The sequence below is a fragment of the Lepisosteus platostomus genome, chromosome 11, assembly GCF_059453375.1.
Source record: "Lepisosteus platostomus isolate fLepPlt1 chromosome 11, fLepPlt1.hap1, whole genome shotgun sequence".
In the NCBI taxonomy this organism is placed as follows: Eukaryota; Metazoa; Chordata; class Actinopteri; order Semionotiformes; family Lepisosteidae; genus Lepisosteus; species Lepisosteus platostomus.
Window position 1 is genome coordinate 47138234 of NC_142621.1, and position 104013 is coordinate 47242246.

At 46.7% G+C, this 104013-nt stretch overlaps 2 protein-coding genes and 1 long non-coding RNA gene across 3 annotated transcripts; 2 read left to right on the forward strand and 1 right to left on the reverse strand.

The window, feature by feature from the left end:
• Positions 1 to 647: 647 nt before the first annotated feature.
• On the reverse strand, positions 648 to 89796 carry pitpnc1a (phosphatidylinositol transfer protein cytoplasmic 1a). The gene is made up of 9 exons (XM_088600123.1): positions 88598 to 89796; positions 29155 to 29303; positions 24038 to 24126; positions 23186 to 23193; positions 18626 to 18697; positions 12031 to 12126; positions 10249 to 10404; positions 9270 to 9333; positions 648 to 5277 (listed from the first exon to the last, which is right to left on the reverse strand). Exons 1-9 carry the CDS (start codon positions 88643 to 88645, stop codon positions 4955 to 4957), a joined length of 1005 nt encoding a protein of 334 aa, XP_088456249.1. The 5' UTR covers positions 88646 to 89796; the 3' UTR covers positions 648 to 4954.
• On the forward strand, positions 27736 to 34700 carry LOC148652881 (uncharacterized). Its single transcript, XR_015925460.1, has 3 exons — positions 27736 to 28610; positions 29067 to 29162; positions 31638 to 34700. It is a non-coding gene; the product is annotated as an uncharacterized LOC148652881 (long non-coding RNA).
• A 1062-nt stretch (positions 89797 to 90858) lies between the features above and the next one.
• On the forward strand, positions 90859 to 100077 carry psmd12 (proteasome 26S subunit, non-ATPase 12). The gene is made up of 11 exons (XM_088600122.1): positions 90859 to 91084; positions 91601 to 91660; positions 91795 to 91923; positions 92302 to 92409; positions 94243 to 94347; positions 94603 to 94752; positions 95748 to 95882; positions 96994 to 97106; positions 97983 to 98157; positions 98319 to 98396; positions 99352 to 100077. The coding sequence occupies exons 1-11, from the start codon at positions 90980 to 90982 to the stop codon at positions 99559 to 99561; spliced, it is 1368 nt and encodes a 455-aa protein (XP_088456248.1). The 5' UTR covers positions 90859 to 90979; the 3' UTR covers positions 99562 to 100077.
• The last annotated feature ends 3936 nt before the right edge of the window (positions 100078 to 104013 follow it).

Genomic DNA, 104013 nt, shown 5'->3' on the forward strand with positions numbered 1-104013 from the left:
TGTAAATCTCAGAAACAAAATAAATTCGCCGACGGTACAAATTTCGAATTGAGCACAAAATTGTGATCTTTGTGAAAGTACTGTAAGTCACAATGTCATCGCAAATCCCTGGTCTCCCCACGGAAACTATCGTGGAACTGCTGCACTATTTTTATATTTTGGGGTTAGAATGAATCGGCACTGATGAGTGCATTTCCAACCACAATGAAATAAAAATATTCACAGTAACTTGTAAAACCTCCCAATATACATCACAAAGTGTCTTAGATTACCAGGTATCTGCAGCGCAATGTTCTGCGAGTCGCAGCGGCCCTGTGACACTGTAGACAAGCAGGCTTGTGAATCCATCTCTTTCACAGGGCCGCTGTGACTCACAGAACATTGCGCTGCAGATACCTGGTAATCTAAGACACTTTGTGATGTATATTGGGAGGTTTTACAAGTTACTGTGAATATTTTTATTTCATTGTGGTTGGAAATGCACTCATCAGTGCCGATTCATTCTAACCCCAAAATATAAAAATAGTGCAGCAGTTCCACGATAGTTTCCGCAGTACAGACATACAAGAAAACGCCCCAACGGCCTCGAAGCGATTTCAAACAATACCGCGAATGAGAAAGGAAAAAAACCACACACGACCAAACTCTGATTTCGACTGTATTTCAACTTTTATTTACTACAAGATGTAAGAAAATGTGAGATAATAACAACAAACACAAATCAGAAGAAGACCAGAAGAGCCAAGAATGAGTGGGAGCAGCCAGACGGGGAGAGAGCTCGGAGAGACCAACACAGCCTGCCCTGGCTTTATAGGCCCCGCAAAAGCTTGGTCCTTTTATTCAATTCATTAAACAATAACAACAAAAATGAACCATCAGTGGTGCTGACTATAAGTAAACAAACCAGTCAAATCATAGTTACCCCCCCCCAGCAGGAAGCAAACACAACCAAATAACATTTGACATACAAATAAGAAGTTAAAACTGAAAAGGCTTTTTTATTTTTCATTCAATTTTTTTTCTCCACTGGAATTGCCTACAACAGGGAAAGTCACACTTCTGAGAAACATGCCTCTTAAATTACAACAAAAAAAACAACAACTCTGACACAGGGACGCCTCGGTCATTAAAACATAATGAACAACACGAGGTAAAGACAGGTCGTGTTGTGTCCTTAATCTCGGCACCTCAGTTTCAAGCTCTCCGTTTCCCCATGTGCCCAGGCGCCTGTGAGAAATCCAGAACCGTTGTCTGGTTGATAAAAGGCCGCACAGGCTGGTCCCCACATTAGAAAAAAAAGAGACCGCTGCTCTGGAATCAGGCCAGAGCAGGGCATCCAGACGAATTCAGCCGATTAAGGGGATGTCCTACACCGACGGGCTAAAGCAGGGGTTCCCAGTTCTGGTGACCCACACACCTGCTGGTCTTCATTCCATTCATTCATTCTATCCCTTTCGTTTTGTAATATTCTGTCTACATTGGGCGGCGTTGTCTGCTGTACTGTGCGAGTCCTGAGAGATCGGCGCGAGTAACAATTCCAGTGTACATGTGCACACGGCAATAAACTTACAAAATACAATGATTGAAGCTCCAATAGAAGTCAACAGGTGTGCGAGTCACCAGGACCAGGACTGGACACCGCTGGGGCTAGAGAGAATTGAACCTTTTCAGTGCTGAACAGAGAAGACTATGAGGGGACCTCATTTAAGTACTGCATGCAAAATCCTCAAAGGCATCGACAAGGTCAGCCCAACAGACTTCGACAGATCAACAGAGAAAGACGAGCCAGAGGGCTCAGTGGAGAGCAGGCACTTCCTTATGGAAAGGGTGGTGGGAGCCTGGAAGAAGCTGACCAGCCATGTTGTTGAAGCCGATACCCTGGCTTCTTTCCAGAAATGGCCAGAGGATTTCTGGGATCCTGGGATTAATTTGCACCTAATTACCAAACAGGCCAGCTCAGCTGGGCCAAATGGCACCCCTGGTTTGCAATCTTTCTTAACGTTCTGGACTGGGGCATTAGAGGGCCTCTATTTCCCTTAATTGCTGTGCATGTGTCACCCTTCTCATTTAAAAATAAAACAGAAATCAATTTTGTAAGATGAGAAGTTTGACTTTGATGCACAGAGTAGCAAAAACAAAAAAGTGAATTTGAGACACGGGAGGCAGGGGCACAATGAACCCAGCTGCTTCTGTGCTGAATTTCTTTGACCTGTCGATATGTCTATCGCCAAGATTAAGTGGTTTCTAATTTTGTATTATTTTTAATAAGATCAAGTTTTCTGTATTTTGTAAGTTATAAATCAAAAGTTAAGTGTCGTAATTGTTGTATGGCTCTATGTTAACAATAAGTGATTATCCCATAAAGGATAGTTCATAGAAATGTATGTCACAGATTTGGTATACAGATCAGAGGCTACAGTTTGGCATGCAGAAGCACTGAGATCAGTTTGTTGTGTGTTTCTGGAGCATGCTCAGTGGCAGCCGTATCACTGCTTTACTGTACAATGGACACTACCTCACCTGTCCTCCTGCATTCTCTTACCTTCATTCGAATTAATTTTACACACCCCGCAAGATCCTGCTGTATTCACCATTTACAAATATTCCTAGTAGTATGGCAAATCACAAGATAAAGAATAATACTTATGTGTACTTCAATACATACACATACTTGTATCCATGAGTACATGTATGTATTTGTGATCGTTTATGAAAAAGCTATCGCATCCTGCTTGAAAATGCACTCCTAACAATCAAGCTCTTCAATTGCACGGGAAGTGTTTTTTGTTTCTGCTGCTTCGGTCCAAATGTACTTCATATTTATCTCCTTTGTTTTCTTGTTTTTCAGATATATACTGTATGTAGCTTTATTTTCTTCCTAGGAAAAATCTTTTCATATCCCTCCAGTCTGGCTCTGCAGAATATGCATGGCAACCACCACTGGCATTCTGGCATTCAACGGGCCAGCTGAGACAAGAGAAACTGCTGTGAAAGGTACAACCGATTGGTACAGTACTGCTGGACCGGGGTCCAGGGTTCTTCATGTTACACCATCTTTGAAGACTGCACAGCTCTCCTATTCTTCGACGCCACCTAATTGATTGCTGACACCCCTGCTTTCAGCAAACTAAAGGATTTTAAATTCCAGCAGGTTCCTTTCTTTGAACAGCTTTTAACACTGTATTTGGTAAATTTTCCATTTTTGGACCCCAGGATACTGGATACGGAGGGTGGGGGCCGTTGGGGCAGGTCTGCTCCTTTGAGCCACGCTTCCATCCAGCTGCTCCTCCAGGACCGCATGGGCCAGGTGAACCCAATGGCCTCCTCTCGCTAGCAGCTTTTCTCATGTTCCTTGACAAGTGGGGAGCTCCACTCTGCCTGACAGGTGAGTTCGCTCTGATTGGCACATTTCTCCCTGACATAACCGCAAGCCTGCAAATGCACAGGAATGCACCCTACCCACGGTGGTGCTGTTGCTCGGGGGACCGAGGCCACAGTCCGCATGGGATGTGACCCAGGTTCTAACATTAGATATATTTTGTCTCAGGCAGTAGTGCTAAACACCTAGCAGTGGTAATCTTCACAGCTTGAACGCGCTTTAAAAGAAGCTAGTAGCACGTTCAGGGTCAACAATCAACAAGATAGAAAATCAATCAGCAAATACTGTACAAATAAAAGATCTATAAAGTTCTAGCATTAATGGACTAAACTCAAAACACCAATCAAATCTCAAATGGGAAACAATGGGTCTTATTTAACTGTAGGTGTAAACAGCAAAGAGCTACGTTGTATTACAGTGTTCTACAAATGGGAAGAAAGAATGAAAGCAAAAAGCAGCAACAACAGTGACAGTAGATTCACAGTAGAAGTGGCATGCAGGCCTGCACACGTTGTGACTATGTGCAACTTAACTAACAACACAAATCCAATCTGCCTGTTGTGTCGCCAATGTTTTAACAAGCCCCCACGGACTTCACTTGCCACTGCTCCTCTGCAGCCGGATCCCAGTTGCTTTGGAACTGCGCGCACACGCAAAACACGCTCCAACACACCAAGGACAGAGAAATGAGAGAGGCTTCCTGAACTTGCTTTTTAAAAAAAAACGGCTGTGTGCAGGAGGCAGAGAGCAGCGTAGCAGAGCCCTGAGAAGTGACGTCCCGACAAATAGTGATTGCATTTTTTTTTTCTCTAGCCTTGTGCACCCCTGAATGATCAGTCAAGGAATAACAACCCCTGCCCCCCCCCCACACACATGCCAGGTACAGACACAGAACAGACCAGTGTTCAAAGACGTGGAGACGCAGTGCAAACACTCCCACAGCTCAGCAATGTAAGAGCCCCAAGACTGCAGCAGGAGAGGTGACAGCGAGCAGGAAATGGAATGAACCGGTGAGGTCTCAAGCCACCTGCTGCCACAGGAGCTCCTCCTCAGGGGCCCCTTTCAGTTTCAGACCCACCAGAGAGAGAGGAGACATGTCCATCGCACGCACCTTCGTTTGGACTTCACAGTACGTACACTGTGCAAGGACGGGGCTGGGAGCAGACAGAGCCACTTAGGGTATTTTTTCAGCTATTTCATTTTTCGGAGAATGGCCATATCCTAGAAAAAGACAGGCTTGTTTGCAACCGGCTACGATGAAGTCGGCGCCTTTGCAAGCAAATAAAGTGTGTTTGGCATTACAAGAAAAAAAAAGGGGGGGGTGGGGGGTTTCTGAAAGGGTTAAAAAGGGCCCTGCCCGGTGCCAGCAGGACGAGAGAAGGGCCCTGGTTCTATCTATCTGCGGATTATTTACATCCATGGTCTGGGCTGGAGGAATCGAAGGACAGCTCCGGTGGGCCCCTTCTCTCAGCAGGGCGGGGGGGTGGGCTCGGACACGGGCAGGGGACCCGGCCCACAGCAGCACCCCCCCGGCAGGGACCGGCCGACGCAGAGCACTGTCTCGGGGGGCCCACCCTACTCGGGGGGCGGGGCGGCCGGCCGGGGCGCGGGCGCGGGCGAGAGCTTGGGCCGCCGGAGGGCCGCCTCCTTCCGGGCCGGGTCGGGCAGGGTGAGCGTCTCCGGGGCGGACTTCTTGCGAGGCCGGTCCTTGGGCACGGAGAGGAACTCGGGGGCCTCGGTGGCCAGGGGGGTGGAGGGGGCGCTGGAGGGGGCGCTGCGCGTGGAGGGGGGCAGGTTGGACTCGCTGATGGAGATCATGGGAGGGAAGACCCCGATCTTCTTGTTGGTGGCTTCCTGAGTCGCTCTCTCAAATTCTCTCACTTCATCCATTGTCATGTCTTCAGCGGATCGGAGGGAAAGAACAGAAGAGACCCCAGTTTAGATTCATCACCCCCAGGTTCGTTACCTGTTTTTTTTTTTGCATAATTGTTATTTTCAAAGCTATATTCATCACCAGAGCTCGTGAGCGTGCGGTCACTAGTTCTGTTTTTAGATGTCAATATCACTCTCGGCTTGAAGTCTCCCTTCGCATACCGTTCGAAGACATCAGAAAAATCCAAAAAGCATTTTTAGTGGCAAAACAAAAAGGAAATCGAGATTAAAGTGCTGGTTTTAATGTGGCGTCAAAAGGGAAGGGGCGTTTTTTCAGATCGCTTGTACACTGCCGTCGAGACACATCTTCAATGCGCAGTCAGGTGCACACAGTCTCTTTAAAATTCCTAAACAATGCAAGAAATATTCCCTAACTTCCACCTCGCCCTGGAATCCTGCTAGGCTTCTCCAGAATCTGCTATTTAACAAGACTGAAGCAGTTCCAAAGAACTTACGGACGCCAGTGTACATAAAATAAGAGCCCAAAATCTGGTCTGGAATCTGATCTCCTTAATCCACCATCTGCTGAAAACCTGGGGACAACAATAACTGTGGCCGGTTAAGTGGACACTGAGCTCAAGTATGAGCTGCCGCCCTCCATGGTAGGACTTTAAAGTCTGCCAGTCGGTATTCGCAGGCCCGTAAACCTTCGGGAAGCCAGCTGTCACAGAGCTGAGCGAAACCCCGGTGATGAGTATAGACAAGGAGGACTGAGGCGTTAAAGGGGTGCGAGGAAGAGGAGGAGGAAGAGGAAGGAGTTTGACTATACGGTACGTCGAAGTAAAAACAAATAAGAAACATACGCTGGCTTTGTCATGGCTCTCTATTTCATCCAGTGAGTTTGTGGAATGTTGCTGCTGTTCATGGCAAACCTTAATGTTGGTTTTTTCATGCATTTTTTTCTCATATTCTCGCACGTCGTCCAAAGTCATATCTGCAAAAAGTTCAAGACGTTGGCAGCTTCTGTTAGGACACTCAAGATGGGGGGCGGGGTCAGGTCGGGGCGGGCTCTGGGAGAGGGGTTAGTGGAGCTGCGGGGGCACCGCACAGCCAGGCGGTGTTGGCAGAGGGGGGTTCGCATTGGGAGGAGCGAGTCCCCCCCCCGTGGGCGAGCAAAAGCCGGTCGGGTCAGGGCAAGGGGGCTGGAGAGGAAGAGAGGGAAAGTTTTTTCGGAAAAGCTGCAGGAAAAAGAAAAGGCGCAGGGCAGGCAACATCCGGGGCCCGAGCCCGGGCTGGGCAGGCAAGCACGAGGAGCCGCGCGCAAGGAGAGCGAGGCGGATCTTCAAAAACACTGCGCATTTTGGAAGATCTTCAGCGTGGCATTTTGGTGGAAAGCAGCAGTTATATAAAAACATGGGAGATTGCATTTGAGCGAGTGGCCTGGTTTAGCAGGTGCCATACTTACCCTTTTTCAGGCTGAAAAGCACAGCCTGGGGTGGTAGCTAAAAGAAGGGATTCGTGTTGCCATTTGGCAGGTGCGTCATAACTTTCGATCAATCCCAGGCAAAACCTAAGAGCTAGACTATGTGAAAAACCAGGTGTTTGCAAATACATGCCATCGGCTCGTTTTTGCTTTTTTTTAACAGGGGGGGGATATTGAAACCTTTACTAAACTGAAGAACAGCTTTCAGGGATGCACTTATTTTGTTCAATGGGCGCTCACGGAATCCCATTTCCTCATCCAGGGATTTCAGGAGCCACACTGAGTCTCGGGGGATTATAGCCTGCGCTGGGAGCCTGCGCTTTCTGCTCTTTAAAGCCAAAGAAGCTACATGGCCATCGTGCACACCCATCTGTCTCAACAAGATACATCTGTATCATTTAGTCTCTTCTGATTTCCATCCTAAAGGTATGATGCACGAAGCCAAAAGACAGTGATCTGTAAAAAGGGGATAGTACAGCTGAGTCTTGTGCATGTCCCCTGTCCACCCAAATGCAGCAGCCTCTGTTTTATATGGGCACCTGTGGCCAAGGCAGGGCTGGGTGTGGGACACTGGCGAGGGGTCTGTTTGCAGAGGGACAGTGCAGATTGTGCAGGTAGTGGGAGAGGAGAGGATGAGTCACATCATTCATAGAACAACAACTGACAAACAGCCAGAGGTAAAACATGTCATAAAACCTAAAACTTAGAACACGGGCATTTCAGAGATCCAGGATAATGAAAGAATCGGGGGACATAACTGATTTAAAAGCAGTGCTGAGGCTGAACTGCTGAGGCTAAGCGAATATACTTATACCGCTTTCCCAGCTCATACAGCCTAATAGGGAATCTGGCCTTATCGATGTAGCCCAGGGGCCTGGTTTGATAGCACTTAGAAAGAACAGGGACACAAAATGGATCTGGGTGATTAGTGAGAGGCAGGCGAGACTCCAGGAAAGTTCCCAGTGAAATGTGGGAGACAGACAGGGCCTTATTTACCGGGACTGGGCAAAGCTGCCAGTCACATAACAATAACAATAACAACAATAATAATAATAATAATAATAATAATAATAATAATAATAATAATAATAATGCAGATGTTCCATTGAGGTTCTGTCGTCTTTTTCAAGACACTCTTCTCTTACTGACAGATCCATTTGGGTTGTCACTGTGGTTGAAGCTTAGCAGAGATCGGTTAGTAAAAGCAAATCAAGCGCTAGAGAAAAGAGGGGGCTTGGTGTTTTGCTGGATCACAACAGAAATTACCACATACAAGTTAAAAATCAATGACATTCATTCCTGGGCAACTAAACAGGCCATGCTAGTTTTTAGCTACAACTTGCCTCGACCCGTATTTTAATTTAGACACTGTCTGAATGGTTTACTAGCACTGATCAAGTAAGCATTGCACAATGCAAAATACACTAAAGCATTTTCCAACATAATTTAGCAAATGTCGGTATGTTATACTTTCTAAGCATAATTATGACACTGTAGCTCATCAGCATTCACTACTACAGGTTTCTATCCGAGGTATGAAACACAGGAGAAGACAGGGGTTCAAGGCCCAGTGTACCTGCCACATATCGCAGTTTCCTGCGTGATAGATCAACACCCCCATGCCGAAAGATTAAGGATGGATCGCCACAGGAGGACTCATGAAGGGAGTGTGCTTGAGCGCTGGGGGCTGTGCAGCGGATTTGCAGATCCTGATTCACATTCCTCCCTGACAGGGACAGCGGAAGGCCGGAGAGCTGCTGCTCTGAGGCTGCAGTGTGTAGAGCACGCTTCCCTGACCTATGACCTCCCTGGGAAATGAAAATGAGGCCGATGCCCTGGGCTCTGTCGGGAATCGTGAGGATCAGTTCTAGGCCTGGGATCAATGGGCTGTACGGCCTCTTCCTCTGCTTTATAACCTCTATTATCTTCTAAAAGCCAAGTGGATGAAAACTGAAAGAGGCAACTAAATGCTGAGAAACATTCTGCTCAAACTAACTTCCAAGCCCTTAAAGTGTGGTTTTATGCCACACAGTGAAAGCTGATACCTGAAGGTAAATGAACGGGTTTAGGATAGATGCTGCCACTGTTGCGTTATTAAAATGACCTTCTGTTACCACTCTGTGGTTTTAGTTTGGTTGAATTAGGACTTACTACTCTTTAATATTCCCTTTTGATCGTATGGAGATAATAAATGACAATAGCTTGGTACACTGAACTTGAAGATGTCTTACAACGAATGAGGTGATGAGTTGCACAAGTGTTTTTCCTGCTGTCACTTGGACATGAGCGTGAATTGAATATGTTTGAGAAAACGGCGGGGGACTGGGGTGTTCACAGCAAGGCAGGCCCCCGAGTGATGTACAGGCTTTAAGTATGCATGTTGTGTCTGGGGAAGGGCAAACTGTGAGAATAACAAAAACATCTTTTTTTTTTCCACCTGAAAGGGAGAAATACACAGTGAGTAGTTTCTCAGGGGTTCGGCCAGTGGGCAGCTCCCCGAAGGAGATAAACCAGGCCATGAAGCACCAAACCTACCGATCCACTCGTCCACCCAGGCGAAGGCTTGCCGGTGCCCCAGAAGCAGGACGTCCCGCACCACCTGAGGACAGAGGCTCTGCGTTACTGACCGCCCACAGACCTGCCAACAGTCTGGCCACATCCAGAAACCCCAGAGCGGACCCTCTGTGTGACTGACTGACCAGTCTGCCCACATCCAGAAACCCCAGAGCGGACCCTCTGTGTGACTGACTGACCAGTCTGGCCACATCCAGAAACCCCAGAGCGGACCCTCTGTGTTACTGACTGACCAGTCTGACATCTAGAAACCCCAGAGCAAATCAACAGTTCTGTCCATTGATGTGGGGTTTTGTGCAGTTTTTGCATGGCACGTGTGATTTAGAGGACAATTAGGCTCCAGTTCATGTTGTGTTTCACTTTGTAGCAGACTATAGTGTCACAACCAATGTGCGTGTTTTCTTGCTGAATTAAATCTTCAACAGGGAACTTTGTATTTGTCAGTAACATGAATTCTGATAGCTGCACAAAGATCTGGCATGTTCTTGCTCTGTGATATGTTACAGTAAAGCCTCACGGTACCCAAATGGCTCCTGTATGCTCTGCTTGTCTGCCCTGAGGCATCACAACTGAGAGGCCATGCAAAATATAAAAATCAGGCACCCTACTGCAAACTAAAGTCAGGTGATTATAATGGTCTCCCTCTGAGTGACCGCGAAACCAAAAGAACCAATTTAGAATGTGAGCACAAAATCAGGATGTCATGCTGAGAGGCCCTGAACGGGCTGGGGACACTTGTGCAGTTGTCAGTGACTGTTGATAAATGTCTCCCAGGCGGGGCTGCAGTAGCAGTGGGGGATGAGGTCGCTCCCTTCATAGTTAAAGAGCTACGGGATTCTCGGGGGTGAAAGGCACTATACAAACACAAGCATTATGAATTCACATTTTGTTACAGATGTGTGATGTAGTCACGGATGATATAAGGGAGAGCGGTCGTCACCTTGTGCACGAACTGCTCCACGCGCGTCTGCAGGCCCCACACCTCGAACTTGACCGTCACCAGCTTGTAGGAGCACATGATGGGGTCCTGGCTGTCCCTCCAGCCCTCCTTCAGCAGCCCCCGAGACGTCTTTGTCGACTTGAAGTACCGCAGGTCCTGCAGGGGGGCCAGCAGAAGAGCATGAGAAGAACAGCGAGGTGTCCTAATTAAAGGTAGGGTGCGCCTCCCGGACAACAGACTCACGGACAATGTTGAAAAAACAGAGAGAGTCTGGACACCTAAGACGAGAGACAGAGCTCCAACACGGAACTGTCCCAGACACCCGGCTCCAGGCTGGAGTTAGGAAGCACTTAGCATTTTCTTTCATAAAACGTACGAAAACAAAACAAAAAATGACCTAATATCACAATAACACTGCACCTTTCGCTCACACCAGGACATCTTGATCGTACGGCTCAGCAATTGCAGTTTTTCTAACCTTTAGTTTTATGTCACTAACAGACAAAGCCTCCTCTTATAAAAAAAAAACCCAAACATCATTCATTAATCATGGGGCAGAGCCCAGTATTCCATCTTTTTGAGTTTGGACAATTTATTTCCCCTAGTAAGATTCCTCAGTGTCTGCTGTTTTCTCCAGATGCCTGGTGGGAGCCTCTTTAAAAGAGGCAACTGCTGAAAGATAATGACATGAAACCACCTCTAAAATCTGCATTCTTTAAAGAACTCACTGAAAACTACCCCTATAGCTGGGCAATCTTTTACAAAGTCTCTGAATGCAAATGTATCATGCTAGGAGAGTGACACCTATTGACACTCTCGGGTGGCATTACTGTACACCCAGGTGCTCCTGGAAAACTGACAAAGGTGGTTTGGAGGGTCCTGGCCTCTTTGTGAGGCTGTGAGACTAACTCTTAGAAAACAGTGCCTCAGTAATGAAAAGGTGACACATTTCAGGATCTCTTACATGCTGTACGGTCACGGAGAAAGAGGAACCCGCTCTTTTCTCCGCACGCAGGCAACTGAGAGAGGAGAGAGCGGTCTGTGTGAGCAGTACGTGATTCAGACATTATGTGTAGTACATAATCTGCCCACTAGGGAGAGAAACGAGTGGTAGGGAGACCATCTGTAGTGTACTACAAATCAGTCTGGTGAATTCTGTTTACTAAGAACACGGGGGCAGAAGCAGGTCTGTTTGCCCGGACTAATAGTTCACGAGCCACCGGAAGGACCCCTCGCATCAGCGATAACACGGTGTTTTTGTGTTGCTGAAGCAACTCTCCAGCAATAGAAACAGGAGCTGGGAGGAGTTAGTCCAGAAAGCTGCACGGCAGGGTCGCTTCTGCTGCGGTCACGACGACAGGCCCGACGGGGGTCACGGGTAATTGTCGCACTTCTGTTCACGGTCACTGCCCGCTGAGGACAAACACCGCTACTGCTGCCTGGAGACACGACGGGCTCCGAGTATTAATCCTGAAGTGCAGATTTCCGCATGAATATATCACTCCCCGGCGTGACGACCCTGAACTAGCGGCCTGAAGAGCGCTGAACGCCGTCACGACGCTTCAGTGCTCGACGTCTCAACAGGACGAGACGGACGGTCTGCACGATGTACCGGCCTTGTTTACCTCGTGAGACACCCCCAGGGATCCCTCCCCTGCTTGGAAAGAAAGTGCACACTTCATCCCTAGAGGACTGGGTTGGGACTCCTCTAGCGTCTCATTAGGAGAAACACCGCCCCCCCCAATCCCCAAGTCTGCCCCCGTCCCCCGTCTTTCCTCGCACCTCCGACTCCTTGTAGTAGCGCTCGGGGATTTCGTCGTACGCGATGTCAACGAAACACACCTCGCGGTCCAGCTCCTTGGCCTCGCTGTCGAAAATCTGCAAGAAAACCGAAAACAAAAGTGTTTTTTTTTAAATAAAAAAACACCCAAACTTCTTCACTGTCCGGCGTCGGCAGCTGGAGTGGACAGGACGGGGCAGGGCCGTGTGTGACACCTGTGGACATCCTCCTGCCCCCGCAGCGCCGCTTGGTCCTCTCCCGGTTGCAAACCTGCGACACTGATTATAATGTGAAAGGAAAAACAGGATGTGTCCAGTTTTGCTCGTGATCCAGCAGGACTTGGAAAAATGCACCTGAACAAGAGTAATTATGTTCAAGTAGGGAGCTGCTTCAGCATGCGTAGGCTGCAAAAAAAAAAAACGAGTAAAAGGTTTATTTCATCCGAGAAGAGAAGAAAAGAAACACATGGTTTCGGCTGACGTCCACAGCCGGGAAGTTGTTTCCTTTCTTCCCTTCCCAGCTGGAATAAGCCTTTTACTTGTTCCAAGAGTAATTATTGTTATGTAACGAGATGTGTCCATCTACAGTATACTGTTTAGGTGCATGTGTATACGTACTCTTGTGTGATACTCTGTATTTATTCGTGAAAAGAAAATAAAGCTAGTATAAATCGAAATCGCTTCTCTCCCCGCTCTTTCTCCGTCTGCGGGCTTCAGCCCAGGCGTCCCAGATCCTGGGTGCGAGAGCTGCCGGGACAAGCACGGACAGTCCAGCCGTTAGCAGCCTGAGGCTGTCGGGGCGGGCGGGGGAGCGCTGGGAGAGAGGGGGCAGGGAGAGCTGTGATCTGACCTCTCCGCTGGCTGCCGAGATAAGAGCTCCCTCCATCACTTTGCTGGGCAGCTCATCACGGGTTTTACGGCCTTCTGCGGTGCTGCGGTGCTCAGCCACAGCCATCGCCCGGCAGCGGTCAAAGACCCCCGAGGCTGGCGGCCGGGGGCTCCAGACCCCCCTCGCTGAGGTATTGATCACCGTGCTCGTGGCCGTGCGCGCCACAGCGAAACACTGCCCTGGCTGGGACTGCAGAAACCGGATACGCGTTCAGAAGGAAGACACCATCTCCAATACGACCTTCTTTCAACAAAAAAACACATTTGCCGGTGCTCTTCCGTGCTATCTTCGACAGACGACCGAGCAGGGACTATGTGGGCTTTGTTTTGGTTTCCCTTTTGTGACTTGCAGCTTTTGCACTGTAGAACTTTAACTTCTACTTTTGCAGCACTGGGGGCTGTAAGAGGAAATATCCAGCACTGAAGAAACAATGCATTACTGGGCCCCCTGTCTACTAAATCCTCTCTTGCTGTTTGTGTTGTAGATTTGCATCGTTTTTTTTCTATGATTCCTTTGTAGAATTGGGTTTGTACGAAAATAAAGGCAGCTGAACTATGTGTTGTTAAAGGCTTTCGTCGTCTTCTTCCATTTCCGCTAAGGACCGGAGTTGCTTCGATGCCGTCTGCTATAAAGGCGCCTAGTTAGACTCGCAGTTCAGGATGGGCCCGGAGACTCGACGGGGCGGACAGGGACTGTTCTCCGCCACAAGGGGGAGCTGTGGGATCACAACAGGGAACTGCGGCGCTCTGGCGAAGTGTTCCAGCGCGAAGCTCGGCGCAATGTTCTCCTTTCGTTACTTTTGTATTAAAACAACAACAACAACAACTCTTAACGATGATCACACCGACTTGGGCAGCCTCAGATCAGGGCAAGCAAATCCGGGTTGTATGTTAGACGCCCCCATTAAAGTTCTGGCTCAGGCTGTTCAATCCGGGATGTGGGTCGGACAGGTCCTGAGAGCAGCGCCGATACCGCGGCTCACCTCCACGCACTGGAGCTAAACTACACGTTTCCATGCCTTTAATCCCGCCACCTTCGGCGAGAAGGACTGAGGTGTCACCTTTCTGAGCCTGGAAGAGACATCAAGCAAGCGCCAGGCAGTCACCTCTAAAAAAGCAATCCGTTTTCTTTTTTTTTCTGCTTATTTGCAGAAGGCGTTGCTCTTTCGAATTCGTAAGCAATCAGGGGGCATTTCTGTTAAGTGGTAATTTGTTACATTGAACTGTTGCTCTACACACGCTTCTTTGATCACTGAGATGCCTTTTTAAGAATGTGTTCACACTCCGTCTTGTTCATTGTCAAAAGTAATCCCTTACCCAAATAACTTGTAGCTGTCATGGATTACTTTTTAAAGGGAACTGTTCCCAGCACTGTTTCAGCACTCTGTATTGCTGTAGCGTATTTTGGGCAGCAGAAACGTCACATCTCTAGAGCAGACCTGTTGCAGTGTGGAACCGGCGCGCCGGTTTCTAATGCTAAATGTCAAAGGCTCTGTGTTGGAGGCTGGTACTGTATCTTCCCCGGCAGGAATACGAGCAAAATAATGACAAAGGGCCCTGGCATTAACCTTTTAAGATTGACAGAACAGGAAAAACAAGATTTCCTCCTCTGTCGCTGTTGTTCCTAAGTGTCTTTAAAGTCGAAAGCTGCACAGACCCAGCGCTTCGGAATTCGCCCCGGGCTGTGTGGATCGCTGACCGCCGGCGCAGCTGGGCTCTCATGAATAATCACCAGCGGGCGGCAAGCAGATCTTTTAGATCGCCGAAACCCTTCAGGTGGAAACAAGTGGTTTTATATGGGGGAGGAGAATGAGTAACAGCGCAGAGCAATAAAAATGTAATCGAGATAAGAAAGAGCTAGCGAAGCCCCTCGTAGACTGACTCCAGGGCAGTGGAAATAAAGATTATATTACACTCCTGCTGAATTCTTCTAGTCAGCCCAGGCACATTTACATCCAGCCGATATGTGGAGTACCCTACGCTGTTCTTCGTAACAGAAGAGGTCCCAGTGCAGTTTCAGCTGGGATGATATTTCATACAGAATTCCACAAGGCTTCATGCGCCCCTGTGAAATATTTATGAAGGCTTCTACCATCCCATCAGTCAAAAGCAACCGTGCCAAAAGACTGGAGGAAAAAAAAACGGGAGAAAAAAAAAACCCCATTAGGGCCTCTGAAATCCTCAGCTTCTCTCCAGCTGGACTTCCTCGTGGCCGGAGGAGAAGCTGGGCTCTTCTGCCCAGTGCTGGTGCCGGGAGGAGGAGTGAGGGGTGCTGCTGGCTGTCAGCGAGAGGGCCCGACGATGGACGCGTGAAAGGGCGTTGTCTGTGGAATTGAGCTTAACTGGACCGGAGTTCTTTTCTACTAACTAATCGAGAGAGTCCGGAAATCACTCCAGTAGGCTAATGGACACAGATAAGAGTCCAAGCTGTTTCGCCTGGTGATTACAGCTGATACTGCCCTTTCCCAGTTATTAAACAACAAAGGATCCAAAAAGAGACCCGTGGTGATACAAACGGTACACCACCGCAGACCTGGCCCGGTCCATTCTCAGGGGGATCCAGCAGCATGGGCCGGGCTGTAACCTACAGGAACAAGACGGACACATCTCCTCAGCTGTATCGGGGGGCTAGAGGAGTTCTAGAGGAGAACTGTTCTAGAGGAGGTGAAGCAGCAGCACTTGACTAGTCCTCTGAGACCGTACAAGAGGACCCCCGAAACGCCCCCAAGCCAGGCGGAGTGTGAAATCCGCCCTCGTACACAGAGGGTCTGCTGATGAGCGGTCCTGCCTTTCAAAGTCTCATTATTAGCTGTCGCTTTATTTTTACCGATTCGGAGAGTCTGGGTAACCGCACTACAAAAAAGGGTATTTCTCTGAATCGAAAGAGAGTATGAACCGAGGTGCTCTGAGGCTCTCAGCCCAGCTGGAACAGAGGCAATGATTATGCCCTGCGCAGAGCCACCAGGGGTATAAACAGCCAATAGCCTTAGAGACGGTAAAAGTTCAAGTGCTGTTGAATAAAGCTGTATGTGTAACAAAGCCTTCTTTCTGGACCCTATGCAGACGACACAATCCGGGGATGAGTGAGGAAAACACAGGGAAAAAGCATGCAGGGGTCAGGAAGGAAAACAGGGGCCGTGTCCACGGTGCGCTGGTGTTCGGGGGAGGTGTGGCCGAGGCAAACTGTCCAATGGGGAATCTGAGACAAGACAAAAGTCCAGAGCCTGGCGGTCCATCTGAGCTGAAGACAAAAGGGGATTCAAAACAGGAACCGGGTCGGAACCGGCACAGGAACAAGGACTGGAACAGGAACTAAAACCTTGACGGGACCAGGCGCTCCAGGTCCCGGATTCGCCTGGTACAGGAACCAATGCAGAGCCCAGAGCAGTGTGAGCGTCTGGTTTCTATAGGACGGGGGGCAGGAACCGGAGACAGGTGCAGGGGATGAGTACAGAACAGGGAAGGGCTGGAGCGTCCTTAAGAGGAGGGGTTTGCAAGCATGACAGGACGCTGTCCCCCATGGTGCCCACCAAGGCTCCAGTCATGCCTCCAAGAAATCGAACATCCTTTTCTATCAGCTAAAGAATTGCTTTTCAACATGCCGTGTCTTGCTGGGGTGGACAAGAGGATGAATTTTAAAGAACAACACAACAGGCTGGTTGCAGAGGCCGGCAAACGATGAGCACAGCTGAAAAGGAGATTTTTTTTTTTTACTCAGTTTCCCCAACCACCAATACATCTGGCTGAACTGATACCGAGTCGCTAACATTAGCTTTGCTTGGCCCAGGCCATGCCTTCAGCTCTGATTACAGGCCAGACCCTGGAAAAAACACATTTCTGTCTGTCAGAGCAGACTGAAAAACAGCACTGCTAAAAAGAATAACACCTGGATACTACAGTGGCCTTTTGGCTGGTCTGAAGATACTTCTTCAAATCTCCAGGATGGGCTTTGTGCTGGTGAGGCTGCAACGGATATTAGATTCCAGCTCAAGGGCTTGAGTGCGTGCCTGGCAGAGAGTGGATAATAGAACCAGGAGGAAAACAAGCTCCGAGTGCATAACTGTAACAGTGCATCAAGGAGTTCTTGCTTGGGTGAAGCACAGTCATTTAGAATATATTATTTTTAACAGTGGAGAAAAATACTAAAATGAAGCTGTAAGGAAATACACCCGTGTTATGAAAAAGCACCAAGACATTTGTCTTGGGAAACACATAGCCAGAAAGGAGCCTTAGCTCATCAAAGTATACAGTATATATATATTACACATACTGTACATATACATACAAACATGTCATGTCATTTTCCAAACCGCTTTATACCATGCAGTGTCACAGGAAGCCGGAGCCTACCCTGCAAGCAACGAGCGCAAGGCAGGGTACACCCTGGACAGGACCCCAGTCCATCGCAGGGCAGGGTACACCCTGGACAGGACGCCAGTCCATCGCAGGGCAGGGTACACCCTGGACAGGACGCCAGTCCATCGCAGGGCAGGGTACACCCTGGACAGGACGCCAGTCCATCGCAGGGCAGGGTACGCCCCGGACAGGACCCCAGTCCATCGCAGGGCAGGGTACACCCTGGACAGGACGCCAGTCCATCGCAGGGCAGGGTACGCCCCGGACAGGACCCCAGTCCATCGCAGGGCAGGGTACACCCTGGACAGGACGCCAGTCCATCGCAGGGCAGGGTACGCCCCGGACAGGACGCCAGTCCATCGCAGGGCAGGGTACGCCCTGGACAGGACGCCAGTCCATCGCAGGGCAGGTGCAAGCCAATCACACATGGGGACAGTATGGAGGCCAGGGTAAAGGCCGGGGGGGGGGGAATTAGGCCCGGACACCAGAATAACTCCCTACTCTTATCTAGAGATGCCCGGGGATCTTTAATGACCACTGAGAGTCAGGACCTCAGTTTAACGTCTCATCCGAAAGACAGCGCCCACTACAGTATAGTGTCCCCGCCACTATACCGGGGCATTAGGACCCGCACAGACCACAGGGTGGGCGCCCCCCACTGGACCCACTAACACCACTTCCAGCAGCAACCATAGCTTCCCAGGAGGTATCTCACCCAGGTACTGACCAGGCTCACACCTGCTGAGCTTCCGGGGGCAGCCTGTTGAGAGCTGCAGGGTGATACAGCTGCTGGCACATACAAACATATATATGTATAATATATACTGTACTGTATATACTGTTGTACAGAGGTCTGAGTCATCTGTCATTATGCAGAAACATAATTTAATGGTGATCCTCTACTGAATCTGTAGCCAATATGCTTTAAAATGATATTTAATCCAGCAGCCTTTTAGCTTTGCAAGTATGTAATTAGAAACAAATGATATTAATGATGAGGAAGACCTGAAAACCAGTTCATCAGACCTGACCGGTACATGTGCTGAATAGCTCTTACGACACTTCGTATTGACAGCTTGTGTGTTGTCACCTCGAGCTGCTGTGGTCAAGCTTCTGAAGATCCTGATCCATGTGAGTTAAAGATGCCGAATGACAATCTTGGTTTATTCTGTCCAAATCCCAGCTGTATTAATATGAGACTGCTTCTGTGACAGCAGAAAACACCAGTGGGGGCTCTGAGTACACTGTTGATGCTCATAAAACACATATATTTTAATTCTAGTTTGTAAGATGTCTAAGACTTGAACAGCTGTGGGCATTCCTGTATATATAAGTAATCCACACGAGTACTCACATGGTCATTGCATCCTTTGTTGTCTTCATACTTCGTTTCTATATGTATGGAGAACTTTGGCAGAAATGAACACTGAAACAAAAAAAAGATACATAAATGCAATGCATACATATATGTTTACAATGAAATTTTAATACATTACGAGAGTTTGATTCATCACGTAGATGAATCATTATCACATTGACCACCGCTTCTACTTTCGTTGATATAGAGTGCCTTATTGCTAGGGAAATAAAGTAGAAACAGAATTAAACGCTATTAAAAAGGGGATCTGAGCCAACAAAGGAAAATCCTCCCAGAAATGTCGCTGTCTGTTAGGTATGATCCTGCCGAGCCCAGACAGAACCAAAAAGCTCAACGAGACACAAAAGGCCACAAATGATGAAAGTCAAAGAATGACAGCGAGTGACAGAAGAGAAGCGGTCAATCTGCACAGCGGGTCTGTGAAGATGCAAGGAAGGTATCGATCCAAAACTCAAGCACATCAGATTTCGCAGCATCTTGTATTTGTTGCCATGCATTCACAGCACTTTATAACAGCAGAAGCTGCACACGAGACAGAGCAATGCTCTCACCGCTGGGTTCATGTTTCTCCCAGTGGCACGGTGGCACAGCTGTGAGCTCTGCTGCCTCACAGCTCTGAAGCTTCTGTGTTCGATTCCAGCTAAGGATGCCTTATGCGTGGAGTTTGTGTGTTCTCCCTGTATTCATACGGTTTCCTCTGATTTCTAACTGCTTTCCAAAGACATGCTGGCTAGGTGAGCTGCTGTGTGTGTGCTCTGCAATCGACTGCCCTTTCCAGCATGTAATTCTGCGAAGGCAGAGGACTAAGCCCTTTCCCTTTCACACTTCACGTCTGTCTGACCTGCTGTGCTCCTTGAGGAGAGGCATCCTGAAAGGTGTCCGGCTTGATGCTCCTGAATTTTAAACCGGAGTTTATCCCTCCCGCAGCTTTCCAGAACCCGGTGGGATTTCAGTAGCGCCGGAGTGCCCCAGCATAGTGATAATCTAATTTGCTGCAGCCTCAATGAATTGGAGGCACTGCAAAGCGCTTCCTATCACCTCCTGAATCCATTACAGCAGAAAGCTCTGGACACAGCCCATCGTCAGACCTAATGAGTCCCATTCAATTCCCCGGCAGAATGAACTCTGCCCTGCAAACAGCTAAGTGGGGGACAGACCTGAAGAGCATGTCTGGAAATAATACACTTAAACCCAACAGTGCCCACTGATAACTGAGCTGTAAAGCAATGGCTTTATTGCTCTTCCCGGCAGTAAATTAATCACTGAGCCGAATGAAGCCCTGATTATAATCATTTTTCCACCTCCCTGCTTTATTTTCTTCCTCCATCCTGGAAGGTCTTTCTATTCTCAACCCGGATCAATAGATTGAACTCCCGGACCCACCTCAGTCCCTGCCTCCCATACACAATCAATACCACTTTCATTACGCGGGAGAGCAGAGAGGCCTGTCACAGGGAATCCACGACTGCTCAGATCAGGGGTGACGAGCAGGGAAGGGAATCTTCAATGTTACTCCGGGCTGAGCGGGGGGAATGATGGATGAGCCAATGGGATTTGGTACCGGGGTGAGGAGGCGGATCCAGGGTTTTGTGACTCATTGTGAAAAACAGTGAAACGAAAAAGAAGGGGGGAATGCGTTTGACAGCCGGCCAGGGAGGAACGAAAAGAATCACCAAGTCCTTTGCTCACAAAACAATCAAGCCTTTTCACTTTCCATCCCTGCTGGCTCCCGGCCTGTGCAGAGGTGGTATTGTAAAGGGGCTCGGGAGGAGGTCAAATTGTAATCTCGCTCTGCTGCTCTCCTGCATATTAATCCTCGCTGGCTCCTCACAACGGTAAGCCCCTCCCTTCACCAGAGCTGCACCCATGTAGTGGCTCCCTGGCTCATTCCTCAGACTTGAGGGTGGCTGTGACAGTGCTGATTGATCTTCGACTGAGACTGTCCTGCCCACGAGAGTTAACGCCAAAGTCCTGAGCTCTTTGTGTCTTTATATCCATTGGCTCATTTTGTCATGACTAGAATTACCAGGTAAAGCTGTGCAACAGAAGTGTAATGGATTCAGAACTGTAACACTGAAAAATAAGAGAAGGAAACTTGAGGGCCATGAGAGCCCTTCAGAACCTTTCAGCAGTTAAATTCTGGTGGAATCTTTCCAGTGTGTCTTTGCCGAAGAGTGATGAGTGTGTGTCAACATTGTGCACCTGCGTTCTGCTGAAGATTAAGCAACAGCCTGTAAAGACCAATAGAGTCACCTCTCCTGCCCCTTAATATAAACCACACAGAGGAAGAATCACCGTTTCTGTAAAGCAGTGACCTCATCCCGGACCTGACACCATTCCCTGATGCTTGTGCATCAGGACACTGTTGCTATATTGACCTTAATAGGAAATTGAGTGTCCTCAAGCTTGTAAAATGCAATAACAAAACTATACACACAGGTCTTTGAGCCTCTGATGCAGGCGTGTTTTTCCCCTTCGCCATTCTCTGCAATGATCGCACGCTGCTAGAACACGTGAGCATGCCGTGAGAACCGCAGATGCAAACCTGTGCTGCCAGGACACTGGCACACTGAAAAGACATGAAAAGCCGAGAAGTGCTGGGCATGTTCCTGCTGCCCCTGCAGCCAGACAGCGGTGGGCTGTGGCTGCAGCCGCCTAACTAGACGAGGGCAGAGGTGAAAGAGCCCGGAGCGGATGAAGGCCACTGGGGCTTCCCAGGCAGCATTTAGAACTCAGCTGCAGCAAAGGCAGTTCTGTTCACCACAGACTCTAAACACCAGCCAAAACCCCTGGGCAGAGGCCCAGCTCGTGGACACAAAAACAGCACTGTCTCTCCGGGGCCCTGCCCCAGCGCAGGGCGGGCCGCACCTCCTCGGGAATGAGCGTGAGCAGGATAGCGAGGAGAGGGAATCTGGGAACCTGCCAGCAGTGGCCTCGGCAGGACGGGACATTACGTGTCGAAATACCTTTACTGAAGCAGCTATCGGCAACTGTCCCATCGCGAGGGGCTTCTGTGAACTTGTACAAGACGCACACAAAAACTGGCAGTACTTCACCATCTAGCAGAGATGCATCCTCATGCTGTACAGCCTTTGAATAAGTTTCAAGCCTCTGCAAAGCTGTCTGGAGAGCAGTGAAATGAGCTGCAGAACACGACTGCGCCGGGGGAATGAATCCAGGCAGCCTGGCAGGCTGTGTGCTGGTGTTATGGTCTTTTTTATGGCTTGCATGGACAGCAGGTCTTTGGACAGCCGGAGTAAGCACAGAGAAGTGGGCGGAATAGCCGACTGCAACCGTAACCCGTAGGATTGAGAGTATCGCTCATCACTTTGTGAGATTCACGGGGTGTTCAGAAGGGAGGGAAAAGGGAAATGATCTTTTTTTTTTTTTTCTCTCCTAGGGTCATCACTGTAAGCCACTGCCCGACACACAGAGAGTTCCTCTGTGGTCTTTCACTGTGTTTTGATCAGATATCATGTGTTTGATACCTCTCTGTTATTTTGCCATTATGAAGGACATCATCGTTATAAAGCTGTACCTAAAAGACAAATAGCAGATTTTTCTTTTCCCGTGAATTCCTGGCAAGTTGTGCTGGATATCCGAAGCCCCTTTGCCTGTTTATCAGAAAGTGAATACGACAGCCTGGCCCTTCTGTCCCTGTCTGTCCCCGTCTGTCCAGTCCTCTCAGTCTGTGTCTCTGTGCTGCTATTCCAGAGCAGCTACGCAATGGAGTGGCCGGAGCTGCAACGGTTATTCTTCGACTCTTCTCGTTGTTCACAACAAAACGTCAGAATCAATTATTAATAACGTAGCTTGAACACATCAGCAGATGGATTCTCTACAGCTGAGGGCGAGTCTTGGCTATTCTCCTCGCTCGTAATTTGAATGAGAAGAAGCGATATTAATGAGGTTTTAGAACGGCGGTCCTGGACAGAGCTTCAGGAGCGTGCCTCTGCTTTATTACCGGAGGCCTTTCCAGCTCACTTCAAGCAGCCTCGTAAAGCTGAAATGAGCTGTTTGTTTTGATAAAGCTTTGGTAAAAAAATGTATAGGACCTTAAAAAAAGAAACAGGCAAAGGGTTTAAAATTCTAAGCAATGCATGGGAGTTAGCTAAGAGCTTTCACACACAAACTACAACCACTAACAATAACAACAACAACAACAACAACACTTTATAACACTTCATTATATTCTAAGAAGAATGAGGTATTCAAGCAGAGTTCCCAACAGAGCAGCTCCAGTCTGGAAGAATTGCGTTACTGGTCAGTGATTTCCCAACTCCTCAGTGAGATTTTGGCTTTTCTCTCCCATAATGCACTAAGAACGGAGAAACTTTTGTCAACTAAGTAAACAGAGTCTGGGTGGCACATTACATGAGAAAATCAATTTAAAAGACTAAATTTGCTTTATTCTTTTGCCTGATGAAGTGCTTCAAATCTGTGACTGATCGTGAGGAAGAGCAGCAAATTTGTACAACACTTGGGGTTCCAATTAAGCCGCTGAGCAATCAATAAGAAAGCAAACGAGGTACTCACTGTGTACTCTGATCCAGGATCAGGATTGATGATGGGGAGGAAAAATTAGAAAGAACACATGTCAGTGCTTGGGAGCAATTACAGCACAGCTTAAACAGTGGAACGGAAAATATTCAAACAGGAAATGAACGAGCCAGAAAACACAGCTGACCTCTACACTGTCAGGGGTCGGCTCTGCCCATTCAAAATCCCTCAATGAGCGCTGCCCCGGGGTCACGTCCCACCAGAGGGGCCCGGCGGTTTTTACACTAAATTAGCATTCTCGCATCAGCATTAGTTCTTGCTTCTGGTAAATGGATACTGCTACCCAGATAACAAATAGAAATGTCAACCACACAAATCGACCCACCTCTGGAGTGACCCCGTGAAACACTGCTGTCCTGCAATGTAATTATCTCAAGCCCCTTCAAAGCCAGTGCTTCCTGTTATTCCCCACTGTAGCTAAAGGCCAGGGATGAGATGCTGTTCCAATTACATGGAAAAGGAACTAAACCAATACCAGATACTGCTCAGTCTCCACGCACCCGCCAATTGTTTTTAAATGCTCAATGCAGCATTTTTACTCATTTTCTGCCTTGCTCCATCCTTTTAAATTCATTTTAAAAATATTTGATCGATGAGGTCTTCATACAGCATGCATTTTGTTTTCCGACACCATCGCTGAAGAATCTTGCAGTGGGAGGGAGGGTGTCCCTCTGCAATAGCAGTCTTCCTCTGGTTTGTGTTCTCCTTCACACCTTAGGAGCCCAGTCCAAGCTCTCCCTTTTTTTCTGAATGCCTGATTGTAACGCAATGCTTCTACATAGGGAAGAGGTTGCACAGTTCCTGTACACAGGATCCTTGTATAATTACCTGTGATTGTATAGGGGTAGTAGTTCCATGCTTTTTCAGTCACGTAAAAGATTTTCGGGACGACTGCCCTAGCCCAGCTGGGCAGCTTGCTGGAATGAGAGAATATATTCATGTTATATTAATAATTGATTAATCTAATATCATATAATATTAATAACCGATTAACAGCAATTGTTTATTTTGGTTTGCAGCATTCGTCCAAACCACAAAATAACAGCAACAGGAGGGAAAAATAAAAGCTCTCTAGTAGCTGCTTAACACCGCCATCATTTACCAGCTGAGCACAACCACAGCGTTCCTGTTCATGGCCTCCTATTCCAAATAGAGGAGCTGTGGGTGCTGATCTTTTCTAATCTCCTCTATTCCACAGCTTCCACAGGTCGTTAACAGTGTGAAACTGCACACGGACGGTCCTGGTGTCTTTAGGAGCCTAAATGCTGTTTGGAAATTGATAAGAGTACTGATGCTTCAGGAGGGCCATAATTTTTCTTGAATTGAATATACCAACCACATTCCAAGTACTACTGAAATCTCAGAGTTTTTATTACTTTACAGTCAACCAAGCGAGACTGAGCTGCAGTGGGCAGCTGATGTGCCAGGTGTCCAGTCATGCCTGCTCGTTTGTGTAGCATCCACGCGCAGTATACAGCACCTGTTTCAGTCTCCCTCATGCCCCCTGCCCCTGTCCTGGGAAAAAGCCGGATTTCCTTTCTGTGCGCTCTGAGATATGAGAACCTCTCTGCGGCAAGATGCCAAAAGAGATCTTTCCTAAGACGGCTGCGAAAGTGTCCAGAACGTTCTGCATCCTGGCTGCTCACGAAACGAGAGGGCGTAGGATTGCATAAAAAGCAAGTGAGCTTCACACCGAGGCAGGCTTCCGCTGCCTGGCAGTACGAGCCTCTTCACGCTTCTCTCTGTGTTCCTGTCTCTGCCAGCTCCAGCTCTGGCACTTGAGGCTGCAGCAATACCACAGCCATGGCCTTCCACACACACTTAGGCCTGGCACACGCAAGCAGGTGGCATGTGGGCAGCAGACAGGTACGCCTAGAGAAGACAGGAGCCGGGCACACAGCGCTGCTCCACACAGACCCCAGCAAAGCTCAGTCCCACACAAGACATCAAAGACGGCTCTCTCTCTCCCACTTACACATTCCTACTTTAGCGTCTGTTTGTCATTTTGAAAAAGATCTGCAGTGCTCTAATTAAATGTGCAGTTGGAACATGTTTTTACTATCTGTCTATCTAGGACCAAACATCACACCTTGAGATAAAAAGTTAACTTGGTGCAACACAGGGGTTCTTAAATTTTGAAGTTGTATGCGCGTAAATGAAAAAGCCTGTTTAATAAACACAAGTGAGTTCTCTATGCTTCATCGGTGTGTTAAAATACAAGCCCATTTCTGTCAAAAGATCCATCTGTTTTGGTGCCAGACTGAGGCCAGAGGTGAGAGTTTTTGGCAGCACGGGTCTTCCAAGGGCTTTGTTGTAAAACTAGCCAGAGTACTTTGCCATCGACAGAGGGTTTGGTGTTGCAGGCACAGGCACGTAGTCAATAGATTTCTCTATATGCTCACAATGAGGAGAATGAACTGCTGGCATAACCTCTCCAGCACAGAGATCACCTCCTTCTTGGCCTCCGTGTGATCTTTAAAATTCTGGTTTTAATGTGGATTATATGTACGTGCTCTCCAATAAAATCTTTAGTGCTGTTACCATGTCCCCTGTTTTTTCACAGGGCATTTCTCCTTCTCTGTTTACAACCGAGCCCATGTCTCACAACCTTCATATAGATAACCAGTGAAGTCTGAAGATAATTAGATAATAATGTCACAAGCAATGATGGGACAAAGACAAATCCTTAATTTTTAGTTTTGCAGAGATGATCTAGGTGGTGCTTTCAGGGAAGAACATTGTCCCGTTTTTGCAGAACCGTGACCTCGGGCATGTTGTTTAGTACCGCAGGGAAGGAGGGCATTGTTTCTCTCTGGTAGGGCTTGTGTACAAAGGTCAGCCAACCATGTCTTGGCTCACAGTCTGGAACTGATGGAGAGCACCAGTAGCTGGCGCTGTAGCAGCAGCTTTGAGCAGGTGAGAAAGAGGGGCTCCCACAGATTCATAACTGTGCCCCCTTTTCTCTCTCTCTCATGTCTTCATTGCTCACAGGTGGAGAAGATCTGGCTCAGGAGGGCTTATTTCCAATCGCCTTCTTGAGAGCGAGGCCTCCGCTGCTAATTGCTGTCCTAATGGAGAGGAATGCTCCTTTCGAGTGCGGTGTGCCTCCTGACGGACGAGCAGGCCGCTCTAACGAGCCCTGTGTTTGTGGAGTCACGCCGGGCCCCTCGCCTGCCTCTTCCCGCCAATCTCGCGAAGGCTGGGAGAGCGTGCTGCCCCCTCTGCAGAGACCCTCCTGCCAGCCCCCACAGGAGAGACTCATTTTGAAAACAATCGTGCATGCAGGATGAGATTTATTACACAGAAAACCCCCATGGAATGGAGGGGAGGGAGATTGCACACTTGCTGTGGAAGACATGCTGAGTTGATAAATACAGTATGTGACTATGGCTAAATAAGACAGCCCTGCCCGAAAGAGCTTTCATTTCAAAGGTTTTGATGCGCACAGCTTAGTGTGATGGGTGTGCAAACTGCACTCAACTTTTGTGTCACCAGCTATTTGCTGGAAAAGCAACTTGTTTTGAATCTTAATCTGTATCCAAAATAACGAGCTGGAAATGAGCTGTACTGTTGGAAGTGCAGTTAGATTCACTTCCATGAGACTGCAGCTCAAGCTCACTTTCGTTCCTCCATCTCCAGGCCAGATCCTCTAACAGACTGCAAGACTGGAGAGGGTGTGCTGGCTGACATCATGGAGAACAGGGAAGGAACTGAACTAATCTGTGGTTTAATAATAACACTCACATATTGCACAGCAACTCCAAGCACTCGAAAGCCTGATCGGATCATCTCCCTGACACTGTTTCCTCTGTAATGTCTAAACAGCACACATTCTGCAAGCCACACTAGACTCTAAACTCAGCACAGGACACTCCGCACTCCACACACTGTACTGCACACTCCACACACTGTACTGCACACTGTACTGCACACCGTACTGCACACTCCACACACTGTACTGCACACTGTACTACACACTGTACTGCACACTCCACACACTGTACTGCACACTGTACTGCACACCGTACTGCACACTCCACACACTGTACTACGCACTGTACTGCACACTCCACACACTGTACTGCACACTGTACTACACACTGTACTGCACACTCCACACACTGTACTGCACACTGTACTACACACTGTACTACACACTCCACACACTGTACTGCACACTGTCCTGCACACTGTACTGCACACTCCACACACTGTACTGCACACTGTACTGCACACTCCACACACCGTACTGCACACTCCTCACTCTGCTCTCCACACACTGTACTGCACACTGTACTGCACACTGTACTACACACTCCACACACTGTACTGCACACTGTCCTGCACACTGTACTACACACTGTACTGCACACTCCACACACTGTACTGCACACTGTACTGCACACTGTCCTGCACACTCCTCACTCTGCTCTCCACACTCCAGGCCCCTGTTGTAGCCGTGTGACGGAGCTGTCCGTGGAGAAACTCCCTCACCTGCAGTGAAAAGCTCTCCTCACAGATGAGACTCAGAGCAGGGAAGAGGGGAGTTAACTGCTTTTTGTTTCCCACTGCAGTGGAAATCGTCACAAAAAGTCCTAATGGGGGCAGCATCTGAATGCAGAAATGAACCAAGTGAGCCATCTGTGTACGCCATCCGTGGGAAAGAATGCACTTTCAAGAACCCGTTTTTTAATTATTTATTTTGCTGTCAAGAATAATTATGCAGGGTGAATTAGGCTGGAGCTGAGAACCAGCTGGCGCTGAAACCACTCCGAGCGGCTTGTGCCACAGCCCGAGAGCCAGACGGGGGGGCCCGCCTGGCTGGCACTAGCCTGCCGCTGTGCCTCTCCTCGGGACAGGGGGCGTCTCTAACCGAGAGGAGCCCGGGGGGGTGGTAGGACCAGCACGTCCGCAAAGGCAGCTGAACGTCACAACGCCAACCTGCGAGCCAGCTCCGGCGTCCAGACAAAGGCAAAGGGTTTTACATCCGGCGCGAAAACGAATTCAACAGAACCTTTGTTTTGTTTTCCACGGTAGAACGACAGGGGTGTCAGGGAAGAACCTCAGGCCTTGTAGGATCGGGACCAGCACAGGACTTGTGGGGGAAGTTTCTACTTCAGACCAGACTTCAGCTGGATAAGAGCGAGGTGGAACCTTCATCGCCAGTTCAGACACGTCTGTTTAAATTCTTTTCTGTTTTCAGCCTCCATCGTGAGCCGCGAGGGGCATAATTCAGACATTTCAACAACTATGTGATCTCTGCTAGAACTGCCTTTAACCGCAGCTCATTTGCTTTGAGAAGGCTTGACTTCTGCATATTTACACTGCTCTCTGTGCCAGCGTTCCCGAAGAGGCCAAATCACTCCGCGTGTACATTTCAGCTCGCAAACACCAGCTAAAGGTCAGTGAAGATTGAGCATCTGATACCCAAGAGAGGTAAATGGAAAAAATCTTGCCAGGAAGGCTCAGGATACCCTGCCGATTCAAAGGAAATGAAGCAGCTTTCCAAACAGGGGCTGTTCGAGTTTTGTTTTTTGCCGCCTGTGTTGTTGTATGTAGTTACTCTGTCAGCATTTAGCAGGGTGGCCACACAAAGGCTGTCCTGTCTGTAAGCCGTCCCGCCAGCCGCCTTTTCTGCTGAATCATGTCTTATCCTGTCCTTTACTGCAGGCCGGGGGGCCAAGGCTACCTCTGGCTCCGCCGAGTCATGCTAGCTTCTGCGTCAGCACTGCCCCTGAGCCCTTCAGCAAAACCGCTGACGAATGCCTTTCGCATTCAATGAATTAATTAACTTTTTATAACTCTTTCTATATTTATCTCAGGTTATCCTTCGGCATTCGTTTTTTTCCCCCCACAGTACAGTGTTGCTTGCCTGTCTGGAAAGCATTCACCAGCTCCTTGTCTTTCAGTGTCCTGGGAGAGAAGAAGGAACCGGCGCCCCCTACCTGTTGAGGTAAACGCGCTTCTCCGTGAACTGGCCCTTTCCGTGCGCGGGGTCTTCGTACGGCTCGTTCTGCACCACCTCCACGCCCTCTCCCCGGTCGCTCTGCTCATGGCTGTGCTTGCTGATCATGTACAGCTGTCCGATTCTGTACTGGAAACAGAAACGCGGGTGTAGAAGTTAGATTCTGCTCTTTTGTCCCGATAAAAACATTCTATGAGCTGGGACACTTTTATCCGAAAAAAACATTTGCCCCCATTGATGCAGCTGGGTGTTTTCCTGGCACTGTTCAGGTGAAGCACCTTTCTCACAGGTGTCACAGCAGTGTCTCACCTGGGATTTGAACCTGCAACCTTCCCATTAGGAGTCCAGACTAACATCTGCTCCACAACCAGACAACACCCAAAAGGAGGACCATTCCAATTACCTTAGAGCAGCAGAATGCTGCTATCACCCTGCAAAACAATACTGCTACAATAATACTACTACTGATCAAGTAAATAGTGGAGACAGCCTTCGCAAGGCTAACACATGACATGGAAAACCTCTCCAGAAGGGCTGTGCCACTGTGCCAGAACTCCAGCCAGAGCCACCGTGAAGGCAATGCAGCACTTTGCATGTTTACTATAGCTCGATTCTTTGCAAGAAGCAAATACTGTATGTCTGAATCAAAGTCTTCTGCCTAGTTAAACACCGCCTGAAGTATTAACATTAGATCCCTTTAGTTTTCCCATGATGTCAACATTTTCTCATTTTCTTCACAAAGAGAAAATCTCAGCTTTGCATCATCTCCCCGGTGAAGGATTTGGGAAGGAACAGGGATTATTAACATTATTAATAAAGAAACATTATTATAAACACGCTATGAGATGAAGAGTTCGAGACGCCTGGGGGTGACAGGAGGAAAAGGCGTGAAGCTCTGACCAGCTTCCTGGCTTCGCCATGTGAAACGTGCTGTAATCCGCTTACAGAGCTGAAGCCACATCTTTTCTTCGCTCCTGCTCTGTTAGAAACATGAACTGAACTGAGCAGCCCAGGAGCCATTAGATGACAACGACAACCCCACCCCGCTCCTCCTCTCACAACACGTGACCTCTGATCTAAGAAGACGAGGGCTCCCTTCAAAGTGTCCTCTTTCTAACTTAAGTTCAACTTTCACCAAATCCTCTACAAGTATCAGCAAATTGTCCAACTAAGCCCTTGTAAGGCCCACTTTTCCTGAGAGACGAAACAGGGCATGCATTTTCAATAACACAGCTTGGGAACTCCCCAGCTCCAGTCACTGGGACGACACAGATCTGTAATAAATCACTGACAACTAAAGACTTTCATTTTACTGTACCCTGAGACGTCTTGCGAAGAACACTCTGAGGACTTCTTATAAGCTACTTGGTGTTTTTTGTGTTCTTTCTAAACTACAGGCAAATGCCAGGTAAAAAAGAAGAAGCAAAAACAAACAATTAAAAATATGAAGGTTAAATTTGCACGCCAGCACAGCCAGTCTGATGCGGACTGTGTGCAGAGACACACTGAGTCTCTCAGCGCTCAGACCCAGGTAGGATGGGATATGGCATCAGGATTTCAGCTTCAGAGAATTCCTCACTCTTTTCTCCCCCTCCTTCCGATTCGTTTTAACGTGTAACCAGGTGGACACCCACTCCCACCTACTTGGCCTGTCTCACAGCTAAGTGGAAGGGAAGCTTTCCTTCCATCTTTCTACGTTTTTCAAATCACACAGATCCATCCTTTCAAACAGGAAGAACAGAGACCATTGTCGACGGGCAAAATTAATCTAGGTAAAGCAGTCTAACCTTGAACTGAACCTTGTCTTTCAGTTAGGCTAGAGACAGAACACACCTGGCCATACTGTAATTTAACAAATGACATTGAACATTCTTACAGTATATTAATTAGCTGGGCAGCCTTTGCAAGTTCAATTCTGTTACTCTGTACATGTTTGGCTCACATTTTATGGCACATTGGTGGACAAGAGAGCACAGGTCACCAGCCTCAATCCACCAGATTGCGGCATCGCTCTCTTAATCTGATTGGGCTCATCGGCTCTCCATGTCAAGTCCTACGGAGCATTTTGGTGACTTTTTAATCAAAACAGGTTGTAATTGAAGGCGCCCCACTGACATCACCACTATTCCCCATTTCACTGATTTCTAATCTAAGTACTTACAAGGAACAAGACAAAGTGTGCACCTTCTGCTACAAACATTGATATTTTTATTGCATCTTTATTATATCAGCAGTCTGTTCAGCATCATTTCTATAACGATGTAACAGATCATAAAGCTCACTCTGTCTGCTCATGTCGTCTTATTAATAAACTCATTTATTTTCTGAAATTCCACTTTTCACTGGGGACTATAGCACGCAGAAACATGTGACAGGAGGCAGATTAAGACATTTCTCCAAGTAACACGCTTAATAAGGGCTAAATCATTCACATTCTATTTTCCCGTTCCCCTCTCTCCTCAGCCAGGACGCGAGGGGTGGCATGGTAGGAGAAGGCAGAGGAGCTGAGGATCGGTGGACCAGCCCTGATTCTACTGCTCCAGCACTGACGGAGCCGTCACCAGAATAACACATTCATCTTATTTTCAGAAGGAGCACGCTTCCTCCTGCCTGCCTGATCCCCCAGTTTAATTACTCCACTCCTAAAACGCATTGCGTGAAAAAAAGGGCTTTGATTTCTGTTTGGGCATCACTGGACTGCAACTGACCCAGTGTGTGCGAAAGGCTCTTTTCTAATGAAAAACAAATCAGGTTCATGCCCCTGTCCTTCAAAATGTGGAAAAGAAAAGGTTCACAGCTTTATTTTTTGGTTAGAACAAAACGCGACAGAGCAGTCCCTGTCACGCTAGTCTCAACCTGTAGAACCCTCCCTGGGCGAACCATTTTAGGTCGTTAATTGTTTAATTGACAATTAGCAGGATCAATGCAGCAATCTGGGCGCTGGCTGTGCTGCAGAAGAGTGACCAGTCACACACCAGAAAGGGGACAGGCAAGAGGAGCCACTCAGCCCTTCCAGCCTCACTGCCTGACTGGTCCCAGGACCTCCTGCAGCTCGTTAACCTCACCTGCAAATGCACACAGTGCTCAACTGCGCTTGATTTTCCTGCCACTGAGCGATTGAGCTATCCCTTTTCAAAAGAGTGCAGCACACAGGCAGCCAGACCCTTCTTTAATATGGCTGAACAGGGCTGTACAGGAGGAGAAACACATGGCCTTCCTATTTCCTTATATTCTCCATTTTCATTTGCATTCAATATCCATTTTCATTCCAATATTCATTTGCAGCCCATTCTCTACAGCAGGGGTCTCAATCTCAGGTGCTGCAGAGCACAATACTAACTTCTGGCCTCTGTCCCAGACAGTTATTGAATTATTTAATTAGCTGTTAACTGTACCTTTAACAAAGTGTATGTTTTAGGTTATCAGCTGTGAAAGACCTGAAGGACATTTCAATACACTGTAAGACCAACCATGAAGAAGGTAAATTATTTAACTGACTAATCAGATGGAACAGAAACAAGAGGACATGAGGTCTCGGAGGAACTGAGGGGAGGAGGCCTGATGCACAGTATGAGCCATGTGGAAATATCCTAATCATACCCAATCACAGTTAGCAAAGGAATTCCACTTCAGCATAGTTCTGGGCAAAACAAGCAAAATACAAAAACAATAAGCACGAAACAGTTTGCCATGCCGTGGCCTGTCATGCTAACAGCAGAGTTAAGGACACTGTGAGATAATGGGGAGACTGCATTTTAAAGCACAGGGAGACGTGATAATGCAAGAAGCCAACTGCACAGCCACTGCTTGGCAGCAGCATCGTCAAAGCATGGAACACCTTCACAAGAGGGCAGATGATAGGAAAGGCCACTCGAGGTCGAACGATTCCAGCCCTGCTGCAGTGTGAGTGACAGCTGCCTGCGGAGGAGTTGAAAAGGCCCATTACATTACTGCACACACGCACAGCGACGGCTTCCTGTACTGTCTGCACGTCTGCCAGCTGCCAGGGCCCACCTCCTGTCTACTCTTTCAAACGAGAGGAGACTCTCCAGCGCAGACGTTCCTTAGAAAGATGATCACAGTTTCCCCAGTGCTGGCAGATCTCTGTACGAAATGTGCAAAGGTTGACTCCCAGGTCTGATACATTTTTGAAAAGCAGTCGCCTGGTTTCCTGCCCATCCTGCCCTTTCCATCCTGCACTCTTCAAAGGGAATCTGTGTCTGGGCTGCTTGTGTGCTTTTTGTTACTGTGCTGCTTTCAGAGGTGACACTGTCAAAACATCAATTCAGCCTTTCCTACTGATGAGACTGAACTCTGTACAACCTGTGAGGCAGTGGACACAGAGTTTAATGTCCCTGTGGTTTTAAAATGATATTGTCTGCTTTCAACCTCAGATGGCCATTAGCAAAATAGACTTACGACCCAGAAATTGATGCATTCCCAGTAAAATGATGGACAAAGTCCTGTTTAGAGCCTTATTTGCTTCACTATGAATGTATCATGTGTACTGTATATGTTTAGAAATGAAGTGTGTGGCGCCTCCATCATATGCCAACAGGTGGCAGTGTAACAGCAACTTGAACCTGGAGTTCAAATCTAAGCGAATCAAGACAAATCAAGAGTGATTTCTCATGAACTTTGACCTGGCTTAGCACTATCACTTGACAACATCTGACACCCCCTCAAAGTCACACTCTTCAGCTGCTACTCCACTGCCCATCCTACATAACATTAAACTCTTGTGATTGGGCAGAATACAGCCAGATAAGAGAGCCATTCAACAATCCGAATATCACCTGTAAAAAAAAACTTTTACAGGAAACTGCAGAGGGACAAATAATAACCAATTTTACCAGTATTTGCAATTTTTACACTGGAATAACACTGGACTCTGCGTGAGATAGCTCATAAGCACAGATACAGATCGCTAGATAGCACCTGAGCTGTTCCAATGGAGAACAGACAATAAGACAAGGCAGGTATCAATCAACACGCAGCACGGTTCTCAGGAACTAGACCCAGCTTGTTATATTTGGCACAACGTGAGTTACTGCCTAATTCTAAAGCCTTGACACTGTGACTGCTGTAACTTAAAAGAGAAAGCTGAACAGCAGCATTTCTACACCTAGACCACAGACAGCTCATTCACACACTCATGAATAATTCAGCTTGAAGTCTGAAAGCGATCTTTTAATTAGACATGCTATTTCATGCAAAGTACTCTCCTTTTGAAAAAAACAAATTGAGTGACACAAACATTTTGTCCTTCCTTTCTATAGCATCCAGTCTTCACAAGGATGTGATGTAGGCTTTCACTTGTGAATTCAGATTTTTTCATTTTCTTCAGAAAACAAAATGTGCCCATTTAAAAAAACAAGCGATGTATGTTTCTCATCACTGTTCTTACTATGCGCAATACGTTTTGTAAGATTGTAAAGCGAGGACTGACAATAAGGTGCAGCTTCGTGCTGAACATCAGTTTTGTGGTGCTTTTGAATGGCTGTTTTTTAATTAGTTCACTTCAAACTCCAGTTGCATCGGTGCTCAACAGACCTATCAAAATAGGTTAGAACCAGAGAGCACTGAGGGGTATTTAACCACAAACAGATCAAGGGCAGCTTCTCCTGGGATTCCAATTTCCATAAGAGCTGTCCTCAGCTGCCGAGCTGATTGTGTCTGAAGAGCAGCTCTGTGGGCTTCTTCCTATGCATAAATGCATATTAACTCCCAATGACACCCTTTGAAAAGGGAAGATGACGAGCAATAGAACTTACCAAGAACCTTCTTCCTCACCACTGACTGGGTATCCCTCCCCACCCCCCCACACACACATATAATACACATAGGTACAGACACACACACAAATACAGACACACACAATTGCACATGTGTGCACAGACACACACACATTCTCAGACAGAGACATAGATACACACAAACACACGTGCAGACACACACACGTGTACACAGCAAGGCATATAACCTCTATGGCCCCACTCACGCTAATTTTTTTCTGTCTGGATAACTGGGAAAACCTTCCTCCTTCTGTCGTGCAGAGACGTGGGGGTAATTGGTTTTATTTTATTTATTTTACTTTTCTGGTTAGTATGTTCATAGCTCACTGGAGAAAATGCCATGGAAGATAAACAAAGGAAAAACGATCGCAAAAGAATTTTCCATTCATTACTTAAAGCCGGTATGGTAACTCCCTCTGAATCACGCTCTCTGATCTTACACCCCGCTTGGGGTTTTTAATCCAATTCTTATTAACCAAATTCATTCTGAAATGAGTGAGCTCCAAAACTAAAGATTCACAGCAAATATGTTTCTCTTTAATTAGATAAACGGTTTTAGATTTGAGGACAATCCCACACACAATGTACATAGAGCCTCCCAGAGAATCAGAGCAACAGACCTAAAGCTACTGACAATGCCACACAAATGAACATGACAATTAAAAACCAACCAATGGCTCTTTTGAATGGGTGTTTTACTTTTAGTGTGCCTTCATACCAAATGTACTGATTCATTGTACTTAAATTTAGCTTGATTGCTTGGAATCAAACTGAAATGTTTATAAGATTGTATCTGAATGTAATCCTGCACATATGCAAATATTCCTGACTGAGAATAAGAAAGGCATATATTGAAATGATGGGCCTAACACTCCAAACACTCAGGTGTATAAATCACGATATAAAACAAAAGCGATCGAAGCATGCAAGTGTTTTGAACACAGGGCCCTGTATTTTAAATCCAGAGAGATGTCTGCAGGGACACACAGTTCCCTACATGATTGTTACTTATGTCACAGAAAAGCATTTTGGTTTCTGCCTACACTTTTATTGTAGCTGAAAAGCTAAATGTCAGGGCTCAGGAGAAAGAGGGGGCAGTCTTCCCGCGCGTGGGCTGGAAAGCGCAAACATTCTGCAGGCCGGCATTCGGATGTGGTTCCTGAGGTTTCTCTTGATGCAACTGACATCTTGCTCAAGCCGGCTATCTGCAATCGAGCCAGCGTGACCGGTTCCTGAAGCCCCGATGGAAAGGGCTGAGGCTAGGCGATCTGACCGCGGACAGGCCGCTTCCTTTCCCTTCTCCTGCCGCCAGAGCACGCGGATCTCAGGTCAGGCAGGGCTGCCGCCGGGGGAGTAGTGAAAACGAGACGAGGCGGTGTTCACGCGTGTCCTTGTGCAGGAATTAGTAGGCGCTTGGAGCCCGTTTGCGGTGCTGTTCTGCACCTTCCGGCAGCAGGTGGGCTCTGCTCACTGCAGGGGGCGCTGTGGATCTGGCGGCCTGGGGGCCACTGCACCAACGGGCTGACTTCTCCAGGACCTGTGCAGCCGGAGCTGTCTCATGCCTGCGATGCGTGCGTGCAGACAAGTGCAGAAGCTTCCTTTTTTCTTCCATGTAACGTCTGTCACCTTTTCTCTCATGCAATACGATGGCAGAAGCCATGAACCCAGCCCAGCTGGCCTGCTGACTACCGCGCCAGCACCAACTGGGGAGTGTGGTTGGCCTATCAGAGGTTGGTTCTTACTGGGCTTCTCCAAACACCCAGAGGAAAACCTTCCACTTCCCGCTGGGGGCTGGGGTTCACTGGTTTCAGTGCTCCAGTTCAATGTGCCCAGTGTCATACATAAGCACCATTCCTGCAGAGGAGATACCTGGCTTGTCTCTGTTAACTCATAGGACATTAGCATCCTACATCAGAACATCTATATCCCACACCAGAAACAATCTGACTTCACCTGAGTAATTTGCTGTACTGTAGGCTATATGCCACAAATCCCTTGGCTGTGGTTTGCATGAAGTATGAACCAAAACTTCAGTCTTTGTGCTGTTGCAAAATATTCAGAAACCCGGAGGACAAAACAATAAACCAATGTACACTTTTATTCTTCTGCGTTAAATTCAATAAATACATGTTGAGTGTGGGCTCCGAATAGTCAACTTATCACGTGCCAACATACAGCTTGAGATCTTCAGAGGCAGCTTGGAATTGTTTGTGATTCTGAGGACAGATAGTGCCAGTACGCACATCAGACGAAAACGCACAGTCTGCCAATCTGATAAAATGACACAGACAAGAAAAAACACATTCGCTCGTTTATCAGAACCGTGATAAAGCAGCGCACATAAAAGGGTTTTAAAGAAACACCAAAGAAGGCCAAAACGCTGATGCACTTCGATCATAACGCTCTGAAATTTGCTCCTGATAAGGGATTCGTAGCAAAGGCAACGCTGCCTTTAATAATATCCCAATGGCTGGGGATAGGTCTGGTACTTCTAAGGGCACAATATCTTACTGCTAGAATAGCTGCCGTCGAGTGGAAGTGCTTCTACAGGAGAGCAAAGAAAGCTCTCTCACCTTCCCATAGGGCAGTAACAGGGACACAAGTGTATGAGGGCTGTACTAGGTGAAAAAGTGTTGCCGTTACAAATGGCACAGCCTGTAGCTTTTAGCACCGTTACCCTCATTACACACCTGAGAAAGCTTAGTAGATTACACCATCTGAGGGGCGGAGCGGTGGCTCTGTGGCTCAGGATCTGTGGCTGGAAGGTTGGCGGTTCAAATCCCGCGGCCGGCAGAGGAATCCTACTCCGCTGGGCCCCTGAGCAAGGCCCTTCACCCCAACTGCTCCAGGGGCGCCGTACAATGGCTGACCCTGCGCTCTGACCCCCAGCTTCTCTCCCTGTCTGTGTCTCCATGGAGAAAAAGCTGGGGTATGCGAAAAGATGAATTCCTAATGCAAGAAATTGTATAGGGCTAATAAAGAAACATTATTATCATATTCACTGTCTCCATCCATCAGAAACAGTGCTGAATCCCACCGGGACTCTGGCAGTGCAGGCTTTTTTTGGGGGAATATAATTACATTTGTGCTTTGAAATTAGATTTGAGGAAGGTTTGGTGTCATAAGCAGATGCTGGCCAGACTGATCTCTTCCTAACTAAATGTCCTTAAAGAAATAGGCTGACCAAGGGCAGGGCGGAGCTCGCTGGCTCAGAAACTCCTGCTCCATCGTTTCGGTCACGTTCACAACAAGGGGACTGGAGCACACCCACTCACAAAGCTAACCGTGTTGCAAAGAACATAATTTTTACAATAAATAGAAATTGGAAGAACTGGAGCTTATCGGACTTCCCGGGTGTATTTCTTTTCCTCTATTTCAAAGTGGCACACTTCGTATTCTGTGCCCTCTGTGCTCTTCTTTGAAAAATCCCACCACATTCCTCAAAGCCTGTGCTGGATAGCAGCCCACTGGCCTCTTCAGACAGCTCAGACAGAGCATCCAGGCCGCGGAGTCACTCAACACTGGGATCATTCATTAAAAAAAACAACAAAAATATTTAAGACAAAATAACATAAATGGGAAATCAAACCAGAGAAAACCGCAAAAGATGCGCTTGGGTTTGAAAACTGCTGCAATCTGTCCAGCCAGGGATCTGGAGAAGCGTTAATCTGTGCGGGCCTGGTGTGCCAAGGCTTCTACAGATGTGCAGCCTCTGCAGAATTTTTCCTGTGCTTCTCCTTGCAGCAAAGACATCTGTGTGGACAGCAACCCCGGCAGCAGGAGAAAAGTGCTGATAAGGTGTCCGGTCGGACTCCGTGAGCAAACATCATTATCACAGTCGTGGATCATGTCATGCCAGGTCAGCTGCCACACTGGCCACAAGGCATTGCGCAAGGATGTGCAAAGACTCAGATCACAAAGATTAGGCTATTTGTTGAGAGCTGAGGCTGCTGGAGGTGAAGTAAGGGGGAGGAAGGGCATTAGTATATTCGTCTAACATGCAAAGCCACACTGCAGGGATCACATGAGCTCGGCTGCTACACCCCGTTGTCCTGCGCCTGTACGGGATTGTATAGTGACCCTTTTCCACTAAGTCTCTGTGTATGACCCCCGCTTCCTGTTTCCTACTGTTTTATTTCATGTGTCTGCGAGGTAAAGGTGGAACTCTGCATGCCCCACTGTCGTTTTATTAATTTAATTTTAAGCTCTGTCCGCTTGTAGTGCACGACGTCATTTCATATAAATTCAGCAAGTCGTCCTGGATAAGAGTGTCTGCTAAGCGGATAAACAGAGGTACTTTCAAGCATAAAAGAAATAACAGCAAATGCCTCCTGCTCAGTGAACAAAGCAGGACTTTCCAGGAAAACACTTCTCCCCTGCCTGTGAGGGTCATCAGTCACACCTCCCCCACGTGATGAGAATTCACTTGTGAAACCTTCCACTGAGACGCACCCAGGACCCGGACTCCAGTGTCAGGGTCCCATCGAGCAGGGGGTTGAAGAGACCAGCAGGTTTGTGAAGTCTGCGACTCCCGGGAAGGGCCAACCTGCGATCTATTACTTGATCGATTATTTATTGTAAAAAAAGAATGATGCTGATCAGGAGGTGAAGACTGTAAGAAGCACATTTTAAAGGGCACAATTTAATTGAATGTATTTTCCTTAGTTCAAGCAAACAGGAATATGCACTTCTTTAGAAGAACCATTTTTAGAAGTACACACTGCAAAAATATAGGAAAATAAAGATGTGAACCTTTAGGGCTTTAAATACAGCCAGAAAACCAACCCTCTTGTGTGTTCTGGTGTAACTCTCTGACTCTCCCTCACGCACACACTCACTCTGACCCACAGTTAGCTGTGGCAAGGCTCTGCCAAGCCACTTGATATCAGTTAAACCAATTGACTTCATTAGTCTTTAGTTAATGCTGCCACTTCTCCAGATAGGAGAAAAGAATTAAAGACCTAAAGACAAGCACAGGTGTGCTAAGGCAGTGGACTTACTCTGTGTCTCTATTGAGGGCTGGGCTGGAGCTGGGGAATCCTGTGATGTATAAGAATCTTTTTTTGGGGGGGGGGGAATTGAGAACTGCCCCTACTCAAGCGAGGAGAGTATCTGCACCTTCTCTGTGAAGGGGACTGTGGTGTGTTTGCAGGGGCAGAAGGGCAGAGCAGTCCAGTCTGGAGGACAAGGCGACCCAACATGTCCCTCTGGACCTCTGTTTGTCGATTTGACTCAATTGCTGCAGGTTGTTATGTGTTATAACATATTGCGCAAGTGTTATACCAAATTACCAGCCAGCAATATGTCTCCCAGGAAATAAACAGTGTCTGCAAACTAACTTTAAAAATTAACTTTCGGCACGCTGTTAGAGCATCACAGAGCATCACAGGCTCTCCTTTTCAAGATGCGTTGCTGGTTTTCTCCTGGAAGCACAGCAGAAAGGTGGAGAGCAGCGTCTGGCGTCACCCCTGACTGGACCGGCTCCGCTGGGGCAGGCGGCAGTGAAGCCCAGCGCTCCTGACCGCGGGAGCCCAGTGCTTCCTGTCCTCCCGGCTCTCGGCCCTGTGCGCTCGGTTTTGCTAAGGACTGCGTCGGTGCGTCAGGGCTGCAGATTATTCCGCAAGAGCAGCCTCCGCGCCCTGTGTGTGAGCTGGAGTGCAGGGGCAGGAAAGGGAAATGCTGCTCCAGCACTTGCCAGCACAGGAGAGCCTGGTACCATCTGCAGACCTAGGCATTACCTTGGGAAGACTGCGGACGATTCCATGCTCTGCTTCTGTACCACAACATCTTGGATTTGCACATTTCACTGGTCCCCAGTGTGTGGGGAACTGCCAAAGACACCCTAAAAGATCTAAGCCATCAAACGTGTGTGGACACCTTGTGTCCTGCTCCATCTTGTCAAACTCACTGTCCTGCCCCTGGGAAACAGCCGCCCTTCTGTACCTCGCGCTGTCTTTCTTTTCTGTGGCAATACCTTGAGCAGGAGTAGCTCTGGGCTCAATGTCAGTGTAGTTAATGAAGAGTTGCCCAGTCTATAGACAGTTATATGCCTGTGAGAAGTGCTCCCTTTTGTCCAATGCAGCTGTGTCATGTGCCATGGGTTACTCTCTAGATCCATGTGTGGGCACGGGGCTTACAGGCCAGGAAGTAGGCTAATTTTTAACAACAGGCCTGGAGCAGCCTTCCTTCCTCCGGTGTCGGAGCAATGCTCCACATTTCCACTAGGGGGAAGAGTGGATCCCCCCACACCAGAAAGCAGGAGCCCCTGACTTTGTGAATGAAGCTCTGGGATTGTGCTTAGGGCAGCAGTCAGATAACAGAGCTCCAGAGGGCAGCCCTGGTAATTGATGTCATTAGAATCTGATGTGGCACAGTTGCAACTGGCAGAGAAATACTAAACTTGTCACTCACCAGGTTTGAAGCGATCATCATTCATGATGTACCTTGTCTTTGCTACTTACTGAAAAGGGATTTTCCATACGTACTCCAGAAGAAAGATCTGACTTCATGACTAAGAGAATTTAAAACATGATTGGTTTAATGTGTGCACAAACAGAATTGCAATGTTCTTGCAGACACTCAGTCTAACTGCAGTTCATAAAAGTGCACATCTAAGAAAATGAAACAAAAGAAAGATCTGTGTGTACAAAGACTGGTCATTGTGCTCCACTTCGAGCCCAGCATTTCAAGTGAGATGGGTCATTGTACAGAATCCTTTTCAAGCACAAGTGTCAAAAAACAGTGTGTAGTTAAAGAGCCCTGTCCCCTGACTGTAGCAGACATGTTCATCGTAAAGCACTGACAGATACATGTATGTGCACACATGCACACACACAGATATGCACACACTCACACAGATATGCACACACATGCACATACACACACAGACATGCACACACATGCACATACACATACAGACATGCACACATGCACATACACACACAGACATGCACATACACACGCAAACATGCACACACATGTACATACAGACACAGACATGCACACACATGCACATACACATACAGACATTCACACATGCACATACACATACAAACATGCACATACACACACAAACATGCACACACATGTACATACACACACAGACATGCACACACATGTACATACACACACAAATGCACACACGCAGAGCATTTCAGGCAGGGAAATGACGGTCTGCTGATGAACAGCCAGGAGTAGCTCTCTCTACAGACTCTAAATCACCTAGTCCTCTACTTTTAAGCCACCTGCCAGCCTTGCCAAGGCCAGTTCATATCAGAGGCACTGCGGGTTTTCAAGGACCATAATTGCAAAGCCAAGATTTCAGAAGGAATACACCGAGGACAGTTATATAATGGATATTGCAGTCTGCACCACACTGCTTTGTCATTCCCCAGTGAGAGTGCTGCAGAGGTATAATTGTGTAGCTACTAGAATATAAGTGCCATTAGGACACAGGATGTATTTTTCGACTTTATGTTTCTCAGTTCGCAGTCCGCTAGCTTTTTTTTCAGAGAGAGCTGTGGTAAAGCCTTAAGCTTAGGCGTGTTTTTGAAAAAGGAGGTGGCTTTAAAAGTGAGGCACACATTACTCCAGAGGAATTTCCTTATTTCCTTATATTCCCCCCTTTACAAAACCAGCTTACATTTTTTAAGACTTGTTAATGAAAAGATGACATTCTCTAGCCCAGGTTCTGTTTCCATTCACAATGGGAAAAGTGACTTCTGGCTGCCAGAATCATAAAGGCCCAAGAGCACTATTCCAGCTAACAGAGCTGGTAACTGCACTCCTCTGTGCATGTAGGGTGCTGCTACGGAGCTCAATCTACATTCATCTTATATAATAAAAGGTTTGCGTTATGGTAGCACATCACAAGTAAATATCACAAGTAGATTAACCCGTGGAAACGCGCTGCCAAGTTCTCAAATGCTGACTGGCGAAAGGAAAGCACGAGGAATGTCACCTTGCAAATGCCAAGTCTTCAACAAGTGCCGAGTTGATTTAATGGCCATCTGACATGAAAACGTGCCCAAATGGGTGAATAACCAGTCGAGCCCTTGAAGCGGAGAGTGTCACCTCGCGGTGGTGCGACACAGATTATGGTCCTCAGGAGGACGTTAAACCCTGGTCATGCAGTCTCACATAAAGCCTCTGTGCATGACACAGAACGAAATTAAATGCGTAAGAAAGAACAAATTGCTTTGTTTTTCTGCATTCTCCCATGTTTAACAAAAAGCTCTTTCATAAACTATTGAACTTCCCACAGACAATCTTCAACCTGAGCAGAAATTCTAAGGGGCGTTTCCTGCCAATCAGAGGATGAAGCCTAGGTGTATGTATACTGCACAAATACAAAGTTCTTCAGCTGCTGTGCAGAGCCCTGGAGTTTCTGGTCCTGCTCTCTGGATTGTGCTCTTTTTAAGGAGCGCTGGATGTCGGCTGGAAGTTGATGGATCTGCAGGGTGCTGTTCATCAGACTGCGAGAGCACTAGCTTGACGCGATGAGTCAGCTCTTCTAGAGAGGCACATTTATCTACTGACACCTTGCAAACAGGGAAATAGATGGGCCAGAAACCGCCGTCGGCCCTCACACCCCGCAGCCTGCATTCAGCAGTAGAAATTATCTGGTAGCCCTGGCCCTTTCAAAAATAAAGGTTTAAGGCTAAAGGTAATATCCACAGAGAGGCAACAGAGCGATTGAACACCATGGCACCTCTATAAAAATCCAGCACCCAGGGTACGCAGTGTTGTCTGTGTATCAGTCTGCATCAAGCTCTCAAAGTTAAGTTGGCTCAGCTGGACATATTTAATGTCTACCAGGGCTTTGACAATCCATCCTTTAAGAACCACACTTGATCCACAGGGAAGTCCGGAAGAAACATTCTGACATCTACAGAAAAGTTTTAAATTAAAACAAGGGTAAGGGTAAAATACCCTTTTAGGGATTTAACCTCAATATTGAAGTAATAGAGAACGCACATGGAACTCCAAAATAGTTTGCTCCTGTGTCATGATCCCTCCTGTTATAATAAGCTAAGCTCACTACCTTCTCACAAAATGAAGCAGATTGATCATTCGGAAGTGTGAAGTGTTATTCCTGGGCCAGTGGTGACTCACAGCCTGCGGTTGCCCCAGGAGTCATTGGCTCACAGGACACGGTTGGGTCGCCCTCCAATCCGCCCTTCTCCCTACCAATCAGGCACTCAATCGTTCAATTATCCATCTCCTTCAACTCCTATTCAATCCCGAAATGCCACAGAACAAGTGCTCTGTCACTGAGCTGCCAGTGGCGGTACTGATGGGTCCCAGACTCATGGGTCCCAGGACCTGCCTGACTCCAGGACTCCCAGTGTCCTCTAACCCAGTTGGCAGCCAGACACTGCTATGACTGCTGCGGTCTTCATCCAGGAATCTGACTTCCTGTCACAGAACACAACCAGGCTCTACGTTCACCATAAATGAGACAGATAAAGCAGTCATAGAATATGCTAAGGGTTCGAAGCACCCTGACACCAGCCGGGCACTATATTCCTCTTGCACCGCTTGAATAAAAAACCCTTTTCAATCATCTGTTTAGCTGTGGCCTTCTGTGACTTTCTGCTCCAAGGGGGATGAGAAATAGCAGAAAGTGAGAAGTCATTTCTGCAGCTTCTGGTTGCCCAGAATAAAGGACGCCTCCCAGCCGTTTGGTCTAGCTGCGCCTGTGTGCTCTTCACATTTTCACAACACGAAACATGAGCAGAAATATGCAAATAAACCATTAGTACTTTTTGTCATCACAGTGGACTGAACAAGAAAGGCCAAGGAAATGCTCACTGAATAATAAAACTTGTGCTGCCAGTTGTTAATATTCATGGCATTCCGACCTCATGCTACCACTGATATTTCATGGGATGAAGGAGCCTTGCTTTGCCAAATTAATATGCAAGTTATTGCCAGCCACTTGTAATTCTTTCTAACGGACATATCTTTGTGGCTGCTTGAAAACTCTGCAGCATGGAGTGAAGGGGGTTCATCAGTCATTGTGAAACAACAGGTTTGAACGCCCTGCCGGCCCCCCCCCACACTGTGGTTCTGAAACCCCTGATGCTCTCTGGCTCTGGACTTCAGCTCTACAGTTTCAATAATCACTGTGACAAGATCTAAAAGACGTGCCTCCTCGAACACCGCTGTCGTCGGGAAGGCTGATATCTTATGAAGGTACAGTTTGGACGCCAGAAGCATTTTATGAACCGTGTCATTTGTTTCCCCTTGACCAAACAAACTGAAAAACACCGTTTTGCCTTCGCCACCGATCTTCGACTCTCTCCTCTATGGACTGGGAAGCTGCACAATCAGATGATCATCATCAGTCCCCTTGGGAGTTCACTGAACTGAATGAAAAAAAAATCCAAGGACTGAACGTGATCCTGTTTTTCCATAAAGAAAGCAACCTCCCCATCCTCCCACTGCCATGGTTACTTAACGTTTATTTTCTTGGGGAATACAGATGGGTAAAGACACTTGGGCAAGTGGTATCAATCACTGACCCAAACAGCTTCATGTATGTGATCATCCGGCTCATATTTCAGCTTTAGGATGCCTCTCCAAACCTGAGTGGTGAAGGATTGGGTTGCCAGGGACAGATATAAATCAGAAACACATCACGAGCTGCAGCAGCCCCAGAGAATCAGGAAGTCACATGTCAGTCGAGTGCACACAAGTGCCCAGGACCTCCAGAGACATGAGCTCAGGTGGACACTAGAACACAGGTAACCAGGTGGACACAGGACTGGGATGATCAGATTTCCACAGAGCAAACCCAGGGCATTCAGGCTGCTCGTATACACATGCTGACAAGCCTCAGTTTTGAACCTGAGTGGAATACAGAGACAGTAAGCCTAAGATGTGGATTGCTGGCATCATAGGTACTCTTAACCTTCTTCCACTGCATACTGTACATACCCTTTGTCAAATACTGTCAAGTTTTTATCCTTCCATTGGCGTTATCATATAAATTTGCTAAAAAACAGGAAGATTAAATCTTTCTGCTTTTTTCCAGACAGGACAAACAAATAAGTATAGAGACTCAGTCTGGAAAACAAAATATTATGGGAAGGAAAAAAAATTGGACACTTTTCAAGCTTGTAGACCATTAATCAGATCTGTATTCTGCTGAAGTATTAACTCAGGGCAGGAGAGGCAAACTGCGTCAGCCTGCGCTCTGTAGAGGAAGAAGCAGAGGCCGATTCCAACGCTGAAAACATTGAATTAACCTCTATTTGCGCCTTAAATTAAGGGCTGCCAATTGGATAGAAACTGTAAAGTAATTTCCAACAAGACAAATACCTTACAACTCACAAAAAACACAAACATACTGGTGTGTCAAATTAACAAATATACTGCTCAGTAGCTGCTACTTCTGAGAACATTAAAATTAATAGGACATTTCATACAGTGGGGGAAAACAAATCATCTGCTCTATATTTTACAAGTTAAACAATGATATGCTGAGAGCTCTATTTATCTGAAGTGAACAAGAACAAACATTAGTCCAAGGGAAGCAATAATATGATTCGTATTTGCTGATAACTGGGAAAAGCTTCGGTGCTGTCTTGCAAATCTTCTCTGCTGTAAAGTTCACTGACCTTGAGATTTGTGTGCAACAGAGGTCAGATTTCATCATAAGGTGCACTAATCAGAGAACCAACCACAATGTTTACCCAACAGTAAGTTGGGGAATAAAGTTAATTCTTCACTACATTCTACTTGATTACTATGGCCATACTGCAGTACTGAATCTGCATCCTGTGGTTCCCAGGGATTTCTGTATTTAGCTCCTCATCTTTGCAGCACACATTTCAATGCATAATTGGCATCTGCACAGCTCTAGCCTGTCCATCAAAATCACAGAGCCTTCAGGAAGTGGAGCTGAGCTAGTCTCACTCTGTAATGTGACACAGCAGTCTCAACACTTAATAACTATGAAACTGAGTAACAAGCAGCCCCATTAAACACACAAAGCAAATGCATGCAGCCTTTAAATTCACATTCTCATTCTCCAGAATCATCTGTTTTCTTTCTTCTGCTCCCGAGACCTGCGTTGCTGTCGAGCCCTAGTCTCAGACATACAGTGATTGACTCAGCCGTTCCCTGACAATTGTGTGCAGAACCTGATGGGAGGAGAAGTCGGAGTTTTTTCTAGAGCTGTGCACATGTGAAGAACTGGTGGAAATTGTTGCTGTTGTATGTATACACAGAAGATTAAAAGTCCTTACTTTTTTGTGCACTTTGCATTTATTTATCATGGTTTCATTTACTTCCTGAACAGCTGCCTGCAACTCCCACCCTGCCAAGCCATGTGCTTGAGACTAACTGGCTGACAGAGCAGACTGCTCCTCGCCAAGACACAGAACAAGGCGTACAAGATGCTGCTGTGCCTGCCCCAGACAGCTGTGCAAGGAGCTGCAGCACACAGCTGGCTGTTGCCCTTGTCCCATCATCAGGGATCCTTAATCCCACTCTGGGCTCATGAGAATAGCCGTCTGGAAGCTGTGGAGGAGCAGGCAGGGCCCGGGCTGTGGCAGGTCTGCAGCAAGCTGTCCACTGACAGGGTCTCTGGTGACAGCTGGCCCCCAGCTCTGCTGGGAAGACCAGGTCAGACCCCCAGAACCTCAGCATTGGACGGACTGCTCTGGGAGTCAGACACTGTCTTAAGGCCCTTTAGTTCCACAGTGGATCCTATTAACAAAGATGCAGTTTGTGAAGATGCAGATTGCTTAGTGACTTCTTTGGTCCTTTGTCCATTCCTCTTGTCTGCTGTAATTTATTGAAACAATTGAATCATCCAGTAACCTTCACAAACCACCAGACCTGGTGTTTATTGCATTTTACACTGCAGTACACGTTTTATGGATGTTTTTTGTGTTAGGAGGGTACCATTAATGTATAATTTTGCATTTCATTGCACAAAACAGAATCCCCTACTCGTATCCTGAAGTGAAATCCTCAAGGAAGCTTTCTAACCTTTCAAACTCCAGGTGCCACGCAACCGTACTGCTCATTCTGCCCTGGGTGGCAATTTCTGAAGCCCAAATCCATCTGGATCTCTGCCTGAAACTGATTCAATCATACCCCATCTCTGTGACCCGAGCTTAAACAATATTCGCCTCTCGCCGTCCACTCTGCAACAAGGACAACAGCCAAAGGTACCCCGATCCGATTATCAGAATGGAATGCTGTCCGATTGATCTGTGTTTTATTGAATTACTCAAACATAACAGCCACTTAACCTGCCAACGTGTGCTCTGTGGCATTTCACAAAGGGATCTTTTGTCACAGCTGATAAGAGGCAAAATCGAATGCGTTTTTCTCGCATGTTTCAGTGCCTGCTGATTGCAGAAGGGAGCAGGTTGGCTTCATTGTTGCGTATTTCTCCGTGACAAAGCAAGAAATGTGACCAGGTTCTGCGGGCTGCTTTCTCTGTCCTGCAGAAATCTGGCATGTCGCACAATGTTGGAATCTGCAAAATCAAAACGCCTGTTTTCTTCCTTCAGGAAAGGTCTCAAGGCTCTTTGCAGTAAAAGAGTGAAAAACAGGAATCTGATCTCAGTATGGTTATTTCCCACCTGGCCTCCCTCCACAATAAAATGACTCGTTAACAGGACAATGACCGTGATCATCTTTAACAGCGCAGAAAAATATTTCAGATTGGAGTTCTACAGTTTTAGAACATTTACAGTGTTGACCTAAAAAAGCTTCTCCTTTCTGATCTCCCCTTGCTCCCCCGCCTCCAAATTAATATGAGAGAGTATGTACTGTAAATCCTCAGCCCCAGTGATTTGAAATTTGGGACTGGCCTGCTCTGTGTCAAAGCATTCACAAGAAGTATGGAGAGGGGCAAGCGTTTCCTCATTTCAGTAAATAATGGGAAAAAAAATGAATACAGGCTTGAAGCATTATTGACCAACGCAATTAGCCATTCAGAGCGCACTGATCAATCGGAGGTCAGGACAGAAGAGACAGGGCAGCTGAGGGGGGCTTCAAAGCGAAGGGTCAGAGGTGGCCGCAGATCTGTCATCGGCATCCCCTGGGAGAGGCGGGAGGGGCCCGGGAGAAGAGGAAGTGACCTCACGGGGGCTGCCTGCCCCCTCACGCTCAGAGCGGCTGGAATCCGCGGCAGGTCAGGGCAGGCCTATTTTTAACCATGAGATCACCCCGCGCTGTCCGAGCGCAGCGTTTCCATCATGTGATGCAACGCGAGTCACAAGATCTACTGAGAGAGAAATGCCATTTTCCATCCGGCTCCAATGGCAACGGCACCACCTGGTGTTTTTAATATCCAGGGGGTCACACTCCCCGCCCCCAACCTCTTCCACCAAGCCCACATGGTACAGAATGGAACCTGGCGTGACTGGACTGCGGCAGGACAGAGGGGCAGCAGAGGTCCGTTCTGTTTTGTCAACAGTGATCGAGAAATAAGTGCAACTCCTTTCAGTGACTGTTTGTCTCCTAACCACTGCCTGTAAAACCCTGATACTGAACGGACCATTACATTAGCCAGGTCTGCTGTTACCTTTGTGCACCAAAGTGATATGATCCAACAGCCATGGCTCTTCGACCTACTTGCCCATATCACAGCACACTGGTCTGCTACTACTTCACAGTCCGCAGAAATCAAGCTGTGGCCATGACCTTTATTTTGCACAGTCTGGCTCAGACTGCTCCACTCTCTTGTATTTTGTTAGGGCTGTGCATATGAAACATCAGCCCCTGCCTATATAGTCAATGCAAATCAGGCGCAGCACAGAAGGCATAAAACTGAGGATTTGATAAGCTTGAAGAATGAATTGACTGATTTGACTAAAGATGAGGAAAGTTAGGCTTGTTCTTCATTCACAATTATTGAGCAGAAGCAGAGTGCCGCAGCGCTGGTTGCCTCTCTCTCTCGCTCCAGAGAAACTCCAGGCTCTGTTCTTGATTATGCAACAGTAACAGACCACTACAGAGATGTGCTGAATAGCTGATGGCTTTCTGTCAACTCGCAATGCTTACCGAGCATATATCTTTATTACACAAGGTTGCAGCAACTTCATCAAGTATTTACCTGGCAGCGTCTGCACAAGGCAAGAGCCAAATTATACTTACTGACTGACTGAGTGAAGCCAAAGTACTATTCATGCTAAAATAAAGCCGTGCATTAACGCACAATGCTCTTACTGGAAGCGTGACACAGCATGCAAAAGCAAAAAAAGGAACACAGGCTTGAAGAAGCAAGGCAAAGCACAATAAGATCTTCCATTCATTTAAATTGTGACTTTAACGTTCTTTTAATTTTTCTAACACAATGATTAACCGATAAATTAATAACGCATTTCTAATTGCGGAGCTGTGGCTCTGTGGCTCAGGATCTGTGACTGTGGCTAGAAGGTTTCTGGTTCAAATCCTGTGCCTGGCAGAGGAATCGTACTCTGCTAGGCTCCTGAGCATGGCCCTCAACCCCAACTGCTCCAGGAGCACTGTACAAAGGCTGACCCTGCGCTCTGACCCCCAGCTTCTCTCCCTGTCGGTGTGTCTCATGGAGTCAAAGCTGGGGTCTGCGAAAAGACAAATTCCTAATGCAAGAAATTGTATAGGGCTAATAAAGTGATCTTATCTTAATTCTGTCATGAAATTACTGAGGGATGCTGCAGAATCGTCAGATTGCCCCTCTATTACTTTCCTAGAATTGAAGAAACAGAGTGGATTCCTGGCCGAAATTATTTTCATGTTCTGCCATGGAAACCCTCTGTAGGTTTCTTGGATGCCTCTCCAGGAATGCTGCTTGTTTCCAGGTAATCAGCTTAATGACGAATTACCAGCAACAGAAGATAAAGGGGCAGGTGGTGTGTGTGTGTGTGGATGGGGGGGGGGGGTTGACATCCCTATTTGTTCCTTTTAATGACATCAAACTCCTGCAAGCAGATCCTAGTGAATGAGGAAAATAAACCATTATGCTGGAATGGAGGCCTCACAGAGCGCCTTCACAGAGCGCAGTCGACTTTCCCTTTCTAATTTCATAGCCACTGGTTTCTCAGCACCGTGTGCTCATTTTCCTCCAGCTGATCTGCACCCGGGCTGGAGGCCTCCACTCTTGACAGGGAGGAGGCGGGGGGGAAGCCTGGCACGCACACCCATCCGCCAGCCTCGCCCACCCGGAGCGACCCTCTCAAAGGAGATCGCACAGCCTGCGACACAAATCGCGAGGCATGACGCGTGATGAAGCGTGCTGCAGCGAACCACAGCGAGAGAGAGGAGACTCAGCTGACGCCAGGAAGAGGGCAGAGCAGGGGCGCCGCCCGAGGTCACGCAGCGATGGGTTCAATTTCACACAGCTCCTGAGTGTTTCCTACAGCCCACACACACAGGCGCGCTCACGGGCCACGGCAACGGACAATGGCTTGTGCTCCTGAAACGCTCTCCATGTCACAGGAGACGAGGGAACCCACTGAATATCTGGGGTGCCACTGTGAGTCCGTGATGTGTGTCTGCACAGGTTTCCAGCACCACAGCTCTGTGCAATAGAGGGCGTCTCGTCTCCTCACCATGCGCAGACCGAGAGGCAGAAACCAGCCTGGCCCCTACCCACTGGGTCCTTGTGTCTCCACTTGCTCCTCGTTTAAAAATAGCCCGCCTGGGCTTCCCACCCAAGGAAGACAGAAAGGCTGCGAGTTTCCTGTATTGCTGGGGCTCTCCCATCAGAAGAACGTGCAAAGGCAGGCTGTTATAATGGGAGCTAATTAAGAGAGTGCAAACAGCACCGTGAACGAGGTAGGGGTTAATGGAGGGAGCTGCGTTAGGAATAAGCACTTCACTCATTCCACACCCAGCCTTCCATTCCCAGAACATTCCCTGGGGAATTCTATTACAGGAAAGCCGAAATGGAAGATGGGACCCAGAAAGAGGTGGTATCACCCTTTCACCTCGAGATCTGCACAATCTTTTTTTTTGTGACGCAGTTTAAAATCAAACTCTATTTTTCTTCCTCCATAGGAAGGAAACACACTATGCTGGCCGGAAAACATAAATGTTCCAAGGAAGTCCACGAGTGTGACAAAGGCCCTGGAGTCTTTTTTTTTTTAGTCACGTCTTTTAAACTATTTTTTTTCAGCCACCTCCCTGAAAAAAGGATTTGGATTAACCTAAAAGATCATTTAAACCACAATTGCACTGTATACAATGTGGCAGGTGAGCAAAGCTAACACGATTTAGCTCACAGGTTTACTCAACTTCATCAAACATACCTCTTAGCCATGTCATCCACTAAAGAATCAATGCAACCTCATTTCCACAAAGGAAATCTTTTAAAACAGCCCAGGACACATGTACAGAACACCCAAGCAATCATGAGATGAATCTAGTAGAACTGTTTATGCTTAGTTTGTGCCATATAATTGTACCTCAATTAATATAATATACAATTAATATATAACATAATTGTGCTACAACAACCCAGCATCTCCGTGTATAATGTTCCATGAAGGTATGATCAACTTATCATAATTCAACGTTTATTTATACTTCTAAGACAAAACAATAAAACCACATTTTCAATCCCAGATACTACATATTAGACTTCCTACATCACTCACTCACCCTGTTCCACGATTTGCAACCATAAAATAATTTGAGCTCTTTATTTTGACGTGACTCAACGCATTTTAAACAATTTACCCACAATTGCTTTATACCAAATATCTTTCTAAAAGAAATAGAAACAATACACGACATTCATCGCTGGAGGTCTAACTGGGGAGATGAGGGCTAAAACTGGCCTTTGTAAATGGTGCTCCGATTCGGCACAGCTCTGTTGCTGCACATCTTTCCGAAAGATCGGCAGGCAGTAATCCGGCGCCCAGCTGGGAGGAACAGGCCAGGGCCCATGAAGGACGATTGAGGGAGGTAAGGAGGAACGGTAGCACTCATGTACCATCAGACATAAGAGTTCCAACTTCTTTTTTTCACATCGTAATGTGCAAATTGTTTTACTTGTATTATTGTGTAGAGTTAAGCTTAGTGAATTACAGAAATATAAACTTTTTTATAAATATATAAGAGCGAGCTGTAACAGTGACACTGGTCACTTTGGTCCTCAGTCTTCACAGCGCTCACGTCTTCCGGCAAGCTCTCTGACGACTCACTCCTCTCCTTCTCTCCGTCATGACCCTGGGCCAGCTGGACACAGCTGCACCAGGGACGCGGTTCGAGCATCGCCAGGATGTTCCCGCAGCCCAGCGGGAACAAGGCCCCGCGCCCGCAAGTGGAAACCACAGGCAACTACGGCAGGAACCAGCTGCGCCCCAGTGGAAGCGTGCCCGGCTACCGCGATGAACTGGCGCACCGCAGGAGATCAAATTCCCAACAGACACCAGTGCCACTCGCTCCAGGTGGAGGAAGCGCTTGGCTGCAGGAATGGACCCTGTCCCGCCCCCTTCAACCACTTTGATGACCATGGGGTGTGACGTCAATGCACGAGGCTCACTGTGCGTTACAAACCCAGGCACACACGCAGACCGGGCCACTCCGGATCTTAGCAATCCTGGGCAATGAGATGATGCATCTCAACTGAAGGTGGGAGGAGCTCTGCCATATCTGCGCATGGATCCCTCTTTACTCTGTGGAGCCAGCAGGGTCAGCATCAGGACAGGTTGGGAGAAATGGCTAAAACCATCTCTGGAATCGAGTCCCTGGATTACTGTTGTCATAGAAACAAACGAGTATTGACTGAATTGGAGTCAATCAAGCCGTTTTATGGACCTTACCCTGGACCCTCTCAGCCACAGACCCAGCGAAGCTGATCAAAGAAACTGCCTGTAAACAAACAGATCTGCACATGTTCTCTGGGTTGAAACATGCTGTAATTCACTCACTCACTTCTGAACAGCCCTCGTCTTCTTCTGATGACAGGTTTGCAAAAAATATCAGTCCCAGGTGTTACCAACAAAACTTAATTCAGCCTCTAATTGCACAGTTTAATAAGCCAATGCTGTTGCTAATTCATGCATATGGTCCTCATTAAGCAGATCTCTGAAGCACATTTGCTCAGTAAGTTTGAAAAATGAAGGATAATTTCTGACTGCAGGAGAAAGCAAATCTGGTTTCTTCTACATCTCTGGTCTGTAACCTGAGGACATGCCTGCCTCTTCAGTACATTTTACTTAAGGAATCTGTTCCAAATGAATACAAACGCTAATAAGCATTTTCTCTCCTCTCAACCCCATCCTCAGAAAAGTTTATGGAAAATTCAGTGATACCTGCCAAAAAGACCCCCAGCCTCACTGACCTCTCCCTTGTGAAACAATGGATAAGGCTGCCTGCAAATCATAAGTCTCAGTTTCTACATATATGAGAAAAAATCCCTGAGAAAAAGAGGCTGTTTCTGGAGCACGTCAAAGTTATTCATCAAGTACTGATTGCCAAAATCTGTACCATGACAAACAGGACCCTAATTAAATCTACTTAACTGCTACTCTAAAGCTTTAGTTTTAGAACTTAGCACACAGAAACTACCCATTAGTATGACTAACAGAAGGCACTGGAGAAAACAACCGTCATTATTAATATTTTGATTGCCTGAGTATGGATTGAGGGATGTCACCATCAGCAGGAAAAGCTGATTACAATTAAACACTTACAGTCCTCTATGTGCATTTGACTTGATTGCATTTCGTGATCCTGAATGCACTTGTCAGAATTTCACAGCAGCCCTTTCAATTGTGGGAAACCACATCTGACACGCGCTGTCAGGCGACGCACAGGCATTTCAAGGAAGGAAGCCCAGTCATAAAAACCCAGAGCTTTATCCCTGCCCTGCTGCGTGCCAGTCTTTTAACTCCTCCTGGTCCCTGGACATTCTGGAACTGATGATGAAAATTACCGTCGCTGCCAGCATTGTCTTTATGTTCCATTATGACATTATGACGTCATTATGACACCTGACTGCTACTTGTTAGTAGAGTAGCCTTGAGTTCTTGCATTTTATTATTGTTTTATTGGTTATGCATTTGTTCTTAATGCTGCCCAGGACTGATCTGGCCTCTCCCAAGCTCCCTGACCCCTTTATTCTGCGACTGGGGGTGTTACTGGACAAAAGACCAGAGATGTAAGGGGAGGCAAGCCATTTAGAGCCTTGAAGTTCTATACACAGCTGGAAACCATTGGATATGTCGCAGAACAAGAGTAATTTGAGGGCATGGGGGGTTGGAGCATTTGCTCAGTGTGGTCTAAGCAATCGCAGCAATCAATTTCTCCAAGGAGACAAAGGAGAAAACTAGGATCTCTGCATCAGTCGTGGGGAGAGAAGGGCGTAGAGGGGCACTGTTCCTAGAATGCCAAAGGGCCATCCGAGAGGCATTCCAAACATGAGGTTCACAAGTGAATGGAAGAGGTTTTTCATTTCAGGATGCAAGGGAAAACAAAGACAGCAATATTGTGCTACGGGCACCAGATACCTCATTCTCACAGCCCTCTGAACAGAAAGAGCATTACTGCGTAGAGGACTGGGGTCTGTTTAGTGTTTAATGGAGGTTTGGTTGTGTGTATTGAATGACAAAACAGCCCTCCTCAATTCCTTTAATACAGAGTCCCGATGTGAAAAGAAGCTCTGTGAAAAAAGCACTTAAGCACATGCCCTGGAGTCAAAGGGCTCGTTCTCCTGCAGCTTGTGCTTTGAGAATTGTCTCACCAGCTCAGGTTCTCCGCGGATGAAAGGCCAGGGTTTCTGCTGTCTTGCGGAGTGTTACTGGCCCCCCGAACAGACAGAGGAACCGCCCAAAAGTCCTGCTCACACTCCGCTGTCACTGAGCTGGAGAAAGTGTCCTGACAGCACCTTCACCCTGTACACCCACGCACGTTTAACAGCGTGAAGCCCACATCCGTAAGTGCCCTATACGAGTTCCCTGGGCATTGTCCAGCAAAGAAACGTACAGGAAACAACAATATGGATTGTTGGCGACTGTTTATGGTATTGCAAACCTGGATTTTAAACAAAATTAAGCTAATGAAGACATGTAATTAGAAGTCTTATTAGCAGTCAGTGCCACAAAGCTTTTTATTTTCAAGCATGGAAGACACTGGACGTGTTTGGCAGCACCTGTTATATAACACAGCTTGCATTGGTTGTGTGAGCACCTGCAGCACACCAGCAACATGGCTGTCTGCTCCTGTGAAGTCTCAAGTACCAGGAAAAAACAGTCAATGAGCAGCTCTAATCACAAATTCCGTTCGTCTGAAGCTTTTATCGAAAGTAACGTACATGTGCACCTATTTACACAGCTGGTTCTATTTCTGCTTATGCATACTTCAAACATTCAGGTCTTTTTTTAATACATTAATCAAGTCCCGGCAAATTAATTTAAAAGTGCATAAGAGACTGGTGACCTAACTTGATTAAGTAGTCTAGCGCTGATCTACTGGTTTTTAATTAACATTTTATTCAGGGCGTGCCTCAGCTCGTCACAGGCCCGCTGTGTTGCACGCTGACTAGAGAGCTCACACAGCAGGCCTTCAGCTTCGAGACAGAAGGCCCTCATGTGAGTGACAGGAATATCCCAGCACCCGGTCTGTGTGATCATGGGGGCCAATACAATCTGGAAAACCAGACTGGAATTGGTCCTGGGAAGTGACTGGGTTGGGGATAAGTAGAAAATCATGACCATCCTATGATCGGATGCTCAAACGAGATTGGCTGTGTTTTCACAAGCGGTCAGAAATGAGTGATCACCTAACAGGAGTAAATGTGGACACATATCAGGGGTCGTTTTTACGATCTGCCAAGGCTAACATGCAATGGCACGCTCTGGGTATCAGATACACCTGTGTTCTGCTAGGGGCATGAGCCACTGGTGATACAGATAAAGACACATTCATTTTATCTCTGCACTCAGCCAGATTTAATCCCAGGCTGTCGGAGTGTGAATTCAGCGGAGGTAATGACTTCATTACCAAAGACACATAAATAGATCGCTGTCAGAGACAAATAGCCTGGCGTTTGTACTTCTGGCCAAGTTTAATGTTACAACTGTAACAGGACAACCAGCGATCAATAAACTCAAGATGTAATTTATAATCACAAGCCATCTCCAGGAAAGGGGAAAACACAGTGCTTATGACAAGACCCTAAATAAGTAATGGGGGACGCATTGTCTCTCCACCCTCTCTGACATCTGCTGCTCCTCCTGGGGAGATGAATAATTCATTCTTTTGAACAAATAGCTTTAATTCAAGTAATGTGACACAGTTGCTTGTGTAAAAATGGATATTACAAAGGACCAAGGAGGCCAGGGCTGACAGCAAAGATGCTCCTACGAGAGGTCTCGGGAGTTTCTGTGAAAGACAAGAGGGCAGAACTTCTGAGGGGAAAGACTTCATGCACTCCTGCTGTCTCCATTGTGCACTCTCTGTGATTCCAGTGCGTAGCAGCTGTGCTGGGAAAGCAGTGAAGTGACCCTTCTGTTCAACACAATTGAGTCAGCTGGACAGGGCATTCCCTGGGCTCGCAGGCTCGTGGGTCACAGACACACACAACGGTGCCGAGACAGGGCTACACCGCATGGCAGTAGACTGAATAACAAAATCTTACCCCCTGCAGGAACCCTGGTGGTTTCTGCAATCTGATACAGTGAGCAGCACATTACACTTCGCTCCGGAGAAGAGCATTCACTGTGGATACCTATGGATGTTCGGAGGGGGTAAACCTGTTAAACCTTTCCCTCTGGTTTAACAGGCTTGCCGCATGTGGCCACTTTTTTGTGTGCTTCTCTGCCACACCTCTATATGCTTTACTATTCTTGTCTCTTCACATCATGATTACGCCTTCTACCATGATTTCACAGTGCTTTACTCTGCTTTTACCACAGTAGCTAGTACAGGAGGACAGCACAAGCTTTCAGTCTGGTGTCCATCAAAGTACCCTTAATGGTTTACATTAAAATAACAAAAGGAAAGCACACTTAGAGGAATTCAAATACAACTGCTGGACTTCTCTAAAGCATTTTGGCATTGATCTAGCCTGCTAGAACTTGACCTTCGTGAAGTCTTCACTGCTACTGCCTTTTAGCTCTTAGGATATAACAAACATGTGAAGTGAAGAAGACTGATATACACTGTATTTATAGGTCACATACCATTATAGCAAACTGATTGCTTCACTATTTATTATTGATTGAACGTTGTTCTACTGTGCCCATAGTGCTGTAAACATATTTTATGTCTGAGGAAATGCTTGCAGTGTAACTAGCATTAGAGAACAATGCTTCCCATTCAATCACTGCTGACCACAGGGCAGTTGCCTATATCACTTGTCTTGGCACTCTAAGTGTCTGCTCTCTTTTAAAACCCAAGCTCAGTCATTTTGAGAAATGGCGGCAGTGTGGCACTAACGGGCTTTCTAAACTTCTGAACCTTTGCAGCTCTGACGATGGCAGTGTTTGTGGTGTAGACTCACCAGGATCACACCTCTCTGTGCTCGGACGAGCTTTTAGCATGAGCTCACTGTGATTGTACTCTGCGTCTGCCATGCTATTCCACTGTCAACATTTCCCATTGTGGAGCATTGATTAAAACCATGAATCCTTGAGCAAGGGGTCGTGGGTTCAAACCCCTGCTCTGCCTTGCACAAGGTACCATTCTCTGGATTGCTTCAACAAGCCCAGCTGTACAAATTGGTGCTCAAGCCTGTCTATAATCAAGGTTACTCTGAACACTCAGGCAGTGTTTGGGCGTGTTCATCATTGTTCCTGGGGAAGTGCAAACTGAGTCCTAGTGCCACCACTACAGACTCTGTTTGTGCAAGTCTGAGCAGACACACACCATCCACGGTTGACTAAACCCAGGCCCCAGCTGACCCCCGCAGCACGTGCAGAATATATTATAAAACCCAGCTGGCGTCTGCAGTGCCACCAGTAACATCGCTCCCTGCCAGCTTCCTGCTTTCCCACACCAGGGCGTTCAGGGCGCTCGGGAGTTTTGCTCACTCGCCTGCTGCGTGATGCGTTTGCAGCAGCTGCACCCCTCGCAGGGGGCGTCCTTCTCGCGTTTGTCTCACTGTAATTGTGAGGCCAGCTTCAGCCCAGTTAACCACAGGGAAATACAGCTGCTGAGCACACTGATTGCCACGGGCACTGGGTCGGTAATGATGAAGAAGTAAATCTTTTACATTCAGCTCCGTAGGGGGTTGTTTTATTATTAGTTTCCCAAAAAACTGGAAACCAGCAGCTCGTTCAAATGGAGAAATCCAAGTGCATTTCTCTGGTTTTAAGACTTCTGTTCCAGACTGAACAGGGCGGTCAGGCCCTCACCACCATGTTCCTGATGCTGGGGAATCAGCCAACAGCAACAGACGAGTGCAGATAATCATGGCCTGTCATATCCCACATGCATAGTAACTTCTTCAAAGTAACTGTACATGGGAATCCATAAGTAAAACGTGTGTAGTGATGTTGTTAAAAAAATGGGGCATTCATCCACCCATTAATTCCTCCATTTCATTAATTCCATGAATTCATCCTTTCATCCTCCCAGCCATCCATTAACTCATCCATTCCTCTATGCTTTTTTTCCATCCATCCAATATCCAAAGCTGCTTGTTCTTGATAGGCGCCATGGCAACCCAGAATTGATCCTGGAAGTGCAGACAACAAGGAGGGAACACGGGATAATAAAAGAGTACCGTTTTGACTTGATATTGACAGGATATGACTGTCCAAGACTTCTATTTCAGCCAGGCTCAAGGAGGCATTGTCTTGTGAAGAGCACAATAATTAAAGCCTGTTTTCTAACCTGATTGGTTCTTGGCAACGTCAGGTGTGAAATTCGTGAGGAGTGTAATCAAGTGCTCGGAAACCCATCTCTCCCCAGACTGTCCGTCAACTTTTCAAAGGAGGGAGCAGACAGCTCCAGCCTTCGACAAGCAGGGCTGCGTCTCTCCCAGTGCAGTGAGCAGGTGAGACGCCCTCAGCCGACTCTCTGAAGTCGAAGAGCCACCTGCTGCCGGGAGTGTACTGTAACCCCTGCACTGTTCCAGGTCCTGCAATCAAGCTCTGACTTTCACTTTTGTTCCAAAAAGAAAAACACATTTGGACAAACAACGACGGACCATACACAATATAATAAATGACTATGCTTTGCGTGTATAAACACTGTATTTAAAATGTTCTCATTGAAACAGGTGAATTTAGAACGGGATGCATGCCTATCTGCAGGCAATGGCCTTGGTTCTGTAAATATACATCTGTAAATGGACAGCATGACTTCAGTCCTGCTGGTACCACCTTATCCTCAGCTAATGCACAGAGAGAAACAAGAAAAACAGAGCCTTTGAACTCCTGACACCTTCAATGAGCGTCATGTTTCCAAAACAGGACTGATGATGACCGAGGCACTGCACTGCCCTCTCTGTGCTCTGATCGGAGGGCAGCAGTGGGACCAGTGGGGGGCGTGACTCTTATCACCTGTCCTGTTCCAGTCTGGAGGGAGCCTGCAGTACCAGGGGTCACCCTCTTGCCCACACTACTGCCAAGTCAAACAAATACACAGAGAAACGAAAACTCTGCTCTTCTCAGACACTGGCTGGGTTTTAGCTTCGCCTGTCCTATTATTTAACGGAAGCAAGCCAGCCCTGCAGGCTGTGGGTTCGGGCCTGTGTGAAGGGCTCATGGCGTGTAGCAGTGCGTTGCAGTGAATAACGCTAACATTTCCGCCAAGCTCAGGAGCACAGGTTTGCTCTGGAACCTGCACTTTGTAAAACCAGAAACAGGGCAAAGGGGAGCTCTATCTGCCTCTCTGAGTCAGTGGTGGAGCTGCAGAGAGTCATGCATTATTCAGCCGTGGTAGCAGAGTAGCTACTCGGGTCAATTTTTCAGAATGCTTTTCTTTTCTTCTGACTCTCAATGCTGAAAACAAAAAACGCTGAAACATGCTTCAGCCAGCTGGAACCTGTGATTTGCTCTCTCGTCTTCTTAATGGTTGCATTTTTTCCAATTTTACTGCGTGTGCTCTGAGTGAGATGCTATAATTGCTGAAACAGCTGCACAAAAGTGGGAGACAAACCAAATCCAAAATATTTACTATAGATACACACCCCACATTTCAACACATGCCCTCAATCAAGTAAAGTAGTGCTTCTGAAAGGAATCGGGACAGGCTCTGTATTTTTCTGCCTGACGTTTCTTTTAATGTGTGAATTTAAAGCACGATATGGGGAGGTATGCAGGTTGCTGTGGTCAGTGCAACACAAGCCACAGAGTTCAGAACTGAACTGTTTGTAGTACAGGGCTATGAAGTGATATAGGCCATTGAAAACCACATGAAACAAATATCTCCAGATGAATAATTTATTTCTGTGCACAAAAGTCACTGCACCGAGGCAGCTGTGAAACCTTTCCACACTTACACTCTGCACATCGGGTGTGAGCCTATTCTTAAATTAAACACCATAAAAAGAATAGCTAATCACACACAGACTGAAGTTGTCAGGGGGCTAAATAACTATCTCAAAAGTATCAACACGTATGAACACGCAGGTGCAAGTGGTGCCTATTTTGAGGCCTCACTTGTCCTGTTTTTAGAGTAAATATTTTTTCCATCCACAGCTGGGTGCAGTAACCAGACAGGCAGCTCCAGAGAGGAGCAGGGGTAATGACGAATGAAAGGCTATTAGCTGATGGTGACTGGAAAGTTCAGGGTGCAGCTAAAGGGAAGTTCATGTCTCAGAAGGTACAAAGAAGGTCTACGTTCTGATGGGCTGGCTCCTGTGTACCCAGCAGGAGAGCCAGAGCTCGCATACTGAGGTCAGGTTCACACAGGGCTGGATGTATTTAAGAGAATGGCCTTACAGGACATGCCACACACACTCACTACATATGATGAAGGCATGGAAACGCGACTTTCACTCTTTCCCTTTTGTGATCATTTCTGTGCTTTGTGTGGCATGGCGCGGGGGGCGTGTCCGGTGTGGGGGCGGAGCCCTGGCAGAAGGGCGACGCCTCGCCTTTGTAGTCCCAGCTGTCCCGGCTTCCAGCTGACGAGCCCCAGCTGGGCGGGACCTATAAAGGCACGCTGGACACCCCCCAACGGGACGAGCAGGGACAGCCCCGGAGGGGGGAGTTTTACACGACAGTCCCGGAGGGGACGGCACCCACGTCAGGTGTTCTTTTTCTTTTCTCGCCTGACCCGCTGTGCAGTACCACCAGGGCAGGCTGCTCCTTTTCCACCCGTTTTATTTGTATTTTTACCCATAAGCACCCTGCTCTAGCAGACTGGGCCCCGTTAAGCAGGGCAGCCCAGCCTGGAGGTCGCGAGGCACACTGGTGCACTTTCTGACTCTATCATGAAGAAGGCTCAGCAGCGCCTTTATTTCTTGAGGTGCCTCAAGCGATGGGGGATGCCAATACATGTGTTGGTGAACTTCTACCGCTGCACTTTCGAGAGCGTCCTCACCAACGGGATCACCGTGTGGTATGGCAACACCTCTTCGCGAGAAAGAAAGGCACTGCAGAGAATGGTCAATATGGCCCAGAAAATCATCGGCTGCGGTCTCACCGAGATTAAACAGCTCTATGAGGACCGCTGCCGTGGTAGAATTCTGGCCATCACAGAGGACAGTCACCACCCCGGGCATGAGCTCTTCACCCCACTGCCCTCAGGCAAGAGATATAAGAGCATACGGACACTGACCACTAGATTCTTCAATAGCTTCTATCCACAAGCAGTGAGACTGGCGAACACATTTAGCCATCCCCCTCGGACCACACCTACACCATCACCATCTACCTCATTGTAATTTATTTATTGTACGTCTCCAGTCATTGTTTACACGTCTGTATTGTTTACATTCAAACTGTCTGCATGTTTACTTGCACATTGTCTATTGTTTGTTTGTACATTGTCTTGATGCACTGTTTGCACTTTGTTTTGTTTTTTACACTTGTTTTACAATCGAGAGACTTTCTGTAAGTAAGAATTCCATTGTACCAGTAACGGTTACATATGGCAATAAAGTTCAAGTTCAAGTTCAAGTTCAAGTTTTGCCCTGTTGTTCATGTTTCACCTCTTGTTGTGTTATTTCTGGTCCCTGCTAACCTCACACCAGTGCTTCTGTCCCCTCACCCGGGGCGCCTCTCCCACCACACTGACGCAACATATGGTCCCCCCAAACCACCTGTCCCCCACCCCTCTCAACGGGGCTCCCCTCCAAGCTACCGGGGAGCCCCCCAAGCCTCATGGCCCTGACCGCGCTGGCAGGAGCCCCACAGGCCTCCGTCGCCCCCTCCTGGCTCTGGACCAGGGTGGAGCAGATATGACAGGAAAGGGAACGAGTCCCAAGCCACAGCGCTCCGCCTTCCCAAGGGAAGCCCCCAAGGAAGACACCCCAGGTTTTCTGGGAGGAACTGGGATGACCTCAAAGAAATGAACGTGTCAGAGAAGAACGCAGCAGGAGGGCGTTGCTCATGCCTGTTTATTTCCACCTTTCTTTTTTATCTCTAGACACCAAAAATGAAGGAAATCTTATTATTCGCTGGCTCAGGAGGTGCCCTTATTTGTACAGAAGGCCCACTCAATGTGAAAAATCCTTCGGTATTCAAAAAAGACGTGCAGGGCAGACAGCAGCCAATTTCTCTCCCGGCCCTGGAGTGTCTGAAATCCAGCGGATTTCTCTCTAAATCACCATCATCATCCTCATCATCTTCACCTCAGACACCCGCTGGAGTGGAGGGGGACAGGGGAGCTGATCTGCTGCCCAGCACGCCAGGCCAGACTCCCTCGAGTAAGGGAACAAAATAAACCCGGAATGGCTGTACAGCTGATGGAAAGTTTCCTAGAACGGCTGGGAAAAACCCGGATAAACACAGGTCCACTGAACTCTACTTCGTAGTTACTTAATGAGTCAGTCAGCATCATCTGAGCCATGCGATCAAGCTGGGGTCTCTATATATAGCACCCGCCGCCATACCCAGCCTGGGTCGCCCACCCTCCTGCTCGCACGGGTCAGCTGACTGACCAGACTGACCGGGTCCGGTTTCCCTGCTGCCCCCCCCAGCCGGATCTCACATGCCATCCATCAGCTGGAGGAGCTCAAGAACCTCCAGTGGCACCGAACGGCTCTGTGGCCGATGACATACTTCCTTTGTCTAAATAGTGCCTGAGTCAAAGTATTTTATTTACGTGGCGAAAGCCGATTTGAAATCACTCATTTCCCTCCTGCTGCAGTCAAACAGGCTGCTGCAGATACAATGGCGGCGCTGCACATCGCGGGCTGTGTCTGCTTGAGACGGGGAAGAAACACTGTCAGAAACATAAAAAGGATCCATCTCTCCATTCATCCATCCATTTCATCTCAAATTTAAAGTTTTTTTTAACTTGTTTCAAAACATTTCCGTACACCAAGAAACAGGGCCTCACAACAGACATGTCACACTGAATAATTCAACAGCTGTGAGTGCAGGCTTTATTCGGCAAAACCTACAAAACCTTATTTGATGGAATAAATCTCCAGGTGCAGAATAATGGCCCCTCGAAGTTAAGAAGGAAACAGAGCTACCTTCCAGGAGCACGTCGGATGCTCTCTGGATGTTCCTGGATGTTCCTGGACAAGACCAATAGGGCCCGAGTCCATCCAGGATATGAGCATCCGTCGGCAGAATCTGTGGGACCGAGGTCTGCTTCTCGTGCAAACAGACAGGCTTTGATGTTCTAAAAAGAGGAATCTGCCATCCAGATAATTCACTGCTTTCAAACATGCAGCAGGGCCAGCACTACGAAATCATCCGGAGGTCACTGAGCTCTAAGCCCCATTAGCTCGCTTCACTTATCAATGCATTTCGTGGTTCTCTTTTTGGAAGCAAAAATGGTGACATCTGTCACAGAGAAGTCCACTTCCGCAGGCAGGCGCCTTACATGCGCAGCAGGCAGAGCCGGCCACCAGAACACAATCGACAGCATTGACAAACATTGAAGAACATGAGAAAGGTTCCAAATGAGAGGAGCCCGTCCAGTCCGTTTGGGAGTTGGTGGCTAAATGATCTGATGATCTCAACCAAAGTGGGGGCTTCAATCACATGGCTGGGTAGCTTGTTCCACGCTCCCACAGCCCTTTGTGTAAAGAACTGCCTCCTTTTCTTTTTGTCTTTTGATCCCAGCATTTTGCTCTAGCACAACTGCTGTCTCGCAGGTTGTTTGGCCCCTGCCTGGTGTACGCTGGGCTATCAGCACACTCCCCCGACACCCCAGCACAAACGGACGAGAGACAAATGAGCCAGCATCTACGGGGTGCGGACAGAGGCGGGAACACTCACACGCCGCCCCAGATACAGGCCCGCCCTGGGAAGAAGGAAAGTTCAAGGTGAATTTAAACAAAACAAACTGAAAAAAAAGATATCAATCTGAATCAAAGGGCCTTCTATTTGTGTTCAAGCCACCCTTGGAATAATGCCAGATGAGTGACAGAGTGTGTGCCAGGCCCTGATCTGTGAAATAATAATGCAAGAAGAGATAAAAGGCAAGTGTCTGATGAATTCAGACTCCTTTGTTCAGTGCGTTCCAGTAGTGCTGTAACATAGTGTAGCGTGTGCAGAGTAGGACACAGTAGCTTGTAGCCCCCAACTCAAGGCCGCAGGAGAGCAGGGGGGGACAGAAATGCGAACGAGGACAAACCCACACAGTTTCACTGCAGACCCAGTGGGGCTCTGGTGCCGCCCGGTCTCTGTGCCACACCGCCCCGCCGAGGGTGAGGGCCTGCGGTCGAGAGGGGACACCCGCAGCCGCGTCTGTCCGCCGGTGTGCGTGAGTGGGCGGGGAAGGCGGGAGGTGACGGAGGTCTTCGGGACCGCGGGGCGGAGAAGCAGAGGGGGCTCTGCTCCGCGCGAGAGTCGGGGAGCAACGGGGAGCCTCTCGCCCTGGGGGCCCAGGGTCTCTGGCAGTCGCCCAGTAAAGTTTCAGATCAGCTTGTACTCAGGAGGGCTCCCCGTGGAGCACTGACAATAGACTGTGTGGACACCCCTTTAACATTTTCTCTTTGATTACAACCTTACTGATAAAAAACATTCATTCATTTTCACACTTGAACTAGAGGATCCTAAGAGTGATCTCTTAAAAAAACAGATCTCGCAGCCAGGAAAGGCTGAAAATGCAGTACCTTTATGCATTTTATATACCGAGAGGCATTAAAAGCACTGAAAATGCTACAGGTTCCAATACTAGCCCTTTTTCTAAAACTAAGACAAATCTTTTTTAAACGGCTACGCTCATCCCTTTAAAGTTCATTTTGACAGTGTACAGTATCCTTGTGTTTAGAGAAGTTTAAAGGAAATGGAAAGAGACCGATTATCTTGTCCTTTAATGCTGATAAAACAGCTGTGTTTCTGCTTGTCTGCAGTGCATAGGCTGTTATTTTTTCCACACTTATCGTGTGCGTCACACACTGCTAGCCCATTATTTACATGGAGATGAGTCAAGTAATTTTTTTTTCTGGGACTTTTTTGCCTGCAGCTGGGCATTCCAAGAGATAAGTTTGGCACTACATATTCAGCGTGCTTTCCTGTGAAAACGTTCTGGGATGGATCTGTATAGTAATTCTGTAGTACTCTCATAGTTAACCGTAATGATACAGTGCATTTCCTTTTCCATGGTTTTTGTGGTATAGTGATGAGATGGTCTGGTCATATCTCACCCGGAGTGCAGTCAGCTTACATGCCAGCTGGGAATTCTGCTGGGTTTCTGAGTGAAGAGCTTGCCCACATTTCTCCAGCAAACCAAACTGTATAATTGGGTGCTAACAATTGGATGTTAAAACATGACTGGCTCTCTATAATAGTGTCAGACTAATAAAACTTTAATGCAAAGCTGGGATTATTTATTTCTGAATAAATGTTGCTCAGTGTCGGCACAGGAAAGTTTAGTGGAGATCTGTCTTATCCAGGTCTAAAAAAGGCACACACCGGGGTCCTGGACCAGACCGAGAAAGCATGCACAAGACTGACAGAAATTATGTTGCAATATAAAGTTTCTTGAACACACAAATGTTTTGTTGAACAAGCTATTTTCCAGAATGGAAAACTGCAATGATTACATGTTATTTGTTGAACAGTAAAACATGCTGTACAAATGAAGTGACTGTTACTACTGTAAATTATTTTCAGGGAAGAGGTGATGTAATTTGTGAATCAGAAAATATTTGTCTCGCAACAATCTCTGAGGAAGTTTCTCCATGCCGGGCCATCAGAAACCATCACTAACCTCAAAGCTAACAGTCAACTCCCTGAAACACTCACAGCCAAACCTTATTTGTCCTGAGCTGTCTGCTTCTCAGAGCAAACAATCAATCATTATTGTTGCAATTCGGTGCTGTGCTTCTGCTAAATGTAATACTTTCTAGAAGTCCAAACAACAAAGCTGTAGCCAGTGTCAGATTAGCTGTCAGATCTTATCAGGTATTCACTTTTAAATTTTTGTCTGCAGGCTGGCTGGAGTTCTTAAAAAAGAGCACCACTCCCATGTTTGGAAGTCTCAAAGCACTCTCCAGTAACCGCATATTTCTCCTCTTTGAGAAGCTCGACAAATGTGGTAAAAATAAGTGAAAAAAAAGCTTCCCATTTGCAGAACATTGATGGCTCTGTTCTGCTCAAGCACTTTGCATCTCCTCCTGAAATGTTCCCCAGTGATCACATGAAAATTCTTCGATGTGGCTTCCAGGCAATGTTCTTAGGTCATTTATGAAACAGTGCTATTGTACGTCTGATGTGTGAGCCCATGACTTTAATTTGAGCGGAGAACTGACTCACCAATGGCACTCTTCGATCCTATTTTTAATAAACAATCAACAAGCGAGCACTTTCATTTTAAAACTCCTTAGCATCCAAAAGCAACCCACACAGCCTGCCGGGCTCCTGACAACCCTGGCATCTACTTCTCCTGAAGCAGACTTCATGGATCAGATTGCTGCTCTGGCCAGAACTACATGAGTGCGCAGAGCGTAATAAGGACCGGCTCCCTCCTCGTGGATTTTCACACTCATCCCAGAGTGCGCGCCCTTCAGCGAACACCCCTTCAGTGAGGACAGCCTCCAAGAGGAAATGAGACACAGGCTGAAACGCCCCACAGTCTGCAGACATTCCCTGCAGGAAGGCCTCGCCTAGGATCAGTGTCGCTCAGGCTTGGGAACACTGCAGGGCAGACATATGGTTGCCTCTTCCTGTTGTAGTCCTGAACATGCAAAGACAACTCTGATTTCACCATTGCAGAAACCCAGCACAGGAACCTAATAAGGAACAAGTAATAGGTTTATTCCATGCTGAAAAGAGAAGAGAGAAAACAACGTTTCGGCTGTGAAGCCTTCTTCAGGTGTGAGAAAAGTTAGCTTTTGTCCCAGGAGCCCAAGGAGCCAATGACGAAGGCTCTCTGAGCACTGACGCTACACCGAAGGCAGACAAAACACCAGTCACTGCAAAACGGAGCTCTGCCATTAAATTCAGTGGCTCTTTTTCTTCTTTGAAATGTCTTAACACAAATAATGCATGTTAATGAGCTCTGCCAGTTCGACATTTTAATTAGGCTGTGGGTTTTATTTCAATGGAGTCACTCCCCCGCCCCTTCCTCGGCGCTTTTCTCTCAGTAAGGACTCCTGGGGAGAGAGACGCTCTTTGGTTACTGTGACTCAAAATGCTTCTCGACACACAACACACGATTCTCCTTTACTGACACTGTACTTCTAAAGTGAAGTGACACTTCACTCCAGGGCCGAGAACTGTGTTTGTCCAGGAAGAGGAGCGCTTCTGTATCAGTGAAATCAGTGAGGCTGCAGTCAGTCAGGTGTGCTCCTGTCACATTCCTTCAAACAGAAGGTTTTCAGTCATGCAAACGTACAGCAAAGTTCAAAACCAGATGATCAAAAGCACTACGAAAACAGTGTCAACACCTTGCATGCACACTTGCTAACTTATTTCACTACTGAAATAAACATCTCATAAGAAAGAACGATACCTTTTCTATTCCGGAACATCCTCATGGGAATTCATTACAAACATCCGATCCCCAAGGGACAAACGTAAGGCTTTCTTACCACACAGATGCACTGCTGTGCAAATGGCTAACACAATTTGCACTGTTCTGCTCTTCAGTTTCAGTTTCCTTCTTTATGCAGAAATACAATTCTATGGTGATCATCCACTAAAATCTCACCCTGTTAGTTATAACCTATCAGTTAACTCTAATACTGTAGATCTATGTTTGTAGTGCAGAAAGTAGTCTTTTGCTTTTGTAGCTGTGTAGAGGGGAACAAATGATATGAATGACGAGGAAGACCTGAAAACCAGTTCATCAGACCTGACCAGTACATGTGCTGGATGAGCTCTTACGACACTTCGTGTTGGCAGCTTGTGTGTTGTCACCTCGAGCTGCTGTGGTCAAGAATCTGAAGATCCTGATCCATGTGAGTTAAAGATGTTAAATGACTGCTACAGTAGCAGAAAACACTGGTGGAGACTTTGCTGATGATCAGAACAGACCCGAACAGTAACTACTGATGGTGTCTAAGATAGGGTGTCCAGTGTCTGCAGATTTTCTAGGTCCAATTAAAGAACCAGCATCGGTCCGTTTAAACTAATAATACCCTCCTTGAGGTTGTTAAGAGCAGCGAAAGGAAAACCTGTAGTGTAACGCAGCGCGTTGCAGTTCGAAAGAAGAACCCGAGGCGGAGTCAAGACAGATTTCTGGTGATCCCAAAACGTCAGGCAGAGACACAGTCAAGGGTGGGTTCCGGGTTCGATACCAAAGATTATCCAGTAGGAGAAAGGCAGTCAAATCCAAAGTGCTAGACGAGGTCAAGGTCGAAGGTGAGTTCCGGGTTCGAAGAGCCAAGCGAGGCAAGAAGTTCCGGAGAAGCTAACAATCCCGAGCGACGTTCAGTGAACCGGAGAAGGCAGCAGGAGGTTTGGAAGTGGAGGGTGTGTCAGCAAGCGAGGCGCTCTGATTGGATGAAGGGTCTTATGGGCGGCGCCTGTGGGGACTGCCTCCAGCTGGTGCTCGACTGGGGCGAGACCGTGCGTGTGCAGGACTCCGGTGAGCAGCGGGTGTGACATGTAGACGCACGGGCCCTCTAGGATCTGAAACCGAGCTGGTCTTACAGGTCAAGATTCTGGCACAGCGGTATCATGTTCACTCAAACACCTGAGGCCGTGGTGCAGAGCGATCCTGACTGTTCCAGTGACATGCTGATGCACTGTGAAGTGAAGTCCCCCCACGCTTGGGCTGTTATGTGGTTGGCTATTCATGCAAAACTGTAAAACGGTGACCTAGCATTCAAATTTTCTCTCAATTTACTAGAGGTTAATGGAGTACAACAGCCTGCTGTCAAGCAATTAGAACCTGATTTATTTTCTCTCCAAAAATATACTAACATCCTCCCTGACAGAGCTGTAAAAATCATTAATACTCTTCCCTCATGTGTCAGATGAAGCAACTGACACGTTTCATTGATGATCCAATTACAGGCTGCCCTTTAGGTGCAACAGATGCATACAGAGAGCAAGGGACGTCCCCCTGTTTCAGGCCCATTTCTGCTACTCACGATGCCAATTCTTGCTTAGTTGATTGACTGCTTGACAAAAACAGGACAGGGGACACAGCTGTGGCTAGTAAATCTGGGATTTGTCCCTTTTTAGTCTTTTGTCTTCCACTTCATATCACAAACCCTTATTAAGTCCTGCCTTTGGACTCTACCTTCATAAAGTAAAGTTTAGAAAAACTGCAAGATGGTATTTATTTTAATGAGCCAATATTATCGGACAAAATTAACGGACAACAGAAGGATGAACACAATCCTTGGTTAACGAAGGCCATTGTGTTGCAGAACTTGAGGTAGTTATAAAGCTTGTAGACAGGGAGTAACAATCAGTCCACAGTCCCCAAGTAGAACATCATGAGGAGTGATGCAAAACAATATGACTAACTCAGAATGCCTGCAGTTGGAGCTCTTCAGTCCTTAACTACTCCCTGGGTTCAAGGTTAAATGCCAGCTATTGTATAAACTCACAGGCAGTTAGACTCATTCTGATGCAAAGCAGAAAAAAATAATCAAATTTTCCCGACTAGTGTCTGTGGGCAGGGACTGATTCCAAGAATTCTGAGAATGTGGAAACAGCAAATATATTACATCTTTAGGGCTAGAGAGCTTTTAGATTAAATGCGCTGAGAGGCTCTAAGCAGGTCACAGTCTCTGACGTGTTCAGTAAACAGCCCTTATCAGGAATCAGCAGTTGCAGACGCACAGTGGCAATCTGTATTGGTAAGTTCAGAGTGCCAAATCGAAAAGGAAGCAGCAGCAGCAGATTTCAGATGATGATGATGATGATGATGAGAACAGAATACAGCTGTGATGGCTGCTAGGTTGCACAAGCTGGAGAAATAAAACCAGGCAATGCACAGGAAGGAAGACTCCTCTGTGAAACATCACTCACTGACTGGTCTCGCGCTTCCCTGGGCTATAACACCTCCAGTACCACACATCAGCATTTTCCCAGCCTTCGAACCATGCTTCAGCTTCAGCAGAATTCCCTACATTTACACAGCACTTTCCTGGACTCTCCGCTCATAGCGCCTTACAGGTCACGGGGATCCCCTCCACCACCAGTGTGCAGCCCCACCTGGAGGATGCACCAGTCCGCTCCCCACACACCAGCTCTCAGTGGGGAGGAGAGCAGGGTGATGAAGCCAGTTCAGAGAGGGGGGTTATTAGGAGGCCATGATTTTTTTAAGGCCGGGGGGAAATTTGTCCAGGACACCAGGGTAACACCCTTACTCTTTTTGAGAAACACCCTGGGATTTTTAATGACCAAAGAGAGTCTGGACCTCAGTTTTACATATCATCTGGAAGATGACACCTTTTTTACAGTATAGTGCCCCCATCACTATACTGGGGCATTAGGACCCACACAGACTGCAGGGTGAGCGCCCCCTACTGGTCCACTAACACCTCTTCCAGCAGCAACTGTAGCTTTCCCAGGAGGTCTCCCATCCAAGTAATGGCCAGGCTCACACCTGCTGAGCATCAGTGGTGAGCTGCAGGGTGATACAGCTGCTGACTTTCACGTTCTAGCGCGCAGACTGGCAGGGATCGCCAGCACCTCTGGTGGGACTGCGAGGCTCGGGAACGGGCAGATTGATGTCAAGACACTCTTATGGGCCCCCTGAGAGATTATTTGGAGCACTGATGTTCATCTTCGTTTTAAAAGGTGTGCTGATGGCCCCAGTTGGCAGGCTACGTGAATGACTGGACAGGGAGATCCTGGCTATCCTCAATCCACTCTGGTAGCTTCTGAAGCTGTTCTCATACCAGCGCATTGTTCCCCATACCATGTGCTTTGCACTGAGATGCTGTAGATCTGAATCGCCCCGCCTATGATCGGGCAAACTTCGGCATTCCCCGTAACACCTGGAGCAGCAAGTGTGTTTTTAAAAAAAAAATGGGCGCAGGTCCCAGAAGCCTTCCCTTCAAACTAATCTGTTCATCAGCGCCCAATACAAAGACTTTTCTTTCCTTTACAGCTTTAGCAATCAGAGTTCTGTGTCAGGGCATTTGCTGTTACATCTGATACACAGCACTGGATTCATGCCTTCCTACGCTTTTGATACAAACAGCATTGGCATTTTAATCCCTTGAACCCATAATATCCAGTATATATGTGGCATATCTATGTATAACACACACCTGTCCATGCCCAAGGCAATGGGGAGAGATTGTGTGCAGAGTTTTTCCTGAGGCTTCAGAGGGTGTGCCGTCTGTTATTCCAAAAGCATCATTCTCTGCGTTCACTTTGCTTGCCTGTTTCCAGGACAGATTTAAGAGGCTCAGAATCCATTTTGAGAAGCTGGAGGAGGGGGGAGGTGGGGAGGGAGTGGTAGCAATTAACAGCCAAATACCAAATACCAAATGCAAAGGGTGTTATGCTGATTACCAGCAGTAAAGAATTAGTAGACATGAAAAAGTCAATTATGCAGATGGCAACTCTCTCCATAATAAAAGGCTGAAAGCTGTAATGAACCACAGGAGAGTTTCAGGATTTTTTAATCTTGTCATTGCTCTAATGGATTGCATTTACAAGCACACAAAGATGCTGTGCAAAGGTGGGTACAGAGGACACAGAACTGACATAGAGCCTCACAGAGTGAATCGAGGTATATATTCCACAGTGACTGAAGTGCAAGACGCGCACAGGAAGAACATGAAATAAGAAACAAGACGTGCACAGAAAGCTTCCAGATACCTTCCATCCAGTGTTTTGATTCAATCTATAATATTCACATCAGATACAATGGGAGCAAACCAGGAAGATGATGGATTGCTGTTCAACACATGCAAAAAGTGACTCATAACACAACTTTAAATTACTGAAATTTCAGCTTTTATACCATCTATATACAGTATACGTCTGCACTGAAAATGGAGGGTCTTGGGTGTGTTCATCCCAGTTCAGGAGCTAAAGAAAATGCATCTAAGTTTTTTTCTGTTAAGATGTTACATATGGGAAATAAGGAACTGCTGGAGTAATTCAGGGAGAATCCACATGGAGTTGTTTCTTTAACATTACTTTCTCCTCAGGTCAGCCAGCTGAGTAGAGCAGTTACATACACGTATTGATTACAAAAACGGGTGCTTTTGTAAAAGCTAAAATAGTTGTGTCCTATGAAAAGGATGATAACTCTGTACTTAATTTAATGGTTTAGCCTTCAACTGATAACTGTTTTTCTAGAGTTCAGATTAATCTGGGTGACGATAACTGTCTTCTTCAATTGGAGAAGAAAGAAGAAATGATCACATTCTCAGATTCCAAAAACAAGCTCCAATGCAGCATTCAAAATTAAAGAAACTGCATAGCGATGAAAGCTAAAGAAACTCTTTTCACTTGCAACTTGTCAGGACTAATTCTTTTCTTTAGATGTCAATTTAAATTAAATATAATAAAGTTTATAGAGCTCCTCAAGGTGACAATGCTAATGTGTGTTTATAGAAAATGCTACTTGCACTTGAACTTCCTAAAAAGTTCTTTATGCTCCTTACGAATAGAGCACTTTCAGAGCAACAGGGGCAGATGTTGATCCTTGCTGGTCTACTGTCACTTGCCCTGGACTTCAGGGAGAGGAGGTTTTGCAGTGGCCCAATTCACAAAGAACAAAGAGGGGCTCTGTGTGCAGCCCAGGCACACAACTGAGAACTGGGTGTTGATGAACTCAGATAGCCCATCGGCCTCGGCTACACAGTCATCATTGTGCTGGATCAGGCACCGGACATGTGAAAGGGCCCGCCTGCCCGGCGCACTGAGCTCGGCTTCTCAGCGAGCTGAGGTGGGCAGGGACAGTGCAGAGCAGCTCCCGCCAGGCTCTAGGCCGCTGACTGGCGCGGTGTGAGATGGCGATTAAAGGCGTGGAAGGAGGCCTGCTCCAGTTCCCCCAGGGGCTTCGCGGACCAGAGCTGGAATTATAACGGATCACTCACAGCTCCTACCTGCTTTGTTACACAAGAGCACAAATTTGTCATCCGGAATGGTGCAACGGAGGAAATAATCTCTTTTTCCAAATGCGTCATCTGCATAATACTTCTAAATACATGTGCGTGAACCACCCTTCTCTGCTGTGGGGCCTCTATTAATCTGTTCAATTTGCAAGGCCCTAATTCCTCAATTTTGCTAAGCCTCCAGGCACGTCTACAGAATTATCCTAAATAATTCACACGAGGCAAGGCTGTTATAATGTACTGTGGGGTGCAAATAATTCATCACAGCATGACCATTTAAACATCAAAGAACAGTCAAGCAACAATGTCAATGGAAACTACAATGAACAACCTATAACAAAGCTTATAAAACCTTCTAGGAAATAAAATGTCCAGACAAAATTAATTAATTCACAATAACAGCACATGAGCCATATCTCCTTTCCTGAAAGCTGCCCAAGGTTAAATGACGAAAATTAGCTTGTGACCCCAAGACTAAGGAAACAGGAGGCTGCTGGGAGTGACTGTTTCCTGCTGTGTGGGGGGCAGTTCACGATGCACACACAGAGGTTATCCTCATCTGACATGGCTCTCATTGCACCTGCACCACCGGGCATGCTGGAATGAACAGAGACCACCCTCGTCTAAAAGGCCCTGAAACTTCCCCTGATAGGACTGATCATTCAAAAACTCCCATCCCTACTGACAGTTTCACCCTAAGTTTAGAGCCACTATTTCGATATAGGTTTCGATATGAGTGTTATTGGCATGACCGATGAATTAAAGCATATACTGTACAATCAACATAACATCAACAGACATTTACAATGTGTCACTCCCCAGCTCCTGCTCTGTCTCTTAAGCACCCTGCAAGTTGCAGGGCTATTAAATCCGTTGGCTTTTGAAGGCCAGGAATCTTGCTGACACTGCAGGACTCGTCCATCCACGCTATGAGGGTCTCTAGACGGCATCGTTGATCAGGGGCAGGAAAGCAGTGAACACCTGTATCACTATCAGTGGGAGGCTGGGAGGGCCTGTGCAGGGAGCTACAGGAGAGTGTGCTAGGACTGCACTCTGCACAGGAACCCTAACAAACTGCAAAGGTCACCTCCTCTTTCAGGCCTGACAGGGAGCAAAAGGTGACTGCAAGTTGTCCCCTCACATATTCTCCCATTTCAGCACCATTAAAAAATAAAAATGTACCAATTATCGCATTTCTTTTTTTTAAATTGGTTATTTAACGCTTAGTCGTGATTGTCCAGCGGATTTCTAATATGAGTTCGCCTTCCGCGGCACTGCGCTGTAAATGCTACGCTGCCGCAGGTCGTGTGAAGCTGAGACAGGAAATGAGTGAGCCTCAGCCCAGCAGCATGAGAACTTGAATACTGTACTATTAGTTACTGACTCACTGACACGTATTACCACGCCTGTCGTTTGTTCAGGAAAAAAGGTACACAGATAATGAATGTATTAGGCTTCTGGAAGCCATAAGCCTGAGACTAGGAAAACTGCATACTGTAGGACAGACTGCAGCCCCATAAACACCACACTTTCCATCCGATGACTCAGCCACTGAGATATCAGCTATTTTTATGTGTTTACATAATTGCTTTACTTTACATTAACATTTCAGGGTGTTCCCCTATGAGAGCTCACCACAGTCATTCATTTTTTCTGGCTTTCTGGAGCATTGTATTCATTATGGAAATACACCTTCTATGAAATTCTGGAACCCCTAGCTACGCCCTGGGATTTCTGAACCTCTGTCTGGTGTGCACTAATCTTTACTGCACAATACCATTCTTTTACAAAGATAGTCTACACTCCATACCATGGCCAGCCTTCAAGACAGGTCTCCTTGTTAAAGTGCCATTGTCAGTTCAAGGATCATGCTCTTCTGGAGGGTATAGGCACAACAGGAACAAGCGTAACCTCTGAAATATTTAAACTTGTGTATTCCAGCACTTGAGAGGAGCATTAACATCTGCATAGATCCCTGCACATCTCTTGCCCACATAACACCAGACCATCGACTGGTCACTCCTTGCAAAGTGGCCAAGCAGAGATTCTGCAGCAGTCTGCGCCCCGAAAGTGACACTGTGGGGCTCACCCTTATCCAGGCATCGCTCAGAGCCCCTCCTACATTGAAGTCACCTTGTTATTACATAACATCTGTTTACACCTGTACACCACAGTGTCTGGAAGCAGGGTTATGCAATACTCTCATCTGCAGTATAATCTGCTTCATTTGGAAGCATCTGTGGTGTAATTACATTGTTATGAACAGACAAGGACCGGCTCACAGCCCGCTAAACTAGGGCGATTAGCAGGTCATTCAATTTCAATTTGCTTTACAGTTTTTTTTTTACTTTCAAATAAAGCTGCTACTGTACCATGTAGGAGGTTCAGATATCACACAGCTATGTCAGCCCATTCACACTGCTAATGCCTCATTACCTTTCATGTGGTTAAAAGTCTTTGCCTTAGAATCAGGCAGAACAAGCTAATGGCATAGAAAATAATTCACCGAAATCAGTGAAGTCAAGCAGATGTCAACCTTTTGAAGCCTTTGAAGAACCTTACTAGCACTAACACAAAACTGAGTTTCTTATGATCTTTTGTAATGCTGTCATAAAAAAAAATATCCCCAGTGACCCCCCCCCTTAAATTTCCTGCCTTTAATTATGATCTTAAAAACATCAGCATTTTGTAAACTTGGACAGACAACACACTCACACCAATTTCATGTTGTGCCTCACATGAGCTGCAGTACCACATGAGTTTGGAAACTGAGTGACTGGATCGCACCCACATCACTCTACTAGCAAGCCCCTGTGTGAGCACTTGAACGCTGAGAGACAAGAGTCTGGCCACGAGGACAAGGCCAAGGTCATTCTGCCCTCCTGATGATGACAAGGGAGCATCAGAAATGCAAGGAAGGGGGTGCAGATTACCTGCACTTACAGGCACCTGGGAATTAGCTCCTGCTTTCAACTTTCATCCTAAGCTCCAATAAAATGGCTTATTTTACAACCTCCTCCAGATGGTGTGCGGCATGAGAACGCATCCTGCGGAATAAATGTCCTCAGACACAGAGAAAAGAAAGTGGTGATGTTATCAAGAACCACACTGACGTTTCTGCGCCACAAGCTTGAGACTGCTTCGCCCTGCGCTACGGGAGTGGTGCCGTCGTACAGTCACCTGACCTCCGAGCAGAACGGCTGTGAGGTCATCGGCGTTTCCACACCAATACGAGCCCCGACATCGTGTGACTTTCTTCTGCAAGTATTTCTATTGGAAAGAGGGAAATGCTGGAGGCCTGAACTGATTTTTAATACACCTACCAGCAATTAAAAAGAGCCAGGCTGTTTAAACATTAACTAGAGCACTTGTCTGAACTTTCAAGCCCAGACAGATGCGGGGGTGGGGGGATGGAGCGGAGCCGTGAGTCTTGAGCAATGCAGAAATAAAACCACCTGCAGTTACCTTTTCCAGGAGGCAGGGAGCAATGTCCTGCCCACTGGAGCATTCCCCTACATTAACAGGCTAAGTCAATCCAGCCTCCTCACTACTAAGCAATGGGCCTCTTAGGCATAAAAGGTAAGGAGGCTGCTCCTCTTTTTTTCAACCTTTGCACCACAAGCACCCCAGGAAGATCTGCGCAGTGTGCCGTGACTCAGAGCTCCCCTCACAGGAGTCCTGGCGCTGCATTTCAATTTTTGATGATTGATAGGGCAGCAGGCTGGGCCAAGCCTGAAAATCAAAAGGGGATCCCTGGACTGCAGCAGCATGGGTGTCAGCCCAGCCCAGCCCAGCCCAGCCTGGACGGAACCGAGGTCGGGACACTGGCGCCACGCTGCAGCCAGGCAGCCAGTCCAAGGCGCCGCCTCTGCACCGGGGACCTGCACATTAAAACGACCAGCCACCCTTTCAAAGTGGTGGAGACTCAGGTCACGCACACTCAGCCTGAGCAGCAGCGACTTCTGTGCTATATTTAGATTCTGCAGAAATATAAAAAACACACACAAACAAATGAACACACAAGCAAAGCCACTAGAGTTCACAGCCCAGGTCAAAGAAATACAGCGTTCAAATTCCTTTTTTAATGGACCGTAATTCAAACAGTGGCATGCCTGCAGTACAAATCAAGTGGGATATTGGTACAAGATTTCAGGACTGAAGCGGGGTTTAAAACCCTATTCATCTCATTCAGATCCCTGTGCCCTACAGGGGGCGCCGCCTCAGTGTCACACTTGCTGCCAGCATGCAGACCAGCGCCCAGCATCCCTCTGCGGATTGATGTATTAAATTAAATTGATGTCATTCAGCCTTAATAAGGATGGGATTTCTCAGTGTGCACAACAAACAGAGTGGATGAGCAAGCAGATGATTGTCTTATTAATTAAAAGCTGGCCCTCAAAGGGATAGATTAACTTATGGTGAATTCTGGTTGGTTAGCAGCATGATGAAAACAGTGCATTCTTATTAGGAGGTAACGGCAGATCCGTTTCCAGACAGTGAGGGATGACCTATGGACAAGCTGCACTCCTCCCTGATTCCATCTGCAGATGGCTGACACTGACTGGACAATGAAACACCACTGCCTGCCGTGATGTCTTGCCATGCTGTTTATTAGGCCTTTGTGTATAATTGTTTTAAAACTACACATATTTGTTGTTGTGGTTGCTGTGGTCACCTGAAACATGCTGCAGATGGAATCCAGCTGAAATACTGCAGAATGCTACAGTGTTTCAGCTGCTGCTGTATGCGGAGCAGTAAATCACTGCACTGGAATTCCATGTGCTGGCATTTCCTTGCCTCTTTCTTCAAAGCCTCCAATTCGGATTTTCCACACTTGCTCTCGGTGAATTCAAGGTGTTTTTTTCTCCCGAGCGTGCAAGTGCACAAGTGCCAGTCAAGCACTGCTGATATGTGGGGTGGTGCTCTCTATTAAAACCAGGAATGGGAGAAAATCATGCTGGAGGTCAGGCTTGCTCTAAGGAGCACCAGGAAGCAGGGAAGAACAAATGGAGATCTTCTCCTATTAGACCTGGCATAAGCAGGTTCTCTCCCGGAGACCAGCAAATGTCAGTCTTAAAAGTATTAAAACAGAACAGCTGTCTCAGCTGCTGAAACACAGTATCAGCCTTTGTTTTAAAGAATTCTTCTTATTAGAAATATTAGACTGAGTTCTAAAGAATTCTTATTAGTATTAGACATATTAGTCTCTGTTTTGCCCTGTTTTTGTCTATTGTGGTCACACAGGTTACAATCGACAGAAGGTCGTTTGCCCTCTGTTAGTTGTTTTGTTGCTTGCTGTGCTGTGGACTCTTGGTGCCCTTCAGACGGTACTTCAGGAGAAAGGACAGATGTTCATCTTCCTGAAACCCCCTGCACTTTCTCCTTTTCTGCTTGCCTAGGCTGCTCCACAGCTCTGCAGGGCTGAAGCAGCACGGACAAGGTGATTTTAAGGTGATCTGTGTGTTTTAACCTGTATGCCTGCCACAATAAATCTTGCCCTCTCCACATGTACGACTCACGCAAGATGAGCCGGCTGCTATCTAGGCAGGACTTAGGTTTGATTCAATAGCCCATACAACTGCCTGCAGGGCTGCTCGCTGCTCAAGACCTACTGTCACAGCAAACGGCAATGTTTGCAGATAGAATCTCCAGCCATTTCACAGGAAGGCATTAGACCACAGAGTAACCTATTTCTGTCTCAAAAATAACGGGTTTCTCTTTTAATAATTGGTATTTGCCACATCAGGCTTTACAAAGGATTACACACAGTTACGTCAAAGGGCCCTGTAATCCTGACTTATTACCATTTAGTAAATAGAGATAACGCTGGTTGTTTTGAATCGTTATTGTCGGATTGCACAGCAGCAGGGTCGGGATTACCAATTTTTTGCAGGGGAAATTCAAACCTACTGCCTCAGTGGTCTGAATCCTCCGAAAACATGAAAACCAGCGATTTTTCAAAGCCTCCGAGAGTGTGAACCCAGGAAAGCTCCCTCACTTATTACATGTTTTCCAAATTTGATTAACACTGAAAACGAAAGAAAAATCCAGCAAAACAAAGTCTCCCCTCCACAGACTTTTTCTGCAGTCAGTCCAACTACTTGGGACTGTAATTGAGGAGAAGGCCTTTCCCAAAACACTTTCTACAGAGCACAGCAATTTGTAATTCAATATTTGGCTAAAATAAATAACATCAAATATTAGGCCGCTTATGTGTATATGTATACAAGCTTTGTAAATAATTCATTGAAGTACTTAAGGCATTAATGGTTATTTTTATTCCCTATAATAATCGTCACATAAAGCTTACCAGAAGCCACCTGTTGAGCAGTTATTTTAATGATTGTGGATCTATTTTCAATGATAACCTTTAGACTGTTGTCCACTGCAAAACAGGACACATTGCCATGGAAACATAATAACAATAGTAGCGGTTAAGCACAGAAACTATATATAGTTCACATTAGGGGCAGCACTAGCTGGCCATAAGCCACCCCATGCATGAAAAAAGAGTGATTTTGTTCTGAAAGCAAAAGGCCCCTTTGGATGAATGAAGCAAATCATTCATGAATACGCTGATTACTGACACTATGGGGTCAATTTATTTGCTAAAGGTGGAAACGTTTTTAGCAGGGGTTTCTGTGTTTCAGACGCATTCTTTTTTCCTCACTCTGTACCAAGAGACGTGCCCCTGGTGCCCTGTTGATGGTCTAGAACGGACACCTCCTCATCCAATTAAAAAAAAAAGAAAACTGATGACCCAACTAGAACTGAATTTGTAAGGAATGATCTAGAGGGCTGAAAATCTTGGTTTTCAGGCACCCTCACCTCTTCTATCGGAACTGCTAGTGTTATATTGTCAGTCCCTCGCTGGGACCACGCCGGTGGAGCTCTTGACAGTGATTTGCAGCCAAGTCAGGCTTATCGACAGCGCAGCTGGAAGAGGGAAAGGTTAAACAGACGGGACGCTCGCAGGATCGCAGAAGTTCCCGTATATTTCTGTCAAGATACGAGGCCGAAAATAAAGCACCGAGCTAAAAAAAAAAAAACTGTAACGTTTTAGTATTTATGGGAAGCATCAAGATTTACAAGAGGCTAAAGCTGTCTAACTGAAAATGTGATAACCACTGGAGCCTCATTATCTGAGTGAGCACGTAGGGACTGAATGTGTACATATAAGAATTACAGGACCTTTTTACTGCACAATAAAAGAAATCTACCTGAAGCCTCTGTTCTACTGAATCAATTGAAGCCCACGAAGAAGTGAAGAAGCGACTGTTTCAATGTGCATTCGTGCATTTAGAGGCCTTTTCTCTTTATGGGTGTCAATTAATACTCCCCCCCCGCAGAGGCAGGAAGACACAATCTGGATTAAAACGGCACTTTTATTGGAGGCCGCCAGATCTGATGTTGCTTAATACCCTTAAAGCAAAACCACACTGGTTTGTAATCCTGGCCAAAACAATGCAATAACAGTCTAATAATAATAGTAGTAGTAAAAATCCAGGCAGCACTGGGAATGTGGGAAATCCTCTCAGACAGACAACATGGGGAGAGACTCGGTGACACAGGGCTGCTCAGGGGAGTCAGACGACAGAACAAAAGCACAAACCTTTGAGCCGCAGTAATTAAAAGAATTCTGCTCAGGTCTGGTTTTTCATGACGCTGTGAACTGAAAAGACTGCAATTTTCCCAGGACGCTCCCTGGCACACAACAGAGCGGCTGATTCTTCTTTCTCTCCTGCCGGAATGCCTGAGCCACGACAGAACGCAGCTCGTGACAGTCGCACCCGGGCAGCTGGAGTTTACCCGCGCGAAGGCATGGCCCCCCTTGTGCACATGCACACGGGCGCGGAGAACAGGAACAGGCTGGACGAAAGCTGCCGGGCCACACCTACACGAGCTCATCCAGGACAAAGTACGGAGGTGCGCCGTGTGTCCCGTTTCTGGAGCTCATCCAACACCAAGTCGCGTTCATAACCCTGGACTGGGATCCACCATCGGCGTTCTGTAGGTTTTTCCACTGCACTGTACCATCACAGTCTTCACACAGGTGGTGCCACAGCTCTCCGGCAATTAACAGCACTGGTACGACGCGTGACCTGACTTCCTGATGACCGGCCACGCCCCTTCCCTGTGCCTTGTCACTCTGAGCTCTGCTCGTACCCAGCACTGCCCAGTGAGCCCGCCTGACACTTCCCCCTGATGGGCTTTGCTCTGTGGCTCCCCATGGTGTTGCAGTGGCTGTGTGGGTCCGGCCCTCTGGGGCAGAGAACTCGGTTGGACTCTACCTTGAAGTCTGATGTGTTTCTATATACGGTACTGAATATATGTGCCTTTCAAGTCAGGCTTTCTGTGGAAAACATGCATCTGACACCCTCAACAGCCCAGGATTCGCAGGCTCTGGACATTCATGGCATTCAAGGCCCTGGAAGACAAGGGAGGAGGCTCGTGCTCTGTCCTCTGTGAACTCACAGGGAGCCCAGCTCTCAGGACAGCGAGCTAAGCACCGTCAGCTCATGCACGCACAGACCCGGACCTGCACTACCCCTGTGCCTGGGCCTGAGAAGCACAGGGAGATGAAGGGGAAACCGCAGACCTGTGGGCACCTGGGGCAGGAGAACTGCTGCTGTGAGGGGGGGCTGGCACTCTGAGACAGCATGTTTCAGCACACACACTGCCAATGTGCTTGGTGTGCTGGTTTACATTGCTTTACTTGCCAAATGACGTGACTGGACGAGTTTATTAGAGAAGATTTCCAAAACATTCCTGGAAAGTGCTGTCCTTCAGCTGTGCAGGACATGCCTGCTATTGCCCCAAGCTGGAGGGCAAATGAGTCTGCCACGCTGTCCGTCCCACTCCGCTCTCGTGCAGATAAAAGCCCCAGACCCAAACTGTTGGCCATGAGTAGCATTTTGACCAGACAGCTGTAGATGTAAGCAGTGGTGTCTTGTTATTGAAATAAAGCTATTCCTTGATTATTGAATACAAAAGAAAGGTTATAATCAGGAGGAGGTTGTTTGGCCCACCTAGCCTGTTTGCTAGTAGTTAGTTGATCCCAGGGTCCAATCCAGCCCTTTCTTGAAAGAAGCCGGGGTATCAAGCCCATTTCGGGCTGAATCGCCTTCTCTCGTTAGTAACCTTTATTATGTTCAATTAAGAATGGCCATGGCAGTTCAGAAAGCTTTCCACTAACAACCGTGAGCGTGACAGGCCTGGGATGGAAACTGGCCCATTTCTCCACGGCCGCAGAGATTTTCCGCTGGAAACCGGATCCCTGCGGAGTGCTAGGGCCAGCGGAAAGTCGAGGGCTGCCCTCAGCATCAGGTTACACCGAGGAGAAGCGAGCAACAGCTTCAACGGGGCTACCTGGGTCCATCCTGCTCCGCGCACCCCGGAGCCACGGAGCCGGCACCCGTTCGCTTTCTTTTCAGATTCAGAAAGAATTATTTACATATATACAAAAATATACTATTGTCATATTTTTCATGAAAGAAGACAAAGCTTCTTCCTGCGACAGAGCAACGCCCCTTGATGGCTTCTCATTGACCTTTGACCCGCGAGAGAGGCCCGTGCCCAGGACAGGAGCGAAAACCTCTTCCGCCCCTCGAGCCCCCAATCCCTCCTCCGTCCAGTCCTCCCATCCTCCCGCGTGCTCCTCCATTCTCCCTCAGCCCGGGCAGGAAAAGCCACTTCATCACCCGCAGGCAGGGCCGGCTTCCCAGTCAGCGTGCGCCGCGCCGACAAGGCTGTCAGGAATTACCTGTCACGAACAGTTCTTTCCGGACCCTATGCGGACGACACAATCCGAAGAAGTGGGGAAACACTAGGAAAAAGTCATGCAGGAATACGGGGGGCGTGTCCAAAGTGCGCTGGTGCACGGGGGAGGTGTGGCCGAGGCAAACAATCCAAAAGTAATCCATAGAGGGAATCCAAAAACCCAAGAAAGTCCATAGCCAGGTGATCCATCCAAACAAGGAATTAAAAACACGAACCGGGTCGGAACCGGCGGAAAAGGAACAGGAACAGGAACAGGAACAGGAACAGAGGTTAAAACCTTAACGGGACCAGGAGCTTCCAGGTCCCAGACTCGCACGGCGCGGAAACAAGATGCAGAGTCAGGATGAGCGTCAGCGCCTGGCTTTTAAGGTGGGCTGGGAAAAGGGGTCAGGTGCACAGAATTAAGTCTGAAGTGAAAGGGCTCGAGCACCCTTAAGGAGGAGGGACTATAATCGTGACATTACCCCTGTGAGCGATCCAGGGGAGGGGAGCCCCCCGGGCCCACACGCCCAGAAGGGCCCTCGCCCCGCACGTAGCAGCCCTTGGAAAAAAAAAATGTCCGAAACTCTCCCCAGAACCTTGTGAACATTTCCTTGCCCGGCCTTCTTGGTAAAAATAAAAGAAACCTTCTGTAAGAAACGCGTATGGAGACACACGGAATCCCGAACCCTGACTGCAAGCCTTTGCTGTACAGTTAGCCCAAGAAGAGAAGCCTTTTCTGCCACCGCTCTGCAAGTTTCTTTTGCGTTTTGTAACACGCAGACAAGAAACTAATTCATAGACCTGTCCTGCTTGCTGAGCACTCAGTGACTTTTTTGTTGTTGCATCTACAGGATAAAGACAGCAGACTGAAATGTACAGAAATACTGCCCTTATTTTTAGCCATTTCTCAATCATATGCAATATATAATACCGATGTAGACCAAGGATTCTTGGAATTCATTAAGTTCACTGAGTAATGTCTCAGTTAGGACACAGGCAGCGTTTGTGAAGTTCTAGAAACACACTTTACATGGAAAATCCCCTGTGTCAGGTCACAATCAGAATACTGGGTTTTTCTTCAGAGACAAGGAGAGCTGCATCCAAAAAATGTTACAATGCATTTCGATCCAGCTGGATAATCACTGGATAATCTCCGTTATTCCGCTCGTTAAATTCTACAATGGGTCTCTTTCAAATCTCACGGTACTCTTAACGACCCCTGGCTCCAGTGTGCCCCGATGACAATCTGGGCACTGCTGTGAGAGCCCCTCGATATCCGCCTCTCCTTCCCTGTCACCTCGAGACAGCCGCGGCTGGCTCAGCGCTTTCTGATAATATATGTTTTAAGGATTAAAATGCCATTGCACTTCTGCTCTGAGAAAAATGAATCGGAGTGCTCTTGATTGACTAAAAGTTGCGCTGATGATGCAACTACATGCGCTGTATTTAGAAGCAGCACCACCAAGGACCAGACTGCAATTGGGTGTCACACAACTCTAAAGGACTTGTGAAGCAAAGTGTACTTTACATTTGTGAGCTGACAATGATATACTGTATGTTTCTTCCTAAACTCTTAGACTGACAGTATTAGCACTGTGCTGTTAGCCAGCGTAAAGAGACTCAGGTTTCTAGGACAAAAGAACAAACTATTCTGAAGCTCCTGTACATTTGGATTGGCATCATCCTGAGTTCTGTGTGGGAACCAGCTTTTAACAACGTCAAAGAAGACGTCCTGAACAAGGAGTGTATTAAACACCTACACTGGAAAAAAATACAGCCTACAGTACACATTCTGATCTGCACCGAGACTGTTTTTTATCTGCACTCTCAGTGTGACAAGGTTGATGCTTTAAAAACCAAAGAAGGACCTCCCTCCTCCTGCTGTCAGTGGAATCAGATGTCTGTGTACACCGCAAAGGACTGTGACTCTCAGGCAGTGTGAACCAGCCCGGGCTGGGGTTCGATCCCACCCCGGGAGCCTGGAAACGGGCCACTGGCCACCCTCTCCAACTCACCAGCTGCTGCACTGGAGAGAGGCTCTGGTGCTTCTCTCTGAACAGCCACTGTGGCTATGGGGCAATAACTGAACTACAAGCATGTGGCTGACCTTAAACTTAAACTTGGCCTTTGACTTAAGAAGCACTTGACCATTGCTGGGTATAAATAGGTCCTGTGCAAGTGAGAGTGATAACATTGCAAACACAAGGAACACAAAGCTATTTTCCAGTTTGGGCACCCTTCATTATTCCTGCACAAAACGTCTAGCTGGTGGGCTTGGATGAATTATGGGATAAAACATACCGATGATGTGCTAAAGGTTTCAAAATCACAAGAAATGATGGAATGTCTCATGCACTGAAGAAAATGGATTTTGTTTTTTACAAAACAATATGCTGATGTTTGTAAGAGTTATTGTAGAGCATTTTGTCTTTAGCAAAATCCTCTGACAGTGTAGATTAAAATGAAAAAAGACTTGAGTGCTTGATAATGAGATATTTAAAATTAGCAGCAATTCAAGTCTCACAGTTCTTTTTTTTCTCCCTCACACCTCCTGAAACGCATCACTGCAAAGTGATAATTGGAGTTATTCGGTTTGGGTATAAATAGATCATTGAAAGAAACACTCACCACAAATAAGGGGAAAGTGAACTCAGCCTGAGAGGGGAAATGTCCTGCACTGGTGTCTTCATCTGCAAAACTCAAGGCATTCATGCTGAGAGAGGGGAGCTGTCTGGCCTGGACGACTTGTACTGACCTCAGCACTACAGTGCTTAATGCCTGAGTAGATACATACCGTTGCCGTCTTTATAGTATTGCACAAATTAAAATACCATGCACTTTCAGCTTGATCTCTGAAGACTCCCACCACATGAGAACATTCAATTGTAACCAACATATATATGAATATAGCGACGGAAGAAGCAAACATACAGATATATTTACGTTTGTGCCCTCTATTATACTTATACAAGTACATGAAGGTTTGAAGCTATTTCATGACGACCGAAAGCATTAACATAAAATGATGAGCCTTTATTGCATGCATTTGGTCTTTACAATTAACTTTCTCTGAAGATCAACCTTCTTAAATGTGTGCTTCGTTCCTACAATACAAATTCTTAGGTGAACTTCAAAAACAGATGCTTTAACGTGTTTGTTTTTTGCTTTAACTGTTTTCTAGAAGTCGTTGCATTCGGTTTTTTTTTTGCTCTCTGGAGATGCCTGCTGATAAGCAAGGGGATAAAGAGAAGATTATTCTACAGTGTGATGCAATACCGTGTGTTCTGTACCGGGGTTTGACGCTGCGCCAGGAGCTCGTTTGCTGACACATCTCGGGGCTGCGGACCCTGAGCCCTCTTCCGTAGCCACGAGGCGAGCGGAAAGGGAAAGTTACGACATCGCCACCTAGTGGCGGAATCAGCGGGGCGCAGCGGCAGGGGGAGACGCGGCTCTTGGGGAGGAAAATCACTTCTACGGCCCATCTAGCTAGATATTCTGAAAACAACACCGACAAGAACGCGAATAACGACACTAAAACGCATCTTTAACCGCGTCTGCACTCCCAGGGTAGCCCCAGTCGCGTAGACCACGTTCCCCGTGATAATGATGCTCGCCCGTACGGTGCACAACAATGCCAAGAGCCGCTCGTCTGTCATTCGTTCGAATAATGGAAATCCTAGTAATAACAAGGCAAAAGACTGTGATTTTAACATCTAAGGAACAAGGAGCGCTTACTGACTAACAAGCCTCTGCTGAAGTATAAACTTTAGCCTATGGTTGTATCCGATGCGTCCCCCAGCCTATACGAGTAACCAGTTCTCTGGGGTTTCTTTTTGCTCCGTACAACAAAGGCGAATGTAACCCGGTGTGTTGGTGCTGTTACTCCGGGGCTGTCAATATGTTAAGCGTTAGGTGCAAGCATAAGCACGGCCACACTGAACAGGTCAACAGCAGGTGAGCTCGGCGCTTGTAACTCTAGGGGGGTTACCCCGAAACGTGTCATTACAGCAGCCCCTAAAAAGTCCCGCTCTCCTAGTGACGGGGCTGGCCGCGCAGCGTCAGGGCAGGTGAGCGCAGTCCAGCCGCAGTCCCTTCTCAATCCTGAGGGATCGGGGCAGCGCCTCGCAATTTTAAAGAAACCCTGAACCGACTGCCGCCTTAAAATACCGCCCCCCCCCCACACACACCGCTCTGTATTTCACTCCGAAAAAACGCTTTTATCTTCGTGCCTGCTCCCCCGAAATCCTTCCTGATCCCCTTTTGTCTTACCGTATCGCCGGGGAGGCTCAGTTTAATTCAAAGCGGCATCAGTAGTAATAGCAACGCTACGAGAAAATATTGAATCGCCTTACCTCCTCCACCGTCAGCGGCATGCAGATCCTGTACTCCTTCAGCAGCATATTCCTGCGATGTGTTTGTTTCCAACAGTTTATAATGCAAGGAAGTTTCAGCCAATATAAGTGTCTATCGATAAGTTCCGATGACCCCCTTCCCTCCCCCGAGTAAAAACGAAGGGTTCAGTCACCCCGGGCTCTTAGCCATGAAAAAAAACACAGTTTATACGAGGTGGGTGCCAGAATCAGGAGAAAAATAAAAGACAGAAATGAAAAAAGTCCCCCGGTACAGCTACCGCCTGTGTTAAGTTCGGGTCTTGCGATTTTCCTCGCAGAAGCACTGATTGCAAATGTGAAACAACTTCAGCCGCGGTCTCGGGCAGCTGTGGAGGAAAACGAGATCTCTTCTCCTGTCAGGCGGAGAAGAGCAAGGCAGTCACGGCCAGGAAGCAAAATAAAACAGCAGCTGAGATACAAGCCGTCTGCAGGACACATCGAAGCGTCTCTCGATGTCAGAACCACCCCTGAGAAACGGCGAGGCGAGAAGTAGCTTCCCCCTTCTTCTCTCTCACTTTTTTTTTTTAAAGACGGCTTCCGTAACGATCAACTCCAAATTGCCGAGAACACACTCTTCGTTTCCTCTTTAAAAAAAAGAAACGGCACGAACTGACAGTGGCCTCTCACAGGGATCGCGGTCTGGGTAATCCGAGAAATGTGCAAAGAGACAGGTTCGTACTTACAGTTCGTGCCTCCTGGTCTGTGACCGTGCAAGCCCTGAGTTTTTACATCATCAGTAGGAAGGAATATTGTGTGTGTGTGTGTTTTGCCCAATAGCGCTTTCCCCCTCGGATAATGCGGAGAATTCAGGCGAATACCCTGTCACTCGTGTCGGGACATGATGTTCCGTATCCAGCTGTTTCAGCATTCGCGCCGACACCATGAGACACACCGCGCAGGCAGGACACACTTTGTATCTGACTCCATTAATAACACACTGCTCTCCTCCACTCTGGGCGAGAACAGAGCCAACTTGTTTTATACCTCGAGCTGTAGCTGTGATACTTTAAAGGGCGGTAGTACTTCGGCTTGCGGTACACTGGACCAGTCCCATGCATGGTTTGAAAAAAAAAAAACAAACTAAAAGAGCTTTCCTGTCCTGTACTTCCTGTACTACTACTGTCCCAGAATGAGACGGGATACGGAGTCAGAACAAGCAAAGCCCAACAGCAAATCAATCAGCTTTACCTACTGAGAGAACAAAATTGCTGTACTGCTGCAATCCACCAGCTATTGTAGCTGAAGCTACCTTTTATGTTCTGTCACCAGCTACAACAGGAGCTGGAATCTGAGTAAGAATTCACGAGTATAAATAGTATAGTTTAGTAATTAATCTACAAACAGGACACGTGTGGTCTGCCTACACCAAGTGGTTCACACTGCCGTATGAAACTCTGTGCTGTTACTGAAGATGCGATTTAAGACCTGGTCAGATTTGATCAATAAGTGGGGCACTTTGGGTCAAGGAGGGTACCAGGGCTGGTCCCATCTAATTAGGCCACTGGACTCAAAGGTGTTGGTCGGGGTCAGGGTGTGTTAATTTCCGATGAAGTGGGCCTGTTTCAGACCGGAGCCGTTCAGACTGGAGTTGGTCTGTTCTCAATTGTCTTGTTTACTTTTTTCAACTTATCTTTCAAAAGCAATTAAAACAACGGAAACTGTTAATGAAGAAGCCGGCCGTTGCTGTGTAGCTCAATACATCTGTTTAATTAAGTGATGATAACTCTTACGTGAAATTCTGTTCAGATTTTAGAGCAGACTCACACAAACCTGGATATGAATTTAATAGCTTTTGTAGAAATGATACATTTATGCACAATTACACCTGGAAGCATGGCATGTTTGTACAAACGGGGTTAAAAACCTATATTCTCACACTAGAAAAGTATTTAGAAAAATCACTCATTTAGTTCACTTTTAATAACGCCTGCTTCAGAAGGTTATTTAAGCGAAATGTAAAACGTATCTGACGTAATCACGTGGTGTTGTTTCTCGAGAACAACAAGTTTACTATTTTCAGTGCCTTATCAATTTTATTACAAAATAACTTTTACTTTCACGTTTTCGTGTAACGAAACACTTTCAACTACACGTTTAATTACAACATAATAAGCGCATCACTTTTGCTGACCAAGTTATTGCCTGTCTGTTTTACTTTGGGTCCTCAATGGGTCCTTCGGATGTTTAGGCGCTGCTTTACCGGCGGTTTCCCATTGGTCGGGTTTTTCTCAGCTTCCGGTTAGTCAGACACAACACTGGGAGCGCAAGCGGAGAGCTACTCTGGGCAGTTGACGTTTTCCTTTCAAATTTCTCAGTAGGTTCCTGTCAAGCATCTCGCCCAAAATGACCGATTCATCGGAAAGAGCGGACGGGAAGATCGTGAAAATGGAGGTGGATTACAGTGCCACCGTAGAGGAGCGTGTGCCGGAATGCAAGAAGATGGCCAAAGTGAGTTAACTGAGCCGAGTTAGCTTCAGGGTGCGGGCTGAGTCATGCTGGCGTCCGTAGGCCCCAACAGCCGTAGACAGACAGCGATCCTCAAGACGGCTCCGTTTCGGGACAAATTGCTTGTTTCCTAACAGAGGGGCATCGCGGAGATTCAGTTAATATCGGGTTGTGGCTGTCCTTAAGGTTTTCAAATGTGGTCGTTCGTTAGAGCAGCTGACCTCGACTGTAGCATCATGCTCCTCTCAAGATTCCCGTAGGAGATTCTCTGATCTCCGAGTCTGGTTATTCAGTGTTTTGGTCTTGCAAGCACTCTACTTGCCGATCAGCCCAGATTTAGTGTGAGTTATGGGTACGTGCTGTTTCGCAAGCATAAAGCTTGTCACTGAGTAACAGTTTCGCGTCTTAAGTGTTCGTGTCCGAAGACCGAGGAAGAGTGAGATGACTTTTTTTCCTGCAGCTGTATTTGCTTTATGTTTTGTTTCTGAAATGAATCGTGACTCTACTTTTCTGTTCCAGGAGGGAAGACTCCAGGAGGCGATTGAAAGCCTGTTGTCTTTGGAAAAGCAAACTAGGACCGTAAGTTAATGTTTCTCCCCAAAGCCTTATTGCACTGTAACTGCTGTTCCTATAAAGAACAGCGCACACCTGGAAGAGCGAAGGTGTTTTCCTTGTTAAACCGCTCCCACCCCTGTTGTTCTGTCCCGCGACAGGCCTCCGACATGGTGTCGACCTCCCGGATTCTCGTGGCGATCGTGCAGATGTGCTACGAGGCCAAGGACTGGGACGCGCTGAATGAGAACATCATGCTGCTGTCCAAAAGGAGGAGTCAGCTGAAGCAGGTGTGCCTCGCATCGCACCTGGAGCGACAGCGTGCTTGTCCATCGGAGTGCGTTGACTTCATGCTGCTCTTACGGTGTTTACTGTTTAACTGTGGTGGAACCATTAATTCAGAGTGACTTATTGAAATTGTTCAGTTACAATCTCATTCATTGAAGCCTTATATGTCACACGTCACAGACAGCCTTGAAGTGTTTACTGTATTGTAACAACGTATGCTCGAGCTCCAGCAGGTTCTTGCAAAAACGCTGCGTCGGTTGTAAAAACGCAAAGGTTATCCTTGTAGTTGTGTTCGTCCTTTCCACTCCGTGGGTCCGACGGGCCTGAACCAGCGAAGTGAGGAGGATGTCTTCCTTGATGGTTCTGTCTCCCCCCCCCAGGCTGTTGCCAAGATGGTCCAGGAATGCTACAAGTATGTGGACGAAGTGCCAGACCTGACCGTCAAGCTGAGGCTGATCGACACCCTGCGGACTGTCACTGCGGGAAAGGTCTGCTGCCTTATTTTCACCACACAGTTGTGCATTTTCTAATGGAGGTTATTAACTTTTCTCTGAAATTTGTTGCATGTAATCATATGATAAGGTACTAAAAGGGATATTCACCTAAAGAGATTACTTTTAAAACACAGAGCTTAAATTTGTTGTCGGGCATTTTCTGTGCTCTGTACTAGGGGTCGGTAATCTGGCAATCTTTTCAAGCAAAAGAGCCAAACTGTTTCACAATTAAGAACCAGTGGTAAAAAAAGAATCAGTATAAAAATGCACATTTGAATGAAAGAAATTATAACGATAATTGACATGATGGTTAATTAATAATAGCATGAATGAAACTCTGTACACAGACTTTGTTTGAATGGGTCTTTTGTTGCTGCATCATTTCTCCTATTTCTTTTAAGTTTGTCATAACTGGTCAAATTCAGCTTTATGCATGCATTCAGGTTGTCTGTTGTCAGTCTTGAGCATAAATTGCCTTTGATGTGATTTTTGTGCAATTTGGATTCTCTCCCCGATATGGATCACAAAACACAATTTTTCGAAATATGCAAGTCTGTCCATCTCTATCTTTGATAAAGACAGTCAGTTTTGACTCAAATCCAAACCCTGCTTGCTGTAAAGTAAGGAATTATATTTTCCTGCCCTTGTAACTTCAGGTTCACTTCATTCAAATGACCAATAACGTCAACAAGATAGTACAATTGAAGCAACCAGTCACTTGTGAGAAAGCCTGTCATGTTTGACACTCTTCGTATCCAAAAATGACTTCATCTCACAATGCAGACTGCAAGCCGAGACAAAACCTTGCCGCAAGATAACAAGCGAGCATTGTTGTGCTTGAGTTCGTGAGGGTATTTGTATTCAACCTCCTCAAGCAGTGACTGAAACTAACGGTGATTTAGGGCTTGACCAAGAATCCCGCTGACGATGTGAACAACTAGGCCCGTTACTTTTCCGAGTTCGGTTCCACAAGACTGAGAAGAGAGTGCCTCCTGTTGTGCGGTGCAATGAAAGTTCAAAGGCGAATGGTTCAGCGTTTCTGATAAAAGAGTAAGGAATTCCCTGTATTTGCGGACACTGCTAGGTGCGCCGTTCTCAGACACGGGCACATGATTATACAACTGTATTTTATTCTCTTTCACAAAGTTCATCACGGTTTTAAGGATGTTTAAGACCTTCTGTGATTTATTTTTTCATTGTCAATATTGCAGTCATTTCTTTGTGAATAGCATTTCCACAAATATATCCCGATGAATACACGATGGATTAACATCACGTCATGTTAGTGGTTGCGCCCAAAGCAAAGGCAAAACAAGCTGTAATCGTTTTCTGTACCTCTTGCTTGTCAGTATGATGGGCCATTTTCAGAGCTTTGTCATGCACTGTTTTTGCTGATGATGGCATGTCTTTAGTTTTCTTTAAGATTTAAGCCGGCATTGTCGTGACATTTAGTAAGTAAGGTCATGACCAATTTTTAGCATGCGTGTCTTCAAATAATTCCCATTGGAGGAAGTCTTCCCCTCACTTAAGCTGCAGTATGAATCCGTGAAAGCTACCTTTTCTGACCATGCCAACGGTGTTGTCCAGTGTTCATTTTTCGCTGCAGCTTCAGGGTATTTTGCGGCAAATGAAAGTGTGAAGATCCAGACCACAGACAAGGAGGGCACTCCTTTTGAACCTTGTGTCAGGTTCCCTCTAGTCTTGGTGCCCCCGCCTTCCTTGCGATTAATCTTTTCCAGTCCTGTACTGGTCCGCTGTACAGTGGTTTTTGTGGGAGGGTATGTGATGAAAAATAATAACTAATCTTGACCCTTCTGTTTTCTGCAGATCTATGTGGAAATCGAGCGTGCCCGACTGACGAAGACACTGGCCAATATTAAGGAGCAGAACGGGGAGGTCAAAGAAGCGGCTGCAATTCTGCAGGAGCTGCAGGTGAGGCATGTGGCTGTGCTCTAAATGTCATGCCGCTGGTCACAGTGCTCTCCCAGCTAGACCTGAAGGGACACTGTCATCTCAGCCCACTTCTCAGTGTGAGCCAGACGCTGTCGGTTTGTTGCACAAAAGCCAAGACCAAGCACGTATGGATTGTTGTTAGACAGCGCATAAGCGTTCAGGGAAGACGGTGGCCTGGCTGCCTCTTAGAGAAGCTGCTGCAGAACTAAAACCTTCCTGCCGTGTTTGCCTTAGGTTGAAACATACGGTTCAATGGAGAAGAAGGAAAAGGTCGAGTTCATTTTGGAACAGATGAGGCTCTGCATTGCTGTGAAGGATTACATCCGCACTCAGATCATCAGTAAGAAAATCAACACCAAATTCTTCCAGGAGGACGGAACGGAGGTAAGAGGAGTCATTGCGTTTTCAGTCCTGGGTGTTCGGTGTGAAACCTGTGAAATCTTTTTTGTATATATTTTTTATTGTTCCTTTGAATGCATGAATGGCTAATTTCTGATAGGTTTTTAGGAGTGTGAAAAGTCAGTGATGCAAATGGAGGATCTGTTTGGTGACTCTAACCATTTTTTGACAAAATTCACGCCTACAATTCATTGGTAAAGTGACGCCAATAAGCACCACCTGTAGTTTTTTAATTGAAGAGATGAGGGCACTGGGCAATTTAAGAGATCTATTGAGTTTTGTTTGTGAGAGGGATGGCTTCATTTCAGAACCCACGAAGTGGTCATTCCAAAACTTGCATCAGTCTGATGACCAGGATAAAACTGGGTTGGGAGTGGTCATTAAAATACACGTTTCTGAAGAAATGGCTCTTGGTGGTGCAAATAGCCTGTGCCTTTCTGGTGTCGCGCTCAGGGGCTCTGAATTCTTGGATTCTGTTTTGAGGTGTCATAGAGGAGGTCACATAGTACTGATTAAGGGTTTTGAGTCTTTATTCTAAATGGGCAAGGCTGTTGGTTTCAGTAAGCGTCCTTGTGTATGATGTGCTACGGACAGAGGCGCGTGCTAGTGTTATGTCATTGGAATCAGTCCGGAAAGTGCTGGAAAGAGCTCTGTGCTCTTCGTATTGGTTTAAACGGCACTGAGGCTTTTTTATTCTCTTAAAAGATGTACTGTACTAGGAAAACTGAACCACTTCAACCCACAGTTATTCCTACCTCCACCTAACCATGGTATTCAACACTTATTTCTGTCCCAAGAGCAATTTTCTTTTTCTGACATGAAAAGTTTTCATTTTAATTCTTGCAATATCCATGATCTACTGTAAAGAGTACTTATTACTCCAATTCCTTCTTTTAATTTCTTTATAAGCTTATGATAATTCCCCTTTCTAAAAGCTGCAATATGTTTTTGTATCTTAACATTTTTTTTTCCTGTTTTAGGAGTTGAAGCTTAAATATTACAATTTAATGATCCAAGTGGACCTGCATGAGGGGTCCTACCTCTCCATCTGCAAACACTATCGTGCCATTTACGACACCCCCTGCATCTTGGAGGACAGCGCCAAGTGGCAGCAGGTGAAGGGCTATGTGTCTGTAGTCTGATCCCGTGTCTGGCTCTACAGAGGCACCTTTTGTTCTCGTTGAGCGGATACCTGGAGCCAGGGGTGGTGGCGTTAGAAGGGCATGGGCACACGGAGGGGTTTCAGTCTGTAGTGGGGGAATTGACTCTTGGCGCCCTGGAATACGGAAAATGTTCTCCGCTCGCTGCAGGTGTTGGAGAAGCAGTTTAACTGCCTACTACCCTCCAAGCCTGAAAGCTTTACAATGTGTAGGACCTACTACAGCACAAGTGCAACAGGTTACAAGTTTCCTGCGGCTTATATAGATGTATCTGATTTCTGGCTGACACTGCATTTCTTTAGGTGGTTAAGGGAATAAGGCCCGTATTGTTGTAATCTTTCAGCTTCTCTGATTTGACCTCTGACCTATGTCTTTGACACCCAGGAATGCACATTTCTGCTATCAGTCTGGCTCAGAGTCCTCCTTCGCTCTTTCTCCGGCCAGCAATGCGTGTGTATGACATAGTGAAATTCCACCTGCGCCACCTCACGGTCTGATGCTGTTTGTTTCTAAATACTCTTTTGGGAGGTAGCTAGTGCTTGGCTGCTGTGCTGTGGTTAAACTTCTGGCACAGGCGCGAGATTCTACTATAAGAGTGTTTCTCCAGCCCTCCCCTTTTTCATTGACTAAACATGAATCACTGGAGTGTCTGTGTCTTTCCAAACAATGAGAAACGACAAACTTGTTTAAGGAGCTGCAGACGTGTTCATCTTCCCTTTGTGCAATGTATTTTTAGAGAGCCAGACATGAGGGTGTCCAATAAATAAAATATAAGCTTGAGCAACTTCTGTGAACAAGCTGCACTACAGATGTCTGCTGTGTAGCCAACGCAACTCGGTTATGATGAACCCATTTCAAAACCGAAACCACCATTGTGCTGCTGACTTACCCATTAGCCCGCTCAGACAAAATTGAGTATTTTGTTGCCAAACGAGTTAAAAGAGCCAAGTAGCTTCCTGTTCAAAACCTTTCTAGAAGGGCAGAAAGGTTTTACTGATAATGAAACGTTGAGGATTTTCCCATTCTTGTTTAACTTAAATGTCGTCTTTTTTTTTTGCACTTTCAGGCTTTGAAAAGTGTAGTTCTGTATGTGATCCTGTCCCCTTATGACAATGAGCAGTCCGATCTGGTCCACAGAATCAACACTGATAAAAAACTGGAAGAAATTCCTAAGTACAAGTAAGTATTTTCTTATCTAGTGCCCTTTTCTCTCTCTACCATTCTACATCTTGTCAAGCCTGGACAATAAAGATCTCCGGAATTCACATACGGTAATATTCTCTGCCCGTACCCAGAATCTCTTATGGTGTTTTTTTTTTCTCCCTTTCATAAAACCTTGCAGTGGCTGAGAGTGCTGGGCTGGCTCTTACTCTGAGGCTTTTCTGTTTTGCCACCATACAGCCATCTTACTTTTTTATAATTTGTATTAGACAGTGATTCCCCCCCCCCCCCCCATTTTGTTCTCCTGCACATCAGAATTGCCTGCTGCCTGCCAGCTTGGCTGCTCACTGCTGCGACCTTTGAACCTGTGCGACTGGGCAGAGAGGAGAGCTGGGCCTTGCGCCCCTCTTGACACGCTGCAGGCTCCTCCCTGGACAGCTAGCTAGCAGCACTATCCATGAGAATAAAGATCCTAGCTTGCATTCACTTCCACTGAATCTCAATGTGCTTCACATAAAAAAAAAAAAAAAAATGAGAACGTGCTCTGCGGGTCTTGGGCGATGCTGGTGGTGATGAGCCGAGGAAGTGCAGGCAGATCCTCTAGTTCGAAGAAAGAAAACCCCACAGCCACAAGACTCCTAAACGCCATCTCTTGCATCCTCCTGCCCCCACGTATACCCCTCTGAGCTCAAAATACTGCCACTGCTTGAATTTTAGGTAGCAGCTGTGTGCAAACGGTGGTTAAAATGATAGCTGCTACCATGTTCCCGTCTCCAAGACTTGTCATGTCATTTTTTTTAATGCCATCTGTTCATGTCATTTGCCGTGTGAGGAAACCGCGCATGGTGCTCGTGTCCATATGGCAATAACCTTGGCTGTCCGGGATTCCGTTAGGGAGCTCCTGAAGCAGTTCACCACACTGGAGCTGATGCGCTGGGCGTCTCTCGTGGAGGATTTCGAGAGCGAACTGAGGCGGGGCTCTCCGGACAGCCCGGCCACAGACGTCTTCGCGTACACGGAGGAGGGCGAGAAGAGGTGGAAGGATCTGAAAAACAGGGTCGTGGAGCACGTGAGTCCTGGTCTGGTCCGTGGAGGAGATGGGGCCTTCTGATATGTTCTGCGCTTCGAGGAGCAAGCTGTATCTTTCACACTGAAAAATCAGAAAGCTTTAAAACGTGCTTCTGTTGGCTGCTGGATCTGAATATCTCCACGTGTCCTTTTTTTTTCCAGAACATAAGGATAATGGCGAAGTACTACACGCGGATCACAATGAAAAGAATGGCTGGGCTGCTTGACCTCTCTGTTGATGTAAGCGCTGTGGTTTCTTATGTAGCATTTGCAGTTCTTGTCACTCATTTACAGGGGATATAATGTGTGGTTGTGAGTATTTGCAATGGTTCTAATCTCATTAATTGTCCTGGGAAATATTTAATATGTCAAAGCACGTGACAGCCCTGCCTGAATTACAGTACAGCACTAATGACTGGCATTGTTGAATTGGATTGGAGTGTCTGATATGATACGTGTATGTATAATTAGCGTTGGATCCTGAAGTATGACACATTTTAATAGAGCCCACTATCATTACTAAATAAAACTGATAATACAGAATTTTGCAGATCTATTTTATACCTAATTTTGGGTTCTATAGACTATCGCTACTAAATAATGTTAGATTTCCCTGTCATCTCATTCATGTTATTTTTATTTAAATGTCTGATGCACAGGATTAATTATTAATATATTTTTTTTTAAAATGGGAGATGAGTAAGCTAAGTTACGATTCACTTCACATTATACCAAGTAAAAACATGGACTTTTAATGCAGCACACAAGTATTTTTTTTGAATTTTGTTTAAAGTTAAATATAGAAGTGGTTTAATAGGTTCAATCTTTAAGCTTTAAGACATTGAGCTTCCTTGGGCTCAAGTTTTTTTTTAAAAGTTTCTAGTGAAATGCGACTTAACTAGATATCTGAAGGAAAGACTAAAAAGAGTCTTTCATAGTAGTCAGTTTGACTTGATCAATTTAATTTTTTTTTTTAATTTATATTAATCTGATCCTTTTGTTATTGCAGTCTGAGCACTGAATAGAATGACTCTGAGACCACTGAACGGTCCACGTGCTCCGTTTATTTGTGGTCTGCAGACATGGGCTGTTGTGTTCCGGTGGTTGTCCTGCAGCCGCAGGGAGAGCAGGGAATAAGCTCTGTTTGAGGAGCTGCTACAGAAGCTGTGAGGAACTGAATCTCTGCCTCTTGCAGGAATCCGAGGAGTTCCTGTCCAGCCTCGTTGTGAGCAAGACCATCTATGCAAAAGTCGACAGGCTCGCTGGGATCATCAACTTCCAGAGGCCGAAGGACCCCAACGACATATTGAATGACTGGTCCCACAAACTGAACTCACTCATGTCTCTTGTCAACAAAACCACGCACCTGATAGCCAAAGAGGAAATGATTCACAACCTTCAGTAAAAGGACATTGCGCTTTGTAATGTTGCTGGAAATGGCAAAGAGCTTATGGAGCCTTACGCTGCATTATGTGAATAAGTGCACCATCTGACCCATTTCCTTAGCGGTTATGAGAAAACTTGTTCTAGTTGTCCCGTGTTATTTGTTTATGAATACAGCATTCTTTTTGGGAAAGAAGAGGAAGATGAACCCATTCTACCAGTTTACTGTATTGTCAGTTTCCCCAACAGTGACAGGAAAGATACCCTTGAGCCCTTGCAGCGTTTGGGCTGACCACTCATTGACCATCTGGTTACTTCATACCTCGTGCTTGCATGGTAGCTGGGATGTTGGTTACACAGGGGGTATGCGTTTCCTTTTGTGTTCACACAGGTTTTACATGTAACGTATAATAAGGGATTTAGTTATGGGCAAAATATGCTGTATTAAAATATTGCTACAAACATTGACTTTTTTATGTGTAAAAACTAATACCACCTTAAACTTAAAATAAAAAATCATTCACACTTGGCACACCCATTACGGATTTGATCATTTGTACTGTATAAGGCTGTGTGTTGCTAAGAACCCTTCGGAGGTTAGGAGTGACTTTCAAGAAATCCGGAGGGTTACTCTGTCTCTAAAATTACTGTTCATGTTCTAGGGTGGACTTGATGTGTTATCTTAATATTTCCAGATGACTTAACCTGCTGATAACACTGAATCTCACATTAGCTGCTCTTTGAAAGCCATGTTTTATGCTGGGGTTTTTACCTCGGCTTGCCCTTCTCAGTCTGCCTTTGCATGTCTTAATTATCTTGTAAATTAAAATCTTATTAATTGAAATTAATTATGGAAACTAGGTGGGATGCATGGAAATAGCAGAGTGATGTATTGTGCTGGTGTTGCTGTATTTATGATCACAGCATTGTTTATCGGAGGTGCCAATTGTTTGTGTAGGTTCTAGATGGGAGAGCTGTGAACCTTTTTGATTTTCCCTTTGTTTTTTCACATCCCTAATACTTGAATATTAGCTGAAGGGACCTTGATCTCTTTGCTAACATCCTGTTCAGCAGTGCATTATCAGGCATGACTATAGAGTGCTGTATGAAAACCCTCACTGCACGACAGGTGGTTTAGAATATACTGGTACTTTAGAAGAAATGAGAGGAGACCATCTGATGCAAAAGAGCTCATATGGTTGTATTTCTTTATAGCCCGATATACCTGCTGGAAAGGGATTTAGAATAGCCGAACACCATTTAGACCTAACCAGCATGTCTTTTGGGAGGTAGGAAAATACTGGACCACCCAGTAAATAGCCTATATGAACCTGGGCGAACATGCAAATAGCAAACAGGTGCCTTGGGTTGGAATCAAGCCCAGGGTGCCATGAGTCCATTAGTGCTAAATGACATAGCTCCCCTATAGTGCCCTGCATGACTGTTGCAACCTTCAGGGTACTCCTGTCTCAGCCTATGGGGACACGCCTCTCCTTACACGCTGCAGAGCAGACATGAAGAGACAGGCCAGGAGGTACTGTAGGTACAGTGTGAGCATTGCTGTTTTTAAATTGCTTGGGTGCTGCTTGACCACTGTGCACATGGCCTTCTGTCATGGCTACCTGATTGACCAACCAACTCAAGGATTCAGATTTTCTATTTCTTCTGTGCTCTAGGGGGAATTTTTTTCCGATTCTGATTTTGAAGATGTGATGCAAACTGAGCTGGTTGCACCAGGTGAAGACCCTGCACTGAATCCTTTTCCTTTTTCTTTTCCTTGGGGATATTTTTCAGATTTTAAAAGCGATGACGCCAATCCATAGAATAGGATGTGTTCTTCTACAAGGAAATGTACTGTTGTTCAGCCTATCCCCCGCACTGAGTCACTAGTGCCTACAAATAGCCTCACCACATCACAATAAATAATGTGTCATCAAAACAGGATGAGACCAACAGCTATTCATTTTCATCATTAATTTGGTTGCATGAAAATGAACCTGTTTTACATTTCTTTAATTTTTACACTCAGTTTTGCTTTTCTACTTACCCACGCTGATTAACTGTGAGGGTCACACAGAGACGCAAGGAATCCTGAATTTCTGGAAGTGACCTTGAGGTCTTTCCAAAGCCTTAGCGCTAATCTATTGCACAACAGTTCATTTGGAAAGCCGTGACAGACAAGATGAGTGCTTTTACAATCTGTATGGACTACCTCTGCAGACACTGCAGAGAACCATTTTTGTCTTTTTACTAGACACCCTCCCAGCTTGGAATTGCTGTTTTCCAGAAAGTCAGCCCCCTGGTCCCAGACCTATCCCAGCACAGCACAGGGAATGGTGGGTGCTGCCTAGGGAATCCTAGGGATATGCCCCAGGCTCGAGTCCGAGAGCATTCTGTGCTCCGCTCCAGCACCGTTTTGGGTCATGTCTCTTGTTTCTGGACCTGAGCCGCTTTTTGTAGGAGGTACCACACGGCGGGAGCACGGCACTGTGCTGCTTTGACCTTGGATAAAAGATCCCGAGTCCAGATCTTCCATGTTCTCATTCCCTGGGTGTCTTTGCCTGGTTTAAGGCCTGGGCTCTCGGAGGCTGCATTCGACTCCGCTGGGCAGATAATCAATAAGGGAACAGGGGCGTCATTGGAGAGCCGCAGTTGAGGTACCATCTGCCTCCCACCCTAGGTCCTCCGTGTACAGCTGCGGAGAAGGTCAGCGTAGTCGAGCTGTTCTGGCTGCCAGCTGCACAGACGGGACCTGGGGGAGGACTCAGCTGTGTGGATGGGGGCAATGTGACCTACTGCACCACGGCCCCAGACTCTTCCTGCGGGCCGAGGGAAAATCTCTCTCCAGCGAAGGCTGAGAAACAAGACTGCTCCTCCCCTTTTCTGGGCTCTCCAGACAAACCTTTGCATTGCATTTTCACTCGAGCACTCAAGAATGTTTTTTTTTTAATTGTTTTTCTCATTACAGTGGGCTGATTGTATCTGAATCATTAGCTACAAGTACGGTAACACTGTCCGTAAAGGAGGGATCTTCTGTTGGGAGCCCCAGATCCAGCGGGATTATGAAACAAATGCATTGTGTTCAACTGATTCAGTGATTCAACGTGATTCAGTTCAGTCATGTAGAGAATATTTATGACTAAAAAAATCAAAACACTCTTAAACCTTTAAGGACCTGTTCTCTTAACACAACAGGTTACTTGCTTCACTCATCAGGTTTATAAGTATTGACAATCAAACAGGTGACAAAACTACAAAACAACCTGGATTGGAGCTATAAGGTATACCGTAGGTGCCCCGCTCCAGTCCATCAGACTTTCTGGACCAGTGGACCCCATTCCTGTCCTGGTGACTCACTCACACCTGTAGGTTCCTGTTACACAATCAAATTCACTGATTTCATAATAAGGTTAATCTGAATGTTTTGTTCCCACCTCTTAACAGTTGTATTTTGTAAATGAAATAAAAACCCCACATTTGTGATCAGATATACCAATGAAGCAATTTCTTAGATTCATTAAGGGCTTCAATTATCTGATAATATGATGATAATATCTGATGATGGTGGAATTGGGAACAAATGCTCTAGTGTTAAATTGTTCCGGTTATGATCAAGAGCTGCCCAATTAGGTCATTAAGAGAGGAGATGGAACACGTTGTGCACGATCACTGCAAGAACTGCCAAAGGCATTAGTCCAGACAGACAGGCAGTCCTAGTCCTGAAGAAGCAAGTGTCTCTGCAGCTCTGAATGTGCTAATCAGCTCATGATTGGTTTAATTGGACCAATTTAACACTCCCTCCCAGCCCTTTTCTGCTGGCACTTTGAAGAGACCTAGAAGACCCCCAGACGAGCTGTCAGTCACTTAATCAGTCCTGGCTGTGATAATGCTGGTGTTGCACACGTCCAGAGCATTGCAGGGAGCAGAATTTGGTGAGAAGTGGATAAATTGCACAGAAAACAGGAGAAAGAACCCCAAGAGGTCAGCAGGTCTCACAGCTCAGGGCTTGTATCGAGAAGCCTGTGGGTTTAAATCCCAGGAGAGACACTGCTGTTGTGCTCCACCAGAGACGCTCCGGTGAAATACCCGGCTGGACAAACGGGTGCCGGCGCTTTGGATAACAGCGTCAACGAAACAGAATTAATAAAATACACAATACACAATACTCAATACTCAATACCCGTCTGTTCTCGCACAAGAACCGTGTTTCTTGTGGTTCCGATTTTCCCATGAAAACGCGCCTAATACTTTCATTTACGTCTTACGCAGTTCATCGGAAATTCAGCGGCCAGACAGCCGCTGTGACCTACTTTGCTTCATTAGGATTTAGAAAAGCAGTACATTTTAATTTTTATGTCCATATGTCTCGGCATTGTAGAGGGGGAAAAAAAAACACACCAAGGACATGAACTCCGGGTGCAGAGGGGCACGGAAAAGGCACGGTCCTCTAACTTCAGTAACTGTTTGACCGAGT

Bases quoted from the DNA above. Each gene is read 5' to 3' on its own strand.
- pitpnc1a (XM_088600123.1), bottom strand. From the start codon at position 88,645: ATGCTGCTGAAGGAGTACAGGATCTGCATGCCGCTGACGGTGGAGGAG. The intron at 24,127-29,154 runs GTAGGGGGCGCC...CTCTCATTCCAG, and splicing joins AAGCGCGTTTACCTCAACAG to CAAGCTGCCCAGCTGGGCTA. The intron at 9,334-10,248 runs GTGACGACCGCT...CTCTGTCCTCAG, and splicing joins TGGAGCAGTTCGTGCACAAG to GTGGTGCGGGACGTCCTGCT.
- psmd12 (XM_088600122.1), top strand. From the start codon at position 90,980: ATGACCGATTCATCGGAAAGAGCGGACGGGAAGATCGTGAAAATGGAG. The intron at 92,410-94,242 runs GTCTGCTGCCTT...TGTTTTCTGCAG, and splicing joins GGACTGTCACTGCGGGAAAG to ATCTATGTGGAAATCGAGCG. The intron at 98,158-98,318 runs GTGAGTCCTGGT...TTTTTTTTCCAG, and splicing joins AAAACAGGGTCGTGGAGCAC to AACATAAGGATAATGGCGAA.